We start from the raw sequence: 122,905 nt of genomic DNA, 5'->3' as shown, positions 1-122,905 counted from the left end.
GTTTTTTATGTTTTTTACTTCAGTTTACCAGCAGATATATTTACTTAGTTTTTACTTTCTGATAAATGAGTTGATACAAATTATTTATTGGTTAAAAATGCTTATGTTTATCACTGTCAAATAATAAATCATATCTTTCATCATCATCGTGTCTTATGAAAGTCATGTCTTCAATGCTTTGTAAGCACAATCATAACACATTATTATGTACCTATAAAGCCTTATAACAAGGCATCCTATGGGATAATCTCATCACTGTTAATCAAGGCATCACATGTATCACATGCATTAACTTGTCACCTTTTGTTTCTGGCTGGGTTCAGTAAAGATTCTGAATCTTTCTCTGGTCTTGTTGTAAGAACAATCAGTCTGTCGAGGAGGAAACTCGTTTGTTTGAAACTTGTTTTTGTTTTTAAGATCCACAGATTTTCTATCAAAGTCTCTTGCAGTTCTTCACAATCTGTAGTTGTCTTGATGGAAGACTTTCTGTCAGTGGTCTTGGATTAAAACTGCTTGCAGTCATCAGAGTGTTCCTGTCAGTGGGTTTAGTGGGAATACTTGTTGGTAGTTTTTTCACCATTTTGTATTAATTTAACATCTAAAAAATTAATTTGAAATGTATGTCAAAAGGGAGAGTTGGAGTCAAACTGTTCAAATACATTTTAAATTCTTCCAGCTTTTCTAACTCACCACTGAACTCAAGACAAATATCATTACAGATCAGCCCCAAGCTGTGATGTACTGACCACAGTGGTCATTGTGTTCAATACAATCCATTTGAAAAAAGGACTCATCAAAATTAAAGTAACTCTCGGTGAAAATCATCTCAGCTCTCTTGACCACAAAATCTACCGACAACATTTCGTTCACATCAATGGACAGAAAGTATCTCAAAGCATTCACATCGTCCTCATGAGGAACAGAATGAATTCACATCTGTGGTTACTAAATCGGCGGACCACGGTCCTGGCCCAGACCCAGACGCCGTTGTATCTGGACCTATAACCGATAGATAATTGGGAATTAAAAAATTTGACGGAGTGCTTCTATTTTAACCGGCGCCGCTTTTTTAACCTTTTAAGGCACTCGTTCAGCTGTCCAGGAAACACACCGACCAATTACATGTGTTGTAAATCATATCACGTGACGCTACGCAGCCAATCAAATGTGTGTATGCCGATAAGCATTGCGGCTTGAGCGAGATACACACAGACGGCAGAGACTGGACGAGAGGCCAAACAGTCGGAATAGTACGTGAGCCATTCTTCCTACGGGCAGTTTAAAACCAGTGTCTCATACATTCAGAGACCGTCACGATTATTAAAATTGGCAATGTGAAGCCACACTGTGAGACAAAGCACAACACTTTTGAGCAAACGTACCCACTCACATCTGAAATGAAGACACATAAAAATAAACTTAAGAGCCCAATATGATCAGAATCCTAACACATTAATTCAGTATGTGATGACCCTCCTCCCATACGCTAGGTGTCCCTGTGTCTTTTGGTTGTCTGTTGCAGGTGCTGATTGGAGGGTCGTCAGCTGGATGAGCCACACCTGTGTCTCTCCCCTTAAAGGCCTTCACTTGGCAGCCTCGCTCTCTGGAAGGAAGAGCCTTGGTGTTACTGGCTGAATACAGTTGCTTCAGTTTATGTTTGAGTGCTGTTTACATTGGTTTACTTAAAAATAAATTGATTCCTTTTAGCAGTTGTCTCCCTGTTTTGTCTCAGTCTCTGAGCCTGGCTGTGACAACTGTCCAACAGAGATGATAACAGAGAGGGAATCAGGCTGAAACAAGTGGTTTCAATAACAACAGATGAAGTCCCTGCACACACATTCCTCTTTTTAGGAGATGAGAAGAATATAATATCAAGGATTTTCTGGGTGACGTCACTTAACACCTGAATGAACTGAATTGAATGCTGCAGGACAATTCAGTTCAATTAATTTTTCTGAAATGAAGTACTTTGTTTTAAGATGTTTTTCAAAATCAAAAGCTTTCTGTCATGCAATGCAAAGTCATTTTTAATTCCAGCCCTTATTGTAATTGAAATGAGAGAACATTTATTTATTATATTATTTATAATTCATTCAGTTCAATTTGAAAACTGACGATGAATATTGTTAAGATATAATTCAATTGAACTTTCTTTGTTTGATTTGACAGTCAGACACATAGGACTAAATCATGTGCAAGTTAGACATTATTGTGCTGTTCCGGACCTTTGCATGAGGAAATTCTCTCTAACTGGACCTCGTTGAATATTTATTTAATACCCTTGGACTAGACTTAGACTACACAGTGCACATAGACCATAATGTAACATCGTACATCCCTTAATGCCACAGGCCGGAACGTGTATTGGTATTAGTTCTCTATATAGTCAGCAGAGGGTACTGTTGTGCATAATATAACAACAGTGGTCCCAAGCTATATCTTTCCTCCCTGCCTCTCTCTCTCTCTCTCTCTCTCTCTCTCTCTCTCTCTATCTCTCTCTCTCTCTCTCTATCTCTCTCTCTCTGTCCCACTAACTGCTTCCCATTTAGGTCAAGTTCCAGATACAAAATCAAAGGGTTTATACACAAACAACAACAAAAAGTTTTGAAATTGATGCTTTGGAGGTCATTTCGTCATGAATTTAAGAAGCTTTTACAATAAATAAGGTAAATACATGGATTTCGAGATAATTGCCTGTTTGTTGTGCTCCACAATAGTCCTTATTACTGGAGGCAAGTCGCCTCCAGCTTAGTGATTCTAATAGCTGCAAGGAAACAACTAAAGGTCCTGGGATTGTTGTAGGTGCATCCCGATGGAAAGATAATAACCCCCTAACTTCAGATGAACCTTCAGAGTGTAGCCTCAAGGCTAAAGAGCCAAATCTCTCCAAACAGATCCAGTCAGAGATAGCATAGTTTTATTTAAGTGGAAAAGGGAGTGCTGGGCATGCTCTCTCTCTTCCTGTCTCTCTCTGACAGATAATCTCTTCTGTTACCTGACATGGGTTAGGTAACACTTTGGATGTTGCCAGATTTGTCTCGATCACCTTTGTTATCTACAGGAAGCCTTTGTCTGATCACAATCTTTGTATAAACAAAATGCTTCTTCCTCCTAATCCTTCTCGTCTTGTGTGGTTGGATTTTTTTTTCTTTGTTAAACGTCTGTAGCAAATTATACAGAGTCAGAGGGAAACAAAATTTAAAACATTTAATTTGCAGTCCTTCATAACCGCAGTTCAGAGTTTCCCTGAGCTGCATATCTTTGAATAGTGGGAGGAAACCCAGAGTGTGGAAGACAATGCAAACTCCAGGTATACTATATGTTATTCAAAGACAGATTCACACAGGTTTTCAGGTAATAGTCATGAAAATAAAACAATACAGTATGATAACACATTGTAAGGCATTTTATAATGACTTACGACGTTGCAAGGATGATGCACTGTAATTCCAATTGTTGTAATACATTATAAGAGTAATGCGACCCTGTGTGTTTGTGACTGTGTTCTGGCCTTAATTAACAAAACTGCTGCCATGGCCTACATTTCATTACAAGTACAGTGTCCAGACACACACAAGCACAGAATCAGAGTACCCCAGTGCCCACAGCTTATACCAACTATAAATCAAATACAGAGAGGTGGTTGACATGGAGGAAACCCCCTTTTCCTCTCCATACCCACCTCTCCTTCTGGCTCACTCCCTCTCTTTCTCACAGCATTTTTCTATGACAGCACCAAAAACATAGATGCCCTCCCTCTGCCCTACTTTCAACTCTATTTCTCTCTCTCTCCTCTCACACTCTTCTTTACTCCTCCCTCACTCTCTCTTAAGGGGAGTGCCCAAGGATTATGACAATGGTGATTTTTGTTTTGGGCATCTGTGTCTACTTGACTTGTTGAGAAATGACTAAAGTGGAAGGGATTTTTAAAATTCTAACCTGTGGGGTGGTGGTGTTGCATCAATCGCACAGTAAAAGGGTTTCAAATAAACTGCAGGAGATGGCTCAGCCCAGGAAACTAAACTTGATAGAAAATAGAAAAAATAGTGTTTGTTTTCGCAACAAACAACTCAAATTTACTTGTATTGCCCAATATCAGATAGACCTGTAATGACCTAATGCTTGATTTTAGAACCCTGACTGGGCATCTCAGGAGGAAGAAAGAAGAAGAAAACTGTGTAGAGAGGAGACATACAAAGAATAGCCAGAGACAAACCCACACAGAAGTACAGACTCTGCAGTGTGCCGCAGCCTTATGGAGCATTTAAGCCTTTTCAGCTCATTATTTTGTTGGCCCACAACTTTATGGTTTTGAGTCAGCGCTCTCATCAACCTTGTTTCAAGCGGGATCAAGTTGTCCTCATATTATTTCTTTAAAAAAATGTCTATACGTGTCCTGCCCACGACAAATTTAGCAACTAGCTGGTGAACGCATTCAGCTGCTAGAGAGCACGATATTTCTCTCAGTAGTTGGTAAAGACCAAAAGAAACAGAGAGAGAGATGAGATTGTATTGGACTTACATTCATCTGGTGGGCAGAAACTCAACTTAAAAAAAAGCTAATGCTGGCCCTTGACCGCCGGATGTGTAAATAAATAGACACCTGCTCCGTGACCTTGCGCCAGAGTGGCCAAAAAATGTATTAATGCCGGTTTAACAATTTCTAAGCTAGCAACTGACTTGGTCTGAGGTAAACCTAGCTAAGCCTGCACTGTACTACTTGTTCTGCATTGTGTAGATAGAGATGCAGTTTGTTGAAAGACAAAACTTTGTCAGGGTATAATGAACATATCGTGCCCAGTGGAAGTCTTCAGGCAAAGAAACATGGTTGAAGGGATTAAGTTCCCTTCCTGATCTTGTTTTGCCGTCGTAAAAACATATCTAGACTTGTTAAGTTTCACACCACCCTGGTAAGATCGAATTCACTCAAACTGACACCTGAAAAGAATGACTCAAATGAATGGAAATCAGGACTCGTGCCACAGCTGAGATGCTGACATGACTCACATTTGTTTATTGTTATTTCATTTACATTGTGAAAATCACCTGTTTATTCGTGCTTTTAACCATAACAATATGTAATGCAGGACACTGTAATGGATAGACGGAGCAGACTCTGTTCATACCTTTAGTCCTTAATACAGATTTACTAAATTGGGCTTTTGACGTCACATATATTTTTTCTTCAAAAGTAAAGTAAATGTTTTTAATACAAAAAAGTGCAGTTTGTCAGCATGTAATCCTATGAAACATAATACAAAATATAAAGGTCATGGACTTAGGGTAGAGTAATAAAATGACACATTTATACTGCTTATTAATACAGTCTTCCAGCAATGCTGTATTGTAAAGCCAATAAATAAAACAAACAATACTGTACATGGGTCACACAATTCATGTGTTCTTTCCTGAAACTTGAGGATTTCACATTGCTTTTGTGACAGAAGACAACATTGTAGCACCGCTGAGTATGAAAGTCAGTTCACACAGCCTCGACCTATCTCAGAATAGCTCTCATGTATGTACTGTATGTATGATGCATTTCATTTTGCTCTTTCCTTTTTCTTTTATATGACAACACAAAGCTTCTTGCTATTGTCCAGCTATCGAGGAAGCCCACTTTGATGATTCCCTGTCTGTTTTTGATTAAGCTGTTGAGTAAAATGATGTTTTCTTACTTGCTTCTTTGAAACATCCCTTTTTATTATCAGACCCCAGATTTCCAAATTGATCAAGAATTGCAGTGCAGACCCGGGTGTATCGCATGTTGTTGCGTGGCGGTGCCTGAAAGGTCCTCAACCGTTTTTTCATTGCTGGCCTATCATCATCGGCCTGTGGTTGACCGGGAGATGTCGGGTGTCCTGGGTACAGATCTGTGCAAATACATACAGTATATAAACAAACCTGGGATTTTTCAGGTTTTCAGTTTCTTTTGGATACGTCAGGCCTATGCTTTAATCAAGATTCCCATTTCGCTAGTTTAATTCTCTCCTTTATATGTACTGTTCCGATCACTTCCCTGTGGAGTGGATCAAGTTCTTGCATCCAGATGTCCGGCATCACAGGGAGAAGAAAGGGCACTGCAACTGTCTGGCACTTCCATTGAAGTGTCATTTGTTTTCAGTGCCCGCCACACGCTTAAAGCAAAAACAATGTCTTTTCAAGCATGAATGCCAAATATAGTCTTTTGTCTATCTAACTACCTATCAGTCTGTGTCACAGACATAGTCCCTCCGTATGATTAAAGGTTTGAATTTGAACATGATTGACAGCACTGCTTTCCATAGAACTTGTGGTTGCAGACTCCATGCTGGGGCACCAGGTAACACCAGTTGAAGTAATCCCTACATGCAACGTCTGGGGGAAAAAAAGGGGAAAACAAAAACTTATGAAAGCTTGTTTCTATTTTGACAGGATATTGTGATGACTCTGTTCCGACTACAGATTACAAGAGTTTGTATACAAGCATCAAACTAGTACTATAATCTGTTAGCGCTTCGGTACCTTTCTTTTCAGGTTGCGGGCAGAAGTTCGTGTTGCAGGCCTGGGACATTGAGGGTTTAAGATGGAGGGCACAGCCAGGAGAAGGCTTCCCTTGGACCAGACATTGAACTGTCCTGGCCTGCACTCCTCCTCCACACGTCACTGTGCACTATGGAGTACAAAGAAACAAAACCTTGATAACAAATAGCATGCATGTCATGAGCCACGTATAGCACATTCAAATTCCTCCTCTCTTGTCAATCAACAAGTGTTGATTCACTTACAAAATGACTATTAACAAAAGCAGTAACTCATAAAACACATAGCTATAAAATGTATAGCTGTGTTCACTACATGGTTCAGCAAAGTAATCCCCCTTTAAGTTAACGTACCTGAGACCAAGGAGATGAGTGCCACTCTGCTTGAGGCGGAGGTTGAGGGAGGGGTTGAGGTGGATGGGTGAGGTGATGCATGCTCCATCGGTGGACTGGTGGGGTAGTGCGGACGGGGCACTCAGCCAGGATGCAGGGCTTCTGGAGCTCTACTGAGGGCTTGGGGACGTGGTGGCACTTCTTGGCAGCGAGCTCTCTGTACTTTCCTGCAGTGTCCTGTATTATGGAAACCCAAAACAATATTCATGTAAGCCAGAATATTCCACTGTGTAACATAACATTCTCAAGAAAACTATTATTTGCAATTAAATCTATAGCACTGTATGTATTACATACATATAGTACTAATGTATAAAGTTACTAATTTAATAATTAGGAATCAATGTTTTGCCATGTTTCAGTGAACATTTTTACACATGTAATACACACCTTCTCTGCACACTTGATGAAGCGTGCCTGATAGCCATGACTACATGTTGCTGAACACTGGACAATCAAAGAAGGAAAGAAACAGAAGAAATAACACATTTACACACTGCATTACTCATGACGTATTCATTTTAGTTATATATGTTTTTGTCATCAATCTTCATGACTAAACTTGAATTTACCTCCTGCCACGTGGAGACAAACCATTGGACTTTGCGTTGTTTCTGGCAGCGTTTGATGAAACAGGATTCTTGACTGGCGGGTTTCGACAGGCCAGCGCACAGACTGTCTGCCAGCGTGTGTGTCCGGGCCCCTGGGTCGGTGCTCGTACACAGCACCGTCCTCTTCCTCAAGCCGCTGCCACACTTACGAGAACACTGCCAAATAAACAGAAACATGACAATGATCACATTTGATATCCTTAAATGCTTTAAGCTGTAACTGAAGTGAACTGGACACCATTTGTGGTAGGTAGTTAAAGATATTTGGGCTAAATGACAGTTGAAAAAAAGTTTATTAGGGAGACAAGTCACCACACACAATGTATAGGAACTGGACGTGGAACAAAAAAACGGGAGGTCTCAGTGGACTCATTCATACTTTAAAGCCACTGAGATCACTGTCATAAAATGTGGTGAAGCCATCAAGGCGTGGGTTCACTTAACAACAGTGTGTCGAGCTCTTGAGGCTAAATGGCAAGTGTGCAACTTTGAAGTGTGTTTTTCCTGCTTTGGATAAGAACTGCAGCAGTATGCCTTTACTGACTTACATCAAGCACATTGGAAAATCTTAGACTCTTACATGACGTGGTTGATCACTTTCACACATGCTTACCTGTGACCATGGCCCAGTGGTCCAGACCGGTGGACAGCTGTGTGTGTTGCAGGCTTGCCTCCTGGCTGGAGTGGGCTGAGCACAGTGGGAGTCGGCCAGGGCGTCTCCGTTGGTCTGGCTGGTTCTCTGGACACACTGGACCTGTCGCATCTGCTCCCCTCCTCCGCAGCTCCGACCGCACCCCCCCCACTCTCCTACAGACCAGCTGGGACAACACAACACAAGGTCGAGAGTCAACATGCAGAGCTCCTCAATCACTTATTCAGACAGGCCTGTGGGAATTCACAAATGACATGATAACTGTACAACGATAGCAATTGCGGGAGACTCCCTGTGACATACTCAAGCGACTTCTCTTCTTCGGTGGCCTCTGCAGCTTGATCTTCTTCAGAAACAACATAGAAGGGACTGTAAAACCCCAAATTATTATTCATATATCTTTGAGTTTGTTGTAGTGTTGCAGGCCTAAGTCTTTCACATGGGTTCATGGCAGACTGGCTTCAGAGCAATTCAGAACAGCCGAAACACCAGGCTTTTAAACTGTAACTTAAACCCTCAGCCCTCATCACTACTAAAACTAAACATCATCACATATTTCTTTCATAATTACCGCCATTCGTAATGTACACTCCTAACAAATGCATATGTTGGCACAAAAAGGTGGCCCTCTCTACATAAATTCAGCATTCTTGATAATGATTCATCTGAGACACACAATCCTCTGACTCTGGTGAGTGCTCGGTTAAGGACAGTATAGTTTATGTTATTTTTAAGTCATTTTTTTCCCAAAGCTGCGTGGAGGCAGATCACATGTCTAAGCGCTTAATCCCCGAGCCTCCGATTCCTTCTCTCTTCCTCGGAGCTTCATTGCATCTATCCTAAGTGAACCCAAACTCAAGGTGCAGGCAGCTCAATCCCTCATCACACACACTCTGTCAACCTCTATCTAACTTCACACCAATGTACCCACCCAGCCTCCTAAGATCAAACCATCCAGAAACATTGCTGTCAGCACAAAGAGTTGTGTATATTAACAGTCTAAACTTTATTTGTGGCAATTTGGTGCATTATTTGCTTGGAATGTTGTATAAGGCGGATGAGTAGAGTTTAGCTCTAAAGGGCATTATACATGCACTATGGAATCTAAATAAATACGGATGGAGAAATTCCATCTGGTTTTATATATGTTATGACTTGTCAGGAGGAAGAGACACGCTGTCGTATCATCAAAGGATGACTTGAGGGAGGATGAGCGGAATGTAGAGATGAAAATCTACAATGCTTTAAACATTTAACCGAGCAATCAACACAAACATGAAACATATTTAACACGATGACATGATGTGTATTGGCCCTTGGCGCAGAAATAGGAACTAAATCCCTGTGGAGTTATTGAATACATAAATAAATGGAAGCAGATGACCAACTAAAGTCACAGCAATTTTTAGAGCCACCTCGTGTCTTTCTAGAGCGGAGACATATTTGGACTCATTACGCTTGCATTGTTGGCTTCCAGAGAGAGGAAACTCAATACACCTTAATTTGTAGTTCTTCATTAATATTTCAATACTTAAACTGTACAGGATCTCTGTGATGTAACAGACATGCTTGTAGTGGTTAGCCGATATCTTTATTCAGGTTTATTATGGAATTTACCTACTTGCTACAGTATGACATCATACTTAAGTGCTTATTTTGGCTTTCTTACATCGCATCTCAGATATCAGTTTCTGCACAGAGAAGTAAAATATAGTCATCTCTCGAAGGTTTTAATGTGGTAGGCGATAAAGCTGATATATTATAGCTTTAATTATCACAGAAGGACATTTACTTATATCATGGATTTATTACCTCACTGGCATGGCCATTGGTATACTGATTAATGCCATAGCAAGTTATAAACCACCCTTGTGATCTTTGCCTTGGCTGTTATTTGAAAGTGGGGGATGTCGGAGGATGAGTAAGCATCACACTCTCTGGACAGAGGGGATCAGATGTCCAGCGGACAGAGTGTCAGATCGCCTCTGTGGTCTAAACGACGCTGTCTAGATGCTCACCGGAGGCATTAAATAGCTTCTGACCCGTGTTTATGGCTGTGCCACTGTGTGCGTGTTTGAGCTTTCAAGTGTACATGACAGTGCGTGGGTGTTTCTCTGCTTATGTCAGTGTACGTCCACACTGTGAGAGAGAATGATATCATGCTCTAAATGTGAGCGGGCATTGGAGACCTTTTTTTTTCCCCATGGTGTAATGTCAGTTTCAGTCCAACTTACTGGGTGCAGACACAGCAAAATAAAATAACTGCAGGGCCTCAGAATAGAATGAGCTGCAGAGATGGACGGGTGACCACAGATAACTTGTCTAGTCTGGCCTGCGTGTTTTGGTCGGTCCAGCACATGTTTCTTCTCTTCTCACAGTTTAATGCGCGAGGAGGGCCTGAAAACTGTAAGAAACCGGTACACTTTGAAAAACTTGGCCACATGCTTGGTGAAAAAAAAGAGAAACATAATATGCACATATACGAGGACAATATGTTACAGTTTAGTTCAACAGAAATGTTTGATACTGTACCAGGCATTTCAAAAAAAGGTACAACTGAAATCAGTTCTGGTTGAAAGCTATGAAATTGAACTCTAATATTGTAGGATACACAAATCAATGTGATCATCTGATCCCAAACACCACAGCAACACTGTAACTATATTATTTGCATGTTATGAATGCTTCATGTGTAATCGGAAACCTTTATTCACCACACACTGCTGCAAATAACTGCAATCAGAGTGTGGCAAAGAATGGAAATAAAGCCTGGAGGCCTCGACTGCAACCAATCGGAAAATTACTTAATATTATTACTGTGCAAATTTTCTGCTGTAACATAAGAGCTCTCCTGCTTTTAAGGTTTCATTTTTTGTCTGAATATCTGAAGTCTGGCAGTATATGTTGCTACAAAGCTTGATGGGTCCTGAACCCACAAAAAATTTACAAATTTCTGATAATATTGGCATAAAATGCTAAAAAAAAGAATGTAATACATATCCGGATATTTAATCACCTTGGCAACTCCACATTTATTCGAGATAAAATGATGCCATTCATAGATTATCTGACAGTTGTGTAATCATCAGTTCCCACATAAATATATAATGTACTCAAACACTAAAAATCTGCCACATATTACAAAATTAAAAAACACGTTAACAGCACAGTAGCTCTGTTAGTGTCTTCTTCACATGCTTCCACTCACACACATACATAAGCTTGTGTGTTCACACAAGCACACTTAAGCAGCCCCAGCTGTAGATAGTGAAGGAGATAGGAGACAAGTGTTAACAGTTGTGGGATGACTTTACAGTCACCATTATCAGTGCTTTCTCAGAATGAGTGTAAACACACAAATCCATTAGGGAGTAAATGCAGACTCGGGTGGTGTGTGTGTGTGACTTTGTAAGTTGTGGAACAGGAGAAGGTAAAGAGAGAGAAAAGAAAGCGAAGGGGGAGAAGAAATATCAGAGATAAGCATCAACATCTTAGCTTAATTATAGGTGACTTTTAAAAGATGCAGTGAGACAGACAGACAGACACGCAGACGGAGTGTGTATGTTTGTTATAAAGCCCCACAAATCCCTGCTGAGAGATTGGAAGTGCTGCGACCCAAACACAACAAAGTTGAATGACAGCTATCCTTGGCTGGCTGCTTGGTGTGCGTTTGTGTGTGTGTGTGTGTGTGTGTGTGGAAGGACAGGGTTGGACAGGTCACAAAGAAAAAAGAGACGTTACATCAAAGTGTCCAGGTCATTAGGGTTATGTTTACAGCTGAGCCAGAATAGGTCTTACATCCAAGCTCTGTGCAGTGTGTGGGTGTGTGTGTGTGTGTGTGGGTGGTTGGGTGAGAGGTGGGACAAAAAGATCTCACAACTGACCTCAAATGCTTCACCTATGCCTCTGTGTGTGAAAGAGAGACAGAGGGAGACAGAGTCAGACAGTGGGACAGACAGAAACTGAGGGGGGTAAAAGGACAGAGACAATTGGTGTGTGTTTGTAGCGGTTGAGAGGAAATGAAGCATCTGTTGTACCTACAGTATATCTTGAGAGATGAGTAAGCAGTTAAGTACTGACTGAAACATATGGAAGGGAAACAGTCACGGTCTCTGGCTACCAGATAATGACAGCGTGACTGTAAATGTGAAGATAAAGCTTGAATTGTTTGGCCTCTCTGCATAAACCCACAAACACAGTGAGCAAGAGTCTCCCGATATTCTCCTTGATGGATGCCCTCTTCTCTCCTGAAATGTTTTGTTTCCGACTGCTCTACAATCCATTTACCAATAGGAGCGTAATTCAATTTTCCAATGTAAGCGTGGCACAGAAACATAATACACTACATAAATTGGGTTCACATACATATATATGTATAGAGTTATATTTCCATTTGTGTTATCTGATTTCTACAAGTCTATAATCGACAAACCTAGTTAAGATCATTCAGTGAGTCTTGTTTCAATATACTGACATTTGTAGAGTGCATAAAATGAGCTCTATATTACATTTTGTGGTGAAATATTATCTTTTACTGAACTTTTGGTTCCAAAACTTTTTCCGTCATGACCATTATTGGAGGTAGAAAAAAATGTCATGCTCCCCAATGACGAGTAAATTGATTGTCAATAAATAACAATACTGGGGAATCTGGTAACAAAAAGAGCCAGGATATGGTTTCTGTTGCTTACAGTAAGTGCAAAATGCCAGTTTGGAAGTTTTTACTGACAATTTATTGAGAGTTTCTTTATAATTTGGATTTAACTGCCATGGTTGCTTGATGGGCATCACTAGTTTATAACAAACAAAAGCAAATAATAAAACGGTAACGTGTTGCAAATTCAAAAAACGTGACACAGAAAGCCAACACAAACACATTAACAGCTAACACGCTGCACATACAGAAACGATGCAAGGTCAAAACCAATGAAACACGACATAAAAATGCACAATGTCAACACAATGGAAGTTCTCCAGGCCTGTAGGAGGGGGAATGGCTTGGTTTTTGAACTGGAAGAGAGAGAAAGACCCTGACCAGAAAGTGTGTTTATTTTTGAGCTGAAAGAAAGGTGGAGTAAAGAGGCGAGTTACGCATTCTTTTCTACATTTGGCTTCTTTTATAAAAGCTACTTAAATCTGTTGTTCTTTTATCATACTGTAAAAGACCCAGTTGACAGTCTGAAGCTTCCTATAAGCTTTATACATTACATTATAAAGCAACTAAAATATCATGTTGTCTTCTAAAAGAATCCATGGTAACCCAATAGTTAATAAGCTAAACTGTAGGTGGAGTTTAGTGGTAGCCATCCTAACATAACATTTGGTGATCTCTTTCATCCAAAGTGCCTGACAACTCTCTGAGTGCAGACATTTCTAGCCTGGGTGGGAATAATCTGTAAAACTGGCATGAGTGCTCTCTGCTCACAGTACCAGTTTGTTTTTCTTGAATACAACAGTCAAACAAAGCAGTAATGACTGCATAACATACTGCACATTAGTACACATGATGACAAAATGAACCACAACCATTTACAATTTACAATTACTTAAAATGTCTGACCTTACAAAGCTCTGGAGAAACATGATCTCCATTTCTGATGATTTATTTACATATATATATATATACTGTATAATATATATTTTTTCTTTTCTTTTTTTTTCTGTCAACACGATCGCTACTTTATGTCAGTGAATATGAGACAGCTCTGCGGTCATCACGCAGGATTTTCCTAGGATACCTGCTCCAAAACGGAGACAGACACAAAATGAGCAAGAAGGAAAAATAAGGCGCTGACACTGCTGTACAGAGGATAGAAATCCCCTTTAGAGCAGCTGTTAGTTCCTATAAAACATGAGATGGATGGCAATAACTGGGATTCCATGATTTCAGTGCTGATCATATAATATTGGTGCCATGCAAAATACTGTGTTTTTTCAGCAGGATTCGGGACACCACCAAGGGAATGCAGAATAAGGAAGAGATGACTTCACACGGAAGACGGGAGGTTTCAAAGAAAAGCATCCAGAACAGAAGATAAGGAGATATGTGCACCGGTGTTACTGTAATGTGTTATTTTGTAGTTTTAGACTTTGTACTGCAGTGTTCATTGGGTGGGGTGTAATAGAGAAAAATGTTCCTTGGAAGTCTTGATGAAAGGGTGAGAGATTTTGGGTGTGAGTGAACTTCATAGTAACCAAACACCAGCACTGTTCTTCTCCTGCCCTGCCCCGTCTTCTTCTTGTGTGTGTGTGTGTGTGTGTGTATATATGTGTAGCAGCTCTGCTCAATCTGCTCTTGGCAACATTTTGACAGCAACAACAAAGTCATACACTTCATATGCATGACAAAAACTGTAGTGCAAATTCAACAAAACCTGCATCATAGAATCTATTAACACTTAACATTTGATGCTATTTGCTCTTCCTCTTTATCTGTTTCTGTCCAGGGATTTTGTATCTCATTGCTACTCAAACGCCGGAAACAACTACATCATATTACATCACGGGCATTTACCAAACACTGTTATAAAAAGCAGCTCACAACAATAGAGGCACTGGTGTCCAGGGGCAAAGATGAAACAAGGCCTTGTTGTGGCTGTCTCTGGCTTTGCCTTCTAATATCGAGAACTATTGAGACTTCTAAAATATTTTGAAAGGCTTGACTCAGCCACAACATAACTAAAGTGTTTTAACATGCAGGGGACAAAGTCGCAATTGGACACACAACAACTGAATTTTTCTGGACATGCACAGGCAACACTGACCAAGATGAGGTCAGCGTCTCAGCCTAACCACTCTCTGCTTGTAAATCAAAGCACAACTTGTCAACAGTGTCCACTTCATTTTCAAGAATCTGGCTGATATTTCAGACTATAGCGTAGAGCGTATGAGGGAACACTCAGAATAGCGGCACAGAGGAATTGACGCCCCAACAGCAGCTGTCAAAAGCCTCTAGATTAATGTTCTTGTTATTCCTTTGGAGACAGGCATCTACTATACTCTGTAACTCTCCTCTCTCTGTGTAGTGGCTGTCCTGATAGATACACATACTCTCTTTTGGTTGAAGCCTACTTACCACTATGTTTTGTTAGTTCGGCTAATAATTGCGGACAGTGACGGAAGTTATAAGCCAATACCAGAGGTAATATATTGAATTATTTTATAAAAAGTGTAGAATAATTGACTGTTTGCTCCTCTCGAACATTGTCCAATTATAACTTCGCAACTGCAACTAGGAGGTCGGTGTCTTTTTCTAGCCTCTTCAAAACAAAAAATGGAATATGTTTGTCTCCTCTAACGTAAGCTGCAATAGCAACCTAACACAGCGTTAACTTGACTTAAAAAAAAAAAATCCCATTTTCATCAACAACATCTCCTCTCTCTTTAACGCCGATGTTATCCCAAGAGTGTCTTTCACTGAATTGTTTCCTGGCCAAGGCTTTACCCTTCGTGACACTGTCCAGAGCAGCACATACGAGGGAGGGACATTTCCCCAGTGTGTGTCTTGAATGCGTGTCTGTGTTCATACATGTCCTGCCTGTCAACGCACGCACCACTCCCTATGATGTCCGCAGCATCGGACCACGTTGACTGATCTTTGATCCTCTGCCTTGGCTCTGTGTGTCAGGGGAATAGACAGTGATCGAACCAACTACGCTGAGCCAAGATCCCACAGAACCTCACCCTGAAACCACAATAGCGCTCAAACTCTCTCTCTCTCTGTCTGGTATCATCAGACATCATGGAAAATGTGTTAGTGCCACTCTAAGCAATGGCAATGACATTTTACAAATGCGAGAAAAGCCCTCTTGGCCACAACATCCTGGATGGGAACCTCAAAATATGATGACGCTTCCTACTTTGGTTCCCAACTGCAAATCTATCTTGTTTCTGGTGCTCTCTTGCGGGAAGAGAATGTTGAGGATCACTAGTTTTGGAGGAACCAACATGCACCCATCACTCCAGTGAAGCAGTTCATTTTGCATAAAGCACTGCTTCTTAAACTACATTCAAAAGTGATGTCTCTGGTAGGTCTTTATGTGGCCAGATAACTGGCAATTGTGTTATGAGCTTGGGTCCCACAGTGATGCTACATGTGAAAAGGTTTACAAGTCCTTGGCCTGCTGAGTTAAACAAACACAGAAGCTAACCCTTCCTGACAGTTGGTGAGGTATCATGCTGAACTGGATGAAGACACAAAGAGAATATCCCGTGAAACTTCCCCTTTTTCCCCGTGTCTCTCACACATGTTGAAGCCAAAATGCAAGTTATTTGTTCATGACATGAGAGGAAATTGTCGTCATCATCATAGAACAGGTGCTCTGCTGGGCTGGGAAAGGGTGGAGGAGACAGCCAGCGCTGCCTGGCACCCCTCATTCGCTCTATTATGAGGAGATGGTGTGGGAAGTTTGGAAGAGTTGACTCAACCAATAAACAGCTTATTTTGACAACGCATGTCAAGAAATTACAGAACAGATGTGTAGGTGTTGTAGACCAATAACACATGGCGGTCAGGAGGAGTGAGCAAGGAGGAAGGTGAAAAGGACAGAAGGTAGGAAGACAAAGGACTGGATGAGAGATGCAGAAAGAAAATACACAGACTAAAAGGATATTAAGACTAAGTAAAGAGAAAATCTAAAATACAGTCCACAAGAAAATCTCTTCACAAACGTGAGCTTGACAACTGTATCAACCTATTTGGCTGGTGGCCCCTAAAGCTGCCTCCTCAAGTTCCAAACATGAACATGCATGCACAGAATGTCGAGCAGTAACAGCCAACAATGTATCTGGCTGTCACATAGCCTACAGTCCACAAAATAGCCCTTACAGGCTACGCCAATTTAACAATTGAATCATTGACATACCCCAAAGTCTAGAAGTCTGGATGGGCCAACTATTCTGTATTTTTCCATCCAAAAGTATGAGGAAAATATGAGGAAATGTCTGCACCTTTCGAATACCGTTTTCTAATGATGTCCACAGTGAGAGCCAGAGAATAGGTATATGGATGAGGTCATTCATATTACTGAGGAATGGGTTGAATGAGTAGTGTTTGCATAAACTCTAATCTGAACAACAAGAGTCGACAGCCATGCTAGCGGCTCTGTGAGGCTGTACTTTGACCCAGTGATTCTTGAGATTAATGCTAATGGCAGCATGTTAACATGCTCACAATGACAATGCTTACATGCTTATTTTGAGCAGGTATAATGTGTACCATGTTCACAACCTCTGTTTAGCATGTAAGCATGCTAATATTAGCTAATTAGCAGGAACACACACAGTTGAGGTGGGTGGGAATGTCAAAAGTTATTAAGTTATAATCCAAAGAACTGGACAAATTCGTCATCCTTTAATTTTGACCAAATGATGACTGGATAAAAACCAAAGTGATTACAAATTATCCTGAGGGGGACATAAATGTTTGTATCAAATTTCATGGCAATCCATCCAATAGTTGCTGAGATAGTTCACCAAAATGTCAACCTCATGGTTGTCCCAAGTAAAGTTATAGGATTCATCTCCTGGAGACCGTGAATGCCTGCACAAAATGTTATGGCAATCCATTTAATAGTTGTTTAGCTATTTCAGTCTGGACCACAGTGGTGGCCATTCATAGAGCCATCACGCTAGCATGACTGAAACAGAACCAATCACAATGGAGAACCCTTTGATTCCATGAAAAAAACACTACTGTCGCGGAGTAGATTTATTTGTATCACTAACTATGGCTAGCAAACACAACATACATGTGACAGAGCAGAGGGTCTGACCTGGCGGGACATGGTTGGGTGTTGCAGGGCATCAGTCCAGTAGCTGGTCTTGATCTGGGATTGCAGTAGGATGTATTCACTTGCACTCTCAAGTCTTTGTAGCATGCTGACTTGGTGTTCATCTGACCTGTTTGGGTGATTTTTAAATAATTTCAGGCACATCATCGTAAAAGGAGAATGTCATTTTCATTTTGACTGATACTCTATTCCATCTGCCACTTGGCTACTATGAGATAAGAGTAAAACAAAACTTCAGGCTCATATTTACATTGATGGATTAAATAGTTATGGAGAGGGGTGTTATAGATTATTGGCACTGTTGTATTAAAACATCAGTGTTATTGAGCTAGATGGCTCATTCTTGGCCTTGGAAAGGGCAGTTTGTCAAAAACCTTATTTGGAACAAAACAGCATTGTTGCGTGAGTCTTTGTGTGTCAAGCTACTTGTCAAGATGCTCTCAAATGTTTGCACATAATATACCTGCAATATGTGAAACCTGTTGAATAATGTTACAGAGTTTTACCTTGAAATATATTCTAGGTAGTTAAAGGAATGTTGATGGATATCTCAACGTGTGTCTTTTCAGCACACCTCCTTCTGCATGTGTGATGTGCAAAGGAACTTTCAGTCGCTAAAACATTTGAAAAAACCCAATTCTTTCTTTAAACAAAATAAATAAACAAATACCGTGACTTTTGGTACAAATGTCGACCTGATTTGATTTATGAGAAACATGAATCCGAGCTTTACAGATCAACTGGTTGGTATTTGGCCTTGGGCATGGTCAATCTGCACATCCTAACTCATTCGAGTCAGTTAGTCAGTCACACTCTTTAATAAAGCAAACGACCCCCAACCCATCATGGCCTACAATCAGGACACAAAGAGGCGGAGGTGGTTAGGGTGGACCGCAACAGACCAGGGTGGGGAACTTTAACCTGCAGTGTCAATCAGTAGGAACTCTACACTGGGCGCTTTGTTCACACTTAAGTGCACACACACACGGACACACACCTAAACACACGCACACCTGCACATACACACACACACATGCACATACAAGCACTCACAAAAAGCAACATATAAACACACACAAGCACTCACACACACTCTTGTGCATGCTCGTTTAATGCTAGGCCTCAGGTGGGACAAAGGCCACTGGTCAAAGTCATGCATGTGTGTGCTTGTTTCCTTTAGCGTATCTGTGTGTGCATGTGTGTGTGTTTGTGTGTGTGTGTGTGTGTGTGTATGTAATAGCAGGTCTCCAATAGAACAAGAAGAGGTCCCACCAGTCCCAAACAAGAGCTACTAATGATGGGAACACTCCCCTCTCCATTTAACCTGCAGCTAAAAGCCTCAGCAAAGATCAGAGAGGTCAGACTGAGCTTTAGATGAATGGCCAAGATTGAGGATCTGAAGCTGATCTGTTCTTTTTCATCCACATAATGGACTTTATAAAATAAGTTTAGAATTACATCTACGTAAAAAAACACACAAAAGTATTGTTTAAGAACAGCTAACGGCACAACATATTTGATTGACAAGGGAGATGAAAAGGACCATACCACACTCTAAACACATCAATCATTGCAGTTGAGAAAAAAAACACATGTTAACCTTAATTTCTGTGTGATTTAATAATGCAATAAAAAATATTTTTGTCATTCATGCTTACGCTTACCTCCGGCACAAGTAGCTGAGCATTGGGCGCGTATGATGGCCCATGTATAGTTGTGTTTGATGTGGTTCCTTTTCTCATCAGCTTTCTTCAGAGTGTATTCCCAACGTACACCTGGGTTCCTGCCCTGCAACAATATCTACAGGGGAGAGAATGTGGTCAGAGCCATGAGACAAAGGACAACAAGAAGTAGCACAATTATATAGACCTACGTAATAATGGGAAGTAAAGAAAGTATGTTACAGGAATGACAGACACCTAGTTGCACAAATTGCATACATTTATATATTAAATATATGACATCTTTCTGTGTCCAGGGATCCTTTACCTCTATGACTAGTGTCTCATTAGTGGGGCCAGTTGATATGAGGCTCTCTGGTCTGTTGTAGGGTCTCTTGTACTCAAAAATAGCTCCAGCGATGGGGTGTCGGCCTGGCCAGTCCACAGTCCAGTGCCCGTTCAGGTAGTAGCGTCTCTGGGTATCCCTGACAGCCAGGTAGGAGCTGGACGTATTCAGTTCCATCACACGGATGCTCCGAGCTCCTGCTGGGATTGTTACCACCCCAGAGTACTCTGAGAAAGAGAACAAAATATTAAGCAACACGCACATATTGCAGCTGTGTATAAGCTGTAAAAGGCAAAACAAATTCAGTCGGGATAAGGAAAGAAATCATTATCTTTTAAAATGTCTAAAGTGAAATCCCCAAAAGCTAATGAAGTGAACAATTTAACCTCTCTGACTTACGGTTGGTAAAATACTGCTTGGTGTAATGTCCTTTGTAGATCTTGCAGGTGGAGTTGTCTCCGTTGCACACCCCGCAAGCATCGGGCACAGCCGTGGAGCCCAAAACACGGTCACAGCCCACTTTCTGTGGGAGAAAAACATCATTGATTTAGACGAAGAAAGTAGATTATACACATAACATGCAACATAATGCAAAATGAATTACGTCAGTTGAAAACAACCATCGTTTAGCCTGTCCTTTATGTGGTGACAAGTCAACATTTTCTTTTTCATGACATTTAAAGTCGTAGTGAAACAGCACAACAAGGATGTCTTTTGATCTTCTCCTGGTGCTAAATCCACACTCAACTTCAAAGACTTCAAATATGATATCACCTTCAAAAAAGAAATTGAGCACTAACTCCAAACACTTTGAAATCATTCTTCAGTTACCGTCTCACTGCTTGACATTTAGAAGTATTACCTCACACAGTCCGTCAATACAGACATTAGAGCTGTCCTGTGAGCAGAGTGTCCCATCCTTAACTTTGCTGGCCAGGGCAAAGAAGAAATCATAGCCCTCAGCGAAGCAGTACAGTTTACATACATCTTGATCTGGGAGGAAAGAGGAAAACCACATGAGCCACAGTGAAAGCAAATAGTTTACGAACATGATATGGCTCGTTGGTAAAAGCCTCTCCCAAAATGTATTTTCTACCATTTTCAAGTTTTTTTTTTTTACTTGAGTAATTTTGAAAGTGAATAGGTGAGGGACAGTTGTCTCACCATCCACTCTGGTGTATGGCCTCCAGCTGTAGTACCATCCTCTGAACTGTTTGCCGTTGAACTCGGCACACTGCTGCGCTCTGTACTCGGCGGCGTTGGGGGGACAATCCTCAGTGTTGCAAAGTTTGTACGCCCTGAAGGAGCCCTCACAGAAATTCCCTCCATATGCAGGTCTGCAAAGAGGGATTGAAAAATATGTCTTCGTTTGTTGCATAACACTGTATATTTGATAAAAATGTAATGCTAAATGGTATCAGATTGCACTGTATGAACAAGAAATTCTGAGGAAGAAAAAAAACACTTGCGTTGCATTTGAACTGAGTGAGCAAAAGTGTGTTAAATTACAAAAATCATTGAATTTAATTATAATTCTGTGTGCCGTCCTGACTAATAGGTGCATATGCTTGCCAGTATATGCGGCTGTGTGTGAGTGTGCCTTTGTGAAGGGTTCTCCAATCACAGGTGTACTGTATATCCCCAGGCTATGTTCCTTAAAATCTCTTCCACGGCCCTCTAATCACATTCTCACTTATCTCTCGCTCGCTCTCAGATTCTCTTCTTTAATATTTCTGCATTTCATCTTTTGCTTTTTTAATCCCTTCTCTGTCATCTCTCCTAGCACCCCCCCCCCCCCCCCACCCCCTTCCCTCCACCTTTATCTCTTTCCCCATGCCTGTCTTTGTCTTCCTTACCCTCCACCACCATCTCCCTCTCTCTCTCTCCTCAACACCCTCTGTCTAATTTAACCCACCACTTGTCAGGATCTTGGCATGACATGATAAAGAGGAGGCCCCGGCATTTGGGATGGGGCCCCTTTACTGACGGGCAGAGCAAATAATCCTGAGTGACTGATGAGTAGAGAGAATAAGTGAGCAGATAAGTGATGAAGCGATAGACCCATGTGAGTGATCCTCACTATTTTAATCACATGTCTTAATATACTCTTGGCCTTGAGTCTTGCAATCACAAACAGTAGAGACATCTTCAGTGTGTCCTGAAAATGAGGAAATGGTCAAAGTTGATATTTTTGATGTGATTCAAGTTGCAAGAAGGCAAAAACAGCATAATAACGGTCAGCTTTAGCTGTGGGTTTTACCCTTGTTTTGAGTTTTTCTACTGCATAGTTTCAATATATTAGTTTGAAAGGTGTACTTAACAAATCCACTCCGAGTTGACAGATTCATAAAAGACATTTTTAGACATTTTGGGAAATACTTTTTCACTTTGTTGCGTTTGAGAGTTATAAAAGAAGATCCATTGCTAGAGCCAGGAGGTGGTCAGCTTAGTTTTCCATAAAGACTGGGGGAAACATCTTGCTTGGCTCCCTCCCGCGCCCAAAGCTCAGAAATAAACTATTTGTGATTTTATTTGGAGTACCATGCAAAGTTGAGCTCGTACCGATCTCCTTATCTACATCTTGATAAGAAAGCAAAGCATTTCTCAAAATGTCAAAAGCCTCTCAAACGATTGCAACAATATTTAAATTGTTGCTAACATGCGCTACTGTACTTCTTTTGTTAGGGCCTGTTATTGTGTATATCTCTACCTCGGGTTGTTGCACTGGCGCTCTCGATAGGTGACTCCGCTCTCGCAGCTTCGCGAGCAGGCAGACCAGGACGACCACTCTGACCACTGGCCGTGCTGAGGCCTCGGGCCCTCGTCACCCTGCTTCACACACTGGCCCCTACGACACCACTGGAGAATGAGAGAGAGGAATTATGAGTGGAGCGGAGGGAGGCAGAGAGGCCGAGGCAGCAGAGGGGAGGCACACAAGAGCAAAGAGTCATAAAAGTGTCAAAGACTTTCCAGTGGACCCTGCCCTTTATCTTCTTTATGACGACTGTCTGTCAAACCATAGAATATGTCTGTAAACCATAGCTTTGAGGTTTAAATGCTGTCAAAAATGTTGTGGACCAGTCCTGGTTACATAGTCACAATCTATCAGGCAAACTCCAGTGCTGCTGCTTTTTGGACAGCCTCTACCTTAAGCTTTCACCAGCTAGAATTAACAGGGCTGAGCCCAACAGTCAGCTGAAATGTGGAAAAATTGGTCTCATACCTGACAAGGGTATTCTCCTACAGTAATAGTCTGTCATATTTGCATTTCATGTTGCGCTACACTGTAAAGTAAAACACAATAACAACAATAAAACATGAAACAGGTTGAAATACTATTGCCAACAATGCAAATATCAATATAATAATGTTTCTATGCTGCTGAAAAACATATTTTGAAAGTTTTTTAGTGCAAAAACAAAAGAATAAATATCTGCTAAGGCACAGAGATAATCTAACGTCTTTCCAATGCAAATCAACTACTAAAGTGGGGTATCGGCCTTTTTGTGAATTGTGGCGTCGACATAAATCTTGAAAGAATTAAACCAGAACCAGCAGGTTTCTACCATGCATTTGAAAAAACAATATGCCCATGTTTTCCTAATTTGGTGAGGCAGAGAGCCAGGTGCTCACATGAAGTCACCAGCTGCTTCTTTTTACCCTACAGAGAGGAGCGTCAGTGGGGTCACAATTACCTCCTCAGATAACTTCTCTGCACAACAGTCACACTGACCACGTGGCTTTCCAACCATGATCACTGCAAAATGTGTTTCATGATGATGCAACCAGGCAAGGCAGGAGAGGAATATTAAACTAAATGGCAAGTAATGTAAATACAGTTTGTCTGAGTTGGGAAGTTCTTTATTGGATGCACCTTTGAAAAAGGTTGAGTCATTACCAAACCAACCAATTAAACTTTCCAAAAATGAGCAGTACTCAAAATCCCTAAATGTAAAGTGAGAATCTAGACTTAGTTAAAGCAACATTGTGTCACATGGCTGTTCGCTGGCACAGGATTGAACTGGATTAGTGTGTGTCAAGACGACATCAGTCACCAACTGCTCGTCTTGGAGCGATCTCAGGCAAGCACAAACACACACTGTGCTCACACAACCCATGCATTAGTTTTGATTTGGTGACATATATTAAGCTGGTCTTGTTCCCATTGTGTGTCCATGCCTGCCACAAGATGCACACTAGAACACACACAGTCTCACACACAGCACAGTCTCACACACCCCTCCAACTAATCTCGAGGTCCTTGACTCGAAAACTAGAACAGCTGATTTCCCCTCAATTTTCCCCCTGCGGCTGAGTGCCACGGATTCCTAAGTGAGCCTGTCATTGTTTGTGTTCAGTTAATTGTCCCGTGGAGGGAAAGGGCGGGATTAAACCATCAAGTTCAATATATTGAGAAGCGAATGTGGATGAGGGGCTGTCAGGGGAGAGAGAGTAAGAGAGAGAGCGAGCCTTGGGGGAGAATCATCTTGAAAGAAGTAAGAAATGAAACAAAGAATAAATAAAGAACACAGATTGCTTTTTGGCCCAAGCCCCAATGGCATATTTTTTGCTACGTCAGCAACAAACCAATTGCAGCTGCTCCCTGAGGTAAAATAATGAAGGGAGAGTGTGGTACCTCTATCAAAAAGAGAGATTTTTACCGAGACTGCACTCAAGTGAACCCAAATCAAAGTGAATCCAAACTCTTTGCGTCGAAGTTGATTTATTAGTCTGCACTGGGACAAAGGCATTAGTGTGTAAAAAGACGCCTAAACAAAGTGCAGTGTCACTCAGTTCAAGACCTTTTGTTTTGAAATGGCCTAACTGGGTGGAAGTATTTGCACGACATAACCATAAAACACTCAACAAATTTTACTTTAATGATAGCATCTCCATCAATTTCGCTCTGATCACCATATAATATAATATCGCTCTTTGTCTAGTGCAATTTACTCACTCAGAGGTCAGTGGTATCCCATGGAGGAGGAATCTATGCATGCATTTGTGTGTGAGACATCTCTTTACAAGCTCTACCTCTCTTAAACTAAATGCCACACAGCTGATTATACTAAGCAGCACAGTGAAAAAAAACCCTCAATGCCTTAAAGGGAAACTCCACTCTGCAATTGAATTCACTTATTTCATCCATCTTGTGCAGCCCAGTCCGTTGACATGCAGGGAATCTGAGAGCTGTCACTTCCAATGTTCTTGTTTGAATTGTGTTGTTGAGCATATTTTCACCAAAACTGCAAATAAATTTGTGAGAGGCTATTGTTTGGTGCCTTTCATTTGTGGATTTATTTGGCATGATGTTGCCATGGAGCAGTGTGCTGGCGACAGTCAAGTAAACAGAAAAAAAATCACATGCTGTCCTCGTTTGACAAAACAGGCGTACCAACTGCAAAATCATTTTGGCTCCTTTGGCTAAAATGAAAGACTTTATCTCAGTGTCGGTATGATTAAACGGTAATTCTACACCCTGCATGGAGCATGCATTTAAAAAAAACAAAGATATGAATAATGACATTCTGCAGAAGGATTTAGCTGCATGTTCCTGCAAGCTGCTAGAAATGTTCTTTGGAAAGAAAACTTGAATTGCCTCAAAGGCGAAGGATATAAAAGCCCAATGGAAATGAATTGGTTCCCATGCAAGTCATGTGATACTGCTCTTGAGGTGACCAAGCTTGTGAGCATATCACCCAGCCCCCTCCACCCTCATACACACACACACACACACAAATACACGTGTTAAGTCACCATATCAGGGCCGCAGGCGGAGCCTTCAGCAGCTGGCATGAACTTGGTCTCACACTTCCTCCCAACACGGTGGCACCACAGAGCCTTGCAGATGTCCTGGAACAAGATGGGAGAAAGGCAGGGAGGGAATTACACGGCGCTACTATCATGTTCTCGTGCTCAGTATCAGTATCTCACAACAGCTGTAAACAAGGCTAGCGATGAGGAGGACAATAAATAATGCGAACATTGCTGTTTTGCCACTAGAGAGCTATTAAAACATGCTGATGGAAACTTGCTGAAATAGAGATTGTCTGAATAATGATCTTCTGGCAAGCTTTCAGTGTGCAGCAACCTTGTATCTCCAAAATATTTATGCTGTATGCAGTAGCTAGGATAACAACATTTTATCATCCCACAGACCTTGCATCAGTTTAATACGAAAAAAATGCACATCCATTGTTTCTCCAGCCAAATGACAAAATAATGAAATGATAAAGCTGATGTAGTAATTTCATACATTTTCTTTGCCGAACATACAGTGCATCTTAAGGTCAGAAAAAGTGGAACCCACAAAGGATATGAACAGAGATGATGCTATGCAAGTATGTGTGTATTGTAACAGGGTACAATTGACTTAAACTTACACGACTTCATGGCTGTGTTTCTCAGCAGAGGTCTGAAAGATTCAGATGGGAGCACCGGGTGCTTTCCCTGTTCACATTGCTTGAGAAACATGGCCTGCTGCTTTTTTTTAACATATCCACTATATTACTTTCTGAATGACTATATCAGATTTTGACAACTCAGTGCAGATGTTGACAGGCACCTCGGCCTCAGCTTGTTGCTGCCAAGAACCACCATGGAATTCATCCCAAGGCCGATTTGTCCAGCTGTTTTGCTTGCTCAGGCCTTTTGTAGCAGTAACAAATGGCAGAGAGAAGCAGGGAAAAGAGTGAGTGAGTGATGGAAGTAAAAGACAGAGAGAGATGATGGACATAGTGGGACAGAAACTGAGTTGAAGAGAGAAAAGGTGAAAAACACCCACACTTATTGTTTTGCTTTTTGCAAGGGTAACCCAGCTCTATCTAACCACACACACCATAGAGAGTATCATTTAGCTCCTCCAGCGGTACCTTATCTTGACATCGCCTCCCAAAAGGTTTCATTAAATATGAATTAATTTCACAATGAATTGCACCACTGAGGACGATTCTCATATTTTTTTTTTCATGAGTAACAAGTGTCTGGAAAGACAGTGAGCATGAGTGCTGCTTGGGGACTGTGCACCATGCCGCTACCAGGTGCATGAAAAAAAATAGTTCAGGACCGAAAACAAAACCATGTGGGAGCAATTCTAAAATATCTTGCAGCTGAAATGATGCATAGATGTTTCAATGTTCAAACGGGCGGGCTAAGTAGGGAACCATGTGCTAATATCAAGGGTATCCTACAAATTATCTCTGAGGCGTTTCAAAGCCCCTTTCCAAACTTTTTCCAACATCTTCTTCAATAAAGGATTTGCCAGTCCCGTCCCATGTCCCAACTCATTACAATCCATTCAGTTTCCAAACAACGTGAACCACAAGCTGTGAGAACGTTTAAGAATATTTGCTACACAAAGACAATTCTGTAGCCTAAAAAATGTACTGTGGAACAAGGTAGTTTTACCATTGCGCATATTCAGGAGTCATGAGTGGCATCATCCAGATAAAGTTGATCAGTTTAAGGTGCGACAGGAACAACGCTGGTTGAATTATTGCCAAAATGAATAAATAAACTGGATTGGAGCGTGGAGTACGCAATAAATCCCTCGGTGGGAGATAGGTTCACTTCATCTCAATCAATGGCAACACAAATGACCATAAGGGCTGCACACAGGAGAACAATTGTATCCCATGGCCTGAAGTTCTTTTATGAAATGCTGTGACATACTGTATGTTGCTATAGTCTTGCAGTTTAAGGGGCCAATCACACGCTGCCCTCAAATCCATTGTTGTCAATGTAGATGTGCGGAAGGAAAGAGACACCATCTCAACAGTGCGCAAGCGTTCCCAAGAGCCAAAGACGATATAGTATAGTACGGTAATAGCTTAACTTTAAAAGGATAAAATCAACATTACTTGTACTTTCCACACATTTTTACCTGTGAACCGCCCCTTAGATTTCTATCTGCCTGGAGATAAACATGGTGGCCAGTTTGTTTTGGTGTAAATGGGTCTGCTGAAAGAGTTCACGTACGCACACAGTGTGCAGGGCCGGACTAACCTGCAAAGTACAACGTGAGCTGTGTCAGAATAACGGCAAAAGAAACTACTGTCTCAAAAACAACAACTAATAAATAGCCATTGACTCCTCTTTTTTTTTTTGGAAGGGCAGGTGCATCTTATGAGGTTCAGGTGGGGTACCGTTGTTGTTCCTAGGAAGATCACCAATCCAGATGCAAGACCACCAACAATTTAAAACATCTTTAAGGTGCCATTAAACACTGAAGTTATCTAAATCCTATCTGGACTCAGGCAGCGTCTCTCAAACAGTAACATCAGCAGTAATGAGTCAATGGGAGCGCAACAAGGAGAGATTCCCATTGGCAATGCTCCAGTGTATATTTAGTCATCCATCCCAGTGAGCATTTCATGAGCAGAATTATAACTCTCGCTGTTTATTTTATGTGTGAGAGAGTACAGTATGTATGCTTGTGTGTGTATGAGCACATGCGGGAATTCAATCCTAATCAGTTTCTCTTTTCCTTCCTCTTTCCTTCATTCTTCCTTTTTTCCTCGACCTCATTCCCGCCATCCTGCTCTCAATCTCTCTCACTGTTTTTTTTCCTAGGGAACAATTGCCACCACATTGTTTTAAAGTAATTGAGCACTCGAGTTTTAGTGTGTGTGTGTGTGCTGAAAAAAAACCCAGAGAGAATTATAGCATGGCATGGGATTTTGAACTTGTTTTTAAATTTGCATGGGGAGGCATAATTGTGTCAAAATCAATTGTACCTTCTTAAAGTCCAGGGTGCAGAGTTTGGCCTTCTCCCCAAATTGCCATTTACACTGTGTGTCTGCATCGTACAGCTCGCCAGGCAGCTTCTCGGGGTACCGATACTCCGTGACCGCTCTGGGTTCATCTGATAAGCACACGGCCTGGGCAGAACTGGGGGGGGAAGAGAATAAAAGAGGAAGTAATGGAAAAGTAGGTAAAGGAAAGGAGAGGACACAGGACAAGGAAGAATAATGAGGTCAACAAAAGTGATAGAAGAGGAGCAGAGCAGCAAGGCGAGTGGAGGTGAATAGGTCAGCGGAGGACCGTAAAAGAAAGCAGAATTTATCATTAATTACAGAGTGCTGTAAAGTGTTGCTGTGGTAACATAGCAATGCTGCCAAACTCAAACCCTAAGTAAGAGTAAGGGGTTTAATGCATCAGGGGCTCAATTATGACGGACATATAAAACACGTGCCCATGTCGCTCATATCCTAACACCAGCGGGGGGTTTCCAATGTTAACTGATAGCACAGGTTATTATACAGAGATATTTTACTGCTTATACACTGCAGTCAGGGGAATATAATACAACAATATGGTGGAAAGAGCATGAAAAGGCAAAATATGTTGGAAAGGTTCATCGTGCTAGTGAGTGGTCATGATTGCTTTAGCAGAGTGTGTCTGTGCGTCTGTGTGTGTGTGTGTGTTTGTGTGTGAGACGGAGATCTTCCATCGCTTTATGGGTCCTTTGTGTCGACAGAGAACAATGACTCTTCTGCAAGTGCAATATTCAGATTTTCAACATTAGTCACATAGTAAGGTTTCTGAAAAATACATTACATTTACAGTGTACACGCATCAGCACAAGTAAGGCCTGTGGAGCACGCCTGCAGGCGGTCAGTCTCACATGAAATTACAAGGCCAACGTAACAGACACACTTTAGACTAGCTTTTAATATTCACTAGTGAGACTGTGAGAGCCTTCAGAGGAAATGTTTTGAGGCTGTAAGCACTGAACGCCATGAGATTATCATCAGCTGGGGATGAAAAGAAAAGATCAAAATAAAAAGAAAAAAAAGGAGAAAAGCACCGTTCTTTTCTGGGATTCCCTGCAGATCCCCTGACTCATTTCTTCCAAAATCATGGTTTGTTGCTATATCAAGCATGAAGACAGCAAAATGATGTTATGAGGGAAGGGAAAAAGTCTTAATGATAAAAGGCCAATTACAAGACTGGCAAAAGGATCAGTGGTCACAGGTGAATTACCACCTAAAAAAAACACTTAGCAGCCGGTTGACTTAGGGGGGGGGCAGCTAGCCCGGCTCTGTCCAAAGGTAACAAAATCCACCCATCAGCACCTCTAAAGCGCACTGATTAACACGCTGTTTCTCGTTTGAAGTGTAAAGTTGCCTGGTTAGTTGGCAAGAAGTTACTGGTTGTGTCACAGTTTAGGCTTTGCCCCCTGTGTTCCTGTGTCTCTGTCTCTGGGTACATCCCAAGTCTCTTAATTGCATCCCCGTTTCCCTCACTTGGGTCCTTTCCTTGCATCTTAGTCCCTCCCACCAGGGATGCATGGAGGAAACCATGCGAGAAGAGAGGAACGAGGAAATATGTTTTAAGAGACATGAGACGCCCTTTCCTCAGTTGCGTCACATGAAGCAATGTCTGTTTTTGATGACGGAGGATCAGCTGATCACAGCTGGATCAGCTGTCAGTCGGCTTTAACAGCTGGAGAGACTTTTGAGAAGATTGTGTCTGTTCACATGATCACTGTACTTAATGATAGGAACTAATAATACCAATAACTAATAAAGACACACAGTAAACACCACTGTAGAGGTGTTTCTCTCTGTAGTCTGTTAACAAACTGTGTCCTGTGTTCTGTTTATAAGCACAGGATCCATTTCTACCGGCGGAATGCGATCGTCTTATTTATGAATTATTTGCGTCTGTACGTTTTGAAATTCAGATTGTGATGTCAATATTAAATAACCCAGAATATGATTATTGTTTCTCTTAAATGATAAAACTCATCAAACCCGACAATCAGGAATTAACAGCCTCACGTGACTGAATGAAATGATGATAAATGATGTAATAAGTGTTTCGTCTCTCCAGTTCCCTCTGACTTTAATTGTTTCCATAATAAAAGTTCAGATCATGAAAACACAAATCTTTCTAATAAATGAAGAAAGTTGTTTGTGGTCCTTTTGTTGTTCAGTCTACAATGAACATTTATTTAAACCAGATGTTGAATCAGAAAACGAATCAAATATAAAGCTTGAGTTTAATCTGTGATCTGTCTTCACTGTTTACATGTTGAAAAAAATCTCATCAGGCCGATCGGCGGCAGCGTCCAATCACATGACTGATGAACAATGAGGGGGCGTGTCGGCCGTTAAAAAACTTCCTGGAAGTCTGTTCTTGTGGGTCCTCGCTCATGGCTCCTCAGAGATCCCTCCTCCCTCCTCCATCCTCGATCCTCAGAGCTAAATAAGAGCTTTGGGACGGCCGTCAATATGGCGGCGCAGAACAACTTCCGGTTCAAGCGAGGATCGAGGACCGAGGAAATGAGAATTAAGAGACTTGGGATGTACCCTCTGTCTCTGTGTCTGTGTGTGTTTCCCCTGATTGCACTCATCCTACTCACCTGCCCAGTCCACCCAGCTGCCTTCAATCTTCTCATCACCCCACACATACAGTATATACTCTCCTGCTTTCCCTGTTCTGGTTGTCAGATCGTCCTTGTTCGTTCCCCTGTCAGTTCCACTTTTGTGTCTCCCTCGTGTTTGCTCGTTGCTCCAGCGTTTGCTCCTGGTTTGTTCCTTTGCCTTTTTTTTGTGATTGTGGATCTTCTTGCCCGCTCCGTTGGAGTCGTTTTCAGTTTTTGTTTATGACTTTTTAAGTAAAAAAACCTTATTTTTCAACTTCACCTTGTCTCCAGTGTCTGTGTCTGCGCTTGAGTCTCAGATCTGCCCCTCGGACGTGACAGGTTGAGGCCAAGAAATAGTCAGGCACAGAGCCCCTCATAAAACAGCAAATTGCTGTTATTACACTTCATACAGATTTTGTTCAGAAGCGCGATATACCGTGTTAATCTGTTAGATTCAGAAGTCACTGATTAACACAGATTTTCCTTCCGTTGTACATTGCCAAGCTTTCTGTGTCCAGTCGTGATGCTGAGCTAAACTTATCATCTGCTGGGTCCAGCTGCGTACTTATCGTACGGAATTGAGAATGGTGTTGATCTTATCTTGGCAATCACTCGAATAAAATGGCACAAGACAAAAAGCTTCTACAAGAGACATAAATACGTCACCTCAGATGTTGGCTATAATGTGACAAATGGGCCGAACTGCGTCATTTGCAGCATGTCTGACCCTGGGAAAAGAAATGGGACCTCAAGAGAATCTTGTAACTTTCATGTATCACTGGCTTTCTAATGGGTTTCACCAATGCTCACAAAATAACTTCAAGTGGCTTTGAGGGGATTTTGCTTCCCCTGCCATGGAAGTTGTCCATCCATTCTAGACAAAGAGGTCAGATAAAGCATCTGCCTATACATACAGTGTTGGTGCAGACCTCACTGTCATGGCTGACTGAGGGAAGGCAGATTTAGAGTGAGTGTGATGTAAACTCCCCCTCCGTAACAGATGATGGCTTAGACATTTAGCAGTCTCACTTAACTCAATGAGAAACATTTAGATCAAAACATTTAAATATCATAACCCTCTGTTGTTTGCAATTAGGAAAACGTACAGCATTTCAGCATTTTTATCATGAAGTGGTTGTACAGGAAGACGACCCCTGGTTGTTTCAGTGGTGAAGAGATTCCCTCCACGTGGCCTCAGGGGATGACGGGAGTTTAATATAAGGCTGACAGGCCTAACAAGGGTGAGGTCACCCCAGCTCTAATAACTCAGCGAGGAAATACACTGTCTGTCTCCACCACTCTGAGAGGGGGGACCTGACAGTTCAGTTAACACACTGGTAAATTTAGTGGCGGGCACTGGCTCTGAGCTATCTTGTTTCAAGCACACACACACACACATGCACAGACACAGAAACACAGCCAGACACATGGACGCTATGTCTGTGATGCTTGTTTTCCTCACATGGATGAGCATGCTGTATGCATGGAAATGCAGTTATTGCACAAACACACACATAACCTTCCCCCCCTCGCACACTTTCCCCAACGCATACGTTGACACATAATAGTATGCAGTCTGTAAAACAACACTTACAGGAGAATAGCAGCACCACATATCACTTAGTTGCTATGTCAGCTATATAGTCCAGCCTCCCACACACGCACAGTACATACAGTAGGCCTGTTGGTCATTGTTTTTTGCTAAATCAAGTCCCATAATAGTTAGCTGATATATCTGCTGCTGACAAGTTTTTTTCTATCAATAACACGTGTGGAATAATAAAAACACAATGCATGTTCAAAATGGCTATTACCAGTGGGCTCCTTGCTTCATTAAGTCTGTTAAATAAACTGACACAGTGCTTTGTGTCTGTGTTGCATGAGCACTTAACAAAGGCTGGCATGAGGATTTGCTCATTAATCTTTATCAATGTGCCATATGGATGTGATTGAGCGCTTCTGTTGTGAAAACTTAATGTGCCTCTTCAAGCGGTCATATCCATAAATGTCATTTTCTAAGAATAAGTGCTACTTAAATCAATTATTTTAACATTGTGTTAGCAAAACCACAAAACCATAGCAGTAATATGAAATATGTCTGCTTACTTGAGGAAGCGGCTGAGGTACTGGCGGCTGCAGTCAGACCAGGAGAAGATACCATTGTGACCCGCTAATGTGGGAGACATGATGTTGCCTTCTGACTTCTTACAAACGTTCCCTTCACCATCATGGACCATTCCAAAACTAAGGAGTGTACATAAGATACAAAAAGTATTTACAAGTTAAGACGACAGTGCTCCATAAGTATGGGGCAATGCAAGAAAAAGCCCATGGCTGGACATTGTGGATCATGGTTGATGCCTTAACTCCACCACCAGACATCATTTTTTTAGCACTTTCTTTTTTGTCATCATGCACTAATGAAAAAGATGGAAATCCTTACTTGTGTCCGGATTCATGCGCGATAGTGAATGCCAGACCCAGGCCTGTGTCCTCATTAATGGTACAGCTCCGGTACTTGCTGCACATCCCACTAATTGGAGCAAAACCTGCAAAACCAGTGATATCATTTCACAAATTTTACATCACACCTGAATTATTTCATCAATGGTAACTCACTCCATTCCAACATCAACTGTAATTGATTGATTATAATAACCACTGTCAAGCTGTGTTTACTCCTGCTCAACAAAAAGTGAACTTTTTAACTCCAACATGATTCTCTCAGATGGGAAGCACAAGACTCACCCCAGTCTCACACTGCATGAATAAAAAATATCAAACACATCAGAACTGGGTTAAAACCCTTCCACATGTTAAAATATGGGACTCCATGGAAACCTTCCTAGATCCCCTGCTACCTTTCACGTCACTTTAAAACATTCTTTATCTGTCTTCACTTCTTTCTCACGTCTCTCATTCTTTATTAAACTCCCTTTTACTATTCAGCTCCCTTTATGCCTCCCTCTGTCCATTCTCCTTCTGCCACACACACGCACACACCTGCACACACACACACACGGCCCCCCTTGGCTTTGAATCAAAAAGGATAATACCCATGGGGGCCTCTCTTAATGTTTTTGTCTCGGTGTCTCAGGGAGAATTTAGCCTGGTGTTTTGTTATTTTACGGCTCTACGTCATTTGCCATAGAGCACAAAACCCCAAAAGTAATGTTCTCATGTACATTGCTAATGTGAATAATGGTATTAACCACAAGCAGACAGATTGACTGTGAGAACTACCATTAAGTTCCCTTTTTGTGTCAGGAGAGAGGTAGATCATTGATATTATATACTGGTTTTGAAATATAGAGGAAAACATTGAGAGATAGGGCTGTAACAATAATGCAAATAAACTGTGTTATATACTGACCGGTAGCTCTAATGGTCATTTTGCCTTGCACCTTTGGGAAATTAGTTAGAAATAACTCATTTTTTGACTGCAAACACCCAGAGACACACACAGACCTTTGAACTGGGCTTTCATAGCAACGATTAGGGCTAATGCTAGCCTCAACACTTTGAAGTCAAAACTTAACTCTGGGGTTTGAAGGGAATGTGCGTTTGTGTGTACGTGTGTATATGTGTGTGTGTTTGAGTATAACTCTGGGATAGAGAAGTTGTTTCTCACAGTGGGGAAGACAACAATGTGTTTGCATGGTCATTACCACAAACAAGCTGTTGTTAGTTAGTTAGATGGTCTACACTCACAATAACTGTGAGTGTGTTTAAAGTAAGCTTGGTCTGTACAGATATAGCTAAAAAGCACGTTCTGAATGCTCTGTGAATTCAGTGAAAACATGATTAGTACGTGCAATTTTCTTATATTCCTCTGATGTTGCACCTGCATTAATGCAGCAATGTATGTTTTGAATTTGACAATGCATTTTATGCTAATAGTAATCATTTTAATTTGTATCTGCTGTTAAACGTATACTATTTTTACATTATATATATAGTGTGTAATACTGTGGAGCTAAAAAGATCTGAAAAGAAAGCTGTAGATTATTTCAACATCTGGTTTGGCTGATATGACCCTCTGTCACATCATGTGACAGAGGACGGGGGCACCTTCCCAGAGAAAGACAGCAAGAGAGAATACCATCTTTCTATCAAGAGCAAGAAACAACAAATAACAAAATAAGGACAGATGGTATTTATGTGACTTAAGACAGGTGGCTTGAGTGTCGAAAAACACTTTCTTACTTTCATTATTTTACCATTTGATTCAGCGTTTTCTTCTTGTCCTTGCTTTTTTTCGGGGTATTTACATTGTTTAAATTACACTTTCAGGCATTTTGTAACTGATGTTAATGTTGAGGATGTAGCCTACCAAGAGTGTCACAGGGTTCATTCTTCCAAGAGCAGATGTCAAGTCCTGTGAGGAGGATGGCGTGGTCGTGGTGTCTGCCCTCTCTGCCTCCAAGAGTGGACTGCCAGTGGCAGAAGCTGTTCAGTGTGTGGTCTGCATGGTGGTTGATCACCAAGCCATCCTGTGAGATAAAGCAGATAAAAGGAGGCAGAAATAGAGACAACGTTGTCTTTATGGAAGGTAAGCTGTGAGCTCAAAGTGTTATGGATTTAAATGGTAAAACAGTTGGTCGAATGAATGACATTACCTTTCCCCTTCCCCCTGTGTTGACAGACGTTAATCAAACCACCTCATAACATAAACAGAAGAACGGAAGGCAATGCAAATACATGTATTGCTAATCTTTTTACCAGATCCTTGCCTGTTCTTCACATTCAATTACCAAGATCTTTAGACATATGTGATAAAGGCAATGTGAAGATGTCAGAGGGCACACTGATCGTTTAAGTGTTTCTACTAGGAAGACAAACGTCTGGGACATTTTTGCCATTTTTGGCATGCTTCCCGCAGATAATTGCCTCTTAAGGAAGATTGAAATCTATTAACATCACAGGTAGATGGAAACCAGAAGCCGTTCACCTCTGCCTCCTTGACTCTTTTCGCTGACAGTGCCCCATCTGTTTCCTGCTCCCGCTTTTTCTCGTGCACTCAAAGTATCCTTCATTCTCCCGCACTCTGAGATAATTTCCCTCCTAAATCTGGCAAAGATCCAAGGAAATGTGCACCCTATAATTAACCACTGTAATTGTCAACCCCAGGAGACCTAAGAGAGCTGGGCCTTGAGGCATATAGACAAACAAACAAACAAATGATCTGTTCTTGGCAGTTTTTTGTGTTTTGTCTGAAGCTCACACACTGTTTTTGGTGCTCTTGAAGTCCCTTTAACAGTATGAATCCAAAGGAATTTCCAAAACCTTCAACCACACAAACCAAAAATTCAGCCACCAGTTACAGGGTAGCTGTTTTAATAGCTGGATTTTTGGACATATTAGGGTTTTCACCTGACAATGCTTACATGCTTTGAGCTGCTCACCTGCTCTTCATCCAGAAGCACAAGGCCAACTATCACTATGTTGATGTTCCCCCCTATTGTACCGTCTTTGAAGAGACTGGAGACCTAGGGCACACAAACAGACATTATCGAATTATTAACACCATTGTTTACAAAAATGCATTTCATCTGTCTACAATTGCCTCATCGGTTTTGGCTACAAGACAGTCAATGCATTTTATCAAACACAGGCACTGTTATCCAGTTAAACCTGATGTAGTGTTGAGTGGGGGAGGTGAGCATATGTAACTTTTGAACATGACTTTTCAAAGAGCTTTGGACTGGATTGGAGGTATTCTGTCTTCAGACAAGCAGGAATAGTCATTCAAATATTAAGATTCAGAAATAAACACTTCTTCAAAAAGGTATCTGGACTGACACAATGAGAATCAGTATGGGTCAAGTGTACCAACTCTACATTAAGACCTGATTTTGATAGTGTTGTACTCAGGATCTATAAGTTCTTGTGCCATGTAGACAATAGAGAGGTCTGTGTAAAGTGTATGAGACAACACACCTTGGCATTCCTGTAGAAATAACAAAGAAACCCCTTTTGATAGTATCGCTGAGGTATGACAGCCACAACTGCTGTTCTCAATTCAGCTTTTAGTACTCACCATCAATCATAACACTCTGGGCTTTGGAAGTCGACTCCTGATCTGTTGCTCTTGTTCGCTCTGTCTTTCTCTCGGGCCCTTTGAATACCTCAGATGCCAGCCCCCCCCCCCCCCCCCATTCAGCAACACTCTCATTCGTTCCTTATGTTCCTGATGTTTGGTCTTCCACTGCACTGACTCATTTGAAGACACATGGCTGTGGTTTTTTACCAAATTCAAGCTAAATACAGAGGTCAAAGAGTCAATGAAAACCACTACTTAAACTAAGGTCTCCTGGAACACCATTGCTTGACAGAGCTCCAGATTTGCAAAATTCAACAGATTCAGTGAACCAGTTTCCATAGAGCTTGAGTGTTTAGTGCTACATAATGTGCAGTGTGTTTTTTAAATTTGTAATTAATGCCTTTGAAGACTTTCCACTTTGCCGCGAAGAAAACATAAATCTATGCAAATGCTGGAACGGCATATCAGATTACATTTTTGACAAATATTAAATAACCTTTTTGAGGCCCATGAGAGCTGGCAGCTCGGGTAGGGGGTTGGGTGTTTTTTGTGAAACTCCATACTGCATTTAGGTGACTCCTCTGAGGCGGGCTGTGACTGCTCCAACTTGGATTTCTACAAGAGGGAACTATGTTTTCAAAATAGACGGATTATCTTTGGATTTGTCAGTCACTCATTAAGTAGCAAAACGACCGTGACGGAATTTGCTTGCGGATCAGCTGAGAGTGATGATCTCACCCAGATATCAGTTTCATGTTTTTAGATGTGCTCTTTCTGATAAGTGAGAATGGAATACAGGGGTGTTCAAGTCACTAAACACTAAGCTAATGCAAACTTCAAATTAAATCATGTATGGCTTCCAAATCAATCTCTGCTGATCCAGGCCAAAAATTTGTGTGATGAGAGGAAATATGCCACTGCTAAATAATAGACTTTGATGTTATGTCGAATCTACTTCACGACATATATGTTTGATGCATAGCAAGATTCTCTCCCTTGCATAAAGACAAAGCGCAGCTAGTAGAAAAACATATCCTACATCACGTTTCTTTTTCATAAGAATAAGATTGAGTAGGCCATGCTAGCAGCTCTGGGAGAGTGTGTCGAGCTAAATGCTAATATCAGCATGCTAACATGCTCACAATGACATTTTGTCAACACGCTGATGTTTAGCAGGTTTAATGTTTACCATGTTCTTAGAGTAGCGTGTTAGCATGCTAACATTTGCTAATTGGTACTTAACACAAAGTATCACACCTTTTCTGTTGGCTCCTATGAGTAGGATTCCCTCACCATATTAAGCACAGTAAGAACATATGTGGTAATGTTCTCGTGACCGTGGTTGTCCATCATCTTCCTGTCCACCACCACCAGCGTCTCCACATTGAGCTTCTGATTGGCCTGGTCCTTCATTGGCACCGCTCTTTTGTTCCTCAGGATGAACTTGTACTCATCTGGAAGGATAAAGGCATCCTCTTCTGGAGGTTTGGGCATGTCTGAATAGAACAGGATGCAGAATAAAGGGAGTGAACAAAAAAATACAACAACTACAAAACAATCTGAATGAAACTGAATGAAGCACACTGTGGCTACAGAGTCAACATGAATAGGATCACACTGAGTATAGTGGGATCTAAACAATTGATGAAAGCAGTAAACAAAAGCGCATATAATAACAAGTTAAAGGCGGTTATGACGTCCATTGCAGATATACAATCCTTCCTTCCGACAGCTGATTATAAGTTTTGCAATATGAAATGAACCTATAGCCATTGGCCAATTGGCCAACTTCGCTTGTGAGTGTTAACCAGCGATTCTGGTAAGTAGCTGACAACCATTGTGGATGATTAACTATACTCTCACTTTCATGAACTGGTGTCATGGATAAACTGCAAACTGAGTTTTTTTTTTTTGCAACTATTAAGTCAAGTGTGAAACCACAGTATGTGGTTGTACATTAGCAGCAGCTAGCGAGTCAAATGTTCTCATGCAACTGCTATATAAAAGCTTTACGTTGACATTACCTTGACATTAATAAAAGCCAATCCATCAAAGAGATCTGAGAAATTTCATATTCTGTAGACATAACAGAAAATGCGATAATGATGGACAAGGGCCAATTCTTAATTCAATTCATGTATGAGCTTGTCTCTGTTTTTAACCACTTTACAAACAGTGTTAATGAAGGTCATTTTGAGCGTTATGTCAGCGTGTCACAAATAAGATAAGCTGTTTTTCCTCAAAAAGGAAGCTGTATTATTAAAAAAGTATGACGTAAATCGCTATGAATTCACAATACAAGCTTATTGTGAAAACTTATCAGTGCTTTGTTAAGTGAACATGTGACTCAAACAAACACACACTTAATCTTGACATTAAATTCCCAGCTCTGCCCTGTTTTTGACTCTCCTTTTGTAAAGCTGTGTCGCCTTTGGGAACCAGTCTAACATTCATCCTCACTTCTCAGCAGTACTCACAAGTCAAAGATAAGCACAGCCTAAAACTAATGTAGCTTGGGACATTATCACCTCAAATCTTTTCGTCTACGTTTCCAGGTCATCAAAACGTTCGCTGCTTGGCTGCGATAAACTATAAAGGCTAGAAAGTTTGCTTATGTAGGCGGACAGCAGGTGAGCGACCTATGTGCCTATTTGACTAAAACATGGCCCAGGTGTTCAGTGATGTCATGCTATGGGAATGTAAACATTATCGTGTTTTCCCAGGGAACAGACAGCTGGGGTTCTGCAGGGGTAATGGTGGTGGTACTAGTCCAATCCTCGCCTGCTCTCTTTCAAATGACCCCTGTGACACCAGCAATGTCAACTGATCTTGTGGTAATTCCTTGAGAGCAAACATTTGTCACAGTGTCAAGTGAAAATAAAACATTTCCCTTGACCTTTCACAGGTCATGTCACGAATGTCAATAGAGATTGAGATAATCTTCTGAAGAAACATTAGTCATCACGTGAAAAACAAATCGAAACCTTCACAGAAAGCTCAGGATCCTTTTTCAAGGAAATTTACAAAACATGTTGATTTAGCATTGTGTTCAAAGGTTACAAAATCTTAGTAACTCAGTTAAAAAATGACTGATAAGTCAAAAATGCTGTCACCTCAAAAAAAAAAAAAAAGCAGTATGGATTTATAATGTAGCTTCTTGTTAAGTCAGTAAAAATACACATCTTGTTCTCTCTGTTTAACACAGCAGTGGTTAATGACGTGTTGATGACAGCAAGTTAGCACAGAATGTGCTCGTTCTAATCTTGTGTTGCAAACAATGCACCATGTGTTGTTTTTAGTCCATGAATACTGTAATTACTAGTGGATTTATGAAGCACTAAGTGACTATATGATAACAGGCATTTATTGCAATAACATTAATATGGCAACAAATTAATGGTGGTGTGGTTCTCTTACACCATCCAACGCCTTGGAGGCTATCTGCGAAGATATTTAACCGTAAATGTCAACAAATAGAATTATTATCATATGTCAATCTTTTTTCTTTTCTCTATGAAGTGATGTGATAATTCTTTGAAATGTGGCTTCACTTTTTTGAGTTCAAACCACTAATTTAGTTATATCTGGAGAGTAAAGATTATTATTATTATACTGCCTAAAACGTGCAACGTGAGACATGTCCAGGTGGGAGCAGTCTTAGGTTAACCATTTTCATTTGAGGGATTGGAAAGGGCAAAATGACTACATGACATGTTCCAGAACAAAACATGTCACATAATCTAGGTTTACGAGTTAAAGTAAAAAACAATATCCAAAGGCAATTATATAGGTGAGGAGTAAGATTAACCTCATTAAAAAATCGTATTGAGTTGTTGAAACATATAAAAAGAAATCGGTGCAAAAAAGGGTTCATGCAATGTTTTACTCATCTCTATGTCCTAAGTGCCTGTTTAATGCATCTCAACATGAAGATGAGAGTATTATATATGAGAGGGCAGTTTATAATAACACCGCATGCTACGCGTGGATTAGAATGAGAAATTGCCCTTACATACATTTCTTCCGTCTCCCGCAGAAGTGTTGCCTTTGCTTCTCCCCGTGTCTGTGGTCATTCTCATGGCGATGGCTGCTGCGGTGATGGCCGCTATCATGATGCTCCATCTGGTCACCGTGACTGATGTCACCTTGTTGATCTTCATGAACTGTGCTGTAGGTGGTGGGGTCTGCCTGTGAGTTTGTGGATCTCTTGGTGACAAAGTGTCCCTGTGATTTGTGATGAGTTGAATCTGGGGATCTCTTCTGAAGCACCCGAGGGTCGTGAGCTCTCTGCTCCGTACGGGAGTCCCTCTCGCTCTTGTAGAGGATGTGTGGCTGGTGACTGGAGGGTGCTGTGAAGTTCCCTCTCTGGGCCAGGCGGTGGGACACGGGTCTCAGAAAATAGTCTGCATCCTGTGTTCTGATCAAACCTGACTAGAGGCAAAACAGAAAGGTCCTGTTAGCTTTACAGTGCTGGCTCTTTAGGATCTATTTAGCATGGGCAAAAATATGCTTTATTTTGCAGAAATATACATGTTTGACTTGTTATACCTACTTTCTCAGCCTTAATTCAAGTAGCTGTACTTGTGTCATAAAATATTTAAAAGTGACTTGTGGAGTATATATTGTTGGTGTCCAACACCTCAACAGCTGACATGTTCTCCTCCACTCAAAAAGTAGCCTATAGGGCTGCAGTCGTATTATTACCAGCTATCCGCTTAGCTTTCCAATCTGTCTCTGTCAGCAATTAGTCAAGATTTTACTCTGGGGTCACTGCCAACCTGACCCCATCCTAAACCTCTGCGAGGCTCAATTACTGGCCGTGTTTCTTCATGTTCAACATCTGTTTTCCTGTTCAGCTTCAGACATTATCTCAGCAAAATCTAAATCAGACTTGGTCGGATAGAAAGAGTTTCAAACAAAAGAGCTGATGTGAGGATGAAAGGAGGTGGCATCTCTTTTGTAAACAATGTATACGCTCACAGTTCTCAAAGTGTAGGCATTCCTTACTCACTCTATACATACTCTATCCATTACTTCAGTATGCACGGGTATGAGAAATCTAAATATCCAAAGTATTATCTAAATATGAAGTGTAACAAATCTTTTTTAAAAGTACGTTCTTAAATGTAATGAATACTTCTCACTCTGTGAAACTGCTGTTACAGAGGCCCCCACTTTAAGTACCAGTGCCTTATGCTTTCAATTTTAGGGGATAAGTTATGGGAAAGCCTATTATAAATCTGTAAAGGTTCAGCACAGGTTTTCTTCGGCTGACCTTATTCTCTCTTTAACTTAGTCTCTCTCTTTGAGAAGGAGACAGATACTTTTCCTTGGAGATTACTTGGTCTCTGCCTCTCTTTGTCTCTCTCAGTCTCTCCAAACATGCACCACATCTGTGTTGACAGTCAACTGGCACAGAGTGTTTGGACTGTAACTGTTCTTGGCAGAAAAAGTAGTTTCCCTAAAATACGTTTAATTGACTCACGTTTTTTTTTTCTTCACTGGGAGTGGAGTGTGAGGTCCTTGGCTGACAGAAACAGGCTGACACAGTGGCAGTCGTGAGGCTGTGTCTGGCCCAGGTTTAGCGTGTATGCATATGTGTGAATGCCTGTATCAACACAGTACAAAGGGGACGTGTGTATGCGGGACAATAATTGGTGAGCTTGGAAGCTGGAAAGACAGAGATTATCCATGTGCAACTGAATGTCTGTCTGTGTGAATGCACTGATTTGTGCACACCTGTGTGCGCATTCAAGTCTCATGTTGCATTTCATCAGTCCATCTGATGTGTTTGATGTTGCTACAATGATCTCCACAACAGATTTTTCCCCATTTCGTCATCCCTTACTACCCCAGCCTTTCAACCACAGATCAGGAAACCAGTGGAACAGAGTCCTTGGAAAATGCTGCAACTGCACTGAGGTTTAAAATGATGACCTCTGTGAATACAAGCCAACACAGACACAGATGTGTAAGCTGTGACTGCAATGGCTGTGGAGTTTACAGCTTTCAACACATAGTGTGGCAAAAGAGAGTTATCATGCATTTATCTTACGAATATATTATTGGTTCTACAGCAGCCAAATTGGCTTTGTTTCTCAAATGTTGTAAAACAATATCCATCCAACTTTGATTAATCCAACAGCAAAAAGAGAACAAAGACATTTCAAAATGTTGCATGCATCTGTTTGACTCCTTAAGTCCAAGGATTTCATATCAGTTCATTGTCAAATGTAGGCTACTATGTGGGGAGCGCCTGCTCAAATCCCACTATTAACTTTTATGCCCTTGCTACAAGTGGAGAGCAGTTGTTGTTTACAAGTGTTTCTGCGTCTATTTGACATGTATTTGACAGACAAAAGATGACCCCAAACAGCGACACAGAAATGTATTCAGAGACATATTTACAGCCGGTAACACACTTTTTGGCCCAGTACTTATTGAGTTGAATACAATCTTTTAGGCCCCTTAAAACAATTAAAAAAACAATGAATCTTCACAGTGAAGTCCTCACATGTTTTTCTACATCAGCAACTCACAACACAGCACTGTCATTTCTACACCCAAACAGTCCAGCTGGGGTTTTCCACTTGACAATGTTGCAACCAATTCTATGAAACAACTGACCCTGATATACACTCCAGTTTTCTTTGGGGAATAAGAAAGAAGAGGGTGTGGGATCAATTATTGAGAAAAAGAGACAGAGAGAAGAGAGAGACTTGCTAATGCATTACCACCTTCCAATATAACTTGATTACCAACGGTCACAAAATAAGCCTTGCTGGGAACCCCGGCCTGGATCGTTGGTTACAATCACATGTGACAACCTGTGCATGATCCTGTCATCCACATGGCACCCGCCCCGGTGCCGCGTAATCACAGGCGATTGTCATAATTTGGTTCCAAGGCACGGTGAGGCCTCTGACCTGAACTGCTGTCAACCTTGAAAATTTCACATGCTAAGCACTTAGTCTGCCAGGGTAGGTGCTTTTTGGGGGTTGAGCATTGAGGCATGAGTGTGGAGCTGAGGCAGCTCTCCGTGGAAAATGGGTGCCATGTGATAGCTAAGAAAAAGGTTTCTGGTGATTTGGTATCTTGATTCTAACAGTAAAGAGGTGAAGGTATTGGAGGAGGAGAATGAAAGGTTGTTTTTGTCATGAGGGGTTATTTTTGGTCAGCTCATTCCAAAGGCAGTAAAATGAGCTGGGACAGATAACAAAGAGGAAAGCCATGATGGAAAGAAAAAATCGTATGACTTACACCTGCAGCCTCTGGACTGGACTGTTTAGTTAAGAGTTGTTATCGAAACTGTCATGTTCTGATGTATATCAAAGAGTAGTCTGGAGTTGACAGGGTAATCTGGCTGACATTCAGTTTTTCGAAGAACGGTGTATTTACTGTGAAGATATGTGCAGAGCTGTAATACTTACAGTAGGCTTATTTCCAACTGCATTTCAACTGAAATTACCAAACATGGCTTTGCTTTCGCCGTTATAAATACTGTATCTGCATACGGCACTTAACTATTCAAAGTATCAGAGTAAACTATCAAAGTGGAATCATGCAGAGGTAGTAAAAAACGGCTGCAACTTCAGCCAAAGCCTTTGTAACAATCCCACTTGAGGGAGGTCAACAGACATGAATGTCATGATAGCTATGACTGAATTTCATGGTGACAATGTTGACTCTCTGACTGCCACTTCTGTCTCTTCTCTTTTAGCACCACATGCACAAAAAAGTTTTGAATTTTTTTTGATTCACTGACTCCGGAGATCTTCAAGGGTCCATGATGATGCTTCAATTCCGGGGTCCCTCCTCAGCAAAATAAGGGATTTATCGAGATTACTGTGTAAACTCATTTTCAACCGCATACTGCCAACTCTACATACTGTACATGAGGATGAACTGTATGTTATGAAATGGAAGTAGATCCTTGATTCCATCTCCCTGCAATATGACAACTGTCCATTTCCATACAGCCTCAAATTTGTGTCAAACAACCCTTATCTCCTCACATTTTGGTTCCTTATTAAAGTTGTTCATGCTCAGGGATGTGCTACTGGTATGGCTTGTGTTTGAGGCTCCATCATAACAAGATACACGTGTCTCCACACACCCTCTTGTTTCCTCTCATCTACGTTTGCTGCCACACTGACTGGATGGAATGTTACCCCTCAAGTTAGATCAATGCCCCTTACTGTTAAATGAATTCTGTCTTTGTGCTTTTGTCCTGTGCTTCAGATATTTAATCCAGATGTGTGTATTGTATTATTTAACTTGTGTTGGTAGGTTCTGTGTTCTTCTAAAGGATCTAAATGTCATATCTAGTGTGCAGAACCAGCTTTATAGGCAGAAACCAGACTAGACGCTGTACAGAAAACCATATGTAATAGCAGCGTACTGTATGTACAATGAATTTAAAATGTGTTTTGTCTGAAACAAAGTAACATGCATCCTCTTCCTAAGCTTAACAGCCAACATACCCCTCAGATCATCTTTTTATGATGTCTTTAGCCTGTAAACTCTGCACAGTCTTTAAACTTAAGCCTGCTGTCACACAGAACAACATGCGTCCGCTACTTCCTCAGAGTATGTGTGTCTATGCAAGTCACTATGCCGTTGCTAAATAGCCAAAGTCATCAGATTACACACTTCGCTCTACGAGGTGGAAATAGCAGTCATAAAATGCTGAAACACTACTTGGGAGGGCGTAAACAGCTGGACTCTTTGGAGTCAGACGCATCCAGACAAGCAGCGACAGGAAAGGAGGGGTAGGAAAACGGAACTGAGGGGGGGGGGGGGGGGAGCATTCAGTGCATTACAAGGTGCACCTGACGGTGAGTAGTGTATGGTTCTCTCCTTCATTCTGCTTACCTCTGTTTTAGTTGCTCCCCTTAATGGAGACCAAAAGAGACTGAATACCTACTGCTATACTTACTTAGAGTTCATATTTATTACTCATTTTTTGGTCAAAGCTTGATTTTTATTTCAGTCCAAGCACAAACAAATAATAAGGGTCAGATTTATATCAACAACCCTTAGTTTTTTGTATTGTAACCACAACACAAAACACAACAACACAAGAATTTAAGCTTTTTAAAAACAAGTGGGGGAAGTTGCTGTCACAAATCTATTATTCAAAAGCAAATTTCCAAACAACCTTACGTTTCTTTTCAACTTTTCTCTTGACTGTGTTTGGTGCATGCAAACTGGTTCCATGATGGCAACATTTCTAGCAGTTGATGGCACATTAAAACTTTGGCACAACGTTGACAGGGCTTATTGGAAAATTGGAAATGATACTCTGACATTGCACTTCAGCACTAGACACCATTTCTGAATCAATTAGCGATTTCACTTCACGATGTACCATAGTCATCTGTTGGCAAGCTGCCCAGAACACATTACACCAACTAGATTTATATCAATTTGGAAAAAACTAATGTTCCAAACTGACTTAATCCCAGACTCTGACACATATGTATATGACTCAATGCCTAATCTACTTTGTATGACTGACAAAACAATAGTGATGTGAGCAAATTAAAAACTTTTGATTGATCTTACTGTGTGGATTGAAAATTGATTATAGCAACCTGTCAAGACCACATGGACTGCTTTTCAAAGCATCATCACATCAATAGACCATCCCTCATATATTCTTGGAAATCCCAGAGGTGTGACGAGTGCACCACATTCTATTATTATGACTTCTACTAGGCCTGAGGCAAGAAACACACCCGACCTTTTACAAGAGGGAAACACATGACCTCCAAGTGATTTGTAGTGGGAGGACGCTTAGCATTTCCCTTTGGTACAAAAGAAAGGTGTGCATTAGAAGTCTGAGTAAAATTAGATTAGACAAACAGATACTGATTTATGTGAAGCTCAATATAAAGTAGGAAGTACATTTAGATCGTCATAATATAGTAATAGAAGTAAGCAGGTACGTGTTTCAGTGGTGTTTTTGAGCCAAATCACACAAGATGTCATATATTGGAGAATATTGGTGTTAAACAATGCCTGCATGGCACTCTACTCACCCCTCAACTCCCTCACCCCCATAAAAGCCAGACTAAAGAGGATTAAGCTGTAGCATAAAGTCGACACAGAGAGGGACCTAGCTTTATGATCTCCAGTTCCACATGTGTGTCACTGTGCAGAGTCTCAAACCATTTGGCAGGTGAACAGAGTCTTGGGATTGGCCTGCTTCTTTTATTCCACCAATTCCTTGCTTGTAAGTACAAGATTTTTATGGTTGAACCCTCTACTCTCATCAAAGCAAGGCTAACCGCTAAATGCGCTGCCAGAGGAGTTGAAAGGGCAATTTATACATAAGCTTTACAACGTAACACTCCTTACAAGGGGGTTTTCAGCACTTCAAAATGTCAGGAGGGAGCAATGACCCTTACAGCCTACATCTTGAAGGTATAGATTTGTTATCCTTCTCTCAGTCTTTCTTTCTTCATTTATCTCTGCCTTTACTGGCACGGCCGAGGAAACAGACAGTGTGTATGAGTCAAACACATACATATTAACAAAAAAGCATTTGTTTAATATTAAAAAGATCCATTGTTTACAACAACCACTGCAATTGAAGCAATGCAGAGAATGTGAGTTTACAATATCTCCCTGAGTACTAGCTATCTTGATAAATCAAATAGCAAAATCGATGTATGATGAAACGAGGTCTTTTCCCTATTTGTTTAAAGAGACTCATTACAACACAATCACACTCAACAAACAACCCGTGCTGCATACATAAACACAATGACATATGTTAACAAAAAGAAACACGATGTTCCTGTTGAATTTCATGGTCAGTCTAGGTCAGGGTCTGTTGTGGAAAACACAATTCCCTTGGTAAGTAAAATTTCTCAAACAATTACGGAGCTAATGAGGGTGATGGAATCTAAGTCGTATCACGCTGCAGTTGGTGCTCTCACTGATATTGCAATTGATCCGAGTTCCTATGGTCAATATTTACTGCCAATAGGAACTTGACCAAAGTGCAAGGTCTCCTATACGAGCGCACAGGTGGCATAGTGAATTTGTTACCAAGTTTTGACCAGTTGTCGTCAAGAAAACTGGAACATCTGGAGCACGAGTACACAACAGTCAGATCATCAAAGAAACATCTGGAGCACAAGTACACAACAGTCAGATCATCAAAGAAACCTTCTTCAATGCACAACTAGGTTGGTGCTGCAGCTAGATGAGTTCAACACATAATCAGTGATGGAATGATAAGAAAGATATGAATGTAAAAGGTCATGAAAGATTCAGTATTCGGGTCATGAATGTGTTTTGCTATAAAATATACCCTTTTTTTGAAAAATGGTAACTGTCTTTGGCATTCCCAGGATCCTGAATATCATTGTGTTCTGATGTAGCTTTGCAATTCCGTAATTCACATAAGAAAAAGTCAAATTCTCATTGATGCATTGACCCAGTCCATCCTAAACCAGCCTCAGACATGAGAACCACATTTACAGTCTGTGCAACCCTGGACCTTTTGGCTGAATCTTTTATTGGGATCTGGTCTGAAATGCGTGCACACACACGCACACACACACACACACACACACACACACAGAAGAAGAATCCCAGGAGATATGCCATCCTCTGTCTGAACTGAACTGAACAGAGGGCGATTCTCAGACACAGCAAATGGACTTCTAATATGAAAATATGAACGGCAAACCAGCAAAGACAGGCCAGGAATTTATCATATTTAAAAAAACTGAAAAGCTATGCTGAAGTGAAAGAGGTCATACTAGTTTTTAAAGCATTTGTTTGGTTAAAACTGTGAAAAGATGGCAAATTTGAGAGACTATTTCATTTTCTTTTCTGCTGTAACAAGGTCCCCCAGATGCAAAGCTTATATGTCCACAAGCTTGAACGTTCTAAAGACTTTTTCAATCCATCAACTGCAAGATTGCACTCACATTTAAGTGCAAAAAAGTAACATGACAGGAGTTTTGTCTTCTTGCTTCCCAGTTGCTGCTCGCTGTTTCCAGTGACTGTTTGGTTATAAATGAATACATGTGTTTGTGAGTCTAAGACTGAACGGATTAGTTTGTATTCATAAAGTGCTTTGTTCTCTAGTTCGGGCTGCTAAGAGGGCTAGTGTGGTCTTACTGGGCTGGAACTGCTTCACTTCGGCTTACTTAATGTCATTCTCACAATAATGTTTCCTTTATAAAAGAGGACCACCAAGGCAAGAACTGAAATCCAGCAAGCCTTCTTCACAGAACACAAAAGAATCTGGGTGTACTAATTAGCATTTGTACGTTTAGTTGTATGAGCCAACATATTATCAACAACTTTTATCTGAGACAAGCTGGATTCATAACATTAAGCATGGTTGAAACTAAAATAAAATTACTTTTGAACACCACCAGAACAAATACAGAGCTCGTCTTTACTTCAAACACTTCAATCAACACAAAAACACCATGTGTTTCTGTTATGAACTGATCATCTAATAAAATACTGAGCTGATCAAACAGTATAATGTGCTAAATATGAAGATGAACTACCACCATACCATTGTTTTGGGCATGTTTGGCACGAATGTGTTTTGGGGATTTTCTTGGCTAATTGACCAAACATGTTGCAGACAAGATCTTTCCATTCATTAGCAATAAATTAGCTGATTTAGGCAAATTCAATATACACAGAATGAGCTAGGACTAATGATGCACGGCAGACAGAAGGAAGATACTTCTGTGCATGACTTGCAACTTAGTCACTTGGGATTTTAAGTCAATTTCAGTCAAGTACAAGTCGATTTTCTGACCAGACCAGATCAACAATGTACCGCCTCAAGTGCTGTGCGAAAGGCAGCTTTACAGTAACATACTGAAAGGACTGCATGATGACTGTGTTTGTGTCATAGAAATGGGCAGAGCCTTTCAATGACAAAAAAGGGTTAATCTAGATTTACTGACCGGGTGTAATCGGATGTTTCTCCTCCTTTTGTACTTTGTTCACTTCTCACTCTTTCCTTTAGATCAGTGTCTGATTGGCATCTGGTGTCTAATATCTTACATTTCATGTTTTGTATTGCTTTCAGTAATTTACTTCGACCTCTCTACGCTGATTCAGCGTGACAAGAACACTAATGCTGTGTTAATATTATCAGTGGTCCCAGGATGAGCTAAATTTCTTAAATTTGGCTCCAATGCTGACTACTTCTTCTAGCTCAGTGAACGCTATTACAGTGCTCACTTGGTAGATCAATCCAAATGCTGCCAAAAATAATTCAAAATTAAAAAAAAAACTTTAAAATGAACAGACCCTGTAGTCTTTCTCACTGATGCACACCAGCCCACATCGGACTCATCTACTCCCCCCTTCTCATCCAAATCCTCCCGCAACTCGACTCATGCATGTTCAGACTCACCATCCCCGTGCATGTTGACAATGCCACCGAGGAGTTGACCTTTGACCTCAGCGACCCCTGGTAAAAGCAGAGGTCGTCCTGGTGGTAGGCCCTCAGGCTCTTTGTGCCGTTCTTTCCCAGGACCTGGATGGTGAAGCCAGGTGCAATCAGGCTCTCCGAGGCCTCCCTCAGCTCCATGTGGAAGTCCTGCCCCAAGCCACTCAGTCGGAAGTGAACCGTTTCGCTGCCGCGGTTGTTTTTTGATGAGCCAGCACCTGGAGTCAAGGATCTGCGTCGCCTTCTGCGCTGGTTGTGGACAACTTCGTGAGAGATGTAAACGCCTTGGTGGTCGACCTCATAGGGAGATACAATCTCGTATTCTGGATGAGCGATAAAGGGAGGCAGGGAGAGAAAGGAAAGAAATGCAATGAGAACAGGCCAAGAGAGAAAGCAGACAGTTTAAGAGAAAAATCTACTCTTTTGATATGGATATGTTCAATTAATAGAGATGCCATGGGTTCAAACAGCGGAAAGATTGCTGAGAGAAAGCTATAAGTTCATGAACTATATTTTGTAGATGCAACTTGGCAAACATTTAACACATTGTCCATGTGCTCGGTACTTTAATTAATTTCCTCCTATCAACATAATTTACTGTGATGAAGAGCATGCTGTGTCAGCTGCTACCTTGGTTGCATCATGGTCTGAATAAAAACTACAAACTTTTACATTTGTAAAGTTACCTTGACCTGCCTCATATACCTTTGCTGGCAGGGTCAAGACAGAGTTACAAGGAAAGGAAGGGTTTTAGACAATTCCAACACAGTCCCTTCAGCTAAGAGTGAATCATGTTTGACCTTGTGTTTTACTACAGTTTTTTTACTACAGCTTGGGCTGAATAACTGCAGGTCATAAAGGGAGATGGTGGCAGGTCACAGACCTGGCCTTCTAGACCACTTAAATGTCTAATGGCTTTGTGGCCACAGAAACGGGCTTTTCTCCAAGGGTCAAATCCAAAGAGTAGCTGACTCCTTCAGCTGCATTGAAATTGGTTTTCCAGAGGAAATCATGACAGCAGACGCCACTACCTACTATGACCTGCTATGTTTTGCATGCACAACTTTTTTTAAAAAATGCAATAAAATCAATTGAAAGTGTGAATTAGTTTCAGCTTGACCGATGCTGGGAGAAACTATACACTAACTTTTGTTAGTGCGGTGAGATCTTATCGGTAATAGACGTAGCCTGGTGCTTGGTACACTTTGGGTCTATGTGTAACCTCCAAGCAAACAAATACAACAGTGAACAGTTGATCTTGTTACAGTGTTGTAATGTGTTCAGTCTTGCCATGGGAAAATGATACGTGGTCACTTTATCAGCTTTAAGTGCACACAAATAACAGCAACCTTGGGCTTAGAGTCAACAAGAGCCAGTCTCTGTTACTGTACAGTATGACCAGCTTTAGCAAGCCCGAATAATGAGTAAATATAGCACAGAGACAGACATGTTGTAGCAGTGGGAGAAACATTCAGGGTGACAGACAGCGTATCATCACTGGCAGTGTGCATGCCTGAGGTTTGAACTTGGCTATTTGGTGCATCTTGAGGCAGACTTAAAGCCCCTAACCCACAACAGGACACATGCTTATTAGTGGATGCATTTATTTAAGGCACCTTGCAGTATCATGACTGCATATGTCTTAGCTTGGGTGGACACAGCGGGAAGCCAACCTCCAACCCTAAAGTGTTACAACGGAGACATGGCCAGAGAGTTACAGGACTGCGAAGAGCAAACACATACTTCAAGTCTCAAGCATTTTCTGTGCAGGCACCGAAGCACTTAGGCAAAACCAGAAAAGTGTGTTCTCTATCTTTGGCGTTTTGTCCACCTACCCCCAACACACATTTTCACCTCATCAACTGTGTTTGTTCCGCCCTAACTCAAAAAACAGCTGCAGTGACCCATGTCTGACAGTATACAAACACAGAGTCTGCGGGAACAGAGCACACACACACACACACACACACACACACACACACACCTTGTCTGATGGACCGAGACAAGATCCTGTGGTGGCTACTTTGTTGGTTTAGTGGCTCCTGAGTGCCATTAGTACTGATAGGAGGTCCAACCAATGGGTGCTTTGGCTTAAACTCAACAAAATATTGAACACGTGAACTCTTTCCTCATGGATGTTAAACACATTAATACTGAGCAATAGTTGTGCTGGCTGGAGATGATCTGAAACAGAAGTAAGGGCTTCCCCTCAATTCTGTTTCAGATCATCTCCACATGTGCCCAGGGAGAGGAGTTTTGATGTTTATTGTTTACGTGTCTGCTTTTCATGGAAACTGAAAAAAACAACAACAACAAAAAAACAAAGGATCTGAAGGAGAATGTACAGCCAAAGCAGTTGCTGACTCAGCACACCACATGGGGTTGGATCCACGAAACAAAGAACAGATGAATGTCTTGCACTCGCTGCTCGCACTAATTGCTGAATTGTCTAAGCAGCTATAGCAGGCCTTCAACGAGGCTTTGGGGACTCTGGTGCAAACATTTGAGGGAGACATTGTCATTGTGCTATTAAGCAACTAGATTAATGTCACATATTGACACTTTTATTTTTGCATAACCAAATCAAACTTTTTCTTTTTTGTTTTTGCATTGGCTCCCCTGCTGCTGCAGACACTGATGGCTCCGTGTCAGGGTGCAGGTCGCCCCCCAGCGGTGAAGAGAGGCAACAACACAGCGCAGGTGAGCGCTGCTTGATGCTGCTGGCCATTGGAGGGATGCAGTAGGATGATTTTAGTTTTAATCTCATTGTACTGAAAAGTAAAACCTAATCGGGCGGATCACAATGCACTCTCCCACACATACACACACACACAAAATGGTCGCAGAAACACTGATGACATCTGCAAGACGCTCTGTTCAACACTTGACATACCTGTATGTTGAGGTAAATTGAGAGACCGGAGCAGGGCCGACGCTTCTCGGCGAGAATCAACACTGTTGGCACCATTATTCAAAAGCACGCTCTGTAAGGGAGGAGACGTAAATATGACTTGGTCTGTTTGGCCTATCTTGCAAAATATCATGGAAAATAACTCGGCTCTCTGTCATTTGAAGTGTTGACAACTTTATGAGCTCAGCATGCATGTGCGTACAGGCGCAGCGGAGAAAATGCAACTGACTTACTTTGCTCAGAGTGAAAAAGCAAAAGAGATGAAAAACGAGCAGCCTCCGCGTCGAGGTTCTCCACTCTGCACAAATCCGTAGGAAAGCCATCTCTGCGACTGCGGGTCACCTTCACGCACAAACCGAAGCCTATAAATCACACCACTTGGCCACTCGCCAGCAATCCAAAGAGCTTAAATAAATGAAATAAGTCCAACTGCAGCTCTGCAGAGCCCGTGGCGAGTGAGGCATCAACGGGTGTCAGATGCAGACTTCTTCACACTTTGTGCCACTTCGGTTTCCGTTCATTTTCTAAAAGCGCAGTATTCCGACGCGGCAAATCGCTTGAACTCAAGTCTTCTCTCCCGGCAAGTCATGTTCTTTTCCCTTCCACTCATACAGTCCGACCAGTATCCAAAGTCTCCCTCTCTCTTTAACACACACGCTCTCTCTGCCGCTGCCTCTCTCTCTCTACCCAGTGACCCCCGCGGACCATTTTGACTCCCAGTGAAATCATGTGATTGTCTTAAATAGGCTGCGTCCCGTCTTGGCAATAGCAGACTTCTGTGCAAGTCGCACTGTTCTCTCCCCCCACCCTCCTCCGGGAGCCTGTCGAGGGAGCACTGAAGGCAAGGCAAGGCGTACTGTGTGTGTGTGTGTGTGTGTTTTGAGGAGGGCGTCTGTGTGTATGGGGGGGGGGGGGACACAGCCTGTAGCCAATCACATTTGACACCTGTGCTGAGAGATGGGGTTTGTGTCCATCTCTCAGGTTGCAGGTAGATGTGTGTGAAAGGAAGAGAGTCAGTGTGTGATAAAAAGGAGAAAACAGGCACAGTGTTCCGCTTTGCTAGCAGAGCAATGAATTAGCCTAATTACATTGCACCGTGAGGAGACTGCAATAACAAGGGTAGTTCCACATCAGGTAGTTTTAAATTGATGATGCATTTCAAAGTAGACATGATAATATTTGTTTTAATTCAGTATTCTGTCTTTTGTAACCCACACGTGATGTGGAGATTATACCCCGAAGCAGGTAATCAGTAATTTGTGATGGATTACGGATTTAGATGTAACCTATGACCCCCTTTAATCCACTCGTCATTCTCCCATCTCTCCCGTATTCCGCAGCTGCACTGATAGGCAGCGTGCCAACATTTCTGAACTCCCCACAATCATTCATGGAAGTGCTTAGGAGTGTGGGAGCCAAAGGGTTGGGAGCGCTTGTTTCATATTCTGGAGCATCTCATCCTCCCAAAAGAAAACCAGATGAGTGTTCTGCTGTGCTGCAGCAGAAATAAATGTGTGACGGTTTACAGTTTGATCGTTTTCACACTAAGTCAGAATATCTGGATCAGAGTGAAAGGAATCAGAAGTGATTGTAAGCAAGCGGGTCTTTTAAATTCCACCCTTTTTTTACGCTATAGTCTCTGTTCCACAAGTGTCAGTGCGCAATGGATTTGTAAAGGTTTAATTTACCGATGCGAGGGTCCTGGGACAGAGGATGTCTTATGTGTACAGATTGTCAAGTCCTTTGAGGCAAATTGGTGATTTTGGGCTATACAAAATAAATTGAATTGAATTGAATTTATTTCAACAAAGCTGAAACATGCAGATAGGAATCGTACAATTCTAGCAAATAAACACTTATTTTGTTGGGATTCAACAGCAACAAAGCCGATGGGTCTTAGCCACAGGTTCAGGTATCAAGGACGGTTAAAAGACACCCATTTAGTTTGAGATAAGAAAAGAAAAGCCCACTATCATGTTTCAGCATTTTAGAGAGGGAGTGATGAGAGAAGACCTCTATGATAAATTACACTGAGTGAAAAAGTGGGACAGGACATTCTCTAAGACACTGTCCTGAGGGTTTGTTGCGAGGTGTTTGAGGCATCTTCCAAATGCTCTTTGCCATGAGTGATAGTATCACACATGAAGGATCTATGTGTTTTGAAAGACAGGACAGGAATAACTGAGACAACGCTGTATAGTATCAAACCCAAACGACCAACTTCCCCTAAATGCAACTCTCCACTGATAAGAAGTGGGCAAAAGTAAACGTAGGAACATTATCATCCTGACAGTATTATGCTCTGCGCCTATAAAACTGATACATGTACAACACTGACTTCCAGATTTCTGCCAGTTCTGGATTTAATCAGTGATAAAATGCCATCATGGAAACAATTCCTACCATATGTTTGGAGGCGCAGGAAATCTTTACAGTGCCAGCTGCTGTTGAAATTATATCACCCCTCCTCTTGCATTAATACACACACACACACACACACACACACACACACACACACACACACACACTCCTTACTCGCTTACATGTGTGCACACTGCAATACAATACTCACTCTGCACCTGAAAACATACTGCTCACATATTTTTGTGCGAGTCAGTTCCTTGCATTTGTTCAGCAAATGCACACGTACATAGCTGATTGGAGAGTTTTGAACTTTGGAACAGTCAGACAGCAGGCTAGTGTGTTTTCATTGTGGGCTGTATGCAGGTAGAGTAGATTGAGAAATAAAGAGAAGACCCTGAGCTGGCTGCCACCTCTGAACCCCCGACTTCCCGTTTGCCTGTCTCTGTCTTTTTTGTAGCTTGTCTATTTGCCTGACTGCCTGTCTTTAACATCATCTGTGGATGTACAAAGACAAAGAGCTGGCTCATAAAGGGAGCTCTTTCCATCCCATGTATTCTCACACATACAGTGCATCAGTTTACATCAAGTTACTCTGCAAACATTACTGGTTTACTGTTCACTACAGGAGGGGTTTGAGCTGTATGGTGGTCTGAAATGAACTAAAGTGACCCCGGTACCGGGGTCAGTTGGGCACATGGCAACAAACACTAGATAAGCACACGCTTAGCATGTTTAACATGTGGCAACATATTCATCCTGCATACATAATGGGAGGAAGCTCGGCTAAAAACTCATGATCATCATTTTACCGAAACAACGCTCAATTCCAACACTGAGCAACTCAGGGAGCGTGTAACAAAAATGCTAATGCTAACGGTGCATGCTTGCATAGCTTAGTGGTCCTGGTGCTAACGATTTTCATTCAACCCGCACACACAATGTAGCTGAGACTCCACAGATTCAAAGTTTATCGGTCTCATCACTCAACCTCCGAAACTCAGTCGACCAGCAGCTGAAGAAGAGAAAAAAAAAATTCACTTTATAAAGCCATAACCATAAACTTTGTCTTACCTTTGCTGTTTTGTGATCAGTTGTGTTCCAGGGCACATCAATGCGGCTAATGGTGACTCCAATAATTTGTAAGTTGATTCCAACGTCTTTATTCATTTGCCTTCCTCAGCATTGCATGTGAAAACACGGTCTATGTCTCCATCTTATGATGTTTGTTGATACAAATAGACCAATGGGTAATTGTTTTCTTGGAATGTTTTTTTGTCTTTTAATGGGAACATTTATAGAGGTCTGATTGATTGATTTTTCAAAACGAAGCAAAAAACAGTTGTATTTAGACATAAATAATACCTTAATTAACATGTTAATTAAATTTTACCGTTGCCTGAGAAAAAGTTCAAATGGCACAAATGGTTGCCAAATGTACCCAAATGGCCAATTTGAAGATTCTGCCATAACATGCCTCCACTAACTTTGCTCTGCTTCACTTTATTAGCTTTATCAGTCAGTGCACAGGTGATGTTCAGATGTGCTGTGGTTTGCTAGAGGCATGGGCTGCAACTGCAGACAAAGCCAGACAAGCTGTTTCGCCCTGATTCCAGTCTTTATGTGAAGATAAATTAGCCGGCTGCTGGCGGTAGCTTCCTACTTACCATTCAAATATGGTGGCAGTGATCTTCTCATGTAACTCTCAGCAAGATAGCAAATAAGTGTATTTCCTAAAATCTCAAACTATTTCCTTATGTATTTAAATAGACCCTGTAGTTACAGAGATAGATACAGAGGAAGATTTGTTTTATGTTTCATTCCCTTAATTCTCACAATGTGGGTCTTAAATTTTCTTTCTGCTTTTGTCTCTCCGGGTAGTTTTCACTTCATGGTCTAATTTAATTAGCTGCCTAAAACTGTCATCAGGGCAACATGCGTGTAACAGTGTACGGGATTGTAGGCTTGTGGTAAGCACATGTGAGCTTGTGTGCTTGCTCTTTTATTAGATTTATGTGCGTATGTGTCTTTGTGTGTTGGCGTAAGTGTGAAACTGTACATGTATGTATGCGTGTGCGTGTGTGTTTTGGTCCCGATGTGTGTGTGTGTGTGTGAATAGTAAGCTGACAGCAGCTGTAAAATTCCTCTCTGAGCATCACAGAGGGGAGGCTGATGGGAGCTGACAGGAAGCAAGAGTGAAGGGAGGTGGGAGAGGAAGATGAAGGTGAGTGTGGGGCAGGGGGAGACTGCGGTTGCCAGCCAGTTTGATGATTGAAGGTTTAGTCAGGCTTTGCAGAAAGGCTGTACTGCTGTCAAAGAATACTGATGCCCTGACTGCTATTGTCTTGACCTTATCGAGTGTAACCCATACACCTTGGATGTATCAGCTAAGAGTGAAACAACTGTTTCCCCTAAATATTTGCAGATGGTGCTGAATTCTGGCTTTTGGCCAACACCGGACCCATTCCCATGTTATCCATTTATAAATCTTACTTTATATTTTAGAAGACATATTTATTCTATTTTTTAAAAATTGCAACTAAAGTAAACTACTGCTAAACAGCACCACATTTGGGCCATTTCCCAAATGAAGGATTTATAAAACTTTGGAATAATTTAAGGTATACTGGTCCTGTTTGACAAAAGATAATGCAATAATGTTTTCACAATTTTTACATCAAATTTGCAGAGAAGATACATTTCCATGATTGATATGTATGCAATAAGAGGCACATATGAAAGGCAGAAGAGGCTCGGGCGATTAAGTGGGAAGAACAGTGGCAGACTTACTTACAAAGCTTTATTTCTAATTTGGCAAACCAAGTGTTCTGAACAGGAACAGGGAATATGGGGATTGACTGACAGAGTGGTTGGTTCGGATGCTGGTGGGACTGCAGGCGTTATAGAGATAGAAAGAAGACTTCCAAAATAAGTTAGCTGCCAAAATGAGGAATCCTCTGTATGAAAATCGCAGAAACAAGCGTTATTTAAAATGATATATACGCTACATAAAACAACGACTGATTATCAATCCAACATAACTTGGCAGCATTTATTTTCATTCTCACTAGCAGTTCTCAAAATATTAACATCATGAAGGTTCTATCTTCACAACACATACCGTAGCAACTGCAAGCAAGAATAGCAGTCATCTGCTTTGTCTCTAGGCCATATGGTTTGTCTTCAGCAGTGTGACTGTGATACTGGAATACATATGAGTTTTAACACAAAGTCAGATGTGTGAAGGAACTAGGAACAGGACAGTTGCTCTCCTCCAAAGTTATTTCAGATGAATGTGTGAATCTGTATAGAATGATCAGAAAACGACATATTGTACTCTATGTGTGACTGGCCGAAAAAACAGGGTGCCAACATGTCTGCCTTTTTCAAGCACGAAACAACTAGACATGTTTGTCTTCTTACTCTAGATGTGTTACACTGAATCACTTATTAATTAGGCCAGTTTTATTTGTGGGTCACAACAGCAGTCAGTGAAATCACGGTAGCTTGGTACTTTCAGTAATTTAGCACAAAACGGCAGAGTGTTGGTACTGCAGATTCTCCAGCATTCCAGTGGAAAGTTTCACTTAGAATACGTTACTGTACTGCCTCACCCCTCCCTTACACATAGCTTCCACTGAACTAGATAATGTATTGGACATGGCTGAGCGACTGAAGCATTATTCTTCATAATAACCGCTGATTAGTGAAGTTATTGTGACGGCCGTCCTCTGCATCAGTTGGCCCGAGAAGTGTTGCAGTGTGGGAGGTCTTGACCTGACCCTGTGAGTGATAGTTCACATTGGGACATGATACTGGATAAAGCTGGCATATTCCTGATTAATCTGATTTATAGTGGTAATCATCATGTTGATCTGTTGTCTAAGTAGAGGTTTAGCCTATTTAGCTGTTGAGTGCGTGAAGTCATTTAATTACAACACCAGCAAAGTTAATGTTTAAGGTCACACATTCCTCCTTGTAAGTCATTTAGATAATTATGTTGTGTTTTACTTTTATTTTACAAGATAAACCAGTTAAATCCATAACTGCAACTCACATACACAGATTTTCAGTTATTTTCTTTTTACAAGGTGCTCCCTTACATTAAAGTTAAAGCGGCAATATCAGCAACTTGCTAACACAGCACCCCTCTCTCTGAGTTTGAGAGCCCAAGATGAAAATGAAGGGCTGAAGAATTGCGCTAATTATTGGTAGTCAGCTGTATGTGTTCGCTGGGGCAGAAAGAGCATCTCTGGAGGGGTATAACCTAAAAACAAAGTGGCTAGTCTTATGACACTCTGCAGGGGTGAGAGCCTGCTAAAGTTCACCACCTCTGTATTGTGTAAGCAGCCCAGTTATAATAACTGCCTTCATCTCGGCAGGGAACAAGACTCTAAAGCCAATTTGAAAGGTTTTTGAATCAGAGTTGGATGTAACTTGCAGCATATTCCGTCCACATCCATGAGTAATAAATGTGTAAGATGTGCAGTAAATGGGGCTCTACCATTCTCATTAAAAGCCTTGATCTCCAGAAACTTTGCTTGAGTTTTGCACAAATCTAGAATAAATGTGATGCCAGTTTTAGTAGCACTGCCAGTCTCACCTTCTGTACTGTACAATAGCTCTATTTTACACTGCCAGACCCATTGGAAAGTGTTTACTCTCTCGGCACTCAAACATTTGCATGTCTGCAAACTGGTGGCAGGGTTTCACCCTGTGGGAACTGATGTCTGGCCAAGAGTTTCTGACCCACACAACCCACCAGTGTCCATAGTGTGGTGTGGAACTGAACCTGTTGGCAGGAAGATGAGGAAAAGAACAACAGTCCTCATTTAGCTGAAGGCTATGTGTGAATGTTCGTACTGCAAAGTTCTTGCTGAGTCGAGTCAAATTCGTAAAATCTCAGTGCACCCGTTTCTATATTGTAGATAATGCAATAAAATATGCTGCAAGGGTTTTCTGTGTTCTGTTTCACTGGTACTATAATCTATATTCCATACATAGAATGGAGAATGAAACAAATTCTGACCTTTGACCTCTCCCATTTATGTGATAACTGAATGGATAATCTCAATCTTTAATCTTAAGTATTAAACCAGTATCAGATAAACATCCTTCTACATGCTGTACTCGATGGACATTTGCTGCACTCCTTCAGTACTGCTTCACAGTTGGCTTACATCCCTGTGAAACTATGCAGGAATACTTGCAACTGTACATAGTAGACACGCAGTGTGTGGGCTTATACAGTGGCTACCTCTGTAACTTCAACGGAACCCCTGGAGTTTCTCGGTACCAATGTGGGTCAGTCAGAGGATGAAAAGGGCCAAGTTTTAACAATGTTAACTGAAATAGTTTGGTCAGGCTAGCATAGTTAATTAGCAATTGTTTGAAAGAAAACTCCTCCTCAACTTTAGGATTTATTCAATGCAACTCAACTCAGATGTTATGGAATGAGATGAGACACAGAGTCTTGAAATTACTTGATGAGTAAATCACACTTCATATAATAATAGTGCTGGCATACTTTACACATGTATTTGTGCACCATAAATCTTAACAAATGAGCAGCACCACAGCACTTTTCAAAGCTGCACCGAGTAAACTTGCTCATATGGATTAAAACGTCCTTCGCCTGGATATAATTCTGACAAACTTTAATTCACCATCAGTCACCAAACCAACAACCAGCCTCACCCCCCCCCCCCCACAGGATAATCAAAGTATGGAAATCTCAAAGTGAGGCCACCCACGAATACACACACAAACACACAGGCACTGCATGGTGCAGGTTGCCCGACTTAATGTTGAGTTGCATTTTTCCACAAAGTCCTGCGAGATTAGCAAATGACGACAGACTAAAAAATATCAGAGTAATGGTGGAGAACATGGCAGTTATCACATGCACAGGTGGCACAATGGCCAATTTGACGATGACTACATCCTCCACCAAGATGCCAAGCCCGTAATGTTTAACTACTTAATCATGGCTCCCATCAACAGTGAAATTTCAGCCATAGCTGAGGGGATTGCCTTGTGTGGTTGCAGGAAGCCTCCACCTTCCCCTATGAAGGGCCTGCTTTGTTCTTTTAGTAATGCTTAATTTCTTCAAAGTGCAGACAAGCTGAACAGCATTATACTAATGGGCATTCAAGCTAAGGTTTACTAACAGCAATGAATTAGTGTCCATGAATGAGCCTGTAAGAGATAGAGCAGGTGATGTAAAAGGCCACGAAGGAGGATCATTGGGGTTGTAGAGAAGTCAAAATAAATATAACACCAAGAGAGGTCATGTAATTACCTGCTACTGGGCTACTGACAGTGTGATACGTATTTAGTATGATTTATGTATTATAGTTAGTCAGTTTCCTCAGGGTTCACACAGTCATCTTTTGAAGTATAAATATCTAGTATAAGAAAAGTGCTGACTATTTGCCAAGTCAATTGAATATAATTAAAAATGGTAAACGGTTGTGCGTTTGCCTCAAAAATACAAACTGCTCCATTGACAGAAATGACATATTTGCTAGTGCTGCTGTGAAACGAGGTTCGCTTGGATGCACAAGCTCAAACGAATTGTATCAGTCTGCAGGGACCTTTTTTAGCCACCTCCATTACAAATATGAGTGGCAAGTGTCCTCACATAGGTTTCACAAGCTTATGTCGGGAAGGTCACAAGTTTGAATCCTCAAATTGGCAGGATAAGTCTTGACAAGAAAAGTGAAAGAGCAGCACTGAGGTGCCCTTGACCGATAGCCATTTTATCCCCACCTTCTATAGTGAGCAGCTTCCAGGTGTGAATGTGTGTAAAAGAGAGCATACCCTAAAAAAGATGTGTGTGTGTGCACATAGTCATAATTTAATAACAAGCGAGGAAATAGGCATTAAATTGGACACATTTCCGTCCCATGAGCTCATCCAGCCTCTAATTGCAACCTCCTCTATTGTCACTTATAACACATGCGCTCACACATAGAGAAACAACAATAGCAACAACAACAACCACTCGACATGCAGTCGGACAATCACCTCCCCCATCAAAGACAGAATAGGTGTCCATCTGTGGCAGGGGCAAGGCATTATTTTTTGGTTGTGAGGTTCAAAGGTCCTGAGATACAAGTTGACAGAAGCTGTCATGGCTGTGTCATTGAACCGGAAAAATATTTGTTTGGAAACATCAAACGCTGAGAGAATGGATGAAAACTATGGCGGTAAAATAAAATCAACTGAAAACATGTCCACTTTGTGGTTAGATTAAAGGGTAGGGTAGTTTGCACCATTTGTTTTTCTCAATGTATTATATTATTATTATTAGTTGTTAGCAAATTCTAAATTGGCTGTAAATTAGCAGTTTATTGGCTTGAAATCTACCATATGAGGTGAAGAAAGCCATACGGTGGTATGATGAGCAACCAAATGATCTTGGAGGGAAACAAATGAGTACCTAACCACCAGTCTCATAGATATATTGGCATTTCCGCATACTGTGGAAATCTCTATTTTGAATTGATTCATAGTTGATTTGTTCAGCATAACAATGAAAAAATAAAACCATCACCCATAAATTCTATATGAACATATTTCTGCTGTCACTATTATGACTTTAAAATAGGGCTTCCTTCAGAATGTTTTATGCCCTCTGACCCCATAGTGCAGGGAGTTTACATATCCATGTCTCCACCAGTAAAAACCACATTCCTACCTTCGATATGGATCAAAGATAAAAGATGACAGAGATCTGATGCTGACAAGCGAGACAGATCTGACATTTAGAGACAAGCTTTCTTTTGAAAGGCTGAAAAAGAAATTACAACAAAATAGAACCACACGTTATGACCTACAGATGTCAAGTAATTTATTGCACCAACTTTTGATCTGTGCTGCCTTGAACCAGCCGTCTCTAAATAATGGAGCCTTTTGTTGACTTCCTGCCATTGTTTATATTCACCTTAACTGCAATTTCTGTTGGGAACATTCAAAGACATTGACATGCATTTTGGCATAACATGGGCGATGCACTGCTTTGTCTTGATTTAGTATGAGTAGAAGTGCTGGAGGCATCTTCCTGCTGTCAGTCACTTAGCTACCGTAGCTGATGACATTATGTAATAGAGATCTGAAGTCCTGTCCCCTTTCAAGGCAAGCTTTTGTTTTGTTAGTCTTTGTTACACAATTTGCACATAGGGAGTATTTTACCAGGCTTACTGGAAAACTAATACTGAGACTTTAATCTGTCTCAATGGGTATCTGCCACTGTAACTGCTTGTAAAATGTAAGAACCTCAGCATTTTAACACATTTCTTTCAGCTATTTCTGCAAGATGAAAAACACAGGAAGACAAGATCATTGGATTTTGATACAGAAATATGAGGAAATAGATTTTTTGGATTTGTTTTTGCATGTATTGTTAAATATTTGCACAACATGACCAGGGATGTGATCTAAACTGGTCTACAGGGCATATTTAATTTTATCCAGACTTTGGTGAGTCAGCTGGTGGATCAGCTGTCAGTCGGCTTTTTAACAGCTGGAGAGACTTTTGACAGAGTTTGTGTCTGCACACATGATCAGTGTACTTTTACTAATAAATACACTTCATCACTGTCAGAGTAGAGGTGTTTTCTCTCTGGAGCCTGTTACCTGTTTAACAAACTGCATGGTGTGTTTATACTGTGTTCTGTGTCCTGTTTATCAGCGCAGCACCGATTTCTACCGGCAGAATGAGTTTGTCATGTTTATTAATTATTTGCGTCTGTATGTTTTTAAAATTCAGATTGTGACGTCATTGTTAATTAAACCAGAATATGATTATGGTTTCTCTTCAATACTGGGATACATTTATTAGGCTCGACGTTTCGGGGGAAATTTAAATTATATAACTCATCAAACCTGACACTCAGGAATGAGCCTCGCGTGACTGAATGGAAACGATAATAAATTATGTAAAAAGTGTTTAGTCTCTCCAGCTCTCTCTGACTTTAATTGTATCCATGATAAAAGTTATTGAGGGAAATATCGGATGATGAAAAGACAAATCTTTCTCATAAATGAAGACAGTTGTTGTGGTCCTTCTGTTGTTCAGATCTACAATGAACATATACAGTATTTAAACCAGATGGTGGATCAGAAAACTAATCAAGTATAAAGCTAGAGTTTAATCTGATCTGTCTTCAGTCTGGTATGAAACTCCAGTGATATTTAGAAAAATCTGATCAGTCCGATCAGCTGCAGCATCCATAACTGATGAACAGTGAGGGGGTGTGTCGCCCATTAAAACATTTCCTGGCTGTTCTCTTGCATCCTTGCTCATGGCTCCTCGGAGATCCCTCCTCGCTCCTCTATCCTGGCTCCTCTGAGCAGGAATAAGAGCTTTGGGACGGCCGTCAATATGGTGGAGCAGAACAACTTCCGGTTCAAGCGAGGATCGACGAGAGAGGACAAATAAGAGACTTGGGATGTACCCTATGAGTAGGCCCTCTGGCAATACTTACCGCAGGGGTCAGGGTCATCCCTCCTCAACCCCCTGAAATTTTGTTTTAAAAAGTTCAGCAGCCAAATTCACAAATTTCAAGTATTTAGAGATGAAAAGTCAAGCCAATAATCATGAGCAATGATGAATAGGTGTTGATCAGTTGTTCATTACTTAAGTTTTACTTTAAGTTTACTTTAATAGTTTGTGGAATTCCTTAAATATTACTTAAAACATCTTGCTCCACAAATGACTGCCTCCTTTCCCGCCAGTCTTTCACCGTGTCTCCATTCTGAACACTGCAGTTAGGGTTGTGTGTGTATTTCTGTTTTTTCAATTAAGTCTGGCCAAAATCTAAACTTTAAAAAGAATTTGGCCCTCCAAGACAACAATAACTTTCCTCCGATGAACTCTGATTCCCAGGATTGGCATGTGTTGTTACGGGGAGAGCTCTGTGATGAAAGGGGGTGAAAGTTTTGAATGTGACATGATTGTCAAATTCTCTGATGCACCCACCTATAATAATGCGTTCTGTCTGATCCCACCACGTGCCGACGTAAGTGCGCCACAGGAGCCCCAAGGGAGCCTGGCCACTAAAGTGCCACTGTGTTCAAATGGGAGATGAAACATACTCATAACATTGCACCTTGAACTGTGACCCTCTCTTTGCAGAGAATTGTGGGTCAGAATAGCCCGAAAAGAATGCTGGCTTGCATACCTCAAAACGCAACCGGATGCAGTATGACACCTGATATTTTTGGCATACTGCATTTGACATACAATGTATTGGGACATACCAAAACTCCTTCTGGCATACAAAATAGTATGGTGGTATGGGTATTGGAATGTATGTCTTTGCCACAGTAGGAATTTAGGGATTATTTTTGTCAATTTAGTACATTTTTATTTCTGTCTATTTAATTAACATTTTTTTTTTTTCTTTTTCATTTTTGCAGGTAGAGCTACAAATAGTAAGTACCATTTTTTTAAAGTCTGTGTAATAATTCTATCATGACCGCCGTGTCATGACTATTATCCATCTGCTTCTATCTAATCAGCTTGGATCAATATTGGGGCTTTTTTAAAATGTAATTATCCATTTGGGCCGCTGTACCATGACTATCTCTCTATTTATCTGTCCCTCATCTCTCTATCTATCCCCTCATGAATATATCCATCCCTCATCTTTCTAACTCTTTAACCATTACGGGTGAAAGATCAGTGATCATCTTCCAAATTTTCTTTGAGTCTGTAATGTGATTTTTGTTGGCAGCTAGCCGTGCCTACCTATCTATTCAACATGGCCGCTGTGTCATGATTATCTATCACCTATCTGCTTCTATAATGTGCTTATAGATCAATATAGGTGCAATAACATTTTTTATAATTATGAATCCTACTTTATCAATCTATCTCTTTGATTATCTGTCCAGATCGCTGTGCTATTTCTCTATTTATTTAGTAAACTACAATTTCTTTTGTCCAATTTTATCAATCACTTGTCAGAAAGTGAATTTTCACTCTATTGTTATTGTTCATTACACAAAATAATGAAATACAAATGCACACAAGGGGCCTATAGACATGCATTAGTTCCAAAAGATGTCAGAGTAAAGGGGTTGCCACATATTTGTCACTAGTAGTGCTACTACTATAGTAGTTGGAGTTGCATTGCCTGGCCCAAGGGCAGCTCTGCAGTGCCCCGGAGTTGAACTGTCACCTCTCCAGCTACCAGTCACCTCTCCATATAGTGGTCTATGCTGAATTTTTGGTCTTGAAACAACAACTCCCTGGTTCCCACACAAAGTTACTACGGACTGAGCTACCGCCATCATCTACAAATAGTCTGACAAAAGTGTCATTTTTATCTTCTCTCAGTCTGCGTTGTGTTCTTGACTAGCCGCCCTAGCTTTCTATTTGATTATCTATTATGGCCGCCATTCCATTATTGTGTATCTATCCATCATGTTCTTGTCTCTTAATCTATTCATAATCCCTCTATCTAATTAGTGTGAGATAGGTGCCACCTTCATTTTTTGTAAATCTGTTAGGTTGACAGGACGACCAAACAAAAACATATCTATCATGGACGCCATGACTGTCTTCCTCTTATATATAACTCCCTATTCATCCCTCTATCTATCTATATATATTTCTCTTTCCCAAAATATTCCAAAGAATTAATATGTCCAGACATTTTTTACAAAGAAACTTCATATTTGTAATTGTAGAGATGGTAAAATATCGAAAATAATTAGCGATGGATACGGGTACAGAATTACCGGTTCGAATGTGAATGGAACCCAACCTTAACAGTAGCAAGTCCCACCAAAATACACAGGTAGCCAGAATTAACGAGCACTGGTGGTACAGTCTGAATCTGAATCACCAATGTGAAGGACAATAAATTCCCCATGCGGTATCTGCATGCATACCCAACAGTGAGGTTTTATTGCTTCCTTTTCAATTGCTGGCAATTTGTTTTAGAACATAAAAGCACAGTAAGCAGGAGACGAAAATAGATTTTTCAGCAACTCATACTCACATCCTGAACGAGAAAACATTTGTTCATTCGTTATTTGCTGCTAGTAGTAAAAATCTCTTTGTGAGAACAAAACTGAGGGATGCATTTTGTACTCTAACTCTTTTCATGTGTTTCAATATCTCTGGCCTATGTTGTTTAGTTTACTGTAATGTTTGTGTTATCAACGTTGCTCTTATCTAATATTATATTTACTAAAAGTGACACAATGCAAACATCAATACAAAGATTTAAAACACAAAAGACCCATGCAGACCCAAACAGTCAACCAATGCACTCTCCCACAAGCCTGTCCCTCTTATGAAAGGGAGAGCATTTCTGTGTGGGCAATCCCCAAGTAGTTGTCACTCTGTCCTTATAGCTGAGACAACCACAAGCCCATTATCTGGAAATGGCAGACCATTAGTCTCCTGGCATGAAGAGTCTTTCACTGCAGATCCACATAAAGGAAGCTTACAGATTCAGCAATGTGAGAAGTGGAGGAAAATGAAACCTTTAACATGGGTGGGAAAAAAAGGGGGGAGGGGGAAGAACTCTCACTGAGAATGAATCTGTCCTGTGTTTAGCTTTGTGACAAATGACAGTGATGCTAAAATGCTCCACTACACTGTAGAATCTATGGGAAAAGTTACGTATTTAATTGAAAAGCTCCTTGACCTCAGCTCAGGAATAGTGATGTTTGTCTTCATGATCAAAGAGACTCATTTCTTTTTCCCGAATAAGTTGAGACTCCATGCCATCTCAATGGTTATAGTCACAGAGACTGCCCTCAGATTTTCCAAAAGATCACTTCTCAGCATTGTGAGCAATGATAATGGGGCCAACTGTTTTGTTACTTCCAACAGTCTGTGATCACGGATGTTGCGCTTCAATAGAGCGTGCACTACAGCATAGCCATTGTCACTGACATGTTTCCTGATCTGTTGTCACCCAACTGCATGCGTTTCAAATTTGATTTAGTCCAGGGTCACATAATTCTAACTGGCTAATGGAAATTCTTGGGAAAACTGTCTGCATATATCTGCTCGTACTGTATGTGGTCACATTTGAAAGTGTGTGCTCCCGTTTCATGGTGCCAGCATGTGGTCATGTAAGTTGTGTGCATGTATGTGTGTGTGTTTTTCTGTGTCAGGGAGACCCTTTTGCTCCCAAGGCTCTCCTTTATCCACTAGCAACTGGTTTTCACTAATCCCCTCTCATTGGAAACAGCCTCTCTTGGTAGCAGCTGCCCTGACTACGTTGCAGCAGAGGCACGTTAGTGCTTGTCCTGTCCAATTTGGAGTCAAGATATTAGTTTGTCATGAGCATGCAACTATTCAGAATGTAGACCTAGCTAATGCCAAATAAATAGAGATCAACAAAGACCCCATATAGTCATTTCTGGAGATGCTCTCCTTGTCTTACAGACCCACTTCATGTAGTGTTGTGGTGATACTGATTTATAAAATGATGCAGTTGCCATGTTGTGACACTAATGAAGGAATTTCCTTCAGGACAGAGGTTGAGACTTGGCATTAATTAACAGATTCATGCTCAGCACAACCTTACATCTGACAAGTACCTACAATCATTTTACAAGCTGCATGCCTTCATCTCCAAAGAATTACTGGATGTTTATTTTTCAAAAGTTGTCCATCTTCACTTCAACCTTGTAGTCCCACTGCAGGAAGCAAAGTGACATACTTGTTATGTGATATTAAAAATATCCTGTGTGACGAAGCAAAATCTTTCTTTGAACCAGGGACAACAAAGGCCATGGGGTAAAAGGCTATTTTTTTTTTTACTTCTTATGCCCATGATTTGAGATAACTAGATAATAGAGCTGTATCTTGAGATCATAAGATAATGAGCCACACTCAACAATCTTCTTCTGTCCTGTTATTACAATATATATGTATTTGTTTATTTATTAAAAGATAATTTACTCGCCAACAAATTATCTATTTTGTATGAACAATTCCCCAATGTTTTTATTTTAAAGAAATGTCTTTAGAGATCATTGCTGTACCACTGTTTTAGTATTTCTTGAAGCATTCTGTATTACGTCAGTCTTTTTTTTTTTTTTTTTTTTCAAAGCGGTTGTCACTACAAAAGGGCTTTTCTTCCATCCTGGGTTGTAGATTGTGGATTTGATACGGACATCAGTTCAACTGATGTTCTGAGGAAGGAATCGGTTTCCCTGTGATGTATTACACACTTGATTCACACTTCACTTACCAAAGGATGTTCATTTTCTCACCAGTTGTTTTTAACAAGTGTTTGAATTTCCCCATTACATTTCTTTGCTACTTTTGGAGAAGAACAGAGCTATGTGAAAGGGTTTGGACAAAGACACAACACCTGTTGTGATGACTAAAACCACTCGACAGATATCAAGAGAAGTCCTTTGTCTCAACAGGTGCATTCTCAAGTTTTCCTCGTTCCTGCTGATGCTCAGGGCGTTGATTTATCACGCATGGAGATTTGTCCTCGATGTGTCCAATGTCGAGTTTGCTCCGAAACATAGATGATAATTTCAGATGTTTTGAGAGATGATTGGTGGCTATGGAGCAGTGGGGGATTTGTATAACAGCCAAACCATTGCATTTGAAGCCATATCACTTCATCTCAGGGTGTTAAAGCTGCAGTTGCCTATTATTCATTCATCAGATGTTTCAAGTCTCTGTTTTTCCACTGTGCTTCCTTTTAAATGCTGTCATTTCTACACTCCTAACCTTGCATTTTATTGCATCCTCTTGTACTCCGTGTCTTCGTCAGTCTTCATCAGTTCGCATTTGTTTCTTGTGACAAAGTGTGAATTACACTGGACAGGTGAGACCTGGCCTCTGTCAAAATATCTTGTACATGAAGCCAGGATAAATCCCACTCTCTTCAAATGCTATTTTGTGTGCAAACAGTACAAACATATTTGCTTCAAAATCTACTAAAAGTATCAAAAGTAAAAATATTCATCATACAGAATGGCCCATTTCCAGTTCATGTATATTTTATTACTGGATTATATTAGTGATGCGTTAATGTGTACATCACTTTAGTGTTGCACCTGTAAAAAGGTGGAGGTAAGGTGCAGGCAATATATCATCATATATTGGTTGATTTATATTGTGTATTAATAATCTAAATCTGCAAACTAACCAGTAACTAATAAAATCGTAAGTACAATAGTTGCTCCTTACATTCCACCGATTTATTACCTCACGAATGTGAGGTCCGATATTTGCTCTTTTAGCACAATGTGTGATTAGTAAGTGGTACGTCGCATGGCATTTTTCTCCTAATTCCACACTGTTGCCTCCAAGTGACCCCCACACAGGCTCACACTACCATGCTTTCCAGTCTATTAGACAAAGGCTGGCATTGTCAGAGCAAAGGCTCCTCTATGACTCGCAGGTAATGTGGAAATTGACACTGTGAGAGAGGGATGATGGGGAAAAGTGTGTTAGATTTATTTTTGTTTGTGTGAGAGTATCTGTACAAGTGTGAATGTCCTGGTGGTGGCACGCTATTGTATTACCGGGTGGGGCATCAGGGATTCCCCATAGAAAGTTAATGACCGAGAGATGGGAAGAATGAGAAGAGAGTGTCAAACAGACATGGTGAGGGCCGACTAAGCTCAAATGGTATTTAAAACATCTCCTCAATCACTCTTACATTGTTTAGGTACCCACCCTTCATCCCTCACTATAAAAAGCTGCCCACTCAGACGCATCAATCAATGACTTGCAGAGCTGTTACAGTTCATTAGTCATTATTGAAAACATCATTAGACTAAGCTGATTACAAATCGGGCAAGGGTTCCTGAGGTAGGCGTTTGCATGGTTTAACTCATCATTCATCAGCAGTCGAATCTTTGTACTTCGCTATTTGAAGCAAGGTTGGTTAGAATGCCTCTTCACTTTGGATACATCCAGGATTATATCCGTGCGTAAGTATTTTGTTGTATGCACATTGTTCTGTTCATCAACCGACTGAAAATCCAGAGTAGTTAGTTGGGATGATGTCACGATCTACGGATCGATGCCAAAAGAAGTTAATGAGCTTAATTGAATTTAATTGCTAACAGTTTTTGTTGAATGGGGTAACGGAAAGAAGCACCGTGTAAACTCTGGTGTGAAAATGTTTTTTATTTTTTTCGTAAAGACTGACGTGGCAGCAACTCTGCTTGCATGGACATTATAGGCTTCGGTGTTGGTTGGTAGCCAACAGAAACACACACGGCCAACAGAGTTTTCCTGCTTTTACATTAAGTTTTGATTCTGCACATTAACGCAGGCAAACGAAAATGTTTGCTCCAGCACAAAGTACTGAAATCGGTTGTTGTGCTCCATTTCCTTGTTGAGTAGCAGGTTTGAGGATTTGCAACCTGTCTTCTCCTTTTTCCTTATAAAGAACAAACCTTAATGCTCAAATGAAATTGAGACAATGCATTTAGATCTGGTTACATTGCATGTTGGGTTGTCATCGTATCAAATGCATAGTCATATTTTCTAGTTGTACGATGCATGACCGATAATTACTACACAGTAAATAGAAATTACAGAAACTCTCCACATGATATAAATGTAGAATGAGAATATTGTATTAAAATTGGTGCTGTAAGACAAGAAACAAGCAAACATTTTTCATTTTTGGGTCAATATTAGCAGCTCAGGCAAAGTAATGGCAGTATACTTTGCTCTGATGGAGGTAGGTAGGTAGGTGGATAGACAATTTGTTGTTACAGTCCCAACAGAGCCTCAAATAAATTCATAATCGCAGCAATATATAACACACCACAACATAAAGAACGCAGATGAATCTAATTTATTTAACATTTCAAATAATTCAAATAATGTAGTGCTATATTGTACACTGTGTATGAATCTTTTCCCTGTTTAGATTGCCTCTTTTTACGAAAGACGGTAAACGAGTGAAAGTACGCAGTTCCTCTACCTTCCGTATATGATCTAGAGAGACAGAATGGAAACTGGGATGGAAGAACCACATTTCATGCTTTTCATTCTTCAACAAACATCCTCTGTCTAATGAATGGAAAACTTTACATGATAATCTAAGGGTGCATTTCAATCAACCTAATTAGGATGGTAACATATCTAGGGCCTCCGCCAACTGTTTGACTTATACTGTGCTTTGTTATACAGTATAAGGCATGGACACACACACACACACACACACACACACACACACACACACACACACAGACAGAGCCAAGGCTGCATTCCATAATGACTGAAAAAGAGAGGGGGGTGATTTTGTTTTTAAAGGGGAAAATATTACTCTATGATTGTTGGATAATTGGAGCTGCTGTACTTAAAGACTGACAAGATGAATGGCTAGCACCTGCTTGGATGTTATGCATGCATGCACAGTGTATGCATATTATTTGCATGTGCAGTTTGGAGATTAGTGATGATGCATGATACATGCCCTTGGTGTAAGTTTATCTGTTAAAGCATTTCCACTTCAGCATTTAAATCTAGTCTTGGGCATGTGTTGTTGATGAGGTTTTGCTGTTTGAGACAAATTGGGGGCAAGTCTATCATCAGCCACATATCAGTAGTTTGTGTGTGCATACTGTACAGTTTTTTTCATTTTTTACTTATGCGTTTACTTGTGATAAAGTGAGTCCATCTGTGAATCTATGTTGTCTCGTAGCAGTACACCATCTGGCCACCAGAGGTCGTAAACACTTAGAGTAAATGTGGAGAGTGAATTATTCCTGAATGATGTTTACAGTAGTTGCTGTAAAGTTACTTCCTTTAGTTAAACGTGTTTCATTAAACATCTGCATCTATGTGATGATCCACAATTTTAAATATTTAAATTAACTGAAGATGAGGCAACTATGGGCAGGGGTGGTTAATGTGTTGGCAATTTCAAACTCTATACCAAGAAACCCTGAGAAATCTAGAAAATGATTTGAGCTGAATGGGGGAAATCCCTGCACCGTTCTCCCTGCGTGTGACACATGCTTGGTCCACGAGGTGAAAATTGCAGGGGGAGATGCCTTCCATTTCTACTATAGATCCTGTGAACAGCTGGTCAGGGGTTGCTCTTACATTGAGAGCCCCCTGGAGCCACATAAGGCTCCCTGTGGGTGCACATAAAGCTGCATCCACAGAAATATAAGCCTTAGAACGGATATCAGCGAAATCTTTCTCAGGTCATTAAAGTTTGAAATATGTAGACAATTGCACTTTCGTACACCAATCACCACATGCCAGGAAGGATCCTTAAAATAGCTGCAAGAGATTTTGTGCTATGATGTGGCAGTTATGGAAGTCTGACGTTTACAATCACTGATCAAAATGATTTACTGGAGGAGCAATATCAAGCTTTACTTATTACCACAAATTGCTCAAAAACACAATGTTTTTCAAGCAAAACAAGCTGTTTTTTTTACTTTCATTAATTGTTTTTGTTTGACTAAGTTTAAGAGGCCTCCAACATTTAAACTGTCAGACCAGCTCAAAAATCAAATGCATGTATTACACGCATATCATTGTTTTTAGCTATTTATCTAAATATACCTCCTATTGGGCAAACTAGTTTAAACATATGTAGCAGATTACATTGTTCAGAGTAGTTGGAAACCTTATGATCCAAAAAGTAGGAGTTGGACCTATGGCTATGTTTGCATTGCATGGTGAAGACCTGAGAGGACTACAAAAATGACAGTGGATGAATTCAGGGGTCACCTTGACACCGTGTGTAAGTGGTCAGTGAATGTGAATATGGGTCAATCCAAGAAAAAAGGTAAGTTGCTCTGTTTCCTCTCCTCTCTCTGATCTTTCTCTGTCTTCCTAGTGCTCTATTTTTTCTTTGATGTCAAAACACCCGTAGCTGAACAAATCGGTGTCTATAAAATAAACACTTTCCCCGACAAGAAGTGAAGGGTTTTGCCACCTTATTAGAAGCGATAGTTCAGAGAATGGCTGTAATTCAGATTTTCCTGGAAGTGTTTATGAATCGTGCCAGGCTATGCTTAGGCGAAGTAATGACCCAGCAGGGAACCATATTATAGAGCTCATTCTTTCAATTAACATCGATAACAACAAAGGGGATTAACACTGGGAGGAGAGGCTTCCCTTTTTTTTCTCTCAAAAGGTATTCCTCTTTTAGCGTGTGTGTCTGTGTGTGTGTGTGTGTGTGTGTGTGTGTGTGTGTGTGTGTGTGTACATGTATGTGTATTCAAATGTGTGTGGCCTTTACAGTATGTGTCTGTTGGTGCCTATTCATACTTGTGTATATGAGCATGTGTGTGAGCTTGGTGGAGCTTGTGCTAATGTCCATGCCTGCTGTCTTTGTGTGCACACTGTGCTTTAAAGTTTTACTATGGTATGTATGTACCCTACGAATTTGTGCAGACATGCACTGAACATGTAGTGTGTGTGTGTGTGTGTGTGTGTGTGTGTGTGTGTGTGCGCGCCTGAACCATCTGGGCCAGGCGGGTGCCAGCTTTGATCAAGACAAGTGTTGCCTGAATGTGACACTTTGACAGCGGTTCAGTTTCCCCCTCAGAGGGAACAACTCCAAAACTAACACAAAACATGAATCTGACCTGCCACACTACAGTGAGCTTGCAGTACTTGAATTGGCAGATAGATTTCTTTTTTCTTGATTCCTTCGGGCTGTTAGACAGTGAAAAATTGATTCACCTTTGTTAAAATGAAAAAAGCCTACCCTCACGAATCTTGACAAGGAGAAGTAATGGCATCACAAAATCATTGTCAGTGTGAACCACTGAAAATGATATAACTTTGTGTTGCAAATTAGAAGTATATGAACATCATTTTTAGAAAATGTTACTGGTATGAAAAGTCAGAGGTAATAAATTAGCCATTATCATTAAACGAAAAAAAACATGAATGTATGTACAGTACCCTACATTGGAATACAGGAACTTTATGTCTCCTCAATTAATGTGTCTTAGTGTTCCTCAAACAGCTGCACTTCATCAACACAACGGAGTGTTATAACAAATCAAAGATTTGTATGCTCAGAAAAAAAGCTAATTAAGTCATAGTGATCACTTTTCTGATTACATCCCACTTGTATTCAGACCCTTTCAAGGTGAAATGAGGATACATTAAGTCTTATTTCTATTTTTTTGTGGCTGGTTAAAAATAGGACAGCAATACCAAGTGAAATGAAACTGTGGCCTGGCAGTAGTATTATAGCTTAAGACCATCTGAAGTCGTGCAATTAAACTAAAGCAAGCAGAAGGAAAAAAGGCAAACGTATTATTAGTGTGGCTGCACCTCTTACATCAGGTTTCCTGACCAATTGAATCAGTTCTATATCTGCACAAAGCATGTGAATGTAATTTGTTTGCTTTATTTTTTAATAAGCAGTCCAATCTCTCCCTCTAGTGGATATTTGCTGTTAAAGTCCTTTTCACCAGCATGTTGAACACATGCCTGGACACTTGTCTACCTATACATGCTAAATAATGGCAAACATTTTTTTACATTGTGAATTGCAAGAAATTAATTATTATTTTGTATCACAGAAAACAACCACTGTCTCAGATTCCTCAATTTTGATTATGAATAAATGAACAGATTTCAAATTTAAACCCTTATTATTTCACTATGACGGAGTGCATGCTGGCTTATTTTTACCATCAACTTTACAAGATGATATCCAAACATTTCCTGTTAGGGTTACTTTCGTATTGTCATCATCTCCTTTGATAAAGTCAGCACAGTTTGCTCTTTAGACCCAAATTACCAACATACATGAGTGGCCCCCATTCCCCTCACAAAAGGGAGAAAGAGAGCATCCGTCTGTCTACGATATATTGTTTGACAGTGGTGGTGAGATGGTAAGTGGCCCCTGATGGAGAGAGAGAGATCCATATGAAGTATACAACACCAGTCAGAAGGTCTAGTGGGAATGCCTCCTTTTTGACCATGCTAGAGTTTCTCAATCAATTCCCCTCTGCTCCCTTTGACCCAGATCAATAGCCATCATTGGAGAAGAGGAGATAAAAGAGAAGACTGAGATCATTTGGCATCAACTCACAGGGGAAAATGGAGAAATTGTGTCTTTTTGGCAATCTGCCATCTTCGCATATACTCAATTTATATAAAAAACCCCTGAAAGACAGAACACAATTCTCTGTATGAAGACTTCTTTAATCCAATATATACTAACAAATGCACACACATAGTATGCACCTGCATGCGCAGACAGACACGACACACTTACCTTCTCCTTCCTTGCCCCCGTCTCTTCACGTTCCAAACAAGAGAGCAAATCTAACTCTTCTGTCTTGTAATATATTTGCCTCTTACAATAACAAACAGATGATCATTGCTTTACCTCCCGATGAATATTCAATGACGCACACACTCTCAAAAATATGGAAAATGAAAACTGCTAGACCTGCAGAGACAGAGCGGGGAAAAAGGGAGGATACAAAGCGCTTAAGCCTCCTCGTCATTACGATGGCCCCTGGTACTCAGGGCCACCAAGGATCCCTTAATTCCTCCAGCATTATGCGCTTCAGACTCTTTCATGTCCTCCGTATGGGAGACGGCGGAAGGGGATGGGGGTGTTGCTGGAAAAATTCTAATATGTCTCTTGCTATGAAAAAATATGCACATACATTTAGCATTTAGATTCTCCAAGGGCAGAACAGAGGAGATGGGCACATGTCAGCTAACACATTGTGTGTGTGTGTGTTTGTGTGTGTGTGTGTGTTATGTGTCTGCATGTGCTCGTGCATATGCGAATGCACATATGTTTGTGTGAGGAGGCCATCCTTAAATGGTGCAGTCTTTATTTATTCCCAGTTAGTGTCTCTGCCCTGCGGTTACCATAGTAATATTAATGATTCGGCTCCTCCACACTGGAAGTGAGAAAGGTCATGTGTGCTATCCAGCCCTGCTTAATATATACTGTGCTGAACTGACAGAGAGGGTATTGGTTGAACTGACACACTGGTTGACTCATTGGCAGAGGTTAACTGGTTTCCTGTCTGGCTGACTGAGTGACTGACTGGTTATTTGAAGTTTAGACTGGCTGCTGGTTCGGCGGCTGCGAGGCAGCAAATTAAATGACCGGTAGACGTGTTGGCATGTTGACTGGCTAACCCGATGAGTGGCAGACTGGCTGGATAGCTGGCTGGCGTGTTGACTGACTAAAGATTAGCTGAGTGTCTGATTGACTTGTGGAATGTGGAATGACTGTCACTCTTACGGACTGCTCTGATGACCGTCTGGGTGGCTTGTTGGCCAACTATCTGACTGACTGGATAGGTTTCTGTTTGTCTCACAGGCTGGTTGCTGGCGTGTTTGTTTGCTCATTGTTTTGCCAGCTTGCAGAGCTGAGTTCCCCACCAAAAACAAGGAAGATGAAATTAAGTGATCTCAATATATACAATATCATATCAACTTAGATACATTTGATAATTGTAGGCTGAACACTTGTACTAAACGGCGGTGCCATTATTAATTTTTTTGTGAATAACGCATGTGCCAATTATATTAAGGGCTAAATGGATCTCTTTAAAGGTGCATTACAGATTGGCAGCATTTTTATTGCCTCTCAATGGCTCTCACCATGGCGTGGCATTCATGGTGTGTTGGAATTTGAAGAATACAAATAATTCTTCAAAGCAAAACAAGCTAGTTTTTAATCATAATCGCCACCATCTTGATCACTACATTTTGTCATTCATCCTTTATTAATCTGTTTCCTGTTATTTAAAGACTTCATTGTCAATGCATTATGAGTAGTTTCTTTAAAGGTGTATCATCCAAAAGTTCTCATTATTTTTATTTTATTTTTTATCCACCTTTCCACTCATAAAAAAAAAAGGTCTTTTCCACCAAATTATTAAAACCACCGTCATTGATTTAACTGGATAATAGAATTCAGAGTGACTCCAATTAGGTGTTGACAGAGAAAAGGGAAAGGCAATATTTCACTGCTGTGGCCACAGGAGGGCACAGCAGGCTCATCTCTCGCCCTGCTGCTTCATTAAAATAGAAAACGACTCAAAAGGAGGAATGATCTTCATATCTCCCTCTTTCTTCTTCTCTCCCTCTCATTCTGCATGTATCTCAAGCCTTTATTGAAATCTCTCCTCTATTCAGACGTGTTCATAATTAATTACACAATTTGGGATCATTATTCACAGACATAAACACACACACACACAGTTGTGTTCCTCACCACAGCTGACGACTTCATTATCTGTGGAACCTGCCTCTCAGATTCTCCACAGGCTTACTGGGCTTGCCTCATCAGAAGTCTTTATTCAATAATACCGACTGCTCTTTTCTCACCAAGTGACCACTGATTATTAGAGCACCCACTTTAATTGACTGCATCACGCCCAAGCCAAAGTATGTGCCTCATCACCTCAATTATGCCACAGCAATTAATGCATCACAATATTAAAGCATTTTTAAAGATTAGAATTTATGAAAACCTTTTTGTATTAGTTTTTATTTTAGTGTCTCTTGCAACTGAAAGAAACATTTATTTTTGTAGGAAATGTACCTTGAAAAAATAAAATGGTGATTTTTTCCAACTTAGCCTGTTTCCCTGATCAATTTTGGTTTCCTTTGTTTGATATGTTTGGAAAAAGTAGCCTCAATAAATGTCAATGTAAGAAGAAAATACCTACTAAGTGTTATACTATACAAAAAAGACATAGCAGTCACTTTGTGTGTACCATACTTGGTTCTGCAACTGATTATGAAATGTAACTCAAAAAGAGGAACCAACTTCAAGAAAAGTGCTCCATGTTCAACCTACTTCCACAACTCTTGTCTTCTGCCACAACCTAATTATAATGTGATTAATTTTGTCAACAATAATTACATTTCTCATGACAGAATTTTAAGTAAGGGAAGAGGCAAAACATTATCATAACACTCCCCGTTAAGTTGTTTGTGTCTGTTTGTTTATTCAATTAAATATTAACAGCCTGAGACTAAAACTGATTAGCAGTTAATTCTCTCTCACAAGTGGCCTTACAGATCTGGAGGATAAAACAAACCAGACGTGTCAGCTGAGGAAAAACAGCCGCATCTTGAATCCAGCAAAGTAGGTCTTGGTGAGTTGGTTACAGTGCAGACAGTATTCATTTTGTTTCAAATGAATACTGTCTTCGTTGTGTGTTGAATTAATAATTTGAGTATTTGGGTAAAATGCATCACAACTCCTTATACAGTAAACATTGCAAACATTATACTTGAATGTGGAGCTGTCTTTTATCATTTCACCTTAATTGCTAATGTGCAGTTTGTGTATGCATGCTGCATTGGAAAACTCATGCTTCTTAAAGTGCTTTTAAAATCACAGAGTACAGTAGATTCACATTATAAACATCTGCAGCGAGTATGATGCAATATCATGATGCAATAAATTTCAAAATGCAAAAAAAAAATCCTTGGCATGAAACTGCTGCAGGAGTAACATGAAAGTCAGTGTTGCTGACGTCACGTGGTTTTGGTTCGACAGTCTGACAAACTAGCCGTCCCCATACATTAACAGTGCATGCTGAAGTATGCACGGTGGCTCAGCTACAGCAAACAGAGGTGTAAAGGTCTAGAAAGTTGTGTTCATGTGAATATGAATTGAGCATGAAAGTGATGGACATACTTTAAGTTATGACATCCTCCTTTCTGAGATTGAAGGCGGAACTTAATGTGCAGGAGTACAGCTGAACATCAAAAACCTTTGCATACATACATTATTAGACTGTCCCCATAAACCCCCATAGTAAGGGTTTTTAGTCTTAATCTAGGTAAGCAGGTTTTATTTATGGGTATGAATAATTAAGTATCTATTAAAATATCCCTCGCTCATGCATTGATGGAGGTACACATTAATATTTCAAAATATTAGTGAGTCCTGGCTTTACAAGTCTTCTGTCTATATCATTTAAAAGTCCATTTTTCCTGACAGGTCAGCCTCATGTCACTTTAAAACATGCATTTGAATGACCATGGTGACGAGAACATTAGTGAAATCTGCCGTTACATGACATCCATTTTTTTTCCAAAGAGCCAGCTTCACTGTAATCGTCCATTTCAGTGACCACGGGGATATGCGGACAGCAGCTCGGTGCCCTTCCTGTTCCTGGTAGTTGTTTCTAAAACAGCAGTGTTTTATTAAACTGCAGTAACCTGAATTTAGCTGAACATTCTTCTCTTTTACAAAAAGAAATATCCCATTTTTGCCCATTTTCTGATCTGCAAGGTCATTTGCAAGACACATTGTGGATGAGAAGACACATGCAGCTCCTCCAACCCGTTAACTAGATTTTTTGGATAAGGGGTGGATTGATGAGAACAGGTGGTCCTGTGATAGTTTATAGATGCAGAGAGGAAGAAGAATAACCTCATTTTTTAATACACTGACTTGAGTAAAAGTAGACGGCTTGTTGAAGGAAATGGAGTACAAGAAAAATAGTGGATCTCGGACAAGTCGGAAGAACCAATAATCATTATTTCTTTATTTTTGTTTTTATTTTGAAGCATTGTTTTACTGAAAATGTATAACAATAAAATATATAAGTCTACTTTATACATTAAAGACATACTTTTAGACATACTGACAATTAAAAGATACTCAACACAACAAAAACGATCCCTCGAATGTTCAATGTGAATTGCAGTGTGCGTCTCAGTGCTGTTTTGATAAGTGCATTTTTCGTCCATGCTGGATCTGTGTGTCCCATTATTTTGCACATGCCTGCATGTGCATGATTACAAGTAGGGAAGTTTTGATTGCAAGCCTTTGTGTGTGTGTGAAGGCTTATGCGTGTGTGCCTGTGTGTGTGAATGGGTATATGCCTGCCTTCATGTGTGTATGTGTGAGAGATGGCAGCTGCTGTCACCCAGTGGGGCTGACAGTAGTTAAAGACAGTAAAGCTGTGTGCGTAACAGGCCTGCTGTCACTTCCTTCCCTGTGTTATTTTACCTCTCTCTAATGGGCTTTATTTCATTGTCAGCTGGCAGTCTACCTCCTCCTCCCTTTCCTCTTTCTTTTCCTCTCTATATTCCCTCCTTCCTCATTTTCTCTCCCTTGACACATTACAGGCTGCCTTTGGAGAACAGCGGAGGGCCAGAGACCCCCTGCCAGCCATAATAATGTGGTAAAACAAGCCGACAGGTAAGAGTGTGTGTGGGTGTGCGTATGGATGTGTGTGCACACCCACATTTGTTTAAGTTTGTGAGTTCACAGGAATGCACATGTGCATCGATGTGTGTGTCCGTTCTTGTCTTCATGCGCATGCCATGCATGTCTTCCTCTGTGTGGCTTTTTCTATGTCATGGAAAACCTATCAAAGTCTCCCCCATTAAAAAGCCTTCCGTGGCACATTATTAGCCCCCCGTTACAAGGGCAATCTATCTAAGCTCAAACTAAGGGGGAAGGAGAGGGGAGGAGGGTTGGGCATTGGGAATGGTGGGGGAGATTCCTGTCAGCTCAGAGAACATTAGCTGTCCCAGAGTGCTTGTAGCCGCAGCAGGTGTGCTGACCCACCAAGACCCATCAACCCCCTGCTTCTCTCTCTCTCTCTCTCTCTCTCTCTCTCTCTCTCTATCACACACACGCAAACACACGCACATACTCGTGTCTCGGCTGGGGAAGCACAAACACACACTGAATTTCTGACTGCAGGCACATACGCATATGTAAACCTATACATATGCACAAATAGCACAACGGCAGACGTGTACACACACAACCAATACCACCCATTGAGACAAAAGCTCTTTAAATCATCAGAAGGGAGAGGAAGTTGTTGCATTAATAAAAGTGCAGCCTCGTATCACTAACTTATGAGATGAAAAGAACAGCAAGGATAAAGACAGGAATGCCTTATTAGTGGATGTGGACCACACCTGATGTTTGTGAACTAAGTTTTGAATATGGATGTGTGGTTCCTGAAGGCGCATAAAAAAAATAACCGAAATAAATTTTGACTCGTAATGAGTAGTAATTTTCAAGGATAAGAAAGTTTTCAGGGGGAGACAATAGAACCCAGAATGAAATTAAAGTAGGCCATTGTGGTAGTCCATACGTGTTCCTAATAGCAGAATCTGAGGCTCACCATACACATCTGAGGGCTGATTTGATGTGAGCATCAAGATAGAACTGCCAGGAATCCAAATCACTGTTAACTGTGGACTATGTGCCTGTGTCTTAACTGTAACATGCTGTTTCTGATTCAAACAGACTAACGGTGGCTCTTTTCCCCCCAAGCTATCCTCATTATTCAACCTTTTCCAAAAGTTATTATAAATCTTGCAAATCGTCTGAGTGGTTTCCAAGATCATGAGGTCCATCTGTAATGGACAGCTACAGCACAAGCATTTGTCACAACCTGAGATTTAAAAAAAAAGAAAAGAGGACAATATACAAAGACACAAATTGAAATTTCCTGTGTCAATGAATTATTTGGTGGTGCTCATATTCACCTTGACTGCACTTTGCAAAGCATATATTTACCACATCCTCTTTGCATTTACCAGCTTTCTGTTTGACTGCCTCGTGTGCTTTGAAAAAGGTCTAAGTTGGAAAGGTAGTGAATAGAAAAGGTTGGGCTCTTTATTCAGAATTCCTTTTGTATTGCTATTTAAGTGATTTTTTTTTTTTTCATGGCACTTTATTAGCCCGGCTTTTACTGTCTGCAACCACTAGCAGATTCCGAAGGAAAGAGAGTGAGGTGGGGTGGGGTGGGGTAGGGTGGATGGAGACAGGGGAGGAGGTGGGTGGGGTGAGAGATGGATGTAAATGTGGAATAATGTAGCAGGAGTGAATTTGCATGGTCAAATGTCAAAAAAATGAAGCCTTCCCCTGAGCCTTGTCAGGAAAAATAACATAAGTGGCACGCTCCAGCACTGGCATGCCATTAGCGGTTAGTTCTGCCTGTCATCAGTCACTGAGAAGAAGAAATGGCCGTCATTATCTCCAAAAAATGGACTGGGAAAGATGGATACACCCCCCTTCCCTCTGTGACAAAGAGGCATGTGCTCATACAGTATTTGGATGTGCACTCTCAGACACATATAAGCACACAAAGACAGGGACACACCTGCATGCGTGTGTGGTACTGTATGACTGTGCAGAGATAAAAAAAAAATGAATGTATACAGTATACTGTAAGGCAACATTAACGCTCATTCTGAAATATTATTTCCAGTCATGTAATGTCCATTAACCTGCCACATACTGTATCTCGGCAGCTGGCGAACAACAGACAGGCCACATAATTAAATGAGCTGCTAGCGGAGAATGAGGAAAGGATAGTGTATGGGGATTGAGTACAAACGTGAATGAGAAGAATCATGCATTTCTTTTGATACGCACACGCGCATACACACATGCACACTCATTACGGTTCAGCTCACTGCAGGGAGGAGGCTCTGGCAAGCAATTATATAATAAGCTTAAAGACCATAAAATCTGCAGTAGCAAGGACAATTAGCCATTACATTCCATGGTACTGATAGCCACATATTGGTTTTTGAAGATAAAAAAATCCTCTCACTTTTACATTGTCTGGACACCATGTTGAATTGTCCTAACAAGCGTTGACAATTCAATTATTCTTATTTTCTCATGTATTTCTTTTTTTTTTTGTTAGAGAAAAGGGATATCTCTGTATTTGCATATTGTCACAATCATTGGCATACATTCAAATTAATCTAAGACAAGTTTACTTTGTTATGCAGCAGCTTTGTGTCATCGCTTTAATTTGTCCTTGAAAATATTGCTCTTGACATTCAAGAATGCAATTTCCATGTGGCGATGAGACGGGGTGGGTAACAATAGCAGAAAACTGAATATAGCTATGTATTGAGGAGAAGTCCATGAATTTTAAGACAGGGAATATATTGAGGAGCCTGCCGCCAGACAATGAGAGAGAGATAGAGATGGAGAGAGAGAGAGAGAGAACAACCGAGCAAGAGATCAGCATGGCAGCTAATGTAATGAATAATATCTCAAGTGTAAATCCAGCCAATTGAACCCAGGGCTGCCTTCTCCCTCGAGCTAGGCTAAATGAGTTTCCGTGGGAATGTGGATAAAAGGAGCACAGACGTCTAGGTCAGGCATATTGGCGAGGAAGAGGCAGAGAGGGGCTGGGAGTATGAAATAGAGTCCTCAGGGTCTGGTTTGGAGAGATTTGCACTTGTGCTAAGCCACTTCAGATGTGAGTGGAGGGTCTAACAGCCTTAGACTTGAGCATCAAGGTATGTGTGTAGGTCTGTTGTTGAACTGTGTAAGCACTGAGAGCAGAATATGCCCCGGAAGCGGTGAGAGAATCTCATACAAGTTATGCCTTCTCCGTGTTCAATTCAACATGTTGTTGGTGCGGTGGTGCCGAGTGTGGAATACGTTTGCTGTCTAATAAGGAAAGACAGACAAGGCATGTACATATACAATGCATGCAGCACTGCACCATCACAGATGTTAAACCACACAAGGTTTTTAGCTCTTCCTCTTACATTTCTTCCCTCTCAATATCGTCCCCCGTTCTCGATTTAATTGAAAGTCCACGCCATCTCCCCCGCCAGGAACCTGTCTGCGGTACTTTAGAAGCTGTAGTGACTAAGTTCAAAGTGACACATCTCGGACATGTGAGCTGCACATTACCTTGACACAGTCGAGCTGTAGAAATTAGCCGCTGTCTGAATTATTAAAATAACAAGGGACATTTCATGTGATTGGGCAGTGAGATATACACCCCACCCCCACAATTCTAATTGTCCACTTTAACTGGTTTCTTTGAGCCTTCAGCATCAGTCAATGTAAAGTACTGGTTTGCAGATTTCTTCGCTCCCATTAGGGAAGAGGATCGAGGCATGGCTGTCCGCTAAGCCCACCTCGTTTATTATAATGACCTGCCAGGCCCAGACATGAACATGTTAAAGTTATAGGAGAGAGGGACATGACAGGTGCACACAACCTTGTCAGATCTGTGTTGGTCTAGTTAGAGCGTACAGATCCTCCACTCTGGAAAGTCGGATGACCGGATCGGTTGCAAGCATGTGTGTTGCTGCAAATGGCTGACTAATTGTCAAATTCCAACTAATGTTAATATGAATGTGTATGTATATGTATGCACAAATACATGTAGGTTAGTTTTTCAAGGGGGTTCGAAGTTTGTGAAAATATTAACATGTGAGAACGCTGGACATGCTAAAAAACTATTTGAATACATTTTCAGCTGGCTATGGACATGGAATTGTATTTGATGTTTTGAAGCATTTCATGTCACGTAATTATCCCAGACTGCATAACTTGAAACCATTTCATCAATGTACAGTAGAGGTCCCTCCAAGGGATTACAATGTTCATTCATTTAGTATTGAGTTAAGGATTTGATGTGCTGAGTGCTGACAGTGTTTTTGCTCGTCAAAATACTTCCCCATGTACTCATTGCATATTGTGTCTCATAGGAATAAAAAATATAGGTGGGATTTTTTTTTTTCGTTGTTAAATTAGATCATCAAATGTGTGTGTGTGTGTGTGTCTGGGTGAGTGGTAATGTGTATGGAAAAAAGTTTGGGCTTGCTTTTCAGTGTCACAGCAGTTTTGAATATGTTAAGTTTAAATTCGTAAGACTATAAATGAGAACAATAGTCAGAAATCAATGTTTTTATGGCATAATTAGGATTTATAATAATTTATATAGGCTAAAGATCAAGAGGCAACTTTATTCATAAATATGACATACAATATTGTTTTATGCCTCAGACTGTCTTTTTCAGATAAATTGATAGATAGATTGAAACTATCCAAAGTGTACAAATGTCATAATCCACTTGTCATAAGTCCAGGGCAAACCGTTATTATGTAGAGATGAAAGTTCAAAAAAGACAAACGTACTTTGACTCATCATCAAACCTCATGCTAGAACAAAAGGCCAGTGTGTTTAATGGAGTCATAGTAAACAGTTCTGTAAGCCCCATAAGATCTAAGTAAACAAATGTAGGTCTTCTAAGTCTGCATAATGGAGCGCTGCCTTTACATTCAACCTTGGTCTCTGACGACTCTTATCTGTGAGGGCGTTAATGCCATGTAGAAGACACACAAATACAGGAGCAGTGTGAGTTTCTTTTTCCCCCCTCCCAGAACTAACATCCAAACTGGACTCTATAATCCTCTGCCATTCTTTTAATCATCTGACACCCAGAGAGGGCAATATCTATTTTCATCTGGTCCTGATAGGATCTCTTTAGGATTTAAAGAGGGGCCTCAGCACGCTGCGCCCAGCAGCTCAGCTGTGATCTGGGGCTTTGGGGAGTTCTCATTAGGCGTTAGCGGACCCCAGATCGAAGAAACCCAGTTCTGGCTAGTGGATTTTTAATCCTCCTATGGCCTGTGTTGGGAGATGGAGTTATTTAGGGCTCTTTGATTAGCCTCACAGCTGCACTTTGATTAAGAGAACTTCTAAAGATCGAGCTGCTGGGCTGCAATTTGGAGGTGGTGGAGGACGTGTGTGAAGGTGGTGTTGTGTTTAGTTATGTCGTGTGTGTGAGAGCATTTTTGTAATCAATGAATAAGTACATTTCAGTATATGTGTTCCATTGAAAATTTGTCTGAGAGTGTAAAAACATCTGTGTTCAGTGGATGTGTACATGTATATAGTCAGAGAATATGTTTAAGGTTAAGAGGAGGTAGGAACATGGGTGATGTGCTGGCAAATTAAAGAAACACTAGTGCTTCTGCAAAGACCTCCTTCAAGCTAAAAGCCATGATGGACATACACAGAAATAAGAGGACAGAATGACAAACAGAAAGAGACAGTGGACAGAGATTTGAGGAATGGACAAGGCCAAAAAGTTTGAATGCCCACAGCAACTTGACATTTGGTGTCTCCTCTGTTCTGCTCAGTTTCAAACCACCAGGTAATAAAGCCAGGGCGGCCTGTCAGTGTTGGGTTGAGAATGCTACCATCCGGGGCCAAGGCTGTTCTTCAGATGTAAAGGAGGGGATTGAATCATGCTTTGTACTTTGATGGTTGTCTGGGCCTTTTGAAGTGACTGTACTAAGATCAATGGAAAAAATGGAAAGCTGGATGAAGGAAAACTCATGTTTGATATAATGACACATCTTTGTATGAAAAAAAAATACACGTGCGCACAGATATACACACCCATGCCTACATTCCTACATATACACATGCATCTACATAACCCAGAAGTAGCACACTGGCAAGTTCTGGAGTTGGGTATGATATTCCATTGGTATTCCTATTTCCTAAATGGAGAGAAAGCCTGCTCTACTGCCTTGTGAATCAGAGAAAATATTGCGTTGATGGGTAATAGGAGACCCAGTCATCAGGAAGGAAGGACCGCTGGGACCTCCAATAGCTGGGAATGTCTGTTTTGGTATACTGTAGCAAGTGGATATAAGCTTCCTGGGAAATTTGCATGGATCTCTATATGAGAGCGAGAGAGAGAGACAGGATATCTCATGAAAACCTTATGAAGCCTAATGACTCATAATGAAGGCTCTTGTGGGTTTTAGGAAAAAAGATCTTCGGAGTTGAATACTGTCAAAGCTCATGGGAGAAGAGGCATGCATTTTATATACAGTCTCTTGTTATACCAAGATGGTTTCTAGGGAATTAAACATTTGGGCAGACTGAATTAACAGATGCATTGGGTACCTACTTTAAATTGTTGTGTAATTTAATGGTTACAACGGAATTGTGCTAAGAATGGCTATTCATACTAAAAATATATTCATATGTTTCTTTATTAATGCAGTTTTTATATTGATGCATAAAGAAATGCAGTTAAATCAACTGTCTCGGTGTCACAGCTGATCACCATATGTTTTTGTAAAATGACATATTGATTGTTTATACTGAGTGCTTTACACCTTAGTCATGTGTTCATGGGCCTATCTACAATTATACATAATTCCTTTTCTTCAAGTCTACAAGTAGTCACTCTGAGCTGTTGGGACATCATTTTGGATGGCTCCTCCACCAATGTATCTCTGTGCAATGGTGCAAAAGTTGCAAAAAGGAATTATCTGGCTGAAAAGTAGGAAAACTACATTCAGTGAAATACATCAGTTTCGAAAATGATTTGTAAATATATATAGAAAAAATTATTTAAATAAAATGTGCACTGGGATTATGGGAGAAGCGTGTTGAATTGGATTTCTCCCAGCGCACAATCCTTGCCGTCTTTGTTAAATGTTCCCTTTATTCTGTAAATGGATATAGAGTTAAAGGTTTTTTCTGATCTCTTTGCATGTGAGGCACTTCAGTAAGCAAACTATGCATAATTAGAAACTAATTATGCAAAGCATTTATGTTCCTTTCAAGCTCGCTGTAAGTATAAAACATCTTGTTTTTTGTGTCACTAGATTCTGGCCACAACAAAAGCCAACTGACACAACAAGGTCACAGAGGAAAGAAAGAACATCAGGACAAAAGTCCAATCAGTCCGACCACAGCATATTATTTTATATTACAAAAAGCAACACAATCATGAAACTTATGGTCAAAATTTCTAAATGAACAACATTTCAGTTGTATTGACGGTAGGCTACTCACTGCCTTCCCAGGGTTGGAAGTCAAGAGACACTTTGGTTTGTAGCACAGGGATGTCACTGTTGTGAAGATATGAGGCTAAGCAGTGAGCTGGCCCTGCCACCAAAGCTTTGATTCCAGGGCTAAGTATGTACAGATATCTAAGGTGTTGACACTTCGCCCTCTAAGCCCCATTTCTTTTCCCTGGGATCAGCGAGGCTCACTGATAGCAGATTATCTCTGCGGCATTTTGGCACCCTCATTTGTTATCTGCTCACAGATACACTGAGGTACAGTCTGTGGAGGTAGACAGAAATGTCAGAATAAAGCATCTTAGACATATTCACTTCTTCTCTTTGTTATTCAAGGTATTGTGTGGATGTCTGTGAAGTAATAAAGTCAGACAAAACCACCATCTGTACCTCTGTGGATCTTGCACGGAAATACAAGTGGTAGCCTGTCCACTGTCAGAATAGGTGTGTTGAATTATGTTTTGATATAGAAGATACAGGTAATAGAATATCAGGTGTAGGATGATGGTTAACTATGTGAAGATGAGTAAAGATTCTGTGTTATGTCATTGTACACATTGTATGTTTTTTAGTTTGGTTATTTTAACAAAAGTCCCAACTGCTGCTGTTTTACAAATTAAGTTGAAAACTAAGATGGTAGATCGAGATCAATACAGTACTTTATTCCTGATGATAATTAGCAGGGATTAGCCATATATTCTTAAGGTTGCTGTGAGGTACATATTTTTTCCCCAGACCTTGTCTCGGATAAACCAGCTAATCTAGGCATTCAGCAATTTTTTATGCCAACATACACTGTGGTCATTAATCGTTGCTTAAACTATGGCCGTGGTGTACAAACTAACTTGGAGCACCAAAATGTTGTGATGTGCATGACTTAGTGGTGGCAGTGTGCTATGAATTGCCAATTAAAAAGTATATTGTATAAACAAATTGGCATTTGATTTGGGCTCTTTAAAAAGCAATTAATAGTGAGTTTTTCTTTATCCTTTTGTTGTAACTCACACATGCTCCGCATTCTACTTGACTCTATGGTTAAAAGTCTTTTACAATCATGACCATGCATTTGGCCACTTAAAATTTACAGAAGTGTAGCCGGCCAATCAGGACGTGCCTACTCAGATTAGTGCAGACCCCACAGTATATGATATAGGCACCCTTTTCTCTTGATGGAATGGTGATTTGCCCACTGACTCTCCCTTTTGTAGTAGTTTGATGGATAGAGGGCAGTCTCATGCCACTGTTAAAGTCTATGCCAACCATTTCTTCATGCCACAAGGGTTTTGGTGACAGACCGGTCTTTGGTTACTCTCTTGGGAAGCAGTTCTTGGAGGGGGTCAGGAGACCGGGCCCGGTGATGCATGCCTTCTTCCCGCAGTAGGGATTGCCAATGCAATGAGGCCTTGGTGAAGTGTCCATTTGAGCTTCTGGAGCGCTCTGAAGGCGTCAGACAGCTTTGCTGCTTTTACTGACCTCAGCTTACAGAGTGTGCGAACTAATTGCCCTGTTGGTGCATCAAGTTGCTGCTTCGTGGTGACCGTAGCTACCCCCCCCCCACCTCTGGGCTTGATATTGATACACTTACACTCACCTGTTATCCTTGGTGACCCGGGTAATGTGGTGTGCAGGGTGTCTACCGCTTATCTTTTTGACTTCTGCAGGGTTAGGCAACTGCTCTACCCAGTTTTGGAGGCACGTCTTGATCCATCCATCCATTTTGTCCTACCAACACTCCAACGTTAAAAGATAATCCAGTTTGCAGTTGTGTAGGTATAAGGAAACCTGCAAGTTTTCACATTTAGGAATTTGCAACCAAATAATTTTGGCACTTTATTCCACCATCAACATACTTGTGTTAATGTGAACTCAACACAAAGTAAAAATTCTATAGCTCGAATCCCCATACACCCCAAACTACCTCAGCATACTTAGAATAGGGGCCCTATATTCAAACCTACTTCTTATTCACATTTTGTAGTCTGATTTAGCATTCCCATAACCCTTCAATTAAAATTGGGAAACTGACCAGGTCTGAATCTACACTGTAATATATTTCCAAAGGTTGTATAGCAAATGACTTTGCTAAATGCACCTGTGCTCTGAGGTAGCTCCCAGTACAATTACATCAAGCGCACTTACATGTGGTGTACCACTTCACTATGTCTGAACATTTTGTAACCTTTGATTCAGTCACTCTCTGGAGTTTGTACTATATTTTTCACAACTTCCTCTGTGAAGGGTGAACAGCATGTTTGTACATCGGTAAAGTTAGTCTAAGATGAGAAACATGTCAGACCCAATTAAAAGGCAGCCCGGGTGTCGCCTGACACAAAGTGACAGAATTCAGATTCAGTAAACAAAAATAAGAGCATCCAAACATCCCAAAGTAGTTCATGCTAAATGTGTTATCTTTGTGTTTTTTTAAACTCGCACTCTCTTCGATGTGTCCTCTTGCTCCTGTGTAACTTTGACTCTCTGGAGTGCTGGCGAGCCTTTGATACTAGAAGGGCACAAAATAATATCTTCCCTTTGAAAAACAATTTCAGGGAGAGGGGATCAGTATAAATAGGCCTTTTTATGTGCACCAGGGGCCGATGTGAATCTGATGGGGAACTTGTGATAGGCTTTTTTAAATGGCAATGCAAAATTGATGAGTGGAGGGGCCCGGGCTGTTGTCGCGTGGATGGAGATGTGACTGCATAAGGACATCAAGGCCTTACACACACACACACACACATGCACACGACTGTGCAGATGCATGCAAATGTGGGCTGCACACAAACACACTCAGAAACCCACATGTGCGTGCACAGCAATACACACACACGCGCACAAAAGCAAACACACTCTCTATTGGCTTGACACTTACACTCCAGTCAGGGCTGAAGGCTTAATCGAGATATAGAAAGAGTGCTCTAGAGGAGAGAAGAAGATGGTCTGACCAGTCATCTCCCTTTCTCTCTCCAATTCATCCCTCCATCCCTCCTTCTACAAGAGCCCGCTATCCTGCTATCTGTTATCTCCACACAGCTGCAGACCGAGCAGCTCTCCACCTTGTCCCCTCCCCACCCACCACCACCACCTCTTCCAATCTTGATGGGTATTGGGGAATGTAAGAGAAGAGTTTCCTGATAAAGCTGTCTAATGAACATACAGGAACTTTAGTAAGTTAAGCATCAAAACATCGAAGGCTGTTTGAACTTTGACTCCACCTGCATTAGTGCAGAGTCCTTATCAGGCCTCTTGAGTGGAGAGATTAGCCACTTCCTAATGAAGTGGTGAAATCGTAAAGGTCTTACTCCAAGGCAGAGTGGATTGCTTCCAACATTTTTCACTCTGTTATCTCCCGTACCCAGATTGCCATTGAGGAAAAAAAAAAAAAGGTAAGGAAGGTAAGGGTCCACCCTCCCTCCTTCCCCTTCTTGGATTTCAAGTCACACACACAAAAATATGACATCAGATCAAGCTCGTATCTGCCAAAAGTAAACAATTACATCAAATACAGAAGCAGAGAAAATAACTTTTTGAGATACTGTATCTTCCACTCCGTAGCATCAGTTGTCAATGCAGACTTCTTTTACTTTTTGACCCGGAGCAGTTGTTAGAAATGGGGATGCATTATCTAAATGATCCCGTGTTTTAGTCAATCAGGGGGCTGTACACGACTTATAAATCTTACATGCCTCCACTTCCCAGCGAGGTCAGACACACATTGCATAGTCAAAACCTGCATTAAGACACCGTTTCTCGCATCCCTGTTTCTTTTGCAGCCCCAATCAAAACCAACGCACTTTTCATCAACCATCAGATTATCATACAAATAGACGAGATTGTGATACATGCAAATGAAGAGAATAAGGGGGCGATGATCCGTCTACATAATGAATGTGGTCTTTGTTTAACGGTCATCAGGTTTACCACTGCTTACATCTGTACCGTTGTTGATGGACATGAAGATGTGATGTTGATATTCTTGACTGACTTTGCATGCCTTATTAATATCTTTGGGAGGGCGTCAATTTTGAACCTTAATCAGGGAATTTAGTTGAATACATTATGTTTGAGTGTTGATTTGATGTAATTGAAGACTTTAAAGCTATAACTCGAGGAGTGCTAAACCTCTAACCTTATGCAGTTGATGTTGTTTACTCTTAAAAATAGTGTTTACATTATATGTGGTGTTTAATCATCATGACAGACGGAGAACTTTGAACTTTTATCCCGAACAGAATAATTGCTGTCCATATCTATCAAATCTAATCATATTCCTGCAAATGATAGCAAAAAGCAAGCATGTAGAGTGAGAAACCTTTCTAATGTACCATCCCACTTTCTCATAATTTTTAGTATAATGCATATTCCGGCCAATGCATTATTCACAAATTAAGAGCCATAATTTTCAGTTTCCACCTAAAATCCAGCTTTTCACACAGACAGGAGAGCGAAAGTACAAGAAGTGTTGTCAGTTCTGGCCAGTGTACAACATGCATCTCAATCCCTGTAATAGCACTCCTTATTCTGACACGTTAATAATTGATTGTTAAGTGATAAGCCTCGCTCAAGCATGAGAAATAGCCGGGGCCCAGAAATAAATATGAAAAACCACCGCAGTATAATTCATAAGGTTGTGTTCGATCAGTGTTGGCTTCTTTCAGGGTTCTCTATTATTCATAATACAGCCTAATATGCTTAGCACTTCCTCTTTCTGACTTGAGTCATTAATGGTCTCCTCTCTTGTGGTTGAAGTAAAAGACAATGATTGACCATATGATAAAAATGTGAAGTTGACTTGATAGCTTAAGTCAAAATGTAAGCTTATTCATTTGCCTTATTTGGGAAAATATGCCAAATTTGCTTGTTGTTGTGCAAATCAGCCCGATCCCTCAACTCAGCAGTCTATTCTGACTCTACTAATCCTCCCTGTCATCATGTTGTTTCTGTCTGTCTCTGTCACATGTTGTGTAGCGTGGGGACTCATTGTCTTACTGTGCTGTTAACATGACATGGACCATCCAGCACATGTCTTGAAATGGCAGGGTTTTTCCAAACATCCAGACATGCTACTTATCACTGTTCCTTACACCAATCCTCAGGAGGGCTTCTAAGTTTGATTTGTATCCAATATCAGGAGGTGAACACCTAATGAGATTTTTATGGACTTTTCCTTCCAACTTCATTAGCTTTTTATGAATGAGCAGCGGGTGGGAGGGCTCCTCGTGAAATCCCCATGTGCATCAAAGAGCAAAGGGAGAAGGGTTAGGATGAAGGTAGGGAGGGATAGATGTTGTAAGAGCGGAAACAGGAATTTTTTGTGGCAGCAGAGAAGCTCTCTCTAGAGACTATCGCAGATAGCCCTGCGAGAGGCTCCCATCAGGCAGAAACCGAGAAGCCTTAAGTGTTTTATACGAATTCAATACGGCGGTTAAAAATACCAGAGGGAATATCACATTCATATCTCTGTCGCTCGCCTCACTTAATACTGGGATGGTTGGCTGGGTGGATGGAAAAGAGGAGAGGAACAGAGAGGAAAGAGGCCCTCTCAGTGCCTCTGCTGAGGGGGTGACAGTTAATTCTTGATGTAGCAGTCAGCAGCTGCTGGGTAACTCCTTTCTACACAGGCTCTTTATATAATGAAAGCATCCCACCAAATGCAATTACATTAGAACCAGTTTAAGTCAGTACTGAGACGTTATTTTTCACAGTAGATTAGTTATCACATCTGTCATCATTCAAACAAGTGGAACATTTTACTTTTTTGTTTCTTTGGTCCCTTTTTGCTGTTAATATGGCATTGCTTGTTTAAGGGCCAGAAACTATTTCCTTGAGGGAATGCAGTATGTTGACAGTGCATACGGCGGAGACAGAAAATAATGTTCACTGGGGGAAGTCTGTTGAGACAAACTTTAAATTTGAAGTGCAATTAGTACTATATTTCTCGATTTATCTATCTTATCTTATTTCTGATGTGCAAGGGCTGCAACGTCTGTGAGTGTGATGGGTTGTTGGTCAATAACTGTAACTCAGCAATTTAATTTGGCGCTGAGATTTTTGGCTCTTAACCTTATCTGCTTTTTGGCTTGTATGGTTTGTCTGCTCTGCCTTTTCCCCCTGAAACAGATTCTTCCTGCTCAACACCAACCTGCATTTTTCAACTGTTCAGTCGGCCTACAAGTGACCGATCGACGTTTCTACACATGATGTTTAAAGGGAAAAGGTCATATAAGTTATTACATTAACTTGTTTTGTAAATAGATTCAGATATAGATTGGCTTGGTTGCTTATATTTGTTAGGAATTCCCAAAGTGCATTATATATTATTTACCTATTGCACTGTGTCAGCCACAATGTGTTGATCTGTATCTTTATGCAACATATATTTAGGCACATTACCTTTATCAATGTTACATGCAGGCTAAATAGACCGCAAATTACTATACAAAAATGTAATTTGTATGAGAAAATTATCATCGTTTTACTTTTGAGATAAATTATCATTGCCATTAAGTGCCTCATTTTTAAATATAGAAAAAAGTCAAACATTTCATATATGAACTCGGTGTAAATAATATGACTGCTTGGTTTGACAGAATCCTGGTAAGAGAGAGGAGGAGATGGGAGATGTCTTCTGCATTTCTACTGATTTTACGGAGTGGTTATGTTCTAAGTACACATCTGTTTTTGTGTATGTGTGTATTTATTCATGAGAGAGTGATACAATGCGTTCAGAATCATTGCAGATTGCCTGGGAGCCTCACTTTGCTTTGTTTAACTCCCTGTATGGTGATTACACAAAAAGAAATGTAATCGTCTTCAAGCATTGTGCCATTGTTTGGCTTTATCAATTAAATTAACCACCATTCCAAATCCTCCCATTGTGCATGCAGAGCGACTCTTATCAGCAACTGTATCATGGCAGTAAGGAGAAAATGAGCATTCCCTTCTGTTCTTCAACAATCTCATCATGAAACAATACAAAAGGCACTCTGCATTTCTTCTTCCAACCGCTCTCTTCTCTTTCTTCCAGCCCGTGCACACAGCTCTGTCTTCTTCCTCTTTCCCTGCTTCTCCTCTTTAGCCGCTCTTGGCTGCTCTCCAGTCTCACTTAAACCCATTAGCTCTATTACTGAAATTATTTTCCTCCCCGGCCATGTCTTTGTGCAGAGGGAGTGAATTTCACAGTTATCAGAAGCTGTGGAGAATAGGGAGGAATGGCTGCGAGTCACCGCTGTGTGTGTGTGTGTGTGTGTGTGTAGGGGGGGTGCGTTTCGTCTGTGTGCATTATGCTCCTTGGCTGCTCATGGTTGCTTCTTAATTAATGCTTCTTTGTCCTGGAGGAGCTATAAGGAGAGAGGCAGCGACGGGATGAAAGAGTTGTATGCATTGACCTCACTGTGCCATTTGAGGGCAGTGCAGTCTCAGGGTTTTGGGTAAACACACGGGCCATGTGCACACTTCAGTATTAACAAAGGGTTGATGTTAAACTTTTACATCTTCTTTCCCACTTTAGAATCTAGAGTTTGAAGGCCAATGTGTTATGTTTAAGTTAAAGAAGACGGTAAAATTATCTTTGAGGCTTCTTTGAGGTCTGTCATTTTTTTGTATTTAATGTATTCATCAATAAATTAGTATATCATTCCGAGTAGGCATAAATGCCTTGATTTTAATGTTTTCCCACAGTGTAAATCACTGGTCATAAATGCAAAAGAATATAAGCAGGGAGGTGTAGTGGGTCAGTTATTTACACTTTGATGTTTCATTCAACAAATAATATGATACAAATAATAAGAAATTAAAAGATTGCAGGTTTTTAATTCCAAACAAACAAAAGAAAAAATCCCATTACTGTTTCAGTTCTGGGAAAGAGTTCATATAGCGTAGTTTAAGGCAAGTGTTGGAGTAAATGAAGTATTGGGTGTTTTACTATCCAAAACTATAAAGTCAACATGTGCTACAATTTTTCTGATGTAGGAGTAACATGAAACAATAATTAAACTTGAAACCAAATAATGTTGCAAAAAGAAATAAGTGATTGAATGAATAAGATATCACTTATTCAAAACATGTTCATTTAAATGGCAACGGTTTTCAGAAATTCATAGCTATTGAGATAGTGTTATCTCATCACAGCTATCAGCATGCCTGAATATCCAACTACAGGCTGTCCTGCACAACATATATTATTCTTGGCTTTGCTGCCTGCTATATTTAACTCAGTGTTTCTGGTTTTCTCATAGAGATTTCAAAGGATGTAATTTATTGAGATGTTGTGCACACATGTGGACGGTTCGGCACATTTCCTCATGATGAGATGCTTTCTTTTTACATTTATGATGTTCAGTTATATAGAAATACGGGGCAAACCTTTTTGATTCTCTGAACCATGCCACCACACGTTTAAGTCTCTTTTTCTTACCCGCACACACAAACGCTTTTTCTATCTCTTCATATCCATCCTGCTTTGGCCTTAGCACTGGATCACTCCCAGTTTGCTCTGTGTAAAACAGAGGCAAATAAGCTTGTCGGGGGTGGGAAGAGGAGAGGAGCATGGCAATGCACGACCATCAAACATAATGACAGGCTGGCCTTCAAAATAACTAGGTGCACGGCATTTTGAAGAACTTTTATAACTGCACTCACATATACAGTATGTATGTGTCAGCTTATATTTTCACAAAGGACCATTTTTTTGCCGTGGCAGCTTGCACATGCGGAAGCTTCTAGATAATAGTTATTTTCATTTCTCGGAACCGCGCTTAGGCTCTTTTACGAATAAAGAGATGACGGTGTCGCCACTCTAAGTAGTGTTTTGGTACCCACAAAGAGAATCAGTGGGTCTGTGCACCACGTTTAAGGTTTTTAACATGGCCCTGCTGTTGCACTGCTGCATCAAAGCCCACAAGTGTTTGAAGCACTCTTAGGGGGATTACATCTGTGGAAAGGACAACCAGATTTAACACGGAAGTTATATTTTCATAATTGTAACTCAAGTAAACATTACAATATTTACACATAAAGCCAGCAAGTGTTTTACCAGGAAACTTCATGGTCTATTCAGGTGTTTACTCAAAGGATCGTATGTGAAAGAGCTGGCTGAAACACTCACTCTCACACACACACACACACACACACACACACACACACACACACACACACACACACACACTCACACACACACACACACAGAGTATATACTGCATGTGTGATTGTGCAGCGCTGTATGATTGATAATGTGATCTACTGATCCCTCCTGAGTAGCGGCACGGGGCTCAACAGCAGCAGTGGCTCCATGCTTACTCAGCCATAACACAGCCTGCTCTCACTGGGGCCCCCCTATATTCCTACATGTGTGTGAAGCAGCGTGTATGTGTTACCAAAAGAGGTGCTTGCTTACATTATTGCCTTTTGTATAAATGTGACCACACCTTTTATAAATATGGCTTAATTTTTAAACCTGCACGGAGAATGGCTGTTTAGCCATTTTCTTTTCACTGTTATAACATACCTCTGCCCAACTGTGTGTGTGTGTGTGTGTGTGTGTGTGAGAGAGTGAGAGTGAGAGATCCAGGCACCTCCTTGTCATTGTTGTGTTTTGAATATCACCTCCCTCTTTCCTCTCAACCTCTCCCTCCCTCCTCTCCACTCTCTCTCCTTTTGCCTTCCTGCTGCTTGTTTCCTGTGACAGGGGAAGTGGCAGCTCCTGGTGACCCTTGAACCCTGGCTGGTCACTTAGGCAGATACGTTGGACGTTGAGGACTTTGTCGGCGGGCGACAAGGACTCTGAGAAAGCAAGGCCAGTCCTAATCAGATGGAGGAAAAAAGAGGAGGAAGGATTTATTGTTTGTTGTTGTGACTTAACACGGTGGAAAATTGCTCAGATATTTCCCTACTCTTAAGTGTCACCAGGTTGACAATAAAAAAACAACCACAAGTCAAATAATGGCTGCAGTCACTGACTGACAACCACTGAAATCCTTAGGTCTTATTCACTGATGAGGGTTTTGATGATGCATTATTTTTTTCATATTATAGAATAGCATACAACGATCGCAGTAAACCTATTCATTTTGGGGATTTATAAAAATTGTGATCATTCTAAGCAAAGCAAATGTGTTTGAAAATGTATATATCAAAATGTGTTAAAAACTCAAACACTTTAATCATTCAAATAAAAAATTTAAATGTTTAAAAGTAGTACATCTACTCCAACATTGGGTTTTTTCATTAATGACTTGACAATACAGCAAAATTACTTCTGCAGAGACATCCATCCCCTGTCACTAACTCTAAATTTCATTCCCAAGGCAGTGCGGTCTCAGCGTACCCGCATCATTTGATGGATCCACTCAAACACCACCAACAGGATACAAAATAACAGTTCACAATACACACAGCACACCCCACAACATCATCTAAAACCCCTCCTTTGCCTTTTTCTCTCATATTGTTGTGTTTTCCATGAGACCATGTTGTCTCAAAGGCTCAGTTAATGAATTCTGGACAATTAGTGGGATTGAAATTTATTGACAGAACAGCAACGAGCCAGCCTGCCTTCCTGCCCGGCTGCGTGGCTCTCATTGTCCAGAGTGTTCGGAGCATATGCTATTGAGCTGCGCTGCTTGCTTGACAGCAAAGGGCTGGTTCAATTACATCAATTGCTTGATGACCGAGGAGAGAGCAGCGGGGCCATGCATGCTAGTTTGTGATAAGAGGGGAACTCTGCAGCGCCGTCGCCCTCATTATGCAAGTCTGACAGTAACCTAGAAAACCTAGGAAATTATACACAATACAAAGCATATGTTTCTTGTTTCTTTTGGGGAGGAAAATTGATTCCAAGAAAGTAATGATGTAGAAAATGTGGGGCTGACCAAAGCACTCTGACACAAACTACAGAACTGTTTTTTGGGTGGCTGGTGAATTAATGCCAATGGATATTTCTTTTCAAGTCAGCTGCACATTCACATCCTGTCCTGGCGGGATAAAGTATGGAAGCATATGCAGCAAGTCACCCGCATAATGACTACTTTGTTTTTTTTTCTGTTTTCAGCCATGGATGATTTTAGATTAACTTGTTGACATAAGTCACAACCTACCACAAAGTTTTCAACAGACTTTCTCTTCCCTGTTTGTATCCAAAAAATGCATCTAAAAATGTAGCTGAATAAGAAATTATGACAATAATGAGCCAAATCATAGAGCGACAGATACTATTTTTGTTAATAATTTTGGGATTCTGTATGTTTTATATGATTGTGTATATTGTATATAATATGGATTACTTTTGTCCCTGAACAACCTGTCATTGTCTTCTCTCCTTTGTTCCCAGACAAAGACACAACACTGTGACATTCAGTATTATTTATGGCAGGCTTTGAATTGACGCCTCAGCCCAAGGAACTGCAGTTAGCTAGTTAGCTAGGAGCATTCTGTTTGTGTCAACAGCTCCCTTTGTGTGTCTGGAGTGATTTATTATGTAAAAGAGGGTTGGTTGGGGGGAGCAGGGAGGGTGACACTGACCTTCCTTTAATTAACACTGATGGAGACCAAGGTGAGAGGCAAGATGATGAAGATGGATCTTCCCACATAAATCATCCTTCCTCCAGGCTGGCGTGTTTGTCTAAGTGTATGTGTGTGTGTATGTGTGCAAGTGTGTGTGTTAACGTCATTTCTAACAGAAATAACCTTGTGGTTCACAGGTTAAATGAACGTTTGGGTAGGTGCAGAACCTCCATTATTTACCCCCGATGGGCTCCTCATTGTGGTTATTTGCTCAAAGGTTTAATTGATTAATCCCCCACTCCATTCACTATGTTTTTTTTGTAATATTTCTAATGTACTATTTCTTTGTTCCTTTGGGAAAGAAAAAAAATGGTTAGGCATTTTAAATGATGATCACACCGCTCCAAGCCGCATGGGTTTGTATAGCACAAGACATCAATATGTCTTGTACAGCGGGAATAAGAACTGCTTCTGCACAACCTGAGGTCTACATACTGTAGAAGACGATTCTACTTATTGAGATTTCAAAATGTTTTTGAAGATGCATAGAAAAGGAAATCATTCAAAAGATAGAAAGAAAGTTGTTGCAACATGTTTAGAATGACTCATTACACGTATATATCCAGCTGAAAGACCCTGATATTTAATTTGGTCAATGCAAATTAAATAACAAAAAAAGAATAGGATGTAGTGCAAATGTAAGCTTTTGGTTGGACATCAATCCAGACAGAACATCTGCTCAGGTATATTTGGAAATCTAATACGACCCATCTTTTGTGCTAGACACTCCTGACAGTTTGATTTAGATAAGCCAATATGTAATTATTCAGAGAATCTAGCTCTCCTTGGCTCTGAATTCTGCAGCACTTCAAAGGCAAACACAGGCCTTGTATGGCCGTGCCATGTTAAACGCTTATTCTTTTCTCAGGCAGGTTAGTAATGTGGCCTGACTGGCTGCCCTGCCCCAGTCCCACCTCAACCCTGGATCTGCTGCTACATTAATGCTCGCCCCTGACGCTTCCTAAAGGCATGATTCGTAACATAATTGGTGCTTTTGCTGCGGCTCCACTGCTCCTCTGCCAAAATGAACAGTTAAGAAAAACACACGAGATATATGCATACAGCTAAACAAATAATTACCTTCTCTCAGGGCCTACCGTGCAGCCAGCATCTTATTTTTTGTTCATCTACAAATTCCATTTTATGTTAAAAGATATTCAATTATGTGTGAATATTATTATGACAATGTGTCAACATACACAAATGTGAGAACTGGTGCTGCAGTTGGTCAACATGTTGGTTTGTTTTTATTTATTTTCCCATTTCCATAAATTTCCTTGAGGGCAATTAGTCTACACTCTGCATGCTGGTTGTCGAGGTTGTCACATTCTCTGTGTAATTGTCAGAAATGAAATAATTGAAATGTTTCCATCTTCATCATTCCCATCAACATATTTCTAGACTTTTATGACGCATGTCTGGTGTGGTGTATTATTTTGATTGAAACTTTGTGTAAGCAAATGAGCGCAACATATGCTCCAATGTGCATATGCTAATCAGTTTGTTTATCAGTCAGGCAGTTGGTCGGCACGCACCACTCTGTGTGTCATTTTGCGTCTCTTGACATTTCCACGGCGTAAAATGTTTTATGCATTTTTATCGTTTCATTTTTTTCCTGTTCTTGGTCTTCTTCTTGGTCTTCTTCTACTACCACTACCCCACTATTCATAAATAATGTATTTATTTATCATGAAAATCTGTTTTGGAATTAGAGACTACCCCCACTTCAAAGACGGGAAACCTTTGATATGTTTGATTCTCACAGAGTATCCGTTGGATTTATTCAATTTATGCAAAGCACCTCCAGGGTAATAAAGGTGGCATTTGAATACATTTGACTGGACTAAATCATATAATGAGGACAGTTTCTGCCCTATATCATAACAAAAAAGAGACCCTAATCCCTCAATATTAATGGATAATTTGGCTAAAGAAAAATCTTTCGCCTGGTAAACTGACAACAGCGGACAGCAGTGATGAGCTGATGTCTGCATGGGTATTAATTTATTCCTTAAAAGAGTACAGTCTGTGTGACCCTTTTTGTTCTGGTCGCTAAATTCAGAAATGGATGTCTTAGGGGAATAAACTAATTCTCTCTTCGAACATCTCACAATAAATTAGACATGACCACGTACCACATGTGGTGCCTGAATGAGCATTGGAGGTGGTGTCTGTGTGTTTCTGTATGTGGACCTGTGTGTCTGTGAGAGTAAGGAAGAAAGTATTTGTATTTTGCGTGCAGATTTATTAATTATCAACCAGGGAAAGAAAACAGGACTGAGGTTATTAGAAGAGTCTTATTTACTGCTTAGATTTCTGTCAAGTGCCATATTTTTAAATATTGTTCACACACACACACACACACACACACACACACACACACACACACACACACACACACTTGCACTCACCTGAATCAAGATAGAAAAGAACTGCTTCAAAAAGAAATCTATTACCAGGTGTTGCTTGTGTCAGCATCACATATGTTAAACTGTACCCAAGTGTAAAACTTACAATAGAAACAAAGCAAAGGGAAAAAACGTTAATGCCAAAAATATTTGTTAGATCACACAACAGTAAAGGGTTTATACAATTGAACTTTGAATCCATTTTATAAATGCACTTACGCAAAAGAAAAATTGAACCATGTCCACATTCAAACTACATTTTTTGTCCACTTGTTCCATGCTCCCTGTCTGGCCTCTCTGCCGGGGTGATGTGTCCATTGGACAGCTAATTATCTAGTCAACTTTACACCCTGGATGGTTTGCATAAATGCATCAAGTTTACATGACACACTGACATCTTTCTGTATGATTAAGAGAATAACCGCAATGTCCATCCTCGATGTCCAGTCCCTGTCAACCGAAAGCATGCAGCATCAACACACTAACATTTATCCTGGTTGGAACAAAATAATCTAATGTTGATTACCTGACACATTGTGGACTTTCTTAGGGATTCAGAGCATTAAGGCCTCCTTACAGGGTCCCCCTCCTGTCCACTCCCTGTGGAAGAGTGATGTTTCCTCTGTGGACAACTAATTATCCTGGTCTGACCCTCAGCTGTCTGAATGCAGGATCCTATTAGGCAGCCAGCAGGTTGAAATCACCACCAGCGACCCCCTCCAATCCCCTTCCATCGTATATATTTATTTCCCTTCACTTCCTGCTTCTGAATATTAAGAATAGATTTTTACATGTATATGTGTGCGCTGGGGATGGGATTGATGGTGGTGGTGGCGGAAGGAGGAGGGCGCATGGGGGGATACTCTGCTGATGGGTGAATGGCGGGCCTGGAAATGACGAGCGGGCTGACTGAATGCTTGTCCATCACTCTCCATTCTCTTGGTTACAGGTGGTCTCTCATTTTCCCAACCGGCGCATATCTGGCTGCCTTTATATGACAGCCTGGGCTCACCAATTTGCATGTACGACAGACAACAAACGGGCCTGTGCATGTCAAAATAGGTGGCGGTGCGTGACAGTTTCTACACAATGCTGTCTCCTTTTGGCTTGACCCTCGACCTCGTGCCATGTCTCCTTTCATAATCAGGGAAAGGGGAAGACAGGGCGAAGAAATCATCCAGCCTTCCTTCCTGCCTCCTTCTGCTGCTGCCTCTTTGGAATAAATCTGATACCAATGCCATTAGCTATGCTTCTCCCCTCTAACTTTCTCTTATTCTTAGTCTGTTTTGTTCCGTCTTGCTGACTGTCTGTCTGTCTCCCCCCCGGTCCCTTTTCTTCCCCCTGCTTGTGTTTTGGCATAAAAGCACTCAAATTTAAAGAGTGGCTCATCTCAGTTTGTCTGTTGTATCAAGATAACATTTCAGTTTTTTTTTCCCCCAAACAGAGATAATGAGATCTGTCTTCTCTTGTTGTAACCAAATCAGAGCCAAAAAGTGAGATTATTATTTTTGGATGCTTGTTTGTTTATTTTCATATTTTGAACTGACTGACTTGAAAAAGCTGTGAAAAGATAAGTTTATCCAGCAATTAAAACTCCCCACTTTATTAAAGCAGACCTGTAGGAACATATCATTAGTTTCATCTTATCAAAATTCATCAAATGTTCAACAAAATTGCTCTGCAGCAAGGCAGTCACAGGTTTTCTCATTATTAATCTTGTGTCTCATCTTTCATGAAAGCAGTACCTACTATTGAATACATGATAATGAGCTTCATATCAGCATTTTCATCACTCTGATTAACACTGTGATAGCACAGGAAGACTAATTGCCTTTTAACACCTGTGACATTTCTCCCTTTCACTTTTATTTTAATGAGTGTGTGATATCTCAACATACTATTTGAGAAACTGAGGGCAAGAGCGCCCTTTTATTGGAAAACTTTCACCGCACTGACTTCTGTAATTTACACGTGAACTTTCCTCCCCTGATTTAAAGCGGATCACCATGTAGAACTGCATATCCAGGAGTGGGGTTTTAGACTTAAGACATAATCACACTGCTGGGTTTTATTAAGTCTTATACTTTACATATTTAAGGAGAACGTTACATCATTAGCTGCTGTTGAACGGGGCAGTGTTAAAAGTCAGAGCGGTATCAGGGAGAGGTTAACAGAGAAGGGGGCGATGGGTATTGAAAGAAGCGTTCCGTCATCATACAGTAAAATAATCCTGAATTATATGATAATCAGCAGAACTGAAATGCCATATCTCAGTCGAGGAACTTGTGTTAAAGTACTTTCCCTGATCAGAGCATGCTGGTACTTGGTGTAGGCCTTTGTTAAGTTACTTGCAGTTCTTTTCTTGCTGTACATGGCTTTGCTGCCCCATATGGTTGGGATATTTGTAATGTATTTCAATCTTTGTGCGTAATGGTTATCACTGTCCTTAAATGTAGTGTATCTCATCATTGTGAGAGATTGGGAGACCTTTCCCAGTATATAAGCCAAATGTTCACTTTTATAAACTAAAATGTATTCCTTTTCATTATTTACATGTCAGGAATCATTAGCTATATATATATATATATATATATATATATATATATATATGTATATATATATACACTGTATACATGCACATTACCCCATTTAAACATTTAAAACCATTTTCTTGTTAGAATAGATACATATTCATGAGAAGACTTCCCCCATATGTAACTTACATGCTGGTGAACTCAGCCTGACCTGATGACTAGGAACGACAACATGTTAATACGCCTTTGACGCTGTCATTTTTGAAGTGTCTTTTTCTTATTTAAAGTGTTGAACAAAAAGGAACGGCTTTAGCTGCAAAAGGCACACAACCGTGAACCAGACAGTAATCTTTGCTTAATCTCTTGTTCAGCTTTGAGGTGGCTGGCAGTCATGCGTGTAATGATAATTATTACTCTTGTCATCACTAGTGTCAACCTATTTAATATTAGCTGTGTAAACATTTCATACAGGAAGATTTTGCTGTTCCTGATGCGCATGGGAAATATCAGCCCTCCGATAAAGACATCCAGTGCCGTTGTCTCTTTGTTTCTTTCTTTTGGTGGAGAAGCAGTTTCTGACTCCGGGGATTACTGTTATTGGTGCATTAATCCATCCCTTGGAGTCTTGCGTGTTGTGCCATCGCGGGATCATTTTTTTATTTTTTATATATCAAATGTTGAATAGAGAAACTCTTAAACCACTTCAGATCCCTCTTGTGAAATGTGTTGTCAAAACACAGGTGGAATGTGAATGTTAAAACCGCAGTGTGTTTCAAGCAGTCTCCGTCTCCGCCTCTACAGTCCCAGGGAGCAGATTCACAAAGCTGTGAGCCTCAGAGAGCAGAGAGAGACATAGGGGGACACAGACAGGTGCAAAGAGATGAAAAGAGAAAAGACAAACACACAGAGACAGAATGAGATGCGTCGAGAGACTCCGTTTTTTTTTTTTCAGGCCTCAAAATTTAAAACTAAACCAAAATGTGTGCTTTTAATTTAACAGTCAGTGGAAAAAAAAGAAAAAACACTACTGATTAAAAGTGGCATGAAAAAATATATAAACTATACCCTCAAGAGCAGTGGTATTGAGCTTCACTGTGATGGCCATAGTGTTAAAAGCCGAGTCATCTTCATACAGGGAAGGTAGTTGTTGTGTGCACACACTGAAATGTCGCTTTTGCTCAAATCACACCTCTGAAAGTGACAATTGCTCCTCTGGCCTAGAGGACCCAACAGGCAATAATGCAGACTGAGAGAATGTAGCTACTTTTAACTTACTCAGCCCAAAGGGAAGTAAAATAAATGTAAGTTACACACTTATACCAGCACCCTTACACACTGCCAGAATATACTGTAACCTATTCTAATCTATTCTTTTCTATTTCAGTCTAGTGATGGGTAAATTTAATCTAATGTGACACAAATGTTCTTTTACAAATTTCTGTATTTGACAAGAAAAAAAAAAAAAGAGTATGGAAAGGTTCTGCTGTTTTAGCATATTAATCATTGAGCTGAAACAAAGAAAAAAAAAAGGAAACAAACAAACAATGAACAACGAGAGAGATGATAATGTTATTCAATTGTCTGTCTTAATCTCCATCAACAAGCTCCTGTCCTTACATCACAGACACACTCTCTCATTAGCAATGACAGCTAAACATCATTGAGTGTGTTTATGCGTCTGTATCTGCTGTATTTGCCTGCGAGTATGACCATCATTCAAATTTAACTTTACTCCGTTTGTTCTTCTCCCCCTCCACTCCCCTCCTCTCTGTTTTATGAGCCTGTTATTTATTTCCCTCATTAGCGATTGTTTCTTTCCATTAGAGAGAGAGAGCCTCTTCTTGCCAACACTTTCCTCGGGGAGAGCGGAGGGACCTGTGCTCTTCTTGGCAAGATGAGCTCCCTTTCTAACCCTCTTAAATAGAGTTGAAACAATCCCCTCTACGAAACCCCTTCACCGCCATCTCCACCCTTTTTTTAGGATCCAAAGGAAGGTGTTGGCTGGGGTATGTGTCCGTGTGTGTGTGTGTGTGTGCCGTGGAGTAACACTAGTGTAGAAATGAAGTGAAGATTTGATCATAAGCTCCTGCCATTACCTGTGTACTGCCATTCTTGTGAGTCGGGTGCCACCCGTTCATACCTCCCCCACCGCAGCACACAGATACTCGTATAAAACCCCCACCAGTACACACAGGAATTTCCAGATCCCAAAGACAACACAGAGGGCTCTCCGACATATTTGCCGTCATCCTCTTATTAACTCTCCCCGTTTGAACAGAGGCACATCAAAAGTAAGCAAAACACATAATTACTGGCATTAATATAACGAGCTCTTGGAGATAAGCCACTCTCCTAAGCCCACACCCCCCACCTCCCATACTTGGAGGGCATGAAGGAGGGGAACAGCAGAGGGAAGGTAGAGTGCCCCTTCAATTAAGTGAGCTGTTCAACCAACATGAACAAACATATTTAGCAGATAATTAGTAGATCATTTTGCAGGTATGTCTGGCACAGGCCACAAAAGGCAGTGTTAAGGAAATAGCAGGGAGGGAGTCAAAGGAGGGAAGCTTGTGGGATGTGCAAAATGCCCCGTAGCTCTGATAGACTCTTAACAGTCATTAACAATTTAGAAAGAACTCACACACACACATACACACATGCAAACACCTCTCTTTCCACCTTTACACAAGCCCTCGTCTGCGCTCTATCTCCCTCCCTCCCCCCTCTCGCTGGTTCTTCTCATTCTCCGAGGAACCCTCGTTTTCTGTATGATGAGCTCCTGGGGGGCTTCAGTGTTTGGCAGGAGGCTTTGTCTCTCATACGAGCTGAAAAAGGAAAAAGAGAAAGATAGAGAGGGAAAAGAAGAAGACGGAGAAGGAGGGTGAAAACTTGAGACCCCCGGGGGCACTTCTCCCCACATTGTGAGGATTTGCCTAACAGCTTCACAAGAGGGTTTACATCTTCCTCTGAACACGAGGGGTATAATCACAGATCAAAACAAATTACCTATCTGTAGTCAGCAGAGGTGTCCGCCTGTCAAAAGCCCAGAGTTACATAAGATTTAAGTCAGTGCTAACTGAGCCTCTGATTTGGGGCACGGGATGAATTCCTACTTTGAAACGTTAACGTTACGAGGGCCTCGCGGTAAGACACAGACGGTGCAAACCACACAATCTGACTGCGATGAATAAAGACTTGCTTTGATAATTACTTGCAATCTTCCGAAGTGACATTGTCGTGACTTTTGATTAACTTGGTGCCGGGGACTGGATCATTTTTGTGGGTTTACTCCGCTGCATGAGGACCATATCAATGTATTCTAGAACAGAAATATACAGCGCAACTATCCAGTTCCTCACAACGAAAGTGACAGCTGAATTGTCTTCTTATAGGCTGACTTGACGACATCATTGCAGGGAAGGACCGTCACGCTTGGTGGCCTGATTTTCAAACTTGTGCACACCAGCGTCTGAGGTCAGCGGGGCATAATCAAGTGTTCAGATATTTCTTCAAAAATGTCACCAACTGTACTTTAAGCGGTGTGTGAGACATTGTTACTGGCAACTTGCTGATGCAACCACAACTGTGTGAAAGTTCTGAACACTATGGGGAAGTGCGGGAGGGGAAAAAACGTAGTTACTACAATATCAACTGCAGTTTCAAAAATCAGTATGGTACGAGGGCATCCAGAACTCCTGGGAAACACATTAGTGGGAAATGATGGACTCTGTCACAGTACCTGTAAAATAATACATGGCTGATTATCCTATTGGAAGGAGTTTGTGCCTTTCTTTGTTTTGCCAGGTGTGTATTATATACCATAATTCTGCTCTATCTGGCCCATCTAAGCCCCTGCCACCCCTTGGAAGTAGCTCTACGATCTGTTATTTATGTTTTCTGGTGACCCTGTGGCCAAGAGGTGGATAGAAGCAAGGTAGGAGAAAAACACATTTCTTTTCTAAATGGTAACGTCAGCATTTTATGGCCAAAACTTTTTCTCACATTTGTTACATCTTAGAAACAATTCTTTTATTTTGGAACCGTTTACTTTATATCATGATGTCATTGACGGAAGATAAAAACGGTACAGCCACAGGGGCTGCAAGTTGAGGCAAAACCCGTACAATAGCAAAACAGACAAACTCCTACAAAACTAAACCAGACTCTGTTACATGGGCAGACTTATGACACTGTGTGGACTTCAGGAATGATTAAATCCTGCATACATGTTATTAAACTACTGTTAACTTTTGCAGATCCATACTCGACTGCACAAGATGTGTTTTTGATGGCTTCTGCTGCTTGCATGCCCTTAGCAAGAAAGGAAGGGATCTCTCTGAGAACTCTTTGAGAAGTGTTAAGCTCTGGTCTCAGGAATGCCGCTGGCAACACAGAGTCACCTCGAGGCATCTAGTGGAAGGTTAGATGAGGTGTCCGACCTGACATGTCTATATAAACAATGTCTTTGTAGGGACATCCAGGGTTATTGTTGAAGGATTAGGGCCTCGTCTTTGATGTTTAAGTCAGCTGCTAATGCCAGTTACCTCCTAGTGCAACGCAAGAGCAAAGGATTGTGGGAATAGTTGTGACAGATAGCTAAGACTGGGCGTGTCTGCAGATCTCACTGGTGTCAGGTGTAGGTATCAAGGCAGAGTCAGCTAGCTGATCCCTATAATTACTCTCATGTTACTGCACAATTAGCTGCAAAATGAACTCATTAATGCCACCGACACCTCATACTGAACAGCGTTAGCAAAGGTGTGTTGTGACAGTAGTTCTTTCAGGTGTCACATCCAAATTAAACTGCTAATGTGCCAGAAGACAACGAGGTAATTGTGTTGAATCAATTAGCTTTTTTTCCATGATTAATGTAATTAGAGAAGCTACAAAATGTGAAATGTGAGATTGATTGTTCATTCTCAGGAGTATCATTGAAATAAAGAGGAAGCCGATACATTCTTTGACCCATTCTTGAAGCACTTCTGTACAAGTTGTCATAAAGCATTGATAAGTAACCATGAATATAAAAGGCACTAACACCTGTATTTGAGATGCTGTACACTATTACTCCAGTTTTGGAAATCCAACTCCCCTAAATCCTAGATTAGTGGATCACAGAATCTCAGGTGCTAGTGAAAACAGCTACGTCTGGCGATGACTCAGTTATTGTTATAAAGCAGACTTGAATGAAAACCTCATTAGTTTTATCTGTGAGCTGGAATCAGGCGTGCTGTCTGGCCTGGATTCCCAGCAGTCAAAACAGAAAACAAGAGCTCACTGTGTGCTCTTTGAGACATCAAGGTGTCTGATCTGAATTGCTTTAGCTTGGAGGGAGAATGGCTTTACCGTCTCTGTGAAACTGATCCGTGAAGTGGATTAGGGACGGTTCTTCTTTCACTCAAAACAACACAGCTTGAGGAGTTAGACGAGAAGTGGATGAAGCGCTGTGTGTTTGTGTGTGTGCGTGTGTGTGTTTGAGAGGGCAGCCCTTATACCATACTCACAACAATATATGTTTACCTTGCACATTGCAATATTTTCCAGTGTCACCATGCTGGAAACTATCTAACTTTACAAACATGACACAATTCCTCAGAAAACCATTAGGCCTCGCATACAGATCTACCCTTCTGTCTTCCTCTAAGTAGGTTACACATCCCTCTTTAGTTGATGCAGTTGGATATTTAGGAGGTCTATCATCCGTAAAAAGAGAAGTTGGACATGTTCAGTGAATTCATTTGGCCACTTGCAATAAACAGACTTGTAAAATAGATAAAAAGTGATTGAACCGGATTCATTCCAATACCAAATTTCAACTAATAAAAGAATAGTAACAGGAGTTTTGTCTGTCTTTGAGAACAAACACGAGAGCCTTATCTATTGCTGTTTTATAGCTCCATTAGTATATTTTTAGATGCCAATATGGCTTGTCACCAAGGTTTTAGTCCTGGGATGGGGGTCAGACTGCGAACACACACACAGAAAGAGAGTTTGTCCTTGGCCTGGCACCTCTTTTGGCAAGGTGGCAGTATGGCTCCATAACAAATGAGGGACGCCCTAGCTGTGCCAATAGTCCTGGTCCCTTGGCAGACTGCACGGAATTATCTTTCCTTCCCAGGAGTTATGACTCTGGAGAGTTGAACATTAGTCAGGAATCACAGAAACCCAGACACACAGTAATCAAATAGGACCCAGGTCGTAACTAACCTGACCTTGTTGATCTAGGACAACCAATCACTGCGGATGCATTAAAAGCTTAGTCAACTTTTCAGACAGTGAGCATTTTATGTCATTTACCTCAATGGTTCTTCAATTCAACGTGTACTTTAATCTAAGTATTTTTGTTGGTTTGGCTTTGTGAGCATCAGGAAGTATACAAGAAGTTCAATTTAAAAAGGAAAAAAAGAAACATACCAATAACTACAACATGCTTATTACCGAAATTGTCCCACCTATTTCAGGGACGCATCAGTGAGGGGCCCTATTTTCAGTACAAATCTAAAAAGTGTAATAACCAGGCACTGCGAACATGCTCATTTCGTTGGGTACATGTGTATTTTGTCTGCCCTGCTCTCATTCAGCCACTTCATGAATTGCCATGAAATTATACTTTGATAGCAAACAAAGCAAACAGATTTCCGTGTCCAAAAACGTTTGCTCATGTGCGGAGTTTGAGCTACGTGTTTGCATAGTGAAGGCACATCCTCTTTAATTGCAAACAAATGCTTTTATGTATTTATTGCCCTGTGATATGACGAAGAGAGACCATACTAAATTGTTCATTCAATTAGTCTTAATTTATACAACTTATTTCCAATATGATGTAGTACTCCCAAAGACCTGTTAACAGGCTTTGATGTGTACAAATAGTCGGTTTCCCTTTCAAAATTACAACAAAGAGCACCAGACTCTTACACATATCTTGATTAGCTCTGATATGGTAGGTTATTCTGCTCAACTTCCAATGTAAATTGTTCAGAGTACAAGAGCGTGGATGGTGACATCCGGAGGAACAGGTAAAGAGGCCAAATATCTTGGTAAAAAATTGTTGCACCATTCCAAATTTTTTTCCCAAACTCTGAGTTTCAAAAACACTTTCTCTATGGCAAAACCTCTGGGTTGCATCAATATCCTGAGTCAACATTTTCTTTTCAATATCTCCTCAAATAAGCACCTAGCATTTGCATAGAATGAAGAAAACAACTTGCTGTGGTGGATATTTATTCAAGAGTGTGCTGCTCAAGATGGGTTAATTTGATCAACCATTAGTGCCTGAGCAATCCAACCATTCATTTCTGCTAAATCAACCCCTGTAACAACTGCATATCTTGTGAGCCTCTGGTCACTTACCATCTTTTGGTCTACTTGCGTCATCAGTTTACACCAAGTTTCATCCTTGATTTGTGAAAACTGGGCCCTAAAATCTTAATTTCCGAATCAATCAAGTGAGTGTCAGACATAGTACAAAAATTGCCAGATTGGTCATGCCCAGCAAAGACTTGATAAATGTACGTCCATATAGCATGCACAGCGTCAGCATGGTCAAATTAAAGCAACTAGCAACACAATCAAAAAGATTGGTTTGGCAGCATACGCAGGGAAGCAGTCTGGATTCTAACTTTATGGCTGGGACTGTGTAATTATTCATGCAGAAATACTTGCGGGTGAATGTAATGCGTAAGCTGGTACACCTGGGGTAGAATTTCAGTGCTCAGAGGTGAATTGAAACACACACAGCAATGACACGATTGGGGTTCTGACACGTTCATTAGCACATAGGCAGATTTGACACAGCTGGAAGATGTAGCGAGGAGCTGCTGTCAAGGTCTTGGAATGCTGCAAGACTGGCACAAACTAAGGGTTGGATGCTCATCGCCGTGTCATAAGAGACCTGGCGCTGTCTCGTCTCCTTTTTTTAAAATATTTTATTTATTTTCCTCCCTCGTTGTGTCGTTGCAACACACTGAGTGTCATCATTTGCATGAGTTTGACACCCCGATGTTGAGCTTCTTTGTCCTCTCTCCAACTTGTTTCCTCTCTGTCCGTCTCTTTCTCTCTCTCTTTCCCCCTCTGTTCATCTCAGTCGTCTCTCTCTCCCCATTTTCCCTCCCTCTCATTCCCTCTTTTTCTCGCACTGTGCCTCTCCTCTTTCTGCTGATGGTGGCGGTGCCATCCATGCCAATTATGGCAGTCGAGCAGGTGGCTCCTTGCAGGTGGTAGAGGATTAATCCCTGTAAAGACTTCACTTCATTAGGAAATCCGTTTAATGTGGCCAGTTGATTGATAAATCTCCCGGACCTCTCTCAGAGTCCCCAGATTACTGCCAAGTTTGTCTATTATATGCTAGGTTGACCCTGATGTCAGAGACAGAGAGAGGGAGGGAAAGGGAGAGAGAGAGTGAGCAAGACGGTTTTTGTTGTGTCTTTCGAGCTGAAGTTATTTTATAGGACTCTTATGCTATTTGCTTATTGGGGTAGATCCTCTCAGTTTTTTTTTTTTTTTTTAAGAAGAAATGACTGCAAAGTCTCTATATCCCAAAAGGTATAGACATTTTAAAAAACTTGACGGTTGAAGTTATTACGAAATAAGTGACAGGTTTAACAATACAGGCTTAACAATGCAGAATCTAATTCGAAACACAAGCAATTTTCACCACCTCTGTAGTGCAAAGATAGAAGGAAAAAAAAAAGGTTTGGCTTATTAGATTTAATACCAGAGTACATGTAAGTACTACAAGTATCACAGCATTTATGAATCAACTGTAAGAACTTGCCCTCACAATCTCAGACCACCCACACTCTCATCACTGTGTCAAGCCTCTGCATTTAATTCAAGTATCTCCTTAACTCACCCCTCTATAATTTCCCGTCCCAGCATTATCACAATTACCCCGTGAGCCAGCAGGGGAGGGAACTCCCCTCCGCTCGTGACTGTCTATGTGCCACCCGTGGGCTTGTGGTCTGGTTGGATTTGTGAAACACTGACAGACAACCCCTTCATCAAGCCTGTCAAACAACGATGACAAATGTGTCTCCACATCCCCAAGATGCCTACAATATTTAAAGCCATGGGAGAATGGCGAAGCTGACAGAGAATAGCCCCTCCTGGCAGACGCAAAGTTCAAGCCGCGTCAGGCTGTATCATTCTCAAATTCTGAGCAGAGACTCTGAGTTGAATCAGATGGCATGTTGACTTAATGATTCTGACAGAGCATATATGGTGTCTGTCTCAGGTTTCTACTAGGCAGTGGAGTGAAGTCAAAATATATTTCATCCACTTGAAGAGGGATTTGGTTACAATGCTGCATATTAAATATGGATATGTTCATCTTACAATTGGAATGTGCCTTATAATCAAACTCTTTCAATCCCTCCTTAGCCAAACAAGATGCAATTTAAAATACCTACATATTATACTTAACATTGAAATACACTAACACATGTACAACTACACACACACACACACACACACACACAACGTGCACACAACTTTCATCGCTATTACCAAAAACAATAGCTTGGAGATACAGTCTGGCTATCAGGCAATCAAACATACAGTCATTCTTCTTCCAGCTGCTACCAAGCATGTAACTATATTGCTTTGCCCGGTGCTCGGAGCCTTGTCAAAGTATGACAGAAGATCACACCTTTTTTCCCAGGGTGAGCGCTTTAATTACAGGGTGGCTTCTAGGCTTACCACATGTGTACAAATGTCAGTCCAGAGTTCACCGCTCTTTGTGGAAGAGTTACTAAAAAAAAAAAAAAAAAAAAAAAAAAAAATTGTTCACATTGTTAGGCAACATAATATTGTTATACAGAAGCTTTGCATTTGAGGTCACCCACACCCTTCACTTTTCTTTCTTCTATTAATGACAAGTAATGTGTGCCATCATTACTCATGCTCACTATCACATTTCTTTCACAGTCCCCGGCATCTGCACTTTGATATCTAATATTTTAATTGCTTCAGGGTCATACATCTTGCTGTCCTTTGGAACAATAAATGGGTTGCGAAACAAAAAGCAGGCATTTGGGATGCGATAATTCACAATGCAAGTTCACATGACCTAAGACCCTCTGCATGAATCCTAACAGGTACGAATATGCATCTGTGTTTTCTTCACGTCAAATAATTTTGTAAATATACAGGATAATTATATTGGAATGGTATTTAGAGAGATCAATGTTTATCATGATATTTGTCTTGTAGTTCAATTTGTCATTTTGCAAATATTTTAAATACGGTCTGTTTGGAATATTCAGTTCAATAAAGCAGTATACTTTGAATATCTCTTAAGTTAAAAAAAAAGTTGAATTCAGTAAGAGCTATTAATGTAGAGTATTAGCATTCTCCTTTTATAAACAACAAGTAATGCACAACTCCTTGTTTCAGTTGTCTGCGAAACTGCCACACTGTCGCCTTAATGAGGCTGTAGCCACAGATTAGGTTTATATTCTAATGGTAATTGTGCATGACTTTTACAGTATATGACTTACTACCCTGCATGCTATTCCCTTCAGCAGCACCTGTGTCTTTCTTCGTACCCAGAGCTGCAGGTGGCAGCATAGTCTTAGAGGACATTACACGCTAGATTCCTTCAAAGATACACATACACGCCAAGGCACACACCACTTAGCCCCGTTGAGCTTTTCCCTATTCCCCTGAAGTACACACTTTGACCTTTGGATATTTGTTACTCGGAGAAAATGACATTGGGAGTCAGCCAGTGGCTCGCCGCTTAGCTTGACTGTCTGTTTGTAAGGGAGTGTAATAATTAGCAAGTTCTCAGCCTGTGATTTTTAATGTCCCTAATTTGGCTGAGACAGAAACTGTGTTTGTGCTACGTGATGCAGCCTACATTTCTAAAGTGTTTGGGGTGCAAAGCCGAGGCAGGTTTTGATTATTTTCTTACACACCGTTCTGCATTTCATTACCATTGGTGAAGTGACGGTGGGCTGTTTATGATTTCAAAACAGGAACAGGCGGTTGAAGTATTTTGGCTTCAGGGAAGAGTGTTTTTTACACTGATTTACCAGACTTGGAGGCTTGCATCTTATTATTTGGACTATTCTTTAACCTTGGCTGTTCAACTGTGGGAGAGGGAGACTGAGGTGTTTATGACCTGCTTGGGCTTCCAAGTGGTGTGAGGGGCAAGTAGATAGGATTGCTGATCAGAATCTGCAAGTAACAGATAAAGAAAAGAAAGAATAGGAAACCAAATATCTCTATCCATCTGTCTGTTGATCTTTAAAATAGCTGCTAGATTTTTTAAATTAGCTCATGATTTATGGATTCATGGTTTATTTTTGGCTTATTGTCACGATTTTATTTTTGACTGTAATTACACATTTTCAATGGAAAGACTGGTTGTTCCATTCAGCTACTTAGAAAGGCAAACACATTGCTCTTAGTGCTTGATTGGCTGGGTAAATGTCCTGAAAAAACCAACAACAAACATTCAAGGTTCTGAAATTCAACTGAAAATCAAAGACAGCAGAAATATAATGCTAATGACAAGGCTGAGCTGGGAAGGTCCTTATCTAAAATACCTCACAATACACTTTTTGATTTCTCAAAATTTCTCATTGATTTCTCACAAATGGGTGAATAATTTCTTAGCCCTGTTGCTGCATATCTGAATCATTCAAAGGGAAATGTCTTGGGTGCCATATTCTGTCAGCTCTACTGAATAAATGCAAGTCCAAATGTCTGAAGGCTGTACATTGTCATTCATATAGAAATAATGTGATTCCTTACTGGTTGTGACCCCACATCTGGCAGAACTGTTAACCTTTTGGTCATGTTTCTTTGAGGTGAGTGTAGCTCAGCCCCCCCCCCCCCCCTGGCTTTCACCTCTCTGGAGCTGGAGCAGTGTTAGGGTGCAGAGTGGTAGCCCTCATGCTGCTGAAAGGTGTGCATGTGTGTGTGTGTTTGTATAAAGCAGGGTGTTTTAGGATGGCCATTTGGGAACAGACCCTGGGTGTTAAACACTGAGAAGCTGGAGGAGAGGACTCTGTCAGCTTGGAGGACAGAGCACAGCCAGCACAGAGGTCACTGGAGTACACACACACGCACACACACGCACAAACACAAACACACACACACACACACACACACGTACGTACACACACAAACATACACATAAATGCACTCATGCATCCATGCATACACACTGTCACTGTTCCCCTCTCTCCTCCATATACACACACACCATCTTTCTGTCTGTTATGCTCACACGCACACACGCACACCCACATACATAAACACACTCTCTCACACACACACACAGTGAGCCGTTCAACGGCATTGCTTTGCTCATCTCCCCTCTCCTCCCTTATGCTGTCAAAACTCCACCGTGGGGTCAGAAGAGCTGCGGTCAGGGGGATAATAGGAAAACAGCTCAAACAGGGAACTGTTGACACATTATGAGGAAGTAAAGGATAGACACAGGAACAGAGAGAGTGAACTGTTAACTACAGCCTTTTCAAATTAGCACAGTTTGCATATTAAATTATCAGGATAAATACATCCTTACAAATGTCACTGTTTTACAATAAAAATGGAAAATAAGTCCCTATACATTTTGACGTCGTTACGTCAAAACATTCTTTCTTTGTAAAGTAATTATGAAGAACAATACCCCCCCCCCATCAAACAACTAATGTAGGACAAGGTCAAAAATCCATTGCTCTGGTGTAAAACAGTTTGTTCCACTCCGATACGGCCAAAAGACACTCATTAACTATTTTTAACCATTCTGATTTGCATCGTGTGAGCTAGTCAATCAGTATAGCACATAAAATGTACAAATGTAACACCACAAAATTTCAGCAGTAAAAGTATATCAGCGCTGGAGGCAGAGAGTAATGATTGTGCGTAAACAAAACTGCTCTAGTCCAGTGCATTTCTTAACACACTCACACACACACACACACACACACACACACAAACACACACTCACACTTCCTCTCCGCAAGTTGACTTGTCAGCCTGAGATGGCTTCATCTACCATCCATTACTTTTATGCCCTGCCTTTCACCTAAATGGCCTTTGCATATTCACCACGGGACCTACTAGTGAATCCTGGGGGAGAGGACACACACACAGAGGAGCAGCCACGCACACACACACAACTACACACGCATACACACACACACAAATGCATCGTCAAAGGTTTGCAGAGTTAGATCTACAGCCTGGGACCGTCACCTGTGACTTAGCGCTATTGAAATTAGTCACAAATAGCATATTAGGGCAGCTAATCAGGCACGCCTGAGCACTTGGCTTTCTTTATGTGGTCATAAAGAGGAGAGTATATGGGCGCCCTCAGGCCTTGGGGTGAATGATCGTCCTGACCTCCAGTGAACCAAAAGCCACACACGGCTGGGGAGGGACAGCATGTAGGCAGGGGTGTGCTCCCACAAAATGTGTCTTTGATACACAGAGGAAGATGACTGTGCTGCATCAGGAAGTGATTTCTTTTGGTTTTACTGCTGCTGTGTTTAACTCCAAGAACCCACATGACTAAAGCACACAAAGGGAGGCAATTACAGAATTATGGACACATGCTGTATTGTATGCCTCATCGTTTAGCATAAGATTTACGTATGTTGGTGTGTGTATATCTGTGTGTGCACGTGTGTGTGTATATTTTAACAAGCAGACTTAAGCTATTTAACCACATGTCAAAGCAGAATCATTGTAGATCAACATAAAAATGAAATGAGATCTTTTTCACAATACATTATTTTTTTATCTGATTTGTGGTAATTCCAAAGTATAGACTACACAAAAATCTAAATGCTAATTTGATAAATAATCTATAGATTTGAAAGGCAGGTATTCTTGGCTTCAGATTTGCATCACACAAGCATGTCCTACTTTGAGCGTGTGACTTGAGTCTCACGGTACCTTCTCATGAGCTAGTGGACTTTGTCAGACACGGAAAACTCTGGCACCGCAGAGAAACCACACACCTTCATGAAATAGTAAAGCTTATCTCTTGCTCTTTGACTCAAGTCTGTTGAATGAACAGGAGAGGGCATGAAGGTTGAGAAATGCATAAAAGAAATGTCGATAGCAGGAATCAAGGAAGAGCAGCGGAGAGAGGGAGAGGAATAAAGACGAGAATTGTAGAGAGGGGAGGAATTCACTCCTGTATCTCATGCACTCTTCGTTCCCCACAGGCGGAATAGTATGTTTTCATATCAGAGTAATTGTTCGACAGTCAGATCCAATATGGTGATTCAGTAACTACTTAAACAGAGCTCAGATATTCTGCCCCTAATTGACTTGGTGTGGCCTCACTAAATCACAGTCTCTATTTAAAATAGCTCTCTGATAAAAATGACTCGCTGTCCTCTCTCTCCCCCCTCTTTTCTCTTGCTCCCATCTCCCTCTCCTTTGTGATTTACCATTTAGGAGATGAATTTGAAATTTCAATCATAGAGTTGTTAAATATTGATGGGTCTTCTAAGTCGTTAACGAGGTCTCGGCAAGGACGGGGGAATCAGCCTTCTGTTCGCTGGCCCCGGCTTCGCCGAGGCTCAGTCATCTAGAGGGATCCAGCCAGGTCAGGAGGTCACTGTACCCAACCATAATCTCCTAACTTCTATGAGATTTTTTGATGTCCCGCCAAAGCTATTATCTCTAACATCAGCTCTTATCATGCACTACCATATGCAAAGAAAAAAAGAAAATGTCACAAAACTTTCTAATTATGCATTGTGTAGCTCAGCCTTTATTCACTGTTCAAGATGTGTCAGTTATAATGAGAGCACTGCTGTGCGATTTGATATGATAATAGAAATCTTTATCTGGGTCTCAGCAGACCTCTTGTGTGTCTCACTGTTGAAAAGAATGAGCGCCTGCAGGCCAGCGTAGAGCAGGGCAGCACTCAGATGGTTCAATATGCGACACCATAAAACCAAGATGAGACTCCTTTTATTATTGCTGCCGCCGGAACAAACTCCTGCAATCCAATCAAACGTTATGTACTTTGAGATGTGATCATTACATTTTACAAACGATGTCCCACCAAATAAAATGTGTCTGTGCAACGTGGTCACATTAATGGCTTGTATTCTTGTTGGGTCTGACTTCAGACACCTAAACACTGACTGATAGTGGAGGTGGTAGGTACAGTAGCATTCATCGGAATCCCTCATTGTAGTCCAGGTCTTGGAAGACTGTCTTTCATATCCAGTTAATGAATGTAAACCTAATTTGTCATTAAACTATGCACATTAAAATCCAACTTGTTGTTTTTATTTATAAATATTATATTATATTATTTTCTACAACTACAAAAAACAAATTGCAAATTATTTTTCAGAGGCTCTTTTTACTTTTCTTGCTTCCTGTGTGTTGGATTATAGCTTGAAAAATATTTATTTATACCCACCACTAAAGCTGGGAACTGGGAGTGTCGTACATGTCAATGACGATAATGCAATAAAAAGCATTTTGGGGGTATCTCCAGTTCTGCACTTAGCCTCTTGGCAGTGGTTTGATCAAGACGGAATAAGCTTGTGACTTTTCAATTCCAGCCATAATTTGTTTCGATATTACATCTCCTGGATAGAGCAAGTGATGGAATTTTTCCTATTCGAGGCTGAGGCAGTGGGGAAGCTGACGATGTCCCGTAATAGGTTATCACCAACCATATCTTTTGCAAAATAGAAACCCAACACATGTACATCTGTGGCCTAGTGTCAGAGCCTTAAATATACATCAGAAATGCATTAAATTTGCTGATTGCTATTCTTTTCCAACAGCGTGTCAAGCCCCAAATTTATTTTTGTTACGTGGCTTCCCGATTACTTTGAATTGCCAGTGGTCTCTCTTGACATTGACGGCCTTGAAGGAAGTGACAACATTAAATTTAGTTTCTGTGTGCATATATGTGTGTGCGTGTGCGACAGGACGATGTACCAGTGTTTTCTCTTAGATTGTTTGAGGTCTATCAGCGAGAGCCAAGGCCTTTCATATTGTATGTAATTTATTGGAACCAGTATAGCACGGGTACTGCCGAAACACTGATCGGATCTCTGGAGCAACGGCGCTTCTCACAGGAAATGTAGCTGACTCAAAGTAAAAGCTCTATTTGATTTTGTTTCCAAAGAAATATCCTTGTTGAATCCAGCACCCCCGCTGACCCAAAATCCTACCTCTCAATCACCTGCTGTAGTGTGTGTCTCTTCCAAATTTTACACAAGTGGGATTCATACACAGCTGAACCAAGTTTCTTTCAAGTGTTGCAAATGAGTCCCATGGTTTTCAGCTTGGCTTTCACACAGCATAGTCGAAACACTATGATGGTATCTGACATGATCCTGATAAGATATATGGTAAGGTATAATGCAGATGGTACAACGCAGACAGCATAGCCTAATTAAAGACAAAGCAGGAAGGAAAGAAAAAAGAAAAATGGGGCCGAGACGGTGTCTATAGGCGCGTGCATCAATTTCTATTAGACATAACGCTTTTGTAGGAGGAAGGCCATTGAAGGTAATTTTGTTGAAAACAATAAACAACCAGGTATCCGTTTATTCTTTCCTGTTGTGCAAAAAGAGAGAGAGGAAAAAAAAAAAGTCGTTGAAAGAACTGGCTTAATGAGAACGCCATTCGGACAGAGGCATCAGGCTATTGACCTCTCTCGGGGCTGTGAGGAGTGAGCACTTTCACATGTTACTGTCTATAAATTTCAGCCGTCGACACAACACCCTATTTCATCA

At 40.8% G+C, this 122,905-nt stretch overlaps 1 protein-coding gene across 1 annotated transcript; it reads right to left on the bottom strand.

The window, feature by feature from the left end:
• Nucleotides 1–5,553: 5,553 nt before the first annotated feature.
• adamts16 (ADAM metallopeptidase with thrombospondin type 1 motif, 16) lies at nt 5,554–54,311 on the bottom strand. Its single transcript, XM_031875332.1, has 24 exons — nt 53,978–54,311; nt 53,727–53,817; nt 50,798–51,156; nt 41,406–41,820; nt 38,683–38,885; nt 36,752–36,835; nt 35,680–35,839; nt 33,790–33,895; nt 33,453–33,590; nt 28,711–28,864; nt 25,733–25,828; nt 22,686–22,834; nt 21,140–21,312; nt 20,838–20,968; nt 20,375–20,498; nt 19,958–20,202; nt 19,633–19,768; nt 17,951–18,077; nt 8,139–8,343; nt 7,487–7,681; nt 7,305–7,361; nt 6,876–7,091; nt 6,505–6,652; nt 5,554–6,357 (listed from the first exon to the last, which is right to left on the bottom strand). The coding sequence occupies exons 1-24, from the start codon at nt 54,065–54,067 to the stop codon at nt 6,242–6,244; spliced, it is 3,918 nt and encodes a 1,305-aa protein (XP_031731192.1). The 5' UTR covers nt 54,068–54,311; the 3' UTR covers nt 5,554–6,241.
• Between the last annotated feature and the right edge of the window lie 68,594 nt (nt 54,312–122,905).

The sequence above is a fragment of the Anarrhichthys ocellatus genome, unplaced genomic scaffold (assembly GCF_004355925.1).
Source record: "Anarrhichthys ocellatus isolate YVR2014 unplaced genomic scaffold, GSC_Weel_1.0 scaffold89, whole genome shotgun sequence".
Lineage (NCBI taxonomy): Eukaryota > Metazoa > Chordata > Actinopteri > Perciformes > Anarhichadidae > Anarrhichthys > Anarrhichthys ocellatus.
Note: the sequence above shows the minus strand (reverse complement) of the source record. Positions and strands in the feature narration are given on the sequence as shown.

Excerpts from the sequence above, each read along its gene's own strand:
- adamts16 (XM_031875332.1), bottom strand. The coding sequence starts at position 54,067 with ATGGCTTTCCTACGGATTTGTGCAGAGTGGAGAACCTCGACGCGGAGG. Across the intron at positions 28,865-33,452 it reads TACCTCAGCCGCTTCCTCAA|TTCTGCCCAGGCCGTGTGCT; the intron begins GTAAGCAGACAT and ends TTCCCCCCCCAG. Across the intron at positions 8,344-17,950 it reads ACCCAACCATGTCCCGCCAG|CTGGTCTGTAGGAGAGTGGG; the intron begins GTCAGACCCTCT and ends GTGTTGTCCCAG.